The sequence below is a fragment of the Callithrix jacchus genome, chromosome X (assembly GCF_049354715.1).
Source record: "Callithrix jacchus isolate 240 chromosome X, calJac240_pri, whole genome shotgun sequence".
Taxonomy (NCBI): Eukaryota; Metazoa; Chordata; class Mammalia; order Primates; family Cebidae; genus Callithrix; species Callithrix jacchus.
In genome coordinates, this window is record NC_133524.1 from 55,023,336 (window position 1) to 55,167,514 (window position 144,179).

Sequence of the window (144,179 nt, forward strand, 5' to 3'; positions counted from 1 at the left end):
AAACTCTCTGTAAGTTATACCAGAATTTGTGTTCTCACATCTGGTTGGTGTGAGCACGATAAAAAAAAAAAAGCCTGTATATCAAACTAATTTAAAAAGTATGTAATATTGTTCTTCAGGTTTAACTGGGTTCAACTTCATCTGCTAGGAGCTCCTCACGGAGTACTCTTGCTATGCGAGTGTTACTTATTGTGCAAGCAACTGTCTGAGGAATAGTGTGTGAAGAGTCCTGAGCATGTGATGCATGTGGGTGTTTTGTTTAAAAAAGAGTTTGGACATATCATCGATATTTGTGATGAACGGGAATAACTTTGTTGGTTATATTGAGACATATTCCCGGTAAACAACTTTATGGTATCTAGGGTAGATTTAATTTCTTAAGTTAGCCTATTTGGCTCTTTCCTCTAATTTCCACTGGAAATTGGATACATTCAGCATTTTATCCAGTGAGCAGATGGTAGAATTTCAGGCTTGATCCAACAACCCTAGAAGATCCTCCCTCGGTTATCTCTGTGGATGGTGATTATATTGAAAAGGAGTTTCTGTACTGGATTTATCAATCGGCCTGACTAAGAAAAGAACATAGGTATGGGAACTAACTGTCACAAATGGGGAACATTTGTACAAATTCAAGATGAAGAGTCAATTTTAGTGCAGACTAAAGTCCGGACGATGAAGATTTCTTAGAGCTAACACTGTTCAAACTTGTCCTTGATTGGATGGACACACTCTGCTCTGCCAAGAACACAATTCATATATTATAGTTATTTCCAAAAGCATAGATCTTAGCAGGCAATATGAGTTTTACCTTCTGTAATTATATTGATACGTTGTTTGCATTCTGTGAAAAATGATACTTAATGCTAATTAAAAAATGTACGTGTTTCTGTTATCAAGTCAATGTAGTACAGCTTTATGAGCCATGGGGTCAAAATCTGAACCTCTCAAATGAAAATAAAGACATTGGGTGAAAATTGCACTGGTTCTGCTATTCTAAATATATTAGATACCAATAAGTTGACTAAAATAGAGAAGTTAATTTCAGGAGCGGTGATACTGTAGATGCATTGGCTCAAGAATGTATCAACAACTTTAAGCATTTGATACCAGGAAATTTGTAGTTTGTGGAATAATATTAGCCAGATAATATTAACTAGGATCATTGGAACATTAACTAGGATCACTGGAAGCAAGTGACCATAAGTTGGCATTTAAATGGAAATGTTTCTCAAGCTTCAGGTTGTGCTACGTAATCCATGAGCCTATATTGATAACATAGGCTGACATTAGCATTAGAGCTAAGATTTTCAGAACTCGGATGAACAAAATTGGAAAATGGGAAACGCCGTAACACACTAGTCTCTCTTAGCTTTGCACTGAGGTCTCCTTCTCTCGTCTCAACCACATAATAGGGAATAATGTAAGACCATTGTGGCACAAATCAGTCTGGATAATAGCACTACATGATGTAAGTCTGACCTCATTAGTGGACTTAGAATGAGAGGGTAGAGGAATGCAGGATGACTACAGCATGGCCTCCAAGGAACCAACCCGGAGACCCATCCTCCACCTCTGAGGAATATTTAGAGATTTATAACTGTACAAAGAGAAATGCATCCCAGTATAAAATGAGCTTGTTTGTATTAACAACTTTTTTTAATTTTTAAATTTTTTAATGTTTTATTTTGTATTAACAACTTTTAAGGACAAGTGTGAGATACTTGTTCACTGAAAAGTGTATATTGAAAATTGGGATAAAGCTGTTGGGCTTGCAGCATATGAGATGCCACCAAGGAAGGAGCATAACATTTCTAATATGCAGCTTTGTAATAGCTGAAAGGCAGTTAGCAAAAAGGAGTCACATCAAATAGGCTCCGACTAAGAGAAATGTAAAATAAAGAAGAGTTCGATAAAAACTTACGTGCATTGCTTTGTACATAAGTATGTGAAACCTGAATGTGAGTATGAATTATTAGTCATGAAATAGTGATCTGGAAACCAGCATATTCTGAGATCTGTTTTATTTAGTAATTACGTGACAGTGTCCTGGCTGATGCTAGCCTATCAGGGGTCAATAGGAAACAGAAGGGTTTACCACTACCCCCACCAAGGATTAAACTCAAAGCCAGATGGGTCAAGTATCTGTGGGAGTCTGTGCTGACCTGTAAATGAAGAAAGACTTACCATGGAACTAGCTTGAGAAAATGAAAATTTCCTTGTAAACATGGAGGAGAGCCGGGTGCAGTGGCTGACGCCTGTAATCCCAGCACTTTAGGAGGCCCAGGCGGGTGGATCACGAGGTCAAGAGATCCAGACCATCCTGGTCAACATGGTGAAACCCCGTCTCTACTAAACACACAAAAAAATTAGCTGGGCATGGTGGCGTGTGCCTGTAATCCCAGCTACTCAGGAGGCTGAGGCAGGAGATTCTTCTTTCATCTCCTTGTTCGTGTTTTTCCTTTGTTCGATAAAATATTTCAAGCATCCAAAAAAGCACAGGGAATAATACTACACTCCCCATTCAGATTTGTCAAATCTTGGAATTTTGCCTACTTTGATTCAGATATCTTTCTTTTTAGGAAATAAAATATTACAGATACAGTTAAAATCTCTGTGTACCCCTCCCAGTCCTTTTCATCTCCTCTCTTTCTCTCTGTCCTGTGGTCACCACTATTCTGAATTTGTTGTTTGTTATTTCCTTGCGAGTTCTTATACATTCACTGCACATTAACCTATTCATTGACAACATAGAGTGTTGTTTTATAGGTTTTATAATTATGTATAAATAGTATCATAGCAAATACATCACTCTGTAACTTGCTTTTTCACTCAAGATGATAGTTTTGAGGGTTTTTGTATACATTTAGGGAGTACCAGTGCAGTTTTGTTACATGAATATATTGTGTTGTGGTGAAGTCTGGGCTTTTAGTGTACCTATCAGCCAAATAACGTACATTGTACCCATTAAGTAATTTCTCATCATCCACTCCCTTCTACCTCCCACCCTTCTGACTCTCCAGTGTCTGTTATTCCACTCTATGTCCATAAGTACACATTATAGAGAAAATGCATTTAATTTTCTGTTTCTGTGTTATTTTACCTATGATAGTGGCCTCCAGTTCTATCCAAGTTGTTGCAAAAGATATGATTTCATTCTTTTTATGGCTCAGTAGTATTCCATGGTGTGTATATATATATATATAAAACATTTTCTTTATCCCTTTATGCAACTTTGTATAATGTGATAAAGAAATGTGATATAATGTGATAATATACACAGATGTATACATTATATATACATTTATGCATATGCATATATACATCTATATATATACATAGATGTATATATGTATCACATTTTTTTATCCAATCATCTATTGATGGACATTTAGGTTGATTCCATATTTTTGCTATTGTGAATAGTGCTGCTATGAACATATATAAGTGCAGGTATGTTTTTGATATAATGATTTGTTTTCCTTTGGGTAGATAACCAGTAGTAGAATTACTGGATCAAATGGTAGCTCTATTTTTAGTTGCTTGAGAAATCTCTATACGGTTTCCCACAGAGGTTGAACTAATTTACATTTCTAACAAAAGTGTATGAGCATTCCCTTTTCTTCACATCCTCACCAACGTCTGTTATTTTGTGTCTTAAATAATAGCCATTCTGACTTGTGTGAGATGATATCCCACTGTGGCTTTAATTTGCATTTCCCTGATGATTAGTGATACTGAGCATTTTTTCATATGTTTTTTGGCCATTTGTATGTCTTCTTTTGGAAAATGTCTGTTCCTATCATTTACCCATTTTTAATAGGGTCTTTCAGTGTTTTTGTTGTTATTGAGTTGTTTGAGTTCTGTGTAGATTCTGGGTATGAGTCCCTTGTCAGATACATAGGTTGCAAATATTTTCTCTCATTCTGCAGGTTGTCTGTTCACTCTGTTGATTATTTCTTATGCTGTGCAGAGGCCTTTTAATTTAATTAAGTCCTATTTACCTCCTTTTTGTTTTATTGCATTTGCTTTTGAGTTCTTAGTTGCGAATTCTTTGCTTAGACCAACATACAGAAGAGTTTTTCCTAGGTTTTCTTCTAGTATTTTTACAGTTGTAGGTCTTACATCTATGTCTTTAATCCATCTTGAGTTAATTTTTCCATATGGTAAGAGATAGGGGTCCAATTTTATTCTTCTGCATATGACAATCCGATTTTCCAAGGACCATTTATTGAATAGGATGTCCTTTCCCCAGCATATGTTTTTGTCAAATTTGTAAAAGACCAGTTGGCCGTACGTATGTAGCTTCATTTCTGGGTTTGACATTCTGTTCCACTGATCAGTGTGCCTATTTTTATACCAATACCATGCTGTTTTAGTTACTATAGTTTTGTGGTATAATTTGAAGTCAGGTAATGTGATGCCTCCAGCTTTGTTGTTTTTGCTTAGAATTGTTATGGCTATTCAGGCCTTTTGGTTCCATATGAATTTTAGGATGTTCTTTCTAATTATGTAAAAAATGACAATAGTATTTTGATAGGGAAAATCATTAAAATGTATTAGTATTTTGATAGGGAAAATGGAATCCTCAATTCCTTGCATTGAATCTATAGATTGCTTTGGCAATATGGTCATTTTAATGATTTTCTTTCTTCCAATCCTTGAGCATGGGATGTTTTTCCATTTGTTTGTGTCATCTCTAGTTTTGAGTTTTATCTATAACAATGCCTGTAGCCTTCATTTATTACTTTTCACTTCTGTTTAGTATTTCACTGAGTCCATGGATCACATTCTATTTATTAATGCCCTGGTTTATTTAGGTTATTTCAATTTTCCCCATATCAACTATTGCTGTACTGAGCATTCCTTTACTTTTCCCCCTGTAAGTATCAGCAAGGGTTTCTTTAGAAAATGTACTTCAGAGTGGAATTGCATAAAGAAACATTTTGATGAGCATGAAAGATGTCAGAATGTGTCACTAATTTATTTAAAAACCATTTATTGAGCACCTAATATGCCCAGCTGCTGGCTAGGCACTGGGAATATGATGGTTAATGAGATTCGGTCCTGATGTCAGTGCTCTCAATGTACATATGAATCACCTAGGCATTTTATTAAAATGCAGACTTTTAATTCATCAGGCCTGGGTGGGATCTGAGATTCTGCATTTCTTACAAGTTCCCAGGTATGCCAATGTTGCTGGTCTAGGAACCTCACTTTGAATAGCAAGGGATTGGAGGATGCCTGGATGAGTGTTTAAGATACATGATGAAGAACAGGTAGCATCTGCCTGTGACACCATCTGTGTAATTGTGTGGCATCTGCCAAGGTCTGTATATGTGACATTTAAGTGATCATTTGTGACAACCAGAAAAGGGAGAAATGACATTTGATTAAGCATGACTAAGTCTGAATGAATGTGTGTGACATCTGAATGTGAATAATATGTAAGAATGTGTGTGTGTGTGTGACATCTGAAGGAGTGTATATAAGATCAGCGTGTATGAAATCTGAGTGAATGGATGATGCTTGAGTAAGTGTATACCCTGTGAATAAATGCAAGTAGTTTATTGGCATCAATAGCACTTTAGGCTGATCCAGTGCACTATTTATAATTTAAATTAACTCTCCCTTTTATAGCTGAGAATAATTTTCCAAGTTTTTGCATCCAGAGGCATCATCTACAACTTCCTTTACTTTTCTCTTGGTCTTGGATTATAGCCTATCATTTCTTTCCTGGTTATTTCGTTTCTGGAGTGGGGATATGAGAATATTCAGTTACTTACTGAGGTCCCTTCTAACTTAGGTACCAGGGAAAGCAAGCTCCAAATATATGAATACTCCATTCCTTGAGCTGCCCCTCCCCATCGTCCGTGTCAGAGTCATGCATCATAGAGTATCTTCTCCGTATTCAGCAGTCATGCAGTTGCATTTCCCTCTCTTGCTCCAGGTGCTCCTCAAAGAAGTTGAGTGGCATTAGAGGTTAGAAGGGTAGCAGATGGTGTAGTAAGATGAGCCAGGTCTCAGGTAGGGTATAGCCTAGTGGGAGTAACAACTCAAAACCTCTGCCAGCTCCTGTAAGTTAACAGATCCCATCAAGACCAATAATAGAATTTCCAATCTTTTTTTTAGAGGCAGAAAGGAGGAAAGATCAATTGATAACATCATTAGCCAAGTATCTCAAGACTGGAAAAGACCTTGGAATTTATGTGAAACCTGCTGCCTACCCAAAGGAGGACTGCCTTCCAGTCCTCCCCCAGGGTACTGGTCAAGGAATGATCCACACTTCTATATAGCTCCATGGATGGAAACCATCATTTCATGGGTCAGGGCCCTAGGCTGACATGGAATTGGCTTCCAGATTTGTGTTTGGTTAGATCCAGTAATACAGAATGCCAGTTAAGAACTCCCTCCCATGGTTTTTCCTGGTTGATCTGTCTTCTTTGAGCTTTAAACTCCTTATCCTGTCATCCACAATACCACCTGATTCCCTTGAAAACTATTATCTGCCATCATAGTCTGCCCCTGTTTAGAAACATTTAGTGGTGACTCATTGCTGACAGAGTAAGATCCACATCCCTCAGCCCGGCATTCATGCAAGGGCATAGCAAAGGGAGGACATAGGTCCATGGATGCAAGTTTATGGAAGTGCCACAAAGATGCTAGCCAATAATTTATTTAATCATTGCATTGAGTAACTATCTATAGATTTGCTGAACATCAGGTGTATGAATACACTCTTTTTTTTGCTATGCATTTATACAATTCTGAGCTATTCTAGCACCAGTGTAAGGAGAGAGGGCACAAACACATTACGTTGAGCGTAGGCACCATTTGTGCTCCCCAGTCTTTCCAGACTCACTCCTTCCAGTTTCCTTCCCTTTTAGCTGGGTTGTATGTAGGTAGAAGTGCTGTGAGGGAAAGCTACCTCCTCATCCTGCTGCAGTGGAAGAGGGAAAGAGTGTGAGGTGGAGTGGGGCTGTTCCTTTTATCTGAGCCACTTTTTTTCTCAGATGATTGAACAGTTCCCCTCCTTAGCTGCTTTCATTCCTCGAGTGAGTGACTGCCCTGGTTTGCCTAGAATCAAAAGTTTTCCCAGGGCTCAGACTTTCAGTGCCAAAACCAAGACAGTGCTGGGAAAACCAGATGGTTGATTACTCTAGTTGCTCAATTGTCTATTTAATGGAGGCTTCCCCTGACGAGTCAGTCTGTCTAAAATAATGCACACTCCCTTCCCTACAATCTCTGTTGTTTTCCTTACTTTATTTTTCCATGTCGACTCTGTTTATTTGCTTATTTTAGGTCTCCCTGGCAGCAATGTAAGCTCTATGAACGTGGAATATTTTTCTGTCTTGTCACTGATATATCCCTAACACACAGAACAGTATGTGATATATAACAAGTAATTGATACCTATTGTTGCCTGACATTCATCCAGTTTACTTCTAGAAAGCTTGAGATATTTTTGCTTTTAAAAAAATTGCTGAACTCCAAGGCTAGGAGGTCTTATTACCTGTCATGGCTACTGGCGATCACTTACTCTGCCAGGTGTCCTACTGACAGGGTTTGGCTTGTCATTTAAATGTAAATGTGGCTTAGGTTCCATTCTGTAATTTTAAGCTGTTTATCCTGGCAATGTGACCTCCTTAATACCTCTTGTATTCCTCTCTTCTTTAAACCCCGTTGTCCTTGCTCTACATTAGGCCTTAATACCTCGAAAGCACTGACTCTTAAAACAGATCGAACTCATCATGATCCAATTTGGTTCTAGCTTCAGGATTTTCGCTTTAGTTAGTTTCTCTTGCTTGGAACATTCTGTCCCCAGATTTAGTTGTGGGTGGGCCCAGGGTTTCAGTCGGGTCTCAACTGAAATGCCACCTCCTCAGGGAGGCTTTCCCTGACTTACCTGTCCAAAGAAGCCCCACCAGTCACTCTTCCTTTACCTTATTTCATTTTCTCCACAACATCTATTACCTTCTGAAAGGAGTTATCTTTATTTTTCTTTTGTGGTTATTGACTGTTCTCCCTTCTACTAGCTTCATGAGAATAGGACTTTTTTTCTTTTCTTTTCTTTTTTTTGAGACGGAGTTTTGCTCTTGTTACCCATGCTGGAGTGCAATGGCGCAATCTCAGCTCACCGCAACCTCTGCCTCCTGGGTTCAAGCAATTCTCCTGCCTCAGTCTCCCGAGTAGCTGGGACTACAGGTGCCCGCCACCATGCCCAGGTAATTTTTGTATTTTTAGTAGAGACGGGATTTCACCATGTTGACCAGGATGGTCTCGATCTCTTGACCTCGTGATCCACCCGCCTCGGCCTCCCAAAGTGCTGGGATTATAGGCGTGAGCCACTGCCCCCGGCCGAGAATAGGACTTTTTTCTGTCTAGTTCACTATTGTAACCCCAGGGGCTAACATAATGCATAGAATATAATAGGAGCTTCCAGGCTAGTCCCCTCCAATCCACCTTCTACAGCAACCTCTAAAGGGTTGTTCCTAATTGGCAAATCCGACCTCAATCTTCTGTCTAAAATCTTTACAGGCTCCCTTACTGTCCCTGGGATAAAGTCAAAGCTCCTCAGTTCAGTGTTCAAGGCTGTCCAGGAACTGTGGGTATGGACAGTCCATAGCTTATTTTTGATTTCACTTCCCCTCCCCCTAACGTATACCCTCTAATTCAGACATACTAAACTGCATACAGTTCTTGAATCCTCCAGGCTTTTTAAAGCCCATATACTTTCATTCATGTTGTTTCCACTGCCTGTGATACCATTGTTTTGCTTGGCACTGAGAGAACCCCTACGCCTTCCTGACTGAAGAGAACCGTGTGGTTTATCAACAGCAATCTAGTTGGAAGGAGGAGTGTGTTAGGACTTTCTTACAGCTGTATATGTACACCAAAGCTACTGGATTTACTCATCTGGGATATTACTGATTTGAAAATTCAGCCAAGTCTTCTTAGGATGACTTTTCAGAAGTAGCTATATTGAGGTATAATTTACATGACATAAAATTCACATTATAAGGGTACAATGCAAAGGTTTTAATAAATTTATAGCGTTGTATAATTATTACTGAAATTCAGTTTTAGAACATTTCCATCACCTCCAAAAATTCTCTCCTGTCTGTTTACATTCAATCTGAACTCCCACCTCCAGCCCAAGGCAACGATTGATCTGATTTTCATCTCTATAAATTTGCCCTTTCTCTGAACTTTGTATAAATCATATAATATGTCATCTTTTGTGTGTACCAGTACTTTATTTCTTTTACTGATGAATAGTATTTCTTTTTTTATAATTTCGACTTTTATTTTAGATTCAGTGGGTACATGTGTAGGTTTGTCACATGAGTATAATGTATGATCCTGAGGTTTGGGATGTGAATGATCCCATCACTCAGGTAATGAGTATAGTACCCAATAGTCAGTTTTCCAGACTTTGCCCCTTTCCCTCCCTCCCTGCTCCAGTAGTCCCCAGTGTCTATTGTTGCCATCTTTATGTCCATGGATATGGACTACTAATGTTTACCTCTCATGATTACATGTGGTATTCGGTTTCCTGTTCCTCTTTTAATTCACTTAGGATGATGGCCTCCAGCTTCATCCATGTTGCTGCAAAAGACATGATTTTATTCCTTTTTATGGCTGCATAGTATTCCATGGTATATATGTACCGTGTTTTCTTTTTCCAATCCATGATTGATGGACACCTAGGTTGATTCCATGTTTTTGCTATTGTGAATAGAGCTGTGATGAACATGTGAGTGCATATGTCTGTTTCGTAGGATGATTTATATTCTTTTGTATATATACCCAGTAATAGAATTGCTAGGTTAAAAGGTAGCTCTGTTTTAAGTTCTCTCAGAAACCTCCAAACTGCTTTCCACATAGGCTGAACTAATTTACATTCCCACCAACAATGTTCCTTTTTTGCCACAGCTTCAGCAGCATCTGTTACTTTTTGACTTTTTCACAATTGCCATTCTGACTGCTGTGAGATGGTATCTCATTGTGTTTTCATTTGCATTTCACTGATTATTAGTGACGATGAGTATTTTTTCATGTTTGTTGGCCACTTGTATGCCTTCTTTTGAGAAGTGTTCATGTCCTTTGCCCTTTTTTAAATGGGGTTATTTGTTTATTTGCTTGGTGATTTGTTTACCTTCCCTATAGATTCTGGTTACTAGACCTTTGCTGGATGCATAGTTTGTCAATATTTCCCCCCATTCTGTAGGTTGTCTGTTTCCTCTGTTGCTGTGCAGAAGCTCTTCAATTTAATTAGGTCCCACTTGTCAATTTTTTGTTTTGTTGCAGTTGCTTTTGGTAACTTAGCCAAAAATTCCGTGCCAAGACTGAGATCAAGACGGGTATTTCCTAGGTTTTCTTCTGGATTTTCATAGTTTGAGGCCTTACATTTCAGTCTTTAATCCATGTTAGTTAATCTTTGTATATGGTGAAAAGTCGGAGTCCAGTTTCATTCTCCTGCATATGACTAGCCACTGATTAGCACTTCATTGTACATATATATCACATTTTTCAATCCATTCATTTGTCAGTGAACACTTGGGTTACTTTCATCTTTTGGCTATTGCAAATAACGCTGCTGTGAACATGGCTCTACAAATATCTTTACAAGAGCCTGCTTTAGCTTCTTTTCAGTATATCAAGCAGTGGAATTGCTGTACTGTGCAAGGATTTTTTGAATAAGATCTCAAAAGCACAGGCAACCAAAGCACAAAAATAGACAAATGGACAAATGTGATTACATCAAGCTGAAAAGCTTCTGCACAGCTAAGGTAAATGAAGAGACAACCTACGGAATGAGAGAAGGTATTTGCAAACTATGCCTCTGACAAGGAGTTAATATCCAGAATATATAAGAAACTCATTTCAATAGCAAACAACAAACAACAACAACAACAACAACAAATAATCCAATTTGAAGTGGTCAAACATAGACCAATGGAACAGAATAGAGAACACAGAAATAAGACCTCATACCTCACATCTCCAACTATCTGATCTTCGACAAACCTGACAAAAGCAAGCAATGGGAAAGGATTCCCTATTTAATAAATGGTGTTGGGATAACTGGCTAGCCATATGCAGAAAAGAATGCTAGCCATAGCCTTCTTTATACCATATACAAATTTAACCCAAGATGAATTAAAGACTTAAATGTAAAACCCAAAACTATAAAAACCTTAGAAGAAGACCTAGGCAGTACCATTCAGGACATAGGCACAGGCAAAGACTTTGTGATGAACATGCCAAAAGCAATCCCAACAAAAGCAAAAATTGACAAGTGGGATAGAATTAAACTAAAGAGCTTCTGCACAGCAAAAGAAACTATCAGCAGAGTGAACAGACAATCTACAGAATGGGAGTAAATTTTTGCAATCTACGCATTTGACAAATGTCTAATATCCAGAATTTACAAGGAACTTAAACAGATTTAAAAGAAAAAACAAACAACTCCTTTAAATAGTGAGCAAAGGATATGAACAAACACTTTTCAAAAGAAGACATGCACGTGGCCAACAATTATATGGAGAAAAAGCTCAACATTGGCCGGGTGTGGTGGCACACACCTGTAATTCCAGCACTTTGGGAGGCTGAGGTGGGTGGATAACGAGCTCAAGAGATCGAGACCATCCTGGCCAAGATGGTGAAACCCCGTCTCTACTAAAAATATAAAAATTAGCTGGGCATGGTGGCCAGCGCCTGTAATCCCAGCTACTCCGGAGGCTGAGGCAGGAGAATTGCTTAAACCCACGAGGTGGAGGTTGTAGTGAACCAAGATCATGCCACTATACTCCAGAGTGAAACCCTGTCTCAAGAAAACAAAACAAACAAACAAACAAACAAAAAACCTCAATATCACTGATCATTAGAGAAACACAAATCAAAACCACAATGAGCCATCTCATACTAGCCAGAATGGCTACTATTAAAAAGTCCAAAACAACAGATACTTGCAAGTTTGCAGAGAAATGGCAATGCTTATACACTGTTGGTGAGAGTGTAAGTTAGTTCAACCACTACGGAAGAGAGTGTGGCCATTCCTCAAAGACCTAAAAGCAGAAACACCATTTGACCCAGCAATTCCATTACTGGGTATATTCCCAAAGGAATAGAAATTTTTCTATTATGAAGACATATGCATACGTATGTCCATTGCAGCACTTTTTATAATAGCAAAGACATGGAATCAACATAAATGCCCATCAGTGATAGACTGGATAAAGAAAATGTGGTACATATACACCATGGAATACAATGCAGCCATAAAAAGAATGAGATTATGTTATTTGTAGGGACATGGATAAAGCTGGAGGTCATTATCTTTAGCAAACTAATGCAGGAACAGAAAACCAAATATGCCACATTCTCACTTATAAATGGGAGCTAAATGATGAGAACTCCTGAACACAAAGAAGGTAAAAACAGACACTGGGGTCTACTTGAGGGTGGGAGGAGATAGAGGAGCAGAAAATAACTATTAGGTACTAGGCTTAGTACCTGGGTGATGACAAAATAATCTGTACAACACACCCCTGAGACACACGTGGCACACATTTACCTATGTAACAAACCTGCACGTGTACTCCTCAACTTAAAAATTAAATAAAAAATAGTCAAAAGACCTGTATATACATTTCTCTAAAGAAAACATACAAATGACCAAGAGATATATGAAAAATGTTCAACATCACTAATCATCAGGGAAATGCAAATCAAAACCACAATGAGGTATCACCTTACCCTTCTTAGAATGGTTCTTATCAAAAAGAGAAAAAATAAATGCTGGTGAGGATGCAGAGAAAAGGGTAGGAATGTAAATTTGTACAACCATTATGGAAAACAGTACGTAGGTTTCTCAAAAAATTAGAAATAGAACCACTATTTGACCTAGCAGTCCCATTACTGGGTATATATCCAAAAGAAATGAAATCAGTATATTAAAGCAAGGTCTGTACTCCCATATTTATAGCAGCACTATTTGCAATAGCCAAGATATGAAATCAGCCTAAATCGCCATCTAGAGATGAATGGATAAAGAAAATGAAAAACACACACACTCTCACACACACAACAGAATGCTATTAAGCCATAAAGCAGAATGAAATCCTGGCATGTGCAGCAACATGGATGAGCTTGGAGGACACTATGTTAATTGAAATAAGCCAGGCACAGGAATACAAACACTGCATGATTTCACTCACATGTGGAACCCAAAACAGTTGATTTCATAGAAGTAGAGAGTAGACTAGTGATTACCAAAGGCTGGGAAGTGTAGAGACGGACTGGGAGAGGTTGGTCAATGGGTACAAATTTATAGTTAGACAGGAAGAATAAGTTCTCGTGTTCTATAACACAGTAGGGTTACTTTAGGAAATAACAATGTAGTATGTATTTCAAGATAGCTGGAAGAGATTTTTGAATGTTGTCACCACAAAGAAATGATACACGTTCAAAGTCAGAGACATAGTAATTACCCCAATAATTACTCCCATTTGATCGTTATACAATGTATACATGCATTGAAACGTCACACTGTACCCCAGAAATATGTACAATTATGTGTCAATTATACATTTCAAAACTAATTAATTAAATAAAACAAAGTTCAGACTGTTTCCAAAGCTGCTCCAGGTTTTAGTTTTTCTTTCCAGTCACCTAGATGCTTGCATACAGCCTCAGGACTGGGCAGGAGGCTTGTGATCTCTCAGGCTCCACCCAGGAATATGCTTGTGACCACAATCTCAGGATAGTAGAGGCTGAACTATTAGGTTCTCACCCACTTGCCCACTGTCAGGCAGCCACTTCCACTTACAATAATGCTGGTCATGGGCATTGTCTACTGCTCCAAGTCAAGTGAGCTCCCGTTGACAGTGGTAGGGAAACTGCAGGTGCTCATTGCCTGCACCACCCTGGCAGAACTTATTCACTTGTCTAGCTGAGGGATGGGGATGGGAGAAACCCAAGGCCGGAATGCCATAGATTCCCACTGTTTTTGCTCCAAGTTCAGCAGTTTAAAAAATATAAACACTTCTTAGATTGTCGAATGTTTTTGGGCTCTGAAAGAGTTGTGTTTTGTCAATTTTGTCTAGCTTTATAGTTCCTTTTTTTTGGTAGCAGGATTTGCTGATCTCCTTATTTAGCCATAGCAGGAAATCTCTCAGCATTATTTTAGTCATACTACATAAAATAGAGAAACTGAGGTTATCTATATTGAAGAGCTTCATTAATTATAATTTGATTTATGTGGGATGGATGAGCAGTTGATGGAGCTTATCCAGGGAAAGGTTAATATTCCACAAAGCCACCTCTAAGCCCGTTATTACCTGGTGTACACACAAATCTCTCTTTTTTGTTTGCTCTTGTCTGTTTATATCTATCTCCTCTCAGGTTTCAGAATGTCTCAGGGCTAGGGATGAGGTCTGAGTGCTCTCTGGTTCCCAAACTTCTCCAGCAATAACCTAGCACAGAGAAGTTTTCTGTAAATGTTAAGATGAATGAATCCACCAACTAGGGAAGAGACCTATCGGAGGTGTGACCCACTGACTTTATCCCCATAGTGTGGATTATCCCCAACATGACTCAGCTAGACAGCATGAAAAACAGCCTTGGAGAAGGTCTTGGCAAGTTTCTCTGCCACTAACTTACTGTGAGATCCCAGGCAAAGTCTTTTCCCTCTCTAAGCCTCAGCTACTGCATCTAAGAAAGGAGAGTGTTGTAGGGGAGAGTCTTTAAGGTTCCTCCTACTTCCGCTTTTCTGTAAGGAATAATAATAACATTAAATACCATTTGTGTGTCAGAACTTGAATTGGGTACTATGAATACTTACATGTGTATATAAATACATATATTTAATCCTTAAAACCCTGAAAAATAGGACTGATTCTCTCCATTTTACAAAGCAGAGACACACTTAGTGGGGAGAACTGGCTGACCTGAAGTCGCATAGCAGGGGAGAAGGAAATGATGTGTGCCCACACCTACTCGAGTGGCTGACAGCAGAGGAGACTACGGCTGGACACTCTGTTCTGTATCATTCAGCCTTTTGTACCATCTGTCTGTTTGCTCTTAGCCCTAGAGGTCCTTGAGCTCTAGCCCTGGAACCCTGGAGGGACGGGTTTAACCATCCCCTATGTGAATTTTCTAATGTAAACAGCCAGTTAGTGACCAGGTAGGGACCAGATAAGAAAAAAGAGGATTAAGAGTAGAGACAGAATGCAATGCTCTCTTCTTCTTCTCTTGCTTTTTGAGAAGTCTGTCCATCTCTGAAGGTCCAGAAGCTTCACTTCCTCTGGAAGCCCTCCCAGTCTTAAATCTTGTTCCAGAGGATTCGGGGCTATTTTCCTAAGAGTTCCCATGTAGGAGAAGCACTCACGCCAATCAGCCTCAAAGGAAGACAGGGAGGACATCTATCTCATAATCTCCACATTTTTCTCCTAGTGTTGCTAGTTTACCATACTTGGGAAATGCTTATTGAGCAACTGGTCGCAGAGCATGTGGTTCCACTGTAGAAGCCCTGGGTAGAATGACAGTAAGCCAGATATAGTGGGTATTTTACTTCTATTTTGGTCACCAATTCTTTTCCTGTGCTTGGTAATACACTATCTCATGAGGCAGAGCCTACCCGCCACCAGAGAAGCTGAAAAAGCCACTTACTCACTACCCAAACTTCTTTGAAACTAGGACTTTGGGCACATAACCAGACTCCACCAGTTACATTAATATATCCCTTGGAATCAGGAGTTAATGCTTAAGGAAGCTGGGAATGCATGGAACCTATTCTGGTGATGGGTGAATGCAGCTGCAGATGGGACAATCTGGTTTCCAGAGGCAATGGAAGTGTCCAGTCTACCACTACAAATGGTGGCATCCAGTTTCCAGTGGTGTTGTGAACAGTGTTTCCTGTTGGAAACTTCTGAGGTGAGATATTGGAGCGTCATCTCTGGCTATGTTGCTTCTGTACCTGGTTCTCCAGCTCTTTCAGACTCTGTGAACTATGTGATGCCTGTTGAGCAAATTCCTTTCTACTTAAATCAGCCAGAACTTATTTCTATCGCTTTATAACCAAGAACTGACACGTTGGGGATTCTACTCCTGGTTCTGCCATTGACTTGTTTTGTCCTCTAAAGTAAATTGTGCACACTTGCTTGGCCTCATTTTTATCCTCTGTTCACAATGGCATTGCCAAATTGCAGATTCCACTTGTCTTACATAAAGGAGAAGGGGATGTCATTGTTTTGACATCTATCATTGGTTGCTGTGAAGAAACAGCTACATGAGGATCTGTCAGAGCTCATCGACATGTTCTCATTTTGTGCCATGGCTTCTAGGAAGGTCAAGATTTTTGGTTACATTGCAATAGCTTTATCTTGACTTGATCTGATACAAGTGCTATTCCATTATTACTGAATACTTTTTCCTTTGAACTGGTTCACAGTGTTTACTGTAGCTAAACCATTTATTTTAATGTAGTGCCATGCTTGGTGGTCTATCTAGCATCAATTTTACCCTTCATCCAATATACAGCAGCTATTCAATTAGGTGGGGTTGACATAATCTTACATTCAAGAATGGGCCCATATTTGGCCCAAGCCGGTTAGCACAGATCCATATCCTAGGACACAGTGATTGGTTCTGAAATGGACATGCACCCAAATTAGATCAACTTTTGTTCAGTGGTTGTTGCCAAAGGTAGTCACCCTGTGATCAGTAGCGTCAAGCTTAATATAGAGTGGCTTTGTGGAAGGCAGAATGGAGAGATGGAAAGAAGCTGGACCCTTGGTGACATCATTACGCAGCTGGACTTGTTTACATTCATCTGCACCCCGCTGTACTGGATTCCTTTTCAGTTACGCAAGCCGATCAATTCTTGTTACTAAAGCGATTTGAGTTGGATTTTCTGTTACTTGCAATCAAAAGCATCCTAACAAAAAAATCTATGAAATCTCAAGATGTTCGGAGAAAGAAGTGAAAGTAATTAATGAATAAATGTTTTGGGAGGCCCACAGATACCTTAAACTAATACATGCTCCTTACCAAAGCTTGCTTCTTCTCCTGTGTTCCTCCATCTCAGGAAATGGCTCCAACATTCACTCAGTTGCCCGAGCCAGAAATAAACATGGAAGTCATGCTAGACTCCTTTCTCTCCCTTACCGCTAATCAAATCAGTTATCATAGCATCTGCTTTTTACCTCGTTATTATCTCTGTAATCTGCCCTCATCTCTCCAGCTCATTGCCACTGCTCTAGTCCTAATACCAGAGTCCACAAGAACCTCCATGATTTGGCTCCCGTTCCCCTCACATCTCATCCTCCTCTCCTGCCCCTGAATTCTCTGTTCTCACTATGCTGAACTGTTCCCTGCACAAAATTTGGCAACTTCATTTTTTCCCTTGTAGAAGGTCAGCTCTATGAGTGAAGGGACCGTGTCCAGTTGTTCACTTCTGAATTCCCAGCATGCAACAACGTATTTAGTACATCCTAGGAGCTTAATAATGTTAGTGGAATTAATGAATGAATAAAAGAATGAACTATTCAGCCCTGCTCAAGATAACAACTATGTCTGAGACACTCTTTTCTGATGCTGTCTCCTCTTTGACCAGTTCCTTGTCCTTCTAGACTAAGCTGGGTTATTACCCTGTCTGGAAAGCCTGCCGTGACCCCCAGGCTGGATTCCTTGAACATCTGGGGCTCCTACAGATTCCTGTGCTTGCTTTTGTTCTAGAATTGGTTACCTGTATTGTCATTACTTCAACATCTGTATCACCAAGTAGTGTGATTTTGGTGTTCCTGGTAGTCAGAAGCTAGGTCACATTATCTGTCTTATTCATAAGGAGTAGCATAGGGTCAAGTACAGAGAGCCTGTGATGAAAGTTTGTTGAATGAATGAATGAAAGGTGTGCATGTGAGCCAAGAATGGAGCAATTGTGTTCATTCATTCCTACCCACTAACATATCAGCGAGGCCCAACCTTTTCCCTTCTCTTCTCTTCTTCTTCAAGTCTGGCTCCAAACACCTCTACTCTTTGCCCCAGGCTGTACCCGTTCTACTTGACCTGAAAGAAAGCTCACATTTCTCATGGACACTCCCTCCTTCCATTTCACTTGTTTCTCCCTGTCATCCATCTTCCTCTTCAGCCAGAACTGTCCTCACACGGAGCACTCTCATGTCCTCCTGTTTCAGGTCTCAGGATGAGACCGTTTTCTTCCCAATTCTCTCCTTTTCTCCTCTTTGATAATGGTAGAGCAGTCTGGTTCTGCAAGACCTGGCATCAAAAGTATTTCAGACTCTTGTGTTCCACTGTCTGTGCATCCTTCTGTCTGTATGTCCCATTGTTTGTGTATCCCAGTGTCTTTGTGCTCCAGTGTCTGAGTTTCACAGTGTTTGAGTATATCCCAGTGACTGTGTCCAACTGTCAGTATGTTTTTGCTTCTGTGCATCCTAGTGTCTTTGTGTTCTAGTGTCTCAGTGACTGTATGAGCTAGCTTTGCTCTATGCCAAAGTGTCTATGTGTCTTTGGGTCAGGTCAGTGTCTGTATATTTACCTCTATGTTTAGGTGGCAATGTCTCTGTGCCCCAGTGTCTGTGATGTCCCAGTGACTGTACTGGACAGTGTTCGAGTGTCTCCATGTCTGTGTATATATTTCGGTGTCTTTGTTTTTCCAGTTCCAATATGTCCCAGTGGCTGTGCATCTCAATGTCTATGTTTCCTAGTGTTTGTGTGTTGTAGGGTCTGGGGTAGTTCCAATGACTGTGTGTCCCAGTCTGTGTGTTCCAGTGTTTATATATCTCAGTGTCTGTGTGTCCCAGTGTTTGTGTGTGCTACAGTGTCTGTGTGTGTCTGTTAACCATGTGTGGTTGGGTTTGTATGTTCCAGTCAATATGTTCTATTGTCTGTATCTCCTAATGCTTGTTTCTCAGTGTCTGTGCTTCCTATTTTCTGTATATGATAGTGTTGTTTATTTCCCAGTGACTGTATGTCCACGTGTCTGAGTGTTTTGGTGTCTGTGCAAGTCCAAGTGTGTGTGTGTGTGTGTGTGTGAGTGAGTTTCTGTGTCCCAGAGCCTGTGTATCTTAGTGTCCGTATGCCCCATTATTTGTGCATTGCAGCACCCATGTTTCCTAGTGTTTGTGTGTCACGGAATCTGTAAACATTTCTATGTTGGTGTGTCCCAATGTCTGTGTACCCTGTGTGTGTAAGTGTGTGTGGATCATTATCTGTGTGTCCCAGTGCCTGTGTATCTCACTGCCCATGTCCTAGTGTATGAATGTCTCAATGACTGTAGATCCCCATGTCTCTGTATATTCCAGTGCCTATATGTCTTAAGGGCTATGCATGTGTCTCAGTGTCTGTATATGCCAATTTCTTTTTATGTAGATGAGTGCAGTAGAGTTTGTGTGCCCCCAGCATCTGTGTGGCTGCACGTGGGCTGTGTATCTGAGCTTCAGTGTTTCTGTATACCTCAGTGTCTGTATCTTAGTCTGTGTGTCCTAGTGTCTGCATGTCTCAATGTCTGTGTATTCCCATGTTTGTAACTTCCAGTGTCTACATGCCCTGGAGTTTGTGAATGTCCCAATGACTGTTCCAGTTAGTGTCTGTGTTGATATCTGTATGTCCCAGTGTTTGTGTGTCCTATAGAGACCGAGTCTCGCTCTATGTATACCAGATGTATATCTACCAATGTTGATTTAACTCCATGTCTTTAAGTGGCAGTGTCTCTGCGTCCCAGTGTCTGTGTGTGTCTCAGTGTCAATGTTGCTAAGTGTCGGTGTTCCGGTGTCTCTTTGTCCCCATGCCTCTATATATCAGTGTTGGTGCACCCCAGTGTCTGTGTTTTAGGTGTGTCTCTCATGTCCCTCTGTGTGTCTCAGGGTCTTTGTATCTCAGTATCTGTGTGTTCTAGCATCTTTGTGCTCAAGAGTCTGTATATCTCTTTTTTTGAGACATTTTAACAATTTTGAGCCTTCCAATCCATTAATATGGAATATATTTCCAGTTTTAAATAACTTCTTCGATATCTTACATCAATGTTTTATAGTTTTTGTCACAGAGATCTTTCTCTTCTTTAGTTAACTTAATTCCTAGGTATTTTATTTGTAGCTACTGTAAATAGGATTACTATCCTAATTTCTTTTTAAGACTGTCTGCAATTGCCATATAAAAATGCTACTGATTTTTGTACGTTGGTTTTGTATTCCGAAAATTTACTGAATTTCATTTCCAATACTTTGCTTGTGGAGTCTTTAGGTTTCTCCAAATATAAAATCCTATTATCTGCAAACAAGGTTAATTTGACTTCTTCCTTTCCCATTTGGATACTTTTTATTTCTTTCTCTTGTCTAATTGCGCTAGCTGGGACTTCCAGTACTATGTTGTATAACAGTGGTGAAAGTGGGCATGCTTGTTGTGTTCCAGAATTTAGAGGAAAGGCTTTCAGTTTTTCCCCATTTAGAATGATACTAGCTGTGGGTCTGTCATATATGGCTTTTATTATGTTGAGGTATGTTCCTTCTATAACCAGTTTTTGGGGGGTTTTTATCACGAAGGAATGTTGAATTTCATCAATGCTTTTTCAACATCAATTGAAATGATTATATGGTTTTATCCTTCATTTGGTTGATAGTAATGTATCACATAGATTGATTTGCATACACTGACCCATACTTGCATCCCTGGGATAAATCCTACTTGGTGATGATCAATGATCTTTTCCATGTATTGTTGAATTCAGTTTACTAGTGTTTTGTTGAGGATTTGCATCCGTACTCATCAGAGTTGTTGGCCTACGGTTTCTCTCTCTCTCTCTCTCTTTTGATGTGTCTTTGGTTTTGATGTCAGGGCAATACTGGCTTCATAGAATGAGTTTGAAAGTATTCCCTCCTCCTCTATTTTTTGGAATAATTTGAATAGGATTGATATTAGTTCTTTAAATGTTTGGTAGAATTCACCAGTGAATGGAGATTCCTGAACCCCACACTAGACTTACCAAATCAGAATGTCTGGGTGAGAGCCCTGGGCTTTTCTTTACTGGGAGACTTTTTATCCAATCCTGTTAACAGTCATTGGTTTACTCACATTTTGGATTTCTTCATGGTTCAATCTTGGTAGGTTGTATGTGTCTAGGAATTTGTCCATTTCTTCTAGATTTTTCAATTTATTGTCATACAGCTGCTCATAATGGCCACTAAAGATCCTTTGAATTTCTGCAGTATCATTTTGTAATGTCTCTTTTTTATCCTATTTTATTTATTTGGATAATTTCTCTTTTTTCTTAGTCTGGCTAAAGGTTTGTCAATTTTGTTGAACTTTTCAAAAAAACAACTTTTTCTTTTATTGATCTTTTGTATTGTTTTCTTCATTTTAATTTCCCTTATTTCTACTCTGATCTTTATCATTTCCTTTCTTTTACTAATTTTGGGTTCAGTTTGCTCTTGCTTTTCTAGTTCCTTCAGATGCATCATTAGGTTAAGTTTTTCTTCTTCTTTAGTGTACGCATTTATAGGTATAAATTTCCCTCTGAGTACTGCTTTTGCTGTATCCCATAGGTTTTGTGATGTTGTGTTCCCATTATCTTTTCTTTCAAGAAAAGTTTTAATTTCCTTCTTAATTTCTTCTTTGATCCATTGGTCATTCAGGAGCATATTGTTTAATTTCCATAGTTGCCAAAATTTCTCTTGTTATTGATTTAGAAATCAATAGTTTTACTTCACTGTAGTCAAAGAAGATCCTTGATGTTTTTTCAGTTTTTTGAATGTTTTAAGACTTGTTTTGTGACCTAACATATGGTCTTTCCTTGAAAATGATCCAGGTGCTATGAAAAATAATGTATATTCTGCAGCCATTGGATGAAACATATATTTCTGTAAATATATATCAGGTCCATTTACTCTATAGTGCAGCTTAAGTCTGAGTTTGTTAATTTTCTGTCTGGATGATTTGTCCAATACTAAAAGTGGGATGTTGCAGTCTCCACCTCTTATTCTATTGGGATCTATCTCTGTCTTTGGTTGTAATAATATTTACTTTATATATCTGGGTATTCCAGTGTTGGGTGTATATATATTTAAAATCATCATAGATCTTCTTGCTGAACTGATCCCTTTATCGTTATATACGGAAACTCTGTCTCTTCTTAAAGTTTTTGCCTTGAAATCTATTTTTTTCTTATACAAGTACAGCTACTCCTACTCTTTTTGGGTTTCCATTGTCATCAAATATCTTTTTCCATCCCTTTATTTGCAGTCTATGTGTGTCTTGATAGGTGAAGCCTGCATCTTGTAGGCACCAGATCAATGGATCTTGTTTTTTTATTTTTTGAAAATCTATTCAGCCACTCTGTCTTTTGATTGGAGTGTTTAGCCCATTTGCATTCAATGTTATTATTGATAAGGACTTACTGCTGGCATTTTGTTTCTGGTTTTCCTATTTTTTGTTGTCTACTCTTCCTTCTTTTTTTCCTTTCTGTCTTCTTTTTAGCAAAGATGATTTTCCTTGGTGATATGGTTTAGTTTCTTGCTTTTTTGTTTTCTGTGTATACGTTGTGTATGTTTTGCTTTGGAGTTACCATGAGGCTTGTAAATACTATCTTATAACCCTGAGGATTTTTTTTTTTTGGTGTGGTCTTCTCTTCTTTCTCCTCACTGTCTTCCTTTTAGTGAAGATGATTTTCTATAATGATATGATTTAGTTTCTTGCTTTTTATTTTTTGTGTGTTTGTTGCATGTTTTTCGCTTTGACGTTACCATGAGGCTTTCAAATACAATCTTATAACCCATTATTTTGAGCTGATAACAACACCATTTGCACAAACAAACAAGCATAAAGAAAATTATTAAAGACTTTTCACCTTAACTTCATCTCTTCATTTTCTTTCTTTTTTTTTTTTTGAGACGGAGTTTCGCTCTTGTCACCCAGGCTGGAGTGCAATGGTGCGATCTCGGCTCACCGCAACCTCCGCCTCCTGGGTTCAGGCAATTCTCCCGCCTCAGCCTCCCGAGTTGCTGGGATTACAGGCACGCGCCACCATGCCCAGCTAATTTTTTGTATTTTTAGTAGAGGTGGGGTTTCACCATGTTGACCAGGATGGTCTCGATCTCGACCTCGTGATCCACCTGCCTCGGCCTCCCAAAGTGCTGGGATTACAGGCTTGAGCCACCACGCCCGGCTTCATCTATTCATTTTCTAACTTTTTGTTGTTACTAGTTAGGTCTTATTGTACTATGTCTTGAAAAGTTGTTGTAGTTAGTATTTTTGATTGGTCCATCATTTAGTCTTTCTCCTTTAGGATAAGAGTAGTTTACACACCACAGTTACAGTGTTATATTCTGTGTTTTTTTGTGTACCTTCAGGTGATTATTTATTGCTCAGTAATATCCTTTTCTTTCTGATTGAAGTACTCCCTTTAACACTTCTTGTAGGATGAGTCTGCTATGAAATCCCTCAGCTTTTGTTTGCCTGGGAAAGTCTTTATTTCTCCATGTTTGAAGGATATTTTCGTGTGATTGACTTTTCTAGGGTAAAAGTATCTTTCCTTTTGCATTTTAAATATGCCATGCCACTCTCTCTTGGCCTTTACGGTTGGTTTCCACTGAAAAGTCTGCTTTCAGACACGTTGCAGATTCATGGTCTGTTATTTGTTTCACTGTTTTTAGGATGCTTTCTTTAACCTTGACTTTTGGGAGTTCGATGATTAAATACCTTGGGGTAGTCTTCTTTGGGTTAAATCTGCTTGGCGTTCTATAACCTTTTTGTACTTGAATGTTGATATCTTTCTCTGAGTTTGGCAAGTTCTCTGTTATTATTCCTTTGAATAAATTTTCTACCCCTGTCTCTTTCTCTACCAACTCTTTAAGGCTAATACTCTTAGATTTGCCCTATTGAATCTATTTTTTAGATCCTGCAGGCAGGCTTCATTGTTTTTTATTCCTTTTTCTTTTGTCTCTGACTGTGAATTTTCAAATAGCTTGTCTTGAAGCTCACCAATTCTGTCCTCTGCTTGACCATTTCTGCTATTCAAAGACTTTGAGGCATTCTTCAATATATCAATTGCATTTTTCAACCCCAGAATTTCTGTTTCATTCTTTTAAGTTATTTCAATCTCTTAGAATTCTGAATTCCTTCTCTGTGTTAGCTTGAATTTGAGTTTTCTTAACACAGCTATTTTGAATTCTCTTTGATATCACATTTCTTTAATATTTGAAAGGTCACATACCTCTATTTCTCCAGGATTGGTCCTTGGTGCCTTATTTAGTTCATTTGGTGAGGTCATGCTCTTCTCGATGGTCTTGAGACTTGTGGATGTTTGCCTGTGTTTGGGCATTGAAGAGGTAGGTATTTAGTCTAGTCTTCACAATCTGGGCCTGTTTGTACCCATCCTTCTTGGGAAGACTTTCCAGCTATTAGAAAAGACTTGGGTGCTGTGATCTAAGTTGTATGTGCATTATGGGCACCCAAAGCCCAGTAATCTTGTGGTTCTTGCAGACTTTTAGAGGTATTGCCTTGATGGTCTTGGACAAGATCTGGAAGAATCCTTCGGATTTCCAGGCAGAGACTCTTTTTTCTCTTCTTTCTCTTTCTCCCAAACAAATGTCTTTCTGTTATGAGCCACCTGGAGCTCTGGGTGGAGTGAAACAAGCACCCCTGTGGCCAGCACTATTAAAACGGCACTGTGTCAGACTTGAAGCCAGCATAGCACTGGGCCTCACCCAAGTCTTGGCATAACCACTCTCTGGCTACCACCTATGTTTGCTCAAGACCCTGGAGCTCTATAATCAGCAGGTGGCAAAGTCAGTCAGGCTTATGTCCTTCCCTTCAGGGCAGTGAGCTCCTTCAGGCCTCAAGCAGATCCAGAGATGTCATCCGGGTACCAGATACTGGAGTCAAAAACCTTAGAAATCTACCTGGTACTCTGTTTTACTATGGCTAAGCTGAAACTCAATCCACAAGACACAGTCCTTCCACTCTTCCCTCACTTTTCTAAAGGCAGAGGAGCCTCCACCCTATGGCCACTGCCATCACAGGCTCGCAGAGAGTACTGCCAGGCTACCACTGAGGTTCCCTTAAGAATTCAGGGCTCTTCAGTCAGCTTGTGTTGGATGTTGCCTGGCCTGGGACTCACCATTTGGAGCAGTGGGCTCCCCTCTGCCCTAGGGCAGGTAGAGAAATGTAATCCAAGATTCAATACCTGGAATTGGTGACCATAAGAGTCCTCTTCATGCTCTACCCTGCAAGGTTGAGCTGGTACCTAAGGTGCAAGACCAAGTTCCCTTTACTTTTCCTTCCACTAAAGTAGAAGGAGTCTTGCCCCATAGCCATCACAGCTGGGAATGTGTTGAGTCTTTTCTGAAGCCAGCAAGTCTCAGAGTCCTAAGGCTTTTGACATAGTATCTGGGTATCACTGCTAGTAATTCAGGGACCAAGGGCCCTTCAGTTAGCAGGTAAGGAATCTTGCCACAGCTGGGTCCTTCCCTTCAATGCAGCAGGTTTCCTTCTTGCCCAGGGTGTGTCTAGAAATGTTGTCTGGGAACCGGGGCCTAGAAAGGGGGCCTCACAACTCTGACCAGTGCCCTGTCCCATTATAGCTTAGGTGGTTTCCAAGATGCAAGACGAAGTCCTCCCCACTCTTCCCTCTTCTCTCCTCAAGTGGAAGGAAGACGTCCCTTTTGGAGCTGCCAGCTGTGAAGCCTGAGGTTAGGGGAGGTGTTGCGCCAGGACTCCCTTTGCCACCCTGGTTACTGTCTGTCAGTTGAGTGCCCTCCCCTCCCCAGTCCACTGTCTCAGAGCCCAGTTCAGCACTAGAACTTGCTTAGGAGTTGCAGTCCTTGTGTCCTAGCCTGCCTTTCTTGTTTATTTGCGGCCCCAGAGCACTTTGGCCCAAGGTGGTGTGGCTTGTGGGAACTCAAATTTCAATGCTGGGATGAGCAATTCCCCTCTGGCTAGGGCTAGTTTAAATGCTCCCTCTGTATGTAGGCATCAGCGGAGTTCCTAATTTTGCTTTCTGCTATGACAGGACAGCACTGAGCTCAATGCCTCACTTCAATTGCTGTGCTTTCCCTCTCCCAAGTAGTCAGATTCTCTCTGCCCACCCCTCAGCCTCTGCTAGGGGATGGGGAGGTGGTGTTGGTGATTCCAGACTGTTTTTCTTACCCCTTCAGTGCCTCTTTCAGTGATACGAAGTTAAAACCAGGTACTGTGAGTGCTCATCTGACTTTCTGTTCTTATGAAGCTGCTTTTTTTTTGTGTAGATAGTTGTTTAATTTGTGTCCTTGTGAGGAAGGCAGGGGATGATAGGTGGAGTCTTCTATTATGCCAGCTTACATTGCCTCCCTCTGCATTCTTCTGTCTGGGTGTCTCTGAGGCTCTGTGTTCCAGGGTCTGTGTGTTCACAAATCTGCAAAGGCCTCTTTCCATATGCCCTGTGTTAGTGAGTCCCTGAGTCTGTGCATTTCTGGAAGTTTGCTTTCCATGTCTGTGTCTCTGTCTGTGTTTCTGTATTTATCCTCTTCTCCATCTATCTTCCCCAGCTCTTGTCAATATCTCTGTATTATTGTTTCTTTATGTAACTGTGGCCGTGTCTTAAGTTGTTCTGTGATTCAGTCCCTCTCATTTTCAGTTTCGTGTTTTTTTCTCTGGGTTCTCATGACTGCTGACATTTCGATGAATCTGTTTGTCAGGCTGTCTTTCTGCATCTGTTTCTCTTTCTGTGTCACTCTGCCCTGGTTTTGTTTTGGTCTGGCTCACCTCCTCTGTGTCCCTGCCTCTCTGTTTGTGTCTGGTGTCTGGTTCCATATCTTTTTATCTTTAAGCCACTATCTCTGTGTACTTGGGTCTGATTCCCAGTTCCCATGCCTTCTGTTGTGGCTTTGGTTGTCTATTTGTGTGTGACTTTTTCTGGTGTTGCCGGGTGCATTTTGGTTCTGTGTCTTTGCATCCTTCCTTGCTTCTCTAGATATACTTCTTTGTCACATGTTTCTGCCCATTTGCTAGTATTCTGTCTGTTTCTATGTGTTTAGGTTTCCTTGTCCCTGTTTCTATCTTACCAGACATGTCCCTGTGTTTCCATCTCTGCATCTAGCCTGTGTCTGTATGACGGGATTTCTGGGTTCACATCCCTATGTCTACTTGTTCTGGGTTCTCTGTCTCTGAATTCCCAATGTTCCTGTCACAATGTCCCCATTTCACCTGGGTCTGCACCTTGCCTCTCCTTATGTCTCTGGCCTGAACCTTATTTCTTTTCTTGTAACTGTGCAAAGTGTCTGAGTCTCCATGTCTTTATCTGTGGATCTGTGAACCTATGAGGCTGTGCTCCTGTCTCACTCTTAGTGTATTCCTCTGCCTATGTCCCTATCTTTGTCACCAAGCCTAGGTCTATGCAACGTCTCTGTTTCTATATCTTTATATGTCTCTGGCCCTGTGTTTCTGTGTTCTCTTCCTATTCCCTGCCTCATGTTTGCATATTAGCATGCCAGTGTATCTCTGAGTTTCTACCCTTCTAACCTTGGACTGTGGTCCTGGTCAGTGTCTCCCTGGTTACCTATGTCCCCATGTCTCTGTGTGTTTTGATACCTCTGCTCCTGTGTCTGGATCTCTGTGTTTATCTATCTCTTAGTTTGTATATAGTTATATAGCAGTGTCTTTACATTACTCATTGTGTGTTTGTACCTAAGTGACCTTGATTTTTACTCCTCACCTTTGTGGCAGGGACAGTAACTGAAAACCACAAAGACACAGAGGCCCAGCAAGAGAGCATCTCTTCATTTTTCTCTGAGTTTATGTCCCTGACGCTGCCATTCTGGCTCCCTGCCCCCATCTTTTGATGTCTCTATACTCCTATGTCCATGTTTGTTTTGTGATTCCTGTGTTTCCATAAGTCTGTCCCTCTATTCTCCAACCATATCTCTGTCCTTGCCACTGTTTTTCTGGGTGTGATCCTGTCTTTGGTTGTGAGTGTGTATATATGTGTGTCTACTGCTATGTTATGGGATCCTTTTTTGTTAATTAATTAATTCATTCTTTTAACAAATATTTACTAAGCACCTATTATGTGAGAGGCACTGGGCTACATAGATGATTCAGAAAAGGTCCTTGCCCTCAAAGAGCTCACAGTCTAAGTCAGGTATCGAAGACAAGTAAACAGATGATTACTACACAGTATAAGTGCTGTGAGCTTAGAGGGCGGGGGGCTATAGGAACCCAGAAGACAGGACCAAACTCAATCTAGGGCAGGCATCAGAAAAGGCCTCCTAGAGGAGGTAATAACTAGGACTTGAGGGATGAATTACATTCACCTGCAGGAACAAAGGAAGCATGTCTCATGCGGAAGGAAAAGCACATGCAATGGTGGTCCAGTGGTAGGAGTGAGCGTGGTTTGTTAGGGAAACTCTAAGAGCCTTAAATACATAGGAGTTAGGGAAAGTTGTGAGCAGAACTACTGACTGTTTTTTGTTTTACAAAAGTGACTTGTAAAGCTGATGTGGATCTTGGATTCGGAGGGAGTGAGACTGGACACATGACGGACCATGAAGATGCAGGGGTTTCTGACTCTAGGCCTCTGCATGTCTGTGTGTTTGTATACCCTTATATATGTGTTCCTTAGAACATGCGGGAGTCTGTGTATCCCTGTATGTGCTTCCATATCCTTGGGTCTCTGTGTCTGGCTCACCCCATGCCCTGGTTTCTGGATCTCCCAAATTCAGGTCTCCCGGCTCTGCCATTACAGGACATAGGAGAGGTAGGGGTGACCCAGAAGCTGCTCTACATGAGAGCGCTTCACCAGCCAGCAGGAAGCCCAGCGGGGCAGCAGCCTTGGTGAGTCCTTCAGCAGCCTCTTGCCTAGAATCACAGGCACATCAGGGCCCTGGTGCCTTCGTAAGTGTGGCCCCATAGGTCCTGTCACCAGTCGGATGTCTGCGTGCTGGAACTGCCCTGAGGGAGAGAGATGCAATGCTAGTCAGGTCAGTGGCCTGAGTCCCTGCTCAGAGATCTGTAAGGAACTTAGAGCAGGAAATCCAGAGGGATTTAAAGGAGGAGGAAGGAGGTGCAGCAAAGGACCAGAGGAGGAAGAGGTTGGGCATTGTGGGAACTGTGCAGGAGCCAGATGGGACTGGAGGGTAATATGGAAGTAGGGAGCCAAAGTGGATGGATGAAATGGCAGAGAAAGGGGGATAGCCAGGCTTGGAGGAGAAGACAGGGAAGATTAGGAAGAAGGAGACAAAAGGACGTAAAAATATCTGTTCAACCCACCATCAGTGCTCAAACTCTTTGGCGTGAGCCTCTGCCTCAGGTTCTGCCAGTGTCTCCTGACCTACAGCCTGGCTTCCTGCAACCTACCTTCATAGCAGTCTCCAGAGGGATCTTTGTAACACCCAGATATGACTGTGTCTCTCCTTTGCTTATAACCCTTCATGACTTCTCATTGCTTTCAGGATAAAGCCAAATTCTTCATCCTGGCATTCAACTCTGACCATTCAGCTCTGTTTCCTCCAACTTCTTCTGTTCCTTTTCTCCATACCCTTGTTTAGCCTTTTAGACTCAGCATGGGTGTGTCTACCTCCTCCAGGAGGTCTTTCTCAAGCTCTGAGACTGGGCAAGTTCCCCCACTCTGGTTTTCTGTAGCTCCCTGGGCAGCTTTCTGTCTAGCAATGGTCCCTTCTTGTGTTCACTATCCCTATCTGGGTCCGTCCTCTCCCAAGATGAAGGGCTCCTTAAGGGAAGAGCCTGTATCTCATTCCTTTTCCTGGTTGGGGGCATGGGTGCCTTTCACCCTGGCAGGGTCTTTTTGGGGGCTGGTGCCCCCTGGCCCCTCTCAGCCTCAGCTGGACTTACCCATCAGGCCACGGGCTGAGGGGCTGAGGCCCAAGCCATTGGCCACGTAGAACCCCAGATGGGGTAGTTGCAGGGTACTCGGATGTCTGTAGCGGTGCCGGAGGACCAGGAACTCAAGGTAGGGCCCAAGGCGGATGGTAAGGCGGGCTGCAGCAGCCACATAGAGCTCCAGCTGGGGCCTCTTCAGCATGGCAGGTCGGTCCCAGGACAGGCGCAAGGTACTCTCGCCTCGCAAAGATATAGAACTGCGGCTGATGGTGATAGTGGAGGCCCTGGGTGTGTCTGTAGTGACTGTGATGATCTGGAAGTAGGTGCGAGTCTGGTCCTCGTGGCCCGGCCTTGGTGGTGCACCAAGCAGCTTCCCACTCACATGCAGCCCTGGAGGGAGGGGAGTGTGGGCCTGGAGCAGTGGCTTTTGCGTGGTCATTTACATGGTCACCCACAGCATGGGCAGATGAAGTAGTACAGATTTGTGGCTAGAAAAGCCCGCTCTGGAGAGAACTACTTCCACCACGATCCACCTGGCTGCCTCTTCCTGAACAGTGTGTGGGGTAGGGGCACGTAGTGTGTGTGCACATGCTTACCCCAGTGTGTTTGCTTGCATAGATCCATGTGCTTGCCTCTGCATGTGTGAATGTGTGTGTTTGGTTATGCTCCTATGAGTAACTCTGGGTATATCAGTACATCTGCATGTTGGAGAGGGTGGTATGTTAGAATGCATCGTTTTGGTTGTATGTTTATGTGTGTGCCCCTGGATATGTTGGTGTTATATGTCTTGATGCAATAGTGTATGTTGTGTGCACCTAGTTAAGTGTTAGTCTGTACCGATGTGTATCTGGAGTGTCAGTGTGTGTGCATTTGAATTTGTATCATTGTTTGGCTTGGTGGATATTTCCATGCATCAGTATGTTTCATATAACTAGAGTAGCAGAGTATGTTTGCCGCCTGTATGTGCTGAATTCCTGGAAATTGGGATCAAGCTGGAGGTATTCAGTGCTTGTATGCCCGAGGGTGTTGCTGTGCATGCCATTGTATATATTTGGGCAGGTATTGTGTTTTACCATGTGTCTAGGTGCATATTATGAGAATGTTTAGAGAAAGTTAGCCAAAGCTTTAGTAGAAAAATGCCTGGGAAAGCTTCACCAGAGAATTCCTCTACACCATGACAATGCTTCTACTCATTTCTCTCATCAAACAAGGGCAATTTTTCCAGAGTTTTGATTGAAAATCATTAGGCATTTACCTTAGAGTCCTGATTTGGCTCCTGATTTATTTTTGCTTCCTAATATTAAAAAATCTTTAAAGGACACCAATTTTTCTTCCTTTTTTAAATAATGCATAAAAGACTTTCATTAACGTGGTTAAATTCCCAGGACGCTCAGTTCTTTATGGATGGACTAACTGGCTGCTATTGTTGCTTACAAAAGTGTCTTGTACTTGATGGAGCTCATGTTGAGAAATAAAGTTTATGTTTTTAGTTTTTTATCTTTTAATTCCATTTTACCACAAACTTTTTGAAGTCCCATCATATTTGTGTGAGTTTACTCCATGCTTTTTTGTGTATCTGTGAGCATCTTGGTGTTTGAGTGTATTCATGTGTGTTCCTTTGTGTCTTGGTGTGTTCCTGTGTGCATGTTAGCGAGGTACATTGCTCTGTGTCTGGGGTATTAGTCCACAAATGTCTAGGGGTATTGACATGGATCTATCCAGCTGTGGTGTATGGGGCTGGAGTCCTTGGGGCTCTTACCTGCCTTTGGGTCCTCTATGAGCTGTAGCAAGTCCCCAGGGTGCCCATTCAGTGTGAAGCAGATCTTCTCTTCTGAGTGTGGGATTTGGATCACAAAGTGGGGGTCCCCGTCCACTGCAAGGCAGAAGATACACCTCTAAAGTTAAAGGAATAAATGGAAAAGAGAGGGAAGAGACAGGAGGGGAAGGGAAGAGGTCATGTCTGTTTCCCCAGCCCCAGTCCCAGTGCACAAGCTACCCTGTACTCAAACAGGGGAGCCATGGGGTGACTGGCTTACCTGAGGAGGAGAAGGTGAAGACAGTAGGCAATGCGCCTGCAAAGGAGAGAGAGAGACTGTGTTAGGAAGGGAGTAATTTATCATATTCCTAGGAATTCTGGGACCTTCTCCCAGATAAGGGCCATACTTCTGTCAGCATTTAAGGCTTCTCTGAAATCCAGTCCCTGCCTAGCTCTCCAATCTTTACGCTCTAGCTCAATCAAACTGTAATTATGAGTGTCCTGCCTTCTCTTCCTAGTGACCCTTTACTCCTGGTTTTCCTGCCACCTGGAATGTTTTCCTTTCCCTTAACTATGAAGGATGAATTTCTAAATTATCCTTCAAGGCCAACCCAAATGCTATTTTCTCTTGCTCTCTGCCAGTGGTAGGTAGAATTCCAAGATGGCCCCAGGATCCTTTTGTGTACACACTCTATAAAATTCCCCAGAGTTGTGAATATGATGAAATATCCTCCCAGAAACAGTTTGTTTCATGTAACCCTACTGATCTTATGAAGGGGATATTATCCAGGTGGGCCTGACCTAATCATGTAAGCCCTTAAAATTTGCATCTAGAGGTCAGAGACAGAGGAGTCAGAGAAATTTAAAGTGTGAGAAGGGTTTAGTGTTAGGGGAATGCTCCATGGCTGCTTTTGAAGATGGAGAGGGACCACGTGACAAGGAATGCAGGAGACTTCTAAGTACTGAGAGTGGCCCCAGGTAACCTCTAGCAGCTGAGAGTGATCCCCCAGCCAACAGCCAGCAAGAAAACAGGGACTTCAGTTCCAGCAACACGAAGAACTAAATTCTGTCAACAACGTGAATGAGCATGGAAGAGGATGAGAGTTCAGTGTGACAGACACCTTCATTTCAGTCTTCTGAGACCCTGAGCAGAGAATTTAACTGACCTATTTCTAGACTACTGAGTTACAGAACTGTGAGATTATTAATTGGTGTTGTTTTAAGCTACTAAATTTGTGGTAAATGTTACACAACCTTAGAAAACGAATACATTACCTCCTTCTGGGCTCCCACAATGTCAATATGAGTCCTAACAGAATGGAAATGAAGACCTAGGGGATCTTTGTCAGGGGATTTCTTTGCTCACCTTTTGCTAACCCCACAGAATGTCCTTGAGATTCCATGCTGCCTCCAGCTGCTCCCAGGATCTCCTCAGAATCATCATCCCAGTTTGGACTTCCTGCCAAGCACAAAAGAAATAAGAAAATCCTTCAAATTCCCAGGGAAAAGGCTCATAATCCTTCTGACAAGGAGAGCCCTCACTGGCTTTGCAGGCTAACCTGTCCATCTCCAAGACTGGGACCTTATGCTCTCCACAGCCTTAGTCTTTCAAGCTCAGATATGTTCAAAGTTCTTCCATATACCGTTTATACATTCATTTGTACAGTCATTCATTCATTCATTCAGGCATTGCTTAGGTATCAGGTATAAGGTGGTGAAAAAGAGAGACATATTTTCTGACCTGGTGAAGCTCATAGGGGGTGACAGACATGAATAAAATAATTTGTCACAAATGGTGATAAATGCTATTAGAAAAAATTAACGGGGTGACAGGGAGTTAAACAGAGACCTGAAGTAGCCTGCTTGGGGGAGGATGGGTAAGGAAATCTGAGCTGAGATCTAAGGCATGAGCTGGAGTTTGAAGGATGATGGAAGGGATGAGGGCAGCAGGAAGGGATAGGACAAAGCCAGTCAGGTGATTATCAAGCAGAGAGAGAGAGTAGCTTGAAAAAAGTCCCTGAGTGGAGACAGGGTAGGGCATTCATTGGAGGAGCAAAGTAGAGACCAGAGGGGCTGGAGTTAAGAGAACCGGTGGGAGAAGGTGAGGTCATAGAGGAATGAGGGTAGGGAGCAGATCACACAGAGCCTGTTGGCCATGAAGAGGACTTTTAACTTCATTTTAAGTGTGATGGGAAACTACTGAGGGATTTTAAATAGGGAAGGGTCATGAAGGGATTTGTGTCTTTAAAGGATCCCTTTGGCTGCTGGGAAAGACTGGCATGTAGCAGGACAGGAGAGGACACAGGGAAACCAGTGTGGAGGCTTGAGCAGTTTTCTAGGTGAGACACAATGGTGGTCTGCTGTCGCATAGTGACAGTGGAGGTGGTGGGAAGTGGATGGATTTGGTAAATATATTAGAGGTAACATTGCCAATAATTTAGGATGGATGGGACGTTGGTGGGGTGTCTGAGGAAAGATGCACGTAGAGGATGTCATACCCAAATTTGCATCCCTGTGACTTAGGCACCCTCAACTGGTTCTAATCCTGCCCTATAAGGTCACGTAGGAAATGTCTCTACTTCTCTCAGGAAGGCAGGATACTGGAGTGCTGAATCACATTCATTCTGTGACCAGATTGTATGAGTTCAACTCTCTGACTAGCTGTGTGACATTCAGAAAGTTATTTTACCTCTCTGGGCTTCATTCTCCTCATGTGGAAAATGAAGATGTCAACAGTTTCTTGTGAGGTTTAATTGAGACAGGGGTACAATATGTAGAGCAGTACTGTGCATAAGAAGAGCTTACAAATGTTAACTTATTATTTTATAGTTTTTTTGAAATTAAAGATAATTTTAATGATCTTCCCCAATCCTTCTACCCCTGCCATTAAGCAGGACTATTCACAGAGCTCAGAAAAACCTGTAAGACCTGACTTGCCATTGATACATCCCTCCCCTGCTTGGGAAACATCAGCAGTTCTCTAGTCCAACGTAACAAATGTCAAAGCTAACCCCGGCTAATTTGTTTGTGTTGAGCCTTCCCAGTCTCAACATCCCTCTTCTCCCAAGGCCTCGAATTCCGTGTATGTATGCTGAAGCCCGGAGAAGTTAAGTAACTGGTCCAAAGTCCCAAAGCAAGCAAGCAAGGAAGCAGCGACTCCAGCACTGGAGTCTGCATAAGCCTTGTAGATTCCCAGCTCCTGGTACTGTCCATTCATACCTCATCCTCATGGCTCGACCTCTTACCCGTGGCACTCACCGTTTGCATCAGGAGTGAGGAAGGTATAGAATGCTGGTGGGTTCAAGGACTCCACAAACTTGGATTCCACTGTTGACTCAGACAGCAGCACTAGCTCCTCAGGGAGAAGGAGCAGACTGATGGCCTCAGGGAGGTTGCTGGAAGGCAGCAAGATTGGCAGGTTTGGAGGGCTGCCTTCTGTTGCAGGCCTGGAGCTGTTGAGTAGGCTCATTGTTGGAACTCCTGGCATAGATGGTCCCAGAATTTGCCTGGTCTTCTGGAGACCCAGCAGCAGGTCATGCTGATGCCAGAACCTTCCAGGGGGCTGAGTGGGGGCAAAGGGCATGGGGAGGGGTTCACCAAGGACAGAGGTGATTGTGGCACTGCTGGGACCTGTGGAACTTAAGATTGTATTTGGGAATGTGCTTAGGCTCTCAGGAGGTGGGGGTCTCGGTCTGTCAGGTCTAGGAGGTAGTGGAGTTTGGGGAATGTGGGGGCTTGGGGTCTTAGGCTTGGAAAGTGGTATGCTTGTGGAAATTTGGTGTGGTGGGGCACTCAGTTTAAGAGATAATGAGATTTTAGGGGTCTTGGATAAGAGGAACCCAGGTCTGGGGTGTGGCATGTTGTTTTGGGTCTTGGGAGCAGGAGGAACCCTAGGCCTGGTGTTTGGTGGGTACTTGGGAACCTGAAGTGTAGAGATGCCAGGTCTTGACAGTGGCAGGCCTTTAGGTGACTGTGATGTGAGTGCCCCAAGTTGGGGGTGTGATGGAGCACCAGGTTTGGAATGCAGTGGAGTAACATGTTTCACAGTGCTAGCTTTGGGAGAGGCCGGGATGCCAGGTTTCAGAGTTGGGACTTGTGTCCTGGAGTTCACGGGTAATATATCAGGATTCTGGTGTGATGGAGTGCTGGGCTTCGGAGGCAACAGAGCACCAGAATTTGAGGGTACAGGAACAGTAGGTTTTGTCCTGAAAGTTGGCTGGGCCAAAGTGCCAGAATCCTGTTGTGCTGGAGTTTTGGCCTTTGGGTATGTGGGTGTCAGTAGGGTACGAGGGCTCTCTCCCAATGGCTCCAATTCTTTGGAACTGAGCATCTTCTTGGTAGAGGCTGTAGTAGTTGAGGATAAGTAGAACTTTGGTTTTACAGGCCTTGATTTGGGGGAGATAACCTTGGGCACCAAGGCTGGCTGAGCTGTGCTTACCCCTAGGCCATGCTTGCTGCTGGATGAGGGCATTATGGTGTTTGGCCCAGCTGTGGTGGAGATCTGTCTCCTGGTTTCCTCACTGGCCTCTTTGGGTTGCACCATTATCAGTGAAGTCAGAGGTGTGACAAAGCTGTATTCAAGGGACAGGTTGAGGACTTTGGCAGACAGCAGGTGGCGAGTGGTGGCATCACGAGCTTGGAAGCGTGCGTCCAGCAGCTCTCCAATGGTGACATAGGCCCAGAGGCGGCGGATGAAGTGGGCCACATTTGGGGCTGGCTCCCCTGGGCAACCGAATGCCTTCTGGCTATTGTTGGTGGCCCCTTCACTGTGACGGGCCACAAGAAGCTGATCCTTGGGGCCACGGGCTGCCAGGTGGATGCCCAGCTCCTGTTTGCCTGGCTGCACCTGGCCTGCCACCACCAGCTCTGAGCCACCAAAGTAGTTGGGGAAAACAGCCCAAGGGGAGGCCCCAACCAAGCCGCCCAGGTAGTCCAGACGCACATCTGCCAGCAGAGGCATGGAGATCTCCTCATAGAGGCCCTTCAGCTGTAGGGCCGCATCAGTGCCCTCGTATATGCGCCGGGCTATTCCCCGGTTTTCCAGGGAAAGGCGGCGCAGCAGTGTAAAGTCAGCATCATCCCCAAAGGCCAAGCTGAAAAGGGATACCCTGTGGCCTAGCGCCTGACGGACATTGGAGAGGATCATACTGGGGGTCGTCACGCCGGTTGTGGGCTCCCCATCTGTGAGGAAGATGATAAGAGGGATCCTTCCCACATTGGGGACCCTCCCAGGCTCCTGGTTGCTATGGTTCAGCACTGAAGCAGCTGCCAGCAGAGCTGAGTTGATGTCGGTCCCTAATTGGGGAATAGATTGTGAGACCATCTTCTCCGGTCACTTTTACCCCCATTGCAGACACACTGGGCACCTCACCAACCTCCCAGGCTCACAGCTCCTTATCTTTGCTCAGGCTGTATTCACTGTTTCTCCTTCCCAACTTCTTCACTCCCACCCAGACTTGCTGATATCTGACACTGGGGCCCACATGTCCTTGGTTTTTATCACTCTCTGTCTCATATTGTTCTTTGTTTCCTTGGTGGTGCAGGGTCGGGAGGGGAGATGTCTCATTCCCAAGTCAGGCTGGCAGGTTCCCAAGGGTAGCACCCCCCCACACACACCTTCTTGCTACAGGGGAAGAAAGGACAGAGTTGACAGGAGGCAGTGGGAGACTTCAGTAATTGTCAGAGATGATTGCTCAAAAGCCAGAATCAGGGCAGCAGCTTGCTCAAATGCTTGGAAATAAATATCTAGATTATTGATTTAAAGAAAGTTTAGCAAATTCTTTCAAGGGTTTGCTTTAAAGAGGAGGAAACTGAGACCAAAAAGAAATGTGCCCTAAGATACATGGAGAATCAGCTGCGCTCTTTCTTCAAGGACAGGGTGATGGGAGAACACAGAGGACAAAGGACCATATTTGTGTGAAATCTAGTCTTGATATTTCAGGCACTGTCAGAACTGAGGAGGATGGGGGAATGAAGAGAGGGTTTCAGGAATTCCCCATATTACCACAGCCTGTCCCTTTGGGTGGGTAGATCTAATACTTACAACCATCAGCTTCCATGCGATGCAGGTAGTCCTTGGCACTGTGGACATTCTGGGTGGTGGCCTGGATTGAGCCTCCAGCTTTCCAGACACTAACTGTGTCAGAAAAGGAGATGATGTTGAAGTAGTCATTGGCTCGAAGGTCACTGAGAATCACATTCATGGCCTTTTTAGTCTGTGGGATATGGATGAAATGAAGGGAATTGGACAAGAGTTAAGGTCTATGAGATTGAAAGGTTCTTTCTACACAAGGCACGAAAATCTAAACATTATATGGTTTTAAGACCCTCTGACTGCAGGACTCTGTGAATCTAGGATTCTCAGGTGAAAGTACTCTATGGGTTCCAAGGCAGAACTACACTGTTTAATATGGTAGCTAATAGGCACATGTAGCTACCTACATTTGAATATAAATTAGCTAAAATTAAAGAAAAATTTAAACATTCAATTCTTTACTTGCAGTAGCTAAATTTAAGTGTTCAATAGCCATATGCGGTCAGTGGCTACTATATTAGGTAGCACAGAATTTTAGGTCATTTCCATCATCAAGAGCTTCATATTGGGCACTAGTGCTCTAAAAGATTCAAGCTCCATGTTTTTCTTGTTTTTTTTTTTTTTTTTAAGATGGGGTTTCACCATGATGGCCAGGCTGGTCTTGAACTCCTGACGTCAGGTGATCCACCCACCTCAGCCTCCCAAAGTGCTAGGATTACAGGTGTGAACCACCGCGCCCGGCCAAAGCTCCACGTTTTTAGAGCTCGAAAATTCATTTGCTATATGATCTCTGGACTCCATGACCCAGGATTCAATGATTCCAGGACTCTAAAGTTTAGGCCCTTTATGATCCTCGGTCTCTATAGCTGCTTTTCAATGACTTTGCCTGCTTTGGTTCTGCTCTAATCCGCTTTTCTGCCTCACCCTCCATTTCTTCCAGGCTAGTCACACCAGCCCCTAGAAAACTCAGATTCTAGTTCGACTCCATAAACCTTGCTCTTGTTGTGCTCTTTAGATAGCATACTCTCCCATTTCCCCTTTATTTATTCACAACTTCACTATTCTTTCAGTTGCTCCTTCTCTGGACAGCTCTTCTTTAAGTTGCCAACCCTGACTCATGCCCTTCTCACTTAGATATTCCCTGTCCCAGTCCGTTCACTGTTTTCCATGAAATATTTTTACTTTTCATCAAAATGTTGAATCCTTATAATGCTTCTTGTTCTTGTCTCCATGGCAATACTAGCATAGGGCTAGGCCCATAGGACTTCAGGGAGTAGAGTATATAGGGTCTACTATTCGGTATCATTTACAGGACACTTGCTATGTTCCAGGCACTGTGCTAAATACTTTAGATGCATCAGCTTATTTAATTATCACATCAAGACAATGAAGAAGGTACTAATATCCTCATTTTACAGGTGATGACACTGAGGTACAGAGAGATGATGACTTGCTTAAGGTCACACAGCTAGTCATTGATGGATGAGGGATTCAAATACACATGTGAGAGGTTTTAAATCAGTGATCCTAAGCACAGCATTATGCTTTCAATCCTTTATATAGGTATGGATTTCAGAGACCACGGGAAGGACACTTGAGACCCATTTTTCTCTACACCTCAAACTGATAGGAAACGTCTTGAATGCTTCTAAGTGGATTAGAGTCTTTCCTGCCATAGGGAGAACTACGCAGCTAAGTTGTACATTCTGGGACAGGGAGCTAAGCACTATACTCTTGTTTCCATTGAGAGGGAAGAGACTTAAGAGGATGACCTTTCCTGAGACAGCAGAAGAAAAGTGAGAGCCTACGAGGGCCTAGAAGTCAGAACCTCTTGTTGATCAGGAATAGATTGTTTGGAGAAGTGTGCTGTTTAATCTCCAGTTACTTTGAGATTTCGCAGCTATCTTTCTGTAAGTGACTTCTAGTTTAATTCTATTTGGTTTGAGAGCACACTTGGTATAATTTAAATTATTTTAAATTTGTTAAGGTATGTTTTAAGGCCAAGGATATGGTCTATCTTGGTAAATGTTCCATGTGAACTTGAGAAGAATGTGTAATCTGCTATTGTTGAATAAAGTATTCTAGAAATGTCAATTCGATTCAGTTGATTCATGGTGCTGTTCAGTTCAGCTATGTCCTTTACTGATTTTCTGCCTGCTGGATCTGACAATCATTGATAAAGGGATGGTGAAATATTTAATTACAATAGTGTTTTCATGTATTTTTACCTTCCAGTTTCATGAGTTTTTACTTCATATATTTTGGTATGTTGTTGGTTGTCACATGCACATTAAGGATTATTTGTCTTCTTGGAGAATTTCCCCTTTATCATTATATTGGTTTTATTGTTATATCATATAATGCAACTGTTTATTGCTGAGAATTTCCTTGCTTTGAAGTCTATTTTGTCTAAAATGAATACAGCTATCCCAGCTTTCTTTAATTTGTATTAGCATGGTATATCTTTCTCTATCCCTTTGCTTTTGATTAATCTGCATCTTTATATTTAAAGTGGGTTTCTTATAAACAACCTACAGTTGGGTCTTATTTTATTATCCACACTGAGAGTCTTTGTCTTTTAATTGGTGTATTTAAACCATTTATGATTACAGTCATTACTGACATAGTTGGATTAATATTTGCCATAGTTGTAAATGTTTTCTATTCTTTTTAAGTTCTTTATTCTTATGTCTTCTACTTAATTTCTGGCTTCTCCAGTTTTAATTGGGCATTTTACATGGTGCCATTTTATCTTATCTTTAGCATACATATTAAACTTAAAAAAATTTAGCAGTTCCCCTAGATTTGCAGTATACATTTACAACCAATCCCAATCCACTTTCAGATAATGCTATACAGCTTTATGCATAGTGCAAGTACCTTGTAACAGAGTATTCCAAACTATTCCATCTCATCCTGTACAATATTACTCTCATTAATTTCATTATTCATAAGCTACATTCACTAAATACATTATTATTACTTTGAAAAAAATATTGTCTGTTAGGTCAGTTAATAAGAAAACTAAAGTATTTTACTTTACCTTCATTTATTCCTTCTCTAACACTTTTCCTATCTTTATGTAGATCCAAGTATCTGAGTTATATCATTTTCTTTATGTAGAACTTTTAACATTTCTTGCAAAGCAACTTTATTGGTGACAATTCCCCCAATTTTTGCTTTTTTTTTTTTTGAGCAAGTCTTTATTTTTCTTTCACTTTGGAAGAATAATTTGATGTATACAGAATTCTAGGCTGGTGGGGTTTTTTCTTTCAACACTTGTAATATTTCACTCCACTTTCTTCTTGCTCCCATGGTTTCTGAAGAAAACGCTGATATAGTTCATATCCTCACTCCTCTTAGGTAAGGTACTTCTTCCTCTGGCTTTTAAAAAACTTTTTCTGCTGTCTGAATATGATATGCCTAGGCATAGATTGTTTAGTATTTATCCTGCTTTGTGTTCTCCCAAGCTTCTTGGACCTGAGGTTTGGTGTGCATAATTTATTTTGGAAAATTTGTATCTATTATTACTTAAAATATTTCTTCTGTTCATTTCTCTCTTCTCCTTCTGTTATTTCCATGATGTATATATAACACTTTTAAAATTGTTCCACAGTTCTTGGATATTCTAAGATGTAGCTTAAAATTCTTTTGTATTTTTATTTTTTAGCTTTAGGAATTTCTATGAACGTATTTTCAAGTTCATCGAATCTTTACTCAACCATGTCCAGTCTACTGATGAGTGAATCAAAGACGTTCTTCATTCCTGTTACAGTATTTCTGATAGCCAGCATTTCCCTTTTATTTTCCTAGGATTTTCATGTTTCTGCTTACATTACCATGTGTTACCCTTATGTGTGGTACACTTTACCCACTAGTGCCCATGGCATATTAATCATGGGTTTTAAAATTCTTGGTTTGACCCATTAAAAATTGGCAAAGGATATGAATAGATACTTCTGAAAAGAAGACATAAATGTAGACAACAAGCATGTGAAAAAAATGCTTAACATCACTGATCATTAGAAAAATGGAAATCAAAACCACAATGAGATATCACACCAGTCAGAATGGCTGTTACTAAAAACTAAAAAACAAACAAACAAACAAAACAAAACAGATGCTGGCAAGGTGTGGAGAAAAGAGAATGGTTATATACTGTTGGTGAGAGTGTACATTAGTTCAGCGACTACAGAAGACAGTGTGGCCATTTGCCAAATATCTAAAAACAGAAATACCATTTGACCCAGCAATCCCATTACTGGGTATATACCCAAAGGAATATACATCATTCTACCATAAAGAGACATGCACATGTATGTTCACTGCAGCACTATTCACAATAGCAAACACATGGAATCAACCTAACTGCCCATCAGTGATGGACTGGATAAAGAAAATGCAGTACATACATATCACGGAATACTATGCAGCCTTAAAAAAGAATGAAATCCTGTCCTTTGCAGCAACAGGGGTGGGAGTTGGAGGCAATCATCCTAAGTGAGTTAATACAGGAACAGAAAACCAATGCTGCATGTTCTCACTTATCAGTGGGAGCTAAACATTGAATACACATGCACACAAAGAAGTGAACAACAGACACTGGGGCCTACTTGAGGGTGGAGGGTTGGAGAAGGGTGAAGATTGAAAAATGACCTATTATGTCCTGTGCTCATTACCTGGGTGACAAAATAATCTGTACACCAAACATCTGCAACACTCAACTTACCCATGTAACAAACCTTCACAGCTATCCACTGAACCGAAAAGAAAAGTTGGAAAAAAATCTTTCAGTCAAAAATAAAATTGTTTGATAATTTCAACATCTCTGACACATTGAAGTCTGGCTGTGATGTTTGTTTTCTCTCTTCAGACAGTGTTTTTCTCTTTTTACCATGCCTTCTCATTTTAGGTTGAAAGCCAATCATGATGTATCAGGTAAAAGGAACTGAACTAAATGGCATTTAGTGTGAGGTTTTAAGTTTATCTGGCTACAAGTTAGGTAATGTTTCCTGTTTGGAGCAGTTTCAGGTGTCAGAGGCTAAAATTACTACTTTTTTTTTTTACAGGGTCTTGCTCTGTTGCTCTCTAGGAGTAGTGGTGCGATCTTGGCTCATTGCAAGCTCCACCTGCTGGGCTCAAGCCATCCTCCAAATGCAGCCTCCTGAGTAGCTGGGACTACAGGTACACACCATCACGCCTAGCTAATTTTTGTATTTTTCATAGAGACAGCCTGCCATGTTGCCCAGGCTGGCCTCAAATTCCTGTTCCGCCTACCTCAGCCTCCCAAAGTGCTAGGATTACAAGTGTGAGCCACCGTGTCTGGCCAAAATTACTTCTAATGTCGTATTTTTGTTGTTTCGGTTGTCTTTGGTTTTCCATAAGAACATTTTCTTAAATAGGGTTTGAGCTTGTAGTTCAATCAGCTGTAACTTTCCGTTATTGTAGAGAAGCATGGTTGATATGGCGATAATGTGTGGAGTGAGAGGAAGCATTCTATATTCTTATGAGCAGGTTTCAGTCTTTCAGTGAATTGGTGTCCCTGGGATACAAACTTACAAGGGTTTCTGAGATTTTACCCCTCTTGAGAGAAACAAGAAGGCTAGAAAAGGCTGGATTTGGGGAGACCCATCCCTCTACACTGGGGCTTGGGAGCTGGCTTGGGGTACTACCCATTTTTCCTGAGGTTGCTTGACTCTGGTAAAACAAACTCAGCCTTCGGTCCCAAGGGCTCTGTGACTGAAAGATTAAGGAACAAAAGCTATACATTTGCAAGACACCAGAACAAAGAGCTCCAGAGTATTACGGTATGAAATGCTGCTTGCAGAACTTTATGGATTCAGGGGATAAAGTCAAAGCCTCCTTGGTCTATGGCCTCTGATCCATGGGCGCAGTGGTAGAACTGCAACAAGATTAAAACCTATATGGCTCCCAGCTCTATGGTTTCTAATTCCATAATGTCAGTACTCTATACTATTAGACCTTTAAAGTAAAATAAAAACAATTAACAAAGACTCAAACCTTGTGGTCTGAAGAAGAATGAGAGTCTCTGTGACCTAAGGTTTTCTTGCTTCTGAATTCTAGGATCCCAGGGTGCTCTAGCTTGAGGGTCCTCTATGACCCTGGGCTTTTGTGGTTGAGGGTCTCAATGGTTTCAATCTTCATAAACCAATGTGTCAATGTTCTTAAGACTCTATGGCTCCAGGTCCACAGGCTTCCGTTAGGTAAGATACCGGGGCCCTAGGGTAGGTTCAAGCCTGTAAGACTCAATGGTCACGGAATGGTGGGACCTCTGTACCCAGGGTCCCATTGTTATCATGCTCTCTGCTTTCTGGTTCTTCTGATACTAAGACTAAGAAAGGTTTCCAGGATCCTTCTTACCTGCTTCATCTTGGTACCAAACATGGAGCCGCTTACATCAATAACAAAAACCACATTCTTCTCCATAGGTGGAAGGCCTCTAGGGGCAAAGTAGTGAACGAAATAGCCATCGTAAATCTGAACAAAAGAATTAAAACCAAGAAGGACCGTGAAAGCCAATCTAAATCAGGTCCCCTCTTCTTCTCCTGCATAATACTCTGAGGTTTGCTTCCCAGGACTTCTCACTTTTTAAACAGGCATGGGGGTGACTGCTCACTGTCCATCTCCTTCACTAGAACTGTTCAGACCTTCATCCCGGGGCCTGCCCCACAGCTATGGAGGGAATGAGACTGGCATGTAGCCCAGGACTCCAAGGATTAGGATCTCTGTAATATATGAGTTCCTGTCTGTGAGAGAGTTGGGCTTGCACAGCCTTGAGAGCCCCTAGGGATATTTTGCCTGAGCTGCAGAAACTCCAAGTATTGTTTTAACCTCCCCATATAGAGTGAGCCTGGGGCCCAGCTCTTTGCTGCCAGGGGCTGGGAGTTGCAAGGCCTCCCTCTCCTCCTAAAACCTACTTTCTGCTGTTGCTGGGCAGAACAGGGAGAGGAGGAGGAAGCCTAAGCAGAGTGTGCTGTTTATTCTGAGGGGATTGGTTACTCCAGGTACAGATGCCTTGGGCTGTCCTGGATGTGATTGGCTGCTGACTCCCCTCCCCCACTCCATTCCTCCCTCTGCAGAGACTGGGGGCTGGGACAGCTGAGGGAAGGGGATGGGGGCTAGGAAGGCCTCTCAGGACTTTTCTCTGTTCAGCTCAGGGATGTCTGTGCTGGCTGAGGGTCTGTGCTCCCTGTGCTCCTGTGAAGCTGAAACCGGCTCTGCGCAGGGTCACAGGCTTGTACTCCTCTCTGCCCTTCAGGCACACTCTGACCACAAGGCTGGACATTGCCTCTTCCCTCTCAGGGGGAAAGAGGAGATGGGAGGACATCCTGCTCTTCCCCCTCCACCCTGGCCTTTGAATTAATTCACATGTGCAATTGCAGCCTCTGTCTCCACTAATCCTGTCACTCTGGTACAGTTCCAAAAGGCCTGCGTCACTCACTCTGCAACTGCCCAAGGGCAGAACACAGTGGCCTCTGCACACTTCCCACACCTGAGCCACTGAGAGCTCCTGGGAAAATCATGCCTACCTTTCCCTGATCCCATGCCCACCGGGGCCCCCACTCCCTATCACATAACTCAGGGGCAGGACCCTGCTCACCAACCTTTCCCAGTCACCTCAGCAGTCATTCTATCCCACCCACCTGACTCAGGAAGAAAATCAAGAGCATGGGACCAGGGACACTTTGACTGCTCACCCCACCCTTGTACAGGGTCCACATTCCCACATACCTCCTCCCTCAGCCTAAGGACAAGGAGGTCCTGCCTTGAACCCCACTCACACCAAGTGCCCAGCCCCACCAGTACTCCTCAGGTTCCCTCTCTCTATCCCCCTTTAACATGTACCCCACTAGGTCTTACCTGGAATGTAGAATATTTTTGTCTTTTCCATTCGCTAAAACTACCTCTTGCCCCCAGTCCACTCCCAAACTTCTCTTTAGCCTCTTTTTTCCCTGAAGCATCACAGGCTGAGAAAGTGGGCACCCTCAGTGGGCTCAAATGCAGATCACTCCTGGGGACCACCACAGACTGGCTACCGTGCCCATCCCACTTAGACACTTCTCTCACTAAAGGCAACTGTGACTAGCTTCCTTCAAACTCAGTGGCTACGAGAGGGGAGAAGCAAGATGGTGGAATAGAAAGTTCCACCGAATGTTCCCCCAGGGAGAACACCAATTTAACAACCATCTACTCACAAAAAAGCACCTTCAAAAGAATCAAAACCTCAGTACCCAGTTTTAATGTGGTATCAGTGAAAGAGGCACTGAGGTGGTAGAAAGAACAGTCTTGAATTGTTGACACCACCCCTACCCCACCCTCCAACTCTGCCCCCAGCGGAGGAGGGCCTGCCCTAGTCCAGAGAAGAGCCTACTGCCCCGAAAGGTGAGGCTAAGGATAGGCAGCATACACCACAAGCTGACTGAAGAGCCTTTGGGCCTTAAGGGAACATTGGTGGTAGTCTGTCAGTACTCCTTGTGAGCCTGTGGTGGAAGTTTCCATGAGGTGAGGCACTTCTGCTTTTGAAAAAGGAAGGGAAGAGTGGGAAAAACTGTATTTTGTGGTTTGACTGCCAGTTTAGCAGCAGGACGATAGAACACTAGGTAGAATTCTAAGGTGTTTGACTCTAGTCTCTGGCTCCTGAATGGCACCTCTGGATCCACCTAGGGCCAGAGGGAACTCACTATCCCAAAGCAAAGGACTCAAACCTGGTTGGTTTTGATACTTTCTGATTGTATAGCCCCAAGGTCTTGATTAAGCAGAGGCAGAATCCAGGAGGTGGTTACAAGAGGCCTTGGGTGAGACCCAGTACTGCGCTAGCTTCAAGTCTGACCCAGCACAGTCATAGTGGTGGTGGCCACATAAATACCTAACTTTTCAATGCCCAGACACAGAAGAACATCTAAAAGTATCAAGATAATCCAGGAAAACATGACATTACCAAATGAACTAAATAAGTCACCAGGGACCAATTCTGAAGAAATAGAGATATGTGACCTTTCAGACAGAGAATTCAAAATAGCTGTGTTGAGGAAACTCAAAGAAATTTGAGATAACACAGAGAAGATATTCAGAATTCCATCAGATTAAAGTAACAAAGAAATTGAAATAATTTAAAGAACCAAGTAGAAATTCTGGAAAATGCAATTGACATGCTGAAGAATACACCCGAATCTTTTTATTTTTTATTTTTTTGAGACAGAGTCTCACTCTGTAGCCAGGCACCAGGCTGGAGTGCAGTGGCACAATCTCAACTCACTGCAACCTCCACCTCCTGGGTTCAAGCAATTCTCCTGCCTCAGCCTCCCGAGTAGCTGGGACTACAGGCGCACGCCACCAGGCCCTAATATTTGTATTTTTAGTAGAGACGGGGTTTCACCATGTTGGCCAGGATGGTCTCTATCTCTTGACCTCGTGATCCGCCCACCTCGGCCTCCCAAAGTGCTGGGATTACAGGCTTGAGCCACCATTCCCGGCCTTTATTTTTTTTTAAAAAACAGAGTCTCCCTCTGTCACCCAGGCTGGAGTGCAGTGGCATGATGTTGGCTCACTGCAACCTCTGCCTTCTGGGTTTAAGTGATTCTCCTGCCTCAGCCTCCCGAGTAGCTGGGATTACAGTCATGCACCACCATGCCTGGCTAACTTTTGCATTTTCAGTAGAGACAGGGTTTCATCATGTTGTTCAGGCTGGTCTCAAAGTTCTGGCCTCAAGTGATCAACCTGTCTCAGCATCCCAAAGTGCTGGGATTACAGGCATGAGCCACTGTGCCTGGCCTGTACCAGTCTTTTAAAAGCAGACTTGTTCAAGCAGATAAAACAATTAGTGAATTACAAGATAGGCTATTTGAAAGTAAACAGTCAGAGGAGACAAAAGAAAAAAGAATAAGAAGCAATGAAGCCTGCCTACAGCATGTAGAAAATAGCCACAGACAGGCAAATCTAAGAGTTAGTGGCCTTAATGAGGAAATAGAGAAAGAGATAGGGGTAGGGTAGAAAGTTTATTCAAAGGGATAATAACAGAGAACTTCCCAAACCCAGAGAAAGACATCAATATCCAGATACAAGAAGGCAATAGAACACCAAGTAGATTTTACCCAAAAAATACAACTTTGAGGCATTTAATAATCAAACTCCCAAAGGTCAAGGATAAAGAAAGAATCCTAAAAGCAGCACGAGATGAGAAACAAATAACAGACAATACATCTCCAATATTTCTGTCAGCAGACTTTTCAGGGGAAACCTTAAAGGCCAATAGAAAGTGTCATGACATTTAAAATGCTGAAAGAAAAACTACTTTTACCCTAGAATACCATATCTGGAGAAAATATCTCTCAAACATGAAGGAGAAATAAAGAGTTTCCCAGACAAAAGAGAGCTGAGGGATTTCATAAAAGCCAGACCTGTCCTACAAGAAACACTAAAGGGAGTAATTGAATCAGAAAGAAAAAAATATTACTGAGCAATAAATAATCACCTGAAGGTATAAAACTTACTGGTAATAGTAAATATGCAGAAAAATACAAAATATTATAACACTGTAACAGTGACATGTAAACCACGCTCATGCTAAGTAGAAAGACTAAATGATGACCTAATCAAAAGTACTAACTAAACAACTTTTCAAGACATAGTCAGCACAAGAAGATATAAATAGAAACAAAGAAATAAAAAGCAGAAGGACGAAGTTAAGGCATAGAGTTTTTATTAGTTTTTTTTTGTTAGTGCAAATATTGTTAAGTTGTTATCAGCTTAAAATAATGGTTTATAAGACAGTATTTACAAGCCTCATGGTAACATCAAAACAAAAAACATACAACGGATACACAGAAAATAAAAACTAAGAAACTGCATCATATCACCAAAGAAAATCACCTCGCTAAAAGGAAGACAGGAAGGAAAAAAAGAAGGATGAACAGATCACAAAAAATAGGAAAACCATTAACAAAATGGCAGGAATAAATCCTTACTTGTCAATAATAACATTGAATGTAAATGGGCTAAACTCTCCGATCAAAAGACATAGAGTTGCTGAATGGATTTAAAAAAATAAGATCCACTGATCTGCTGCCTATAAGAAAAACACTTCATCTATAAAGACACACATAGACTAAATGTAAAGGGATGGAAGATGATATTCCATGCCAATGGAAACAAAAAAGAAAAAGAAAGAGAAGATGAAGAGGAGCTATACAGAGACATTATCTAAGACAAAGAAGGGGTCTGATGATGATAAAGGGGTCTATTTGGCAAGAGGATATAACAATTGTGAAAATATATGTACCCAATACTGGAGGACCAAGATACATAAAGTAAATATTATTAGAGCCAAGGAGAGAGACGGACTCCAACACGATAATTGCTAGAGTCCTCAAGACCCCACATTCAGCACAGGACATCTTCCAGACAGAAATTAACAAGGAAATATCAGACTTAGTCTGCACTATAGATCAGAAACCTAACAGAAATTTACAGAACATTTCATCCAATGGTGGCAGAATATGCATTCTTTTCTTCAGGACATGGTTCATTCTCAAAGATACACCATATATTAGGTCACAAAACAAGTCTGAAAATTCAAAACAATTGAATACCATCAAGCATCTTCTCTGACCACAATGGAATAGCACTAGAAATCAATGACAGGAAGTTTGGAAGCTATAGAAATAAATGCTCCTGAATGAACAGTGGGTCAATGAAGAAATTCAGAAAGAAATTAAAAAATTTCTCAAAACAGATGACAATGGAGAAACAATATATCAAAACCTGTGGGATACAGCAAAAGCAGGACTCAGAGGGAACTTTATAGCTACAAGTGCCTATAACACATAAGAAGAAAAATGTAAACAACATAACGATGCATTTTAAGGACCTAGATAAGCAAGAGCAAACTAAATCCAAAACTACTAGAAGAAAACAAATAATAAGGATTAGAGCACAAATAAAGAAATTGAAATGAAGAAAACAATACAAAAGATTAAGGAAACAAAAAGAGGTTTTTTTTAAAGTTCAACAAAATCAACAAATCTCTACCCAGACTAGCTAAAAAAATAGAAGATCCAAATAAATAAAATCAGAGATGAAAAAGTAGACATTACAAAATGACACTGCAGAAATTCAAAGGATCATTAGTGCCTAGTATGAGCAATTATATGCCAATAAGTTAGAAAATCTAGAATAGAATAGAGAACCCAGAAATAAGGCCACACACCTACAACTATCTGATCTTTGACAAACCTGACAAAAAGAAGCAGTGAGGAAAGGGTTTCCTATTCAGTAAATGGTGCTGGGATAACTGGCAAGCCATTTGTGGAAAAATGAAACTGTACCCCTTCCTCACACCATACACAAAAATGAACTCAAGATGGTTTAAAAACTTAAATGTAAAACCTGAAACTATAAAAACCCTGGAAGACAACCTAGGCAATACCATTCTGGACATAGGAAAGGGTAAAGATTTCATGATGAAGATGCCAAAAGCAGTTGCAACAAAAGCAAAAATGGACAAGTGGGATCCAATTAAACTAAACGGCTTCTAAATAGCAAAGGAAACTATCAATATAGTGAACAGACATAAGAAAATGTTTGCAAACTATGCATCTGACAAAGGTCTAATATGCAGCATCTATAAGGAATTTAAACAAATTTACAAGAAAAAAACAAACAGCCACATTATAAAGTAAGGAAAGTGATGAACAGACACTTCGCAGAAGAAGACATACATGCAGCTAACAATCATATGAAGAAAAAGCTCAACATTGCTGATCATTAGAAAAACACAAATAAAAATCACAATGAGATATCATCTCACAACCAGTCAGAATGGCTACTATTAAAAAGTCCAAAAACAACAGATGTAGGCAAGGTTGCAGAGAAAACAGAATGCTTAAACATTGTTGATAAGAGTGTAAATTAGTTCCACCACTATGGAAGACAATGTGGCAATTCCTCAAAAACCTAAAATCAGAAATAACATTTGACCCAGCAATCCCATTACTGGGTATATAATCAAAGGGGTATATGTTTTTCTATTATGAAGACACATGCATATGTATGTCCATTGCAGCACTATATACAATGGCAAAAACATGGAATCAACCTAAATTTCCATTAATGATAGATGGAATAAGAAAATATGGTATATATACACCATGAAATAGTATGCAACCATTAAAAACAATGAGATTGTTTTTAACAGGAGCAGAGAAGAAGCTGGAGGTCAATATCCTTAGCAAACTAACACAAAAACAGAAAACCAAATACTGCATGTCCTCCATTATGAGTGGGAGCTAAGTGATAAGAACACGTGGACACATAGAGGGGAACAACACCCCCTGGGGCCTGTCAGAGCGTGGAGGGTGGTAGGAGAGTGAGAATCAGGAAAAATAACTAATGGGGCCAGACACGGTGGCTCACACCTGTAATCCCAACACTTTGGGAGGCCGAGGCAGGCGGCTCACCTGAGGTTGGGAGTTTGAGACCAGTGTGACCAACATGGAGAAACCTCATCTCTACAACAAATACAAAATTAGCTGGGCATGCTGGTGTATGCCTGTAATCCCAGCTATTTGGGAGGCTGAGGCAGGAGAATCGCTTGAACCCAGGAGGCCGAGGTTGCTGTGAGCCAAGATTGCACCATTGCACTCCAGCCTGGGCAACAATAGTGAAACTCTGTCTCAAAACAAACAAACAAACAAACAAACAAACAAACAAACAAACAAAAATAACTAATGGACTGGGCACAGTGGCTCATGCCTGTAATCCCAGCACTTTGAGAGGCTGAGGCGGGTGATTGCCTTAGGTCAGGAGTTCAAGACCAGCCTGGCCAACATAGTGAAACCTTGTCTCTACTAAAAATACCAAAAAAAGAGAAAAAAAATTAGCTGGACGTGGTGGCAGGTGCCTGTAATCCCAGCTACTTGGGAGGCTAAGGCAGGAGAATCGCTTGAACCCAAGAAGGGAGGTTGCATTTAGCCAAGATTGCACCATTGCACTCCAGACTGGGCAACAAGAGCGAAACTCTGTCTCAAAATTAAAAAAAAAAAACAAAAAACAACTAATAATAACTAATGGGTACTAGGTTTAATACCAGGGTGATAAAATAATCTGTGCAACAAACCCCCATGACCCACATTTACCTATATAACAAACCTGCATGTGTACCCCTGAACATAAAAGTTAAATTAACAAAAAGAAAATCTAGAACAAATGGACAAATTCTTAGACACATACAACCTACCATGAGTAAAGCATGAAGAAATTCACAGCACAAACAACAATAACACACAACAGGATCAAAGCTATGGTAAAAAGTATCCCAGTAAAGAAAGGCCAGGACCTGATGGCTTCATGGCTGAATTCTGCAACACAGTTATGCTTATTTTTGTTGTTTTGTTTATTTTTGTCTTTTTCCTTTTTGTGGAGAACGGGTCTTGCTATATTGCCCAGGCAGGTCTCGAACTCCTGGGCCCAAGCTATCCTCCTGCCTCTGTCTCCCTAAGAGCTGGGATTACAGGCGCAAGCCACAGCACCCAGCTCTACAAAACAGTTTAAGAAGAACTAATACCAATCCTACTCAAACTATTCCAAAAAATAGGGGAGGATGGAATACCTCCAAACTCGTTCTACATCACCAGTATTGCCCTGATACTGAAACCAGACAAAGACACATCAAAAAATGAAAACTACAGGCCAATGACTCTGATGAATATGGATGCACACATCTGCAACAAAATATTAGCAAATTGAACTCAATAGCACATTCAAAAGATCATCATGACCAAGTGGGATTTATCACTGGGATGTAAGGGTGGGTGAACATATGCAAAGCAATGTGATATATATCAACTGAATGAAGGACAAAAACCATATGACCATTTCAATTAATGCTGGAAAAGCATTTAATAAAACTCAACAGTTCTTCATGACAAAAACCTTCAAAACACTGGGAATGGAAGGAACATACCTCAACATAATAAAAGCCATATATGACAGACCCACAGCTAGTATCATACCGAATGGGGAAAAACAGAAAACCTTTCCTCTAAGGTCTGGAGCATGACACAGATGTCCACTTTCACCACTGTTATTTAACAAAGAACCGGAAGGCCTACCTAGAGCAGACAAAAAAAAAAAGAAGTAAAGGGCGCCTGAATTGGAAAGGAAGAAGTCAAGTTATTCTTGTTTGCAGATGATATGATCTTATACTTAGAAACCCGTAAAGATCCTACAAAAATATTAGAACTGATAAACAAATGCAGTAGAGTTGCAGGGTAAAAAATCAACAAAACAAAATCACTAGCATTTGTATATGCCAACAGTGAACAATCTAAAAAGAAATTTGAAAATAAATCCCATTTATAATATGCACAAATAAAATTAAGTATTAGGAATTAACCAAAGAAGTGAAACATTTCTATCATGGAAAGTATAAAACACTGTTAAAGGAAATTGAAGAGGACACACACAAAAAAACGGAAAGATATTCCATATTCATGGATTGGAAGAATCAACATTGTTAAAATGTCCATACTACCTAAAGCAATCTACAGATTGAAAGCAACCTTTATCAAAATCCCAAAGACATTCTTTACAGACATTGAAAAAACAATTCTAAAATTTAAATGGAACCAGAAAAGACCCAGAATAGCCAAAGCTATCCTAAGCCAAAAAGAACAAAACTGGAGGAATCACATTGCCTAACTTCAAATTATACTGCAGAGCAATAGCAACAAAAACAGATAGGTACTGGGATAGAAACAGACACATAAACCAAGGGAAAACAATAGAGAACCCAGAAATACACTAATCTGTAGTGAAATGATTTTCAACACAGGTTCCAGGAACATACACTGCGAGAAGAACAGTCTCTGCAATAAATGGTGCTGGACAAACTGGCTGTCCATATGTAGAATAGTGAAACTAGACCTCTCTCTCACCATATCCAAAAATCAAATCCAAGTAGATTGAAGACTTGAATCCCAGACCTCAAACTAGGATGCTATTAATACTACAAAAAACCTTGGGTAAATCTCTAGGGCATTGGTCTGGGCAAAAATTTCTTGAATAATGCCCAATAAGCACAGGGAACCATACTAAAAGTGGACAAATGCGATTACATCAAGTTAAAAAGCTTCTGCACAGCAAGGGAAATGATCAACAAAGTGAAGAGGCAACCCACAGAATGGGACAAAATAGTTTCTAACTACCCATCTCACCAGGGATTCTTAACCAGAATATATAAGGAGCTCAAACAACTCCTTAAGAAAAAATTGAAAAATACAATCAAAAAAGGTCAAAAGATGTGAAAAGATATTTCTCAAAAGAAGACATACAAATGGCAAACAGACATATGACAAGGTACTCAACATCACTGATCATCAGAGAAATGAAAATCAAAACTACAATGAGGTATCATCTCACCCCAGCTAACATGGCTTCTACCCAAGAGACAGGTAATAAGAAATGCTGGCGAGGATGTGGAGAAAAGGGAACCCCATACACCATTTACATGGTGGGCATGTAAATTAGTACGACCTTATGGAGAGCAGTGAGGAGGCTCCGATAAACTAAAACTTAGAGCTTCATCATGCAATCCAGCCATTCCACTGCTGGGTATACACCCAAAAGAAAGAAAATCAGTATATCCAAGAGATATCTGCACCCTCCTTTTATTACAGTCTGTTCGCAATAGCCAAGAATTGGAAACAACGTAAGTGTCCATCAATGGATGAATGGATAAAGAAAACGTGGTACTTACACGCAGTGGAGTACTATTCGGCCATAAAAAAGAATGAGATCCTATCATTTGCAACAACATGAATGGAACTGGAGATGATTATGTTACATGAAATAAGCCAGGCACACGAAAGCAAATCTCACATGTTGTCACTCATTGGTGGGATCTAAAAAATGAAAGCAGTTGAACTCATGGAGGTAGAGAGTAGAAGATTGGTTACCAGGGGCTGGGGGCTGTAGGGTAGTGGGGAGATCGGGGGAAGGCAGGGATGGTTAATGGGTACAAAGAAAAGTGAGAAATAACGAATAAGACTTAGTATTTGATAGCATGTCAGGTGACCATAGTCAATAATAATTTAATTGTACACTTAAAAGTAAGTCAAAGAGTGTAACTGGATTGTTTGTAACACAGGGACAAATGCTTGAGGGGATGGGTACCCCATGATGCGCTTACTACGGATCACTTGTCTGTACCAAAACATCTCACTTGCCCCATAAATACACCTACCGTGTACCCACAAAAATGAAAAATAACTCTACTGAAACAAACCCAAAGGCTGTATTGTGAGTCTCTTGGGACTGCCTCCCCCGCCTATGTACGTCACAGTTGAACATGGATAACAAAATGCTGTCTTCCAAAGGTGTTTTTCGCTGCCATCTGCGACAGCGAGCTCTCCTGACTCTCTCCCGCCTCTGTCTGCCCACTCCCTTCGCAGTGCTTGCCGATATTTGTCAGGTCAAAGCATGAAAAGAAAATGATCGTGCTGGTGCAGCTCAACGGAGTGAACTGCTGGGGACTGGGGCTCTGGGTAGGCTGTGTGCAGTCGATGGGGCGGCCCAGGGGATCCATAGCTGCTGGATCGGGCCGTTCCACCTCAGCTGTGCCTTGAGGGATCTTCCCTTCTGGCTCCACACACACTCCCTGGGTGACCTCCCCCTGTCGCTTGGCTTCCACCACAGGACCCCTACCAGTCACTCCGAATCTCTTCCCCCATCTAGAGCTCCCACAATTGCCCCTCACCAGTGGGTGCACACTCACTGCTGGACCTGTGCCCTGCTTTGTCTCAAGAAGCCTCCCATGCATCCTGCCCAAACAGTGAATTTGTTGTCCTGCCCCTACGTGGCCCTTGCATGCCTCCCCAGTCAGGGGCACCATCATCCACATGCTCACTCTGGAGACAAATCTCAGTGTTGCCTTCAATCCTCGGGTGGCCCCCATTCCCTGCAGCCAATCTGCCTCCAATTCCTGTTGCTTTTCTCTGCTGGACACTTCTCCGGGCCACCCTCCTCTTCATCCCTCACTGACCAAGCCCACGCTCAGGTCTCATTTTCCTCAGGTTTCCCTCTTCTACGTGGCCTCTCCCATCCATGCTGCTCAGAGGCAGCGGCTGGGACTCTGTAAACACGAACTCGCCACGCCATTTTCTCTCATGGCTCCCTGGTCACCTACAGGACAAATGCCATGTTCCTTGTGTTGCCCTGCAGGACCCTCCAGCCTTCTATGTGGCTCTTTGGGTTTCTCATCTCACATCTCGGCTCCAGAATGCCAAGCTATTTGTGAGTCTTAGCCTGGTTCTTTTCTCGTGCAGCCACCACTTTGCTGGAATGCCTTTCCCTCCCACAGGCCGCCTTCCATGGCCCACTTTTACTCATTCCTTAGCACACAGGTCAGCCTTGGTCTCCTCCGGGGAACCATCTCGGACTGCCTTTCCTCTTCATTATGGCTTCCATCCTACCTTGTGTGTCATGGAAGGGACACTCCTACCCTGGTGCCCGTACTGGGTTCCTGTGTCTTACCCAGAGACGGTAAGTAGGCTGTATGTGTGATACCCTTCGGAGCTCCCAACGTTGGCCAACACGATAAGGTGTATGACACGGATTAGGTGCCCAGTGATCCCCAGCGGGGTGGATGTGCTGAGCTTTGAATGAGGGGCATACTCAAGTAGGAAGTGGGAGCTGAACCGAGTGCTCCTGGCGGGGTATCAGTGGGGTTCAGGGCTCACGGTGCATGGGAGTTCCTGGTTGTACTAGTCAATGCCTAATCCCATGCCTTCCATCTGTATTTCGACTGCAGGCAGCTGTGGTAATGGTAAGGAATGAACCAGCAGAGGAATGCCTCCGTGAACTAAACACACCCACACGACAGAACACCAGGTGAAAGCCCCTGCTGCCACCTGCTGGCAAGGTACCCTCAGCTCCTGTCCTGACAAGAGAGTAACTTCTACACCCCTACACAACAGACTGAGCCACACCTCTGTGCCTCTGCACGTTCTTTTCCTTCTCTCTGCATGCTTTTCCCTTCACCTTATTGACCGACTTGCAGATACATCTGATTCATTTTTCCCATGCTAACTTTAATTCCACCTCCTTTAGGGTGATGGTCCTGAAACCCTCCTCCACTGGCACCCCCGCAGAACCCATGACAGACTTATACATAGCACCTAGAACATTGATGGCTGTCAAGGCTCTGTGTATCTGGCTGCTTCTGGATGGGGAGATGGCAGAGGGAGATGAGTGGCTGTGTCTGACTCACTTCTGAGTTGTCAGAGTCAATGAGTACAGGACTGGCCTAGTCCACATATTCATTCAACAAATGAATGAATGAATGATGCATGATAAGAGGTTTAACCACAGGACACTTTTAGTCCAGGGCAGACACAGGAATTGTTGATGGACTGCAGTCATCAAGGAGGAGGTGTTTTGGCAGGGTTTCAGGGACACGAGGATGCTGAGTAGTGGAGCAAGGAGGAGGAAGTCGTTCTCAGAGCAGCAGCCAACATGAGCAAATGCTCACACAGACGAGAGGCAGGCTCGGGTGCTTCGGAGAAAGGTGTGTTGTGGTGTGGTGTGGTGCGGTGTGGTGTGTTGTGGTGTGGTGTGGTGTGTTGTGGTGTGGTGTGGTGTGTTGTGGTGCGGTGCGGTGCGGTGCGGTGTGTTGTGTTGTGGTGTGGTGTGTTGCGGTGTGGTGTGGTGTGTTGTGTTGTGGTGTGGTGTGGTGTGGTGTGGTGTGTTGTGGTGTGGTGTGGTGTGGTGTGGTGTGGTGTGGTGTGTTGTGGTGTGGTGTGTTGTGTTGCGGTGCGGTGCGGTGCGGTGTGTTGTGGTGTGGTGTGGTGTGGTGTGGTGTGGTGTGGTGTGGTGTGTTGTGGTGTGGTGTGGTGTGGTGTGGTGTGGTGTGGTGTGTTGTGGTGTGGTGTGTTGCGGTGCGGTGCGGTGCGGTGCGGTGTGTTGTGTTGTGGTGTGGTGTGGTGTGGTGTGGTGTGGGGCAGCTGGAGGGTGGTTTGTCTGCTGGGGTTGAGAGTCCTGTGGTGGGAGATGCAGGGTGGGACCAGATGTCTCAGGCTGCCCCAGGATCCTCATGCTCACGCCAGACCCCTGGGATCAGTGGTCTGTGCATTCATGTCTGAGAGAGCTTGGGACCTCTGCTGTTTTTCATGAGTGTGGAAGCTCAGAATTGAAGGGCTCCCTGTTTAGGCAGATGACTCCACTGAAGCAAAAAGTGTTAAAAGCCGAGAAAGAGCAAGGAAGTCCCAGAGAACACAGGAGAGCATAGGAGCTGCAGAACAAGTGAGAGCCCATGAGCATGGGTGCCCAGTTGTGGTCAAGGGTTCACTTTGCAGAATGACTGTCTTGGTGTGGGCTATGACTTGCTTCAGTTAAGGATGGGTCCTTCGAGCACTTGATTCAGTGAAGACAGTTCCAGGTCTCCAACCCTTTGGGGGATTCAATGTGCCTCCCAAGGTTGAAGCCACGTGTCTTTTCACGTCAGCGTGTTCTTGTTCTCTAGGACTCGCTTATCCCTAGGGAAACTAGAGTGAACAACCTGGAGAGGACTGATCATTGCTCAGGCCTGTCTGACCCGAGAGCCAACCTTTTCACCCCTTCCCCAGGCCCCCTCACCTGCACATCTCCAATAATGTCCTCCATGACCACATCGTACTGCACCAGGAAGTCGGCCATGATGCCTGAGCCAGAGAAGGCCAACTGGTCTTGCAATGTCGGGCAGTAGGTGATTCGAACACAGGTCTCTCCCCTCTCGATCTTGGTGGATGGGGGTAAATCCACCTCACCTGTATGGGTGGGGAGGATTGCGGCAGGGCTGTACAGAGGGCTCGTCAGACAGAAGAGCCAGGGAAAGGGCAGCACAAGGGGTAAGGGGTGCTATCTGGGGAGGGTGAGACGTGTAACCCCTGGCCAACCTCTGGTGCCTCCTGCCTACAACACCCTTCCACCTGCCCCGTGCTCCTCTCCCAGTCCCACAGTCAGCTCCTGTCTGCCTCCTCCATCAGGCCCAGCTGGACAGACTCAGCCTGGCCCTCAGCTCCCAGGCCCTGGCAGTGTGATCCTCACTGGTAACCTCACCCTGCCTCACTGCCCATGCAACCTGGGGCCCAGTCTTTGGAGACGTGGCATGTCCTGAGGTAGACCAGCAGCCAGCGTCTCTTCCCAGAGAAGCAGCGCAGTTAGTGTGTGTCCAGGAGACAGACAGACACACAGACAAGGTCTGGGTCTCCTCCGTTCCCCCCACTGCTGTGGGAGACAGCAGCCTAGCAAGGTTGTCTTCTGGATCAGATTTGCTATTTCTTCTTTTCTTTCTGCCTTCTGACTCTGGGCATCACGTGTGAGAACAAGCCTTTTAGAGTCTCATGAAATCACAGAGGAATCTCTGGTCCCGGATGTTTGCTGAGCTGGCCACAAGATCATCTCCTCTGGAATCCAAGACAAATGTCCATTTAGAAATGTCTCTGTGCCTCCCTTTTTACGAGAAAATGGAACCTTGGGAATTCTGCTCCCCCTCCTTCCTGCTACAGCTGTCAGGAAGCTCAGGGGCACACGGAGCCCCACACTCTCTGAGGCGCCTGCTCACATACATTCCCTTGGCTTCCTTCCTCTCAGAGCTCTTTGTTCTGCTTTCTCCCCCACAGGATTGTTTCGACCCTCTGTTTTAACCTTTAAGGAGAATGGGGGAGGGACCTGCCATTTATAGCTTAGGGCTGAAGAGTTCAGGCTGCAGGGACTCAGATGGCCTGTGGGCCCAGGTCCCCGCTGCTGCTGTGTGTCCCTGTAAGCCTCTGGATCCTCATCTACAGCACAGGCATGACCACAGCTCCTACTTCATAGGCAGGGCTTGTGGGAAATAAACGAGGCCATTCATGTAAAGCGTTTGGAGCCATAGCTGCATCTCAGTGAATGCCACCTAATGCTAACGAGTACCATAATCATGCCATCTTCTCTGTACCGCATAATCGGGAGGGAGGAATTCTCTCAAAGTCTCACAACGGTCCTGGGCTGTAGATGCCATCTCGTCTATTTTACAGATGGGAAAAGTGAAGTCGAGCAATGGAGTGATCGGCTTTGACGGTCCCACATTAGGGGAGTGTCAGCGCTGGGATTTGGTTCCAGTGTGTGTCTGTCTGTGTGTGCTACATCTGCTGTCCACCACAATGCCTCTCTGGGTCAACAGGGTGGAATCAGGTGGGACCGCCAATGCTAAACAGCTTTATATGGGCGGACACATGCACTGGGGATTTCTCTGCGCCTGTCCTCCCATCTCTCAGATGAGGTGAGCAGGCCGGCTCCGTGGCTCTCCAGCCTGGCTGGAGGTCAAGGCCACTGAAACTGGTTAAAGACACAGCTTTCTGGGCCCCACCCCCTTGGTACTGAACCAGACCCTGAAGGCTGGGCTCCAGGAACCTGCGTTTCTAGGAGCCCATGTTGTGATTCTGATGTAGCCAGTCTGGTCTTCCAAAACCTCTGGGTGAAATGTGAAGCAAGCCTGTTCAGGCAGGATACCTCTTCCCTCCAGGACATGAGACGGTGTCCTCCAGGGAGCCTGCACTTACTGTGCGCTCACTGTCCTGCCATTCTCAGTGGGGATCCAGGGAAAAGCACGTTTTGGCCAGTGTGACTTCTACAACCTTCAGCATGGTTAACCCATGATTTAACTTCATTAGCCTACCCTACAAACCCTCCCTTATCACTGATGTTTTTTCTAGGGAAATCAAGAGTCTGGGAAGTTTGTAATGTGCCGGGTCATACAGCCTGTCAGGACCAGGCCGAAGTTAAAATCCAAATATTTTCAACTTCAAACATGCCCTCTTCTCACTGAATCAGTAAGGAACTTGGCAGCGAGTACAGAGCAGAAGTGACACTAGAGGGAAATCCAATGGAATCGGGAAGGTTCTCAATCAGGGAAGGCCAAGTCTGATGGGTGACCCATAGTGCTGCCCACATACTTGCATGGGTGTTGGTGCGCAGGCGGCTGGTCCTCAGGGGTGGTATGTGCACATAGGAGATGCCTGTCCTTTCTGACACTGTAACCTCTATGCTCAGCCTCTTCACCAATTGGCCAGGCCTCAGGCTCATCACCAGCTGGTACTGGCCCTGGTGCCGCTGAAGCAGTTCCTCATAGGCCAGGGAAAAAGTCACCTCTGTGCCTGCTGCCAGGCTGGTGGAGATGCGGAACTTCTCTGATTCCCGGTCCCTGGGCAGGAAAGGGAGGAGGGTGGGAAGAGAAAGGAATCTTCTGAGGAGTACAGGGACTGTTGGATGGCCTAGTTTTGCTCCACCTAACCCTGGTCCCAGCAGACCTGACTAGGCTTCTTGTTCAACTGAGTCACTGGCCCATGGTCTGTCATCCATGCACACACTCATCAGTCTCTCTCTCCCTCCTTCCCTCATTCAACCTCCTAAATAATCTGCTTGAGAAATTATCTCACAGGTGGCCCAGTCTTAAGGAACTTAGTCCATGAAAATCTGAATCTAGAACAGACCAACTAGAGTCTAATGATTCATCTTACAAAAGAGTAGTTCAATTTACATACAATGCCTCATCCCCTTCTAATAGCCCCTCCCCCTATCCCCTCCCCTGTGATTTTGAAGGAGCTTGTGTATATGGCAGTAACTCAGTTTGCTGGAGGCAAAGCTAAAGTTTTTCACTCCATGAAACTCTCTTGGAAGCTGGGAGGAAACACTGAAGGAAGACAATACATTTCTGTCGGCTGAATGGAACTCAGGAAACAAAATTCAATTTAGAAAAATCTCACTTGAATGTAACCTTCCCGGAAGGTGCCAGTTCTTAAATAAGCCACAATCTGCTGACAGTAGAAAAGTGGAAATGGGGAAGTAAATTTCCATTTATTGAACACCCACTCTGTTACAGGCTTTGATATTCATTAATTCACATCATCTTCACATGATCCTATGAAGTAGACGTCATGTCCCCACTTTACAGAGATGGAGACTGAGGACCAGAGGGAACGTGCATCTCCCCTGGTCACACAGCTGAGATGATTAAGTCATGTTAACTGGATGGGGCCTTACCTGATGCCTACGTGAGCAGCTGTTTTTCCCCGCTGATGGGCTTCTTCATAGATTTTCTTTGCCTGGTGTTTCTCTTTGACTTCTGCAATGTAGACTTCACTGTTGATGGTCCTAAGGGGGCAAGAAAGAGGAGGGACAGCAGAGACAGAAAATAAAGAGTTGGTCAGAGACAGAGCAAGAGACACATGAGGTAGAGAGAGGAGAAGGGTAGAGATCGGGAAAGAGAAAGAACAGCACGGTGCCAGAAAGCCCCAGTGTGAATGGCAAGAAAAGGAGAGAAAAGGAAAGAGACAAACAGTGCAGTAGTTATCATTATCTCCATTTGTCAGATGGGGAAATAGAGGCCACGCAGCATATGGCGGACCTGGTGTTAGAGTTTCGTGTTTCCCAAAGTGCTGAATGAATTCTACCTTTGGCACACAACATAATGTCAGGTATGATATAACTGAATGTTTTAATTATAATTGTTATGTATTTACAGTAATGTTTACCAAAAATACGCCTAGCACATTAAACCCATGATCTCATAGATATTGTTGCTCAGAATAAGACTAACTCAGAAGACGTATCTATTGAAAAAAAATTCAGTAATACAGCCATACTAATATAAAATATATTAAGTAAATAATATGAGTGGTATGAAAAATTGTGAAAGAAGTGTGCAAAGGCTTCTGGGCCTGACTAAGGAGGAGGCCTCGTCTGCAGGGAGCTCAGACTTGCTTACCCCTGTTTTCCCTGTTTTTCTAAGGAAGCTAATAAAGTAAAAGGAAGCTCAAAGAAGGGAGAGAACACTTTTGCCCAAGTCTTCAGGAAAGGGTCCTAGAGAAGGTAGCCTTGAAGCTAGGCCTGAAAGACAGGGAGAATGTGGATAGGTAATCCTCACTGGCCATGCCTTCTCAGTTTCCTCTGTTGGCTCTTTCTCTTCCTGACCTCTAAATCTTTGGAACACTCCAAGGCTCTGTTGTCAACCTTTTGTCCTCTCGTCTCCCTCCCTCTCCCCTTCCGTCCTATGTTCTTTCTACATTGACTCTCTAGGTGATGTCATTTAGTACCATGGCCTTAAATACCCTTTATACACAGATGACTCCCAAATCTCTATCTCCAGTGTGGACTTGTGCCCTGAACTCCAGACCCATACATCCAGTTGCTTAGTTGACATCTCCACTAGAATGTTCCACAGACACCTCAAGCTGAACATATCCAAAACTGCGCTCCTGATAACTCTCCCCTCCCAAATCTGCTCCTCCTCTGGTATCCTTGTGTCAGGATATAGTTGCTCAGCTAAAAATCTTAGAGTCGTGTTGGATACTCCTCTTTGTTTCACAGTCCACATTCGATCCATCAGGGATTTTCAGCTCCATCTTTAGAAGACATCCACAATCTGATTGACGCTTACCACTTTATTTGCTGCTGTATCTGTGGTGCCTGGAATATGGCTTGGCATGGAGGAGGTACTCAACAATTATCTGTGGAGTGGACATCCTGGACAGACAGCAGGAAAACACAGAGTGTGTTTCAGGGGACAGCAAGTACTCAAATCTGGCTGGAGTGGAGGGTCAGAGAAGGGAGGTGTGGAGAGAAAGTTGGAGTGGAAGAGTGGGCCTACAGAATAGGGGGCTTTGAACACAAGACTCAATGAGCTCATACAGCCGCAAAGACTTTTTGCCATGGTGAATGGAGCATCTTGGACAAATCTTGCAAAGAGGAGGGATGGGTCAGAGCTGACCTTTGAGGAGTGATAGTTAGGTGTCCTAGAGGAAGTTAGTGCAAGTCTGTAGGAGGCAAGTACAACAGTTTTTATTTTACAAATGGAGTAACTGAGGCACAGGTATCAGAAAAGTTGCTTGACTAAGGCAGGAGCTTCCAGGAACACTGAGGGAGGATAGGCAGGCGGCAGAAGAGACCACTCAGGCAAGAAGTGTTTCTAGGCAGCTGAAACAGAGTATTGCTGTGGCTGGGCTGGTGTGGGGGTGGGCCGAGCTGGCACCTCCTCAAGGTCTCCTGGAGGGTGAGGGGGGTAGGGTGGAGCTGGTCTGGCAGCAGGACACTGGGGCCTCTGTGTGTGTGCTGCCTCCAGCCAGCATACTTTCCACAGAGTCTGCCCAAGAACATTTCCTCCAGCCTGCTTTGCTTAATTTTTTTCGAAAATTCTTTTGGTGTTTTTTTTTTTTCTATTGAAGCAAAAATCCAAATTCTGCTTGACTACTTGGCCCTTACATCATTTGACTGCTAGCCTCTCTGGTTAGCCCCCATACTCCAGACCCATGCCTGCTCTTTTTGATCCTTGATTCCTCTGGGTCCCAACACGCAATGATCTTTTTCCCTTCAAATCTTACCCATATGGAAATCCTGCTTCCAGGAAGCCCTCCTTGACTGCCTCAGCACTTCTCCCCTAAACTCCCTGGCTCTGACTCCATACCGGTCCCCTCCTCTAACGCAATCCTTTTCCAGGAGAAGTGCCAGGAGGTTCTTGACGGCACAGCCTAGACCCAACCCAGGGCTGCTGTTTCAGGTTGTACAGATTATTGATGGCACAAGAACCTTCTCCCAACTAACAGGGACAAGTGGGGCTGAGCAAGGGCAGATACTCTGTTTGTGCTTGGCTCAGTAATCTAGTAAATCTGACAGTCCCTCTTCCTTAAGGCAGGGGCCTTTTTGTAATTCACACTAAGGTGTGATACTGGCTAATCAGGCCTCACTAAGCTTTCTCTTTATCTGCTCTGGCTTCCTTGTTTATCACCTCAACAGGGCACTGTTGTCTACCAGGTCTAACAAGCAGCAAAAAGGTAAACACCATCGATATTGACTTACTCCCCATTACAGTCACAGTCAGGTTGTTTCTCCCTGGATGGTCTCTCAGATCCACCACCGTCGTTCTGCTCCCACCTTCCGCATCCCCAACGTGGGTTCTGCCCCATTTGCCTACTCAGCTCCTGGCCACCTAGCTGGCCCCTCCAGCCCACTACCACTTCACAATCATCTCTCCTTGCTTAAAACCTTGCCAGGTCTCCTCATTATGGCCCACACTTATTTCTAAAGAGGGGTACACATGCCCCAGGGGATGCTGGAGACAAATCGAGAGGGAGTGGGAAAATAATATTCCCACTCTATTCATAGGGCTTTTTCCTCATCCTTTAGTGATTAATATTTATATGCTTCATAATGTACCTAATATATTTGCTCAGTAGTATATTTATATAACACATAAATTAGTAAGTACATATGTTTTGGGAGTATATGATCAAGTTTTTCCTATAGGTGTGCAAACACATGAGATGGTTTAGAGACCATTAAGTGAGACCCAGGTAGGTGTTCTAACATTGGAAGCCCTCCACAGCCTCGTCTTTCTCTGTGCCTCACGTCTCATTTTTTTTTACCACTCTTCTACCTCTTGTCTGTCCCTGACAGTACGGCGACATGGAATTACTTGCAGTTCCTCTAATTGAGGGAACATTTGTGCCTTTATTCCTTTTTCCTGGATTCCTCCAGTCCTGCCCTCACCCTGGTTGCCTGGTGAAGATGTCCTATTTCAAGCCTCAGTTTAGGTGTCATCTTTCTGAAGTTTTCTCCACCAGCCTGGGAATAGGAAACTCACCATTGTCTTCTGGTCCACCTCACCATTTCAACCATTTCACATTGAGACTTCCCTTTTTCCCTAGCATACTTTACTAAAGTAATCTGCTAGCTGCCCCTCAACCCAACGCTCTTCTTTAGAGACAGTCTCACTGTGTCATCCAGGCTAGAGTGCAGATCATAGTGCACTGCAGCCTCAACCTCGCATGCTCAAGCGATCCTCCTGCCTCAGCCTTCCGAGTAGATGAGATTATAGGCATGTGCCTCCACGCCCTGCTAATTTTTAATGTTTTTCTAGAGATGGGTTTTTCCTATATTGCCCAAGCTAGTCTTGAACTCCTGGCCTCAAGCAATCCTCCCCCAGGGATTACAGGTGTGAGTCACAGTGCTGGGCCAGTTTCTTTTTTTATATCCCGCTGTTAAGCTGTGAACTCTTTGAGATTAGGGACTATATGCAGTTCACCTCCCTCTTTCTGTTGGACTCAGCACAGTGTAAGTCACACTGTCAGCATCAGGAGACATTTGTTTAAAAAGTAATAAAGCTAATATTATCAACTACTTAAAATATGCCTGGCGCTAATTCTAGCATATGTTTCCACATATATTAATTCATTTAATTATTGAAAGTGGGTTCTAATTTTATCCCCACTTTGTAGATGTATAAAATGAGACTCCCAGAAATGAAGTAACTTGCCCTGGATCCCAAACTGGCAGAGCCAGGATTCAGACTTAAGAAGTCTGATCTCAGTATACGTTCTCTTAATCACTATGCTCTGCTGCCAGAAAAAATGCAAGAATGAACAAATATATGCACAAATGGATGAAGTGGTGACTTTGGAAACAGACTCACATAGTGAAATTGGAGATAAAGGCAAGATGAGGCAGATCCAGGTCAAAGATGGCTTCATGGACTTCAGCATGTGGATTGAACAGGACAGAGGTGACCAAGGTGTGGGCATAGCGAGACACCACCGTGGAGCGCACAGAATAGCTTGTCATTAACAGCTGAGAGAGAAGACAGGAAGAGGTGTTTTAGGTAGACTATGTCCTCAGCCTAGATGGACTACTACTTGGGAACCCAAGATTCCTGCACAGGCCTCAAAGTATACAGGTGGAAAAACTGAGGCCCAGAGAGGGAAAACAGCTTCTGCCGTCCATTTTGTTTACCTGCCTGATTACTTCAGCAAGCTTGATCAAGTCTCAGAACACAAGACTCACAGAAGATTAGAGATCAAGGGACCTCTCTGGACAAACACTTCTCTAACTTTAATGTGCACATGACTCTCCTAGAGATCTTGTTAAAATGAAGATTCTGATCCAGCAAGACTGGAGTGAGGGCTGAGATTTTATCTTTCTAACAAGCTCCCATGGGATGCTGCTGCTGCTAGTCCACAGATTTCACTTTGAGTAGCAAGGCTTTAGAATATAACAGAGCAGCCGCCATTCATTGAATCCTACTCTGTACAAGGCACTGTGATAAATACTGATTTTTTTCTTCTTTAGGATTTCAGGTGTAAAGAATTGTACTTGTAAGCACAATCATGCACTGCAAGCATTATAAGTATCTGGCGTCCATTTTGAGGTCACACAGCAGGTACAAGATCTATCTTCTGCCTCTCCTTTTTTTGAGGTAATGGTCCCTCTCTTCCCAAATATGATGCACAGCCAGTTCCTTCCCAGTGTGGGCCAGTGGGAAATGAGGACAATTTGAGATCAGATGGACCTAGGTTCAAATTCTGGTTCTGCCACTTCCTGTGTCTTAACCTTGGAACCTCTGTTTTCTCTTCCCTATAAAGGGGATAATAATATAGCCCAGCTCACAGAGATACTGTGAGGACTAAATAATAATTCTGGGACCCCTGGTGTAGCACTTGACATGTGTTCAGCAAATAGCACCTCTTTCCTCTGGCTCTAGCTTCTCAGTCATGAAACAGACTGAACAACCTTCCCAAATTCCCCCCAAGAAGCTCATTTTATCACAAATCCCCAAGCTTTGTTCCCTCATCCCAGAACTGACCTTTGTGCTTGATGAAGGGGGGACAGGAGGTCCCTGGTATGTCAGTTCAAGAAGAATGGTCAGCAAAAAGCTGACACAGATGAGATCCCTCCACCCAGACATGATACCACCTCTGGCCTGGATCTGCTGTTCATGTACAGAAGATCTGAGCCCGATTTCCAAACCCTTGCTCTTTTAAACCTCCAGGTATCCCTTCTCTTGAGAGGGAGGGACCATCCTGAAGGGTGGTGAAGGCTCTGAATGTGGTATTGAGGCTCACACAAGCCAGGATTGTCCAAAAGCTGGGACTGGCATCTTGCCTGGAGAAGGGCCAGTTCCATGCTTCCTTTTTTCCCCTCATCCAGCTGTAAGATGAATGGAAACTAAACATACCAGAGTGCTGGGTCTGTCTGTTTGGTGTGTTGGTTCAGGGTGGGGTTTTTCTTTCCTATAAACATCCACAGGAGCCCAGTAACTGGGGCCAGAGAAAGGTCACTTAGCATTGATCATCTTAAAAAGGTAGCAGAGATGAGAGAGGGATTGGCAAGGCAAGCCCCCAATGCTGGTCTTTCCTGGTATTTAGCCTAGTGCTGAGAGGGACTTACTCAGGATACCATAATAATTTAGGGGTCCCACAGACATAATAAGGTTACAACCTCCAGAATAACCAGAGGCCAAGACAGGCTGGAGCAGGACTGAGAAGGAATATAGCACAGTGGTTTCAAAATACAGGCTCTGGACTCAGATCACCTGGGTTTGAATCTCAGTTCTGCCACTTACTGACTGTATAATATTGAGCGAGTTAACTAACCTCTTTGTAGCCTCAGTTTCTTCATCTATAAAATAAGAATAGTAATAGCACCTACTTCATAAAGTTCTTTTGAAGATTAAGTGAGTTTGTATTTTTAGAATGTTTGGCATATGGTAAGTGATTAGTAAATAGCTGCTAGAAGGAGGGCAGGATGAGGCATGACAGAGGTCAGAAGAGTGGAAAGCTCCCTGTCCTAGGGAGACCTGAGTTGAGGGAGAAGGGAGGAGCTGAGGTGCTCTGGACTCTGGACTCAGGTCCTGTGGAGGGTGGGGATGAGAGTGGGGCTGAGAAAAAGGAAAATACTTGAAGGTCTGCACAAGGACTATCAGCTTCAGTTAGAACCCTGCCACCCCCGCCCCTCCCGCCTCCATCTACCCACACAGGGAGCACTGACAGCTTCAGTACTTGCACTCAGGGGCAAAATCTCTGACATTTTACAAACTGCCCCAGGAACACTCATATTTGTCCTAGGGCATTTGGCATCACAACAAAGTCTTCTCATTCTGGCATCTGTGGGTCCCAAAACCTGTCAGTTGCCACCTCCCGCAAGTCCACAGCAAGTTTCGTCTCAGGATTTTCTCATGAGAGAGAACCCTAGCTAGAGAACAGCTCTGCTTATACAGTAAAAGAGAAAACTCCCATCAGCTACCCAGTCCTTTCCTCTTAAATATGAATGGGTAGCCAAGGAACCTCAAGCAAATTAAGGAAGCCTGTAGCATGAAAGCAAAATACTAAAAGAAATCATTGGAACTGACCCTAGAGCAATTTGGGGATCTGGGATACAAAAGAGAACTTCAGGGGCAAAAAATGATACTATTCTCAATAAGATTCAAGAAGATATAACATGCATAAAACAAGAACTAGATGCCATAAAACAGGAACGATCAGAGAAAACAGAGATTCCTTAGAAATTAAAAATAAGTTACTGAAATAATAAATTTTTCAGGACTGGGAAATGACATTGAGGAAATCTTCCAGAATACAGGGCAAAAAACTCAAGGCAACAGAAAATATGAGAGAAAATTTAAGAGAGCTCTAGCCCTCTTAAAGATTAATTTAGATTAATTTAAGATTAATTTAAGATTAATCTAGCAAGTTAAACGTTTGAATAATAGGGATTCTAGATAGAGAAAACAAAACAATGAAAGAAACTTTATCGAACACATATTAGGCCAGATGTGATGGCTCACATCTGTAATCCCAGCACTTTGGGAGGTTGAGGTATCCACCTGAGTAGTTCTCTTACCTTATGCAAGTCTTTGCCCACATGCACCTTTTCAGTGAGTCCTTCCCTGACCAGCCTATTTACTTACTTTAAAATTTTTTGTTATTGATACATAACATTTGTACAAATTTATGGGATACATCGATATTTTGTTACATGCACAGAATGTGTGATAATCAAGTCAGGGTATTTATGGTATTCATTGCCTTGAGCATTTATCATTTCTATGTGTTGGGAAGGTTTCAAGTCATCTTTTCTAGCTATTTTGAAATATACAACACATTGTTGTGACCAACCTATTTAAAACTGAAATTTTCTCCATAGTACTTATCACACATTTTAATTTGGATACGTGTTACTGATTTATCTAATTTTTTTTCTCTCTCCCTTACTAGAATCAGCTCCATGGGGCCAAGGATTGCTACCTGTCTTCTTCACTGCCCTAGCCTAATCTCCTAGAACGGTACCCGGCACGTAGTAGACACTCAAAAAATATTTGTTGAATGAGTGAATACAATAAAAGCATATAATTCAAGGAAAAAAGAAAGGCTTTTGGAAACTCTCTCTCTCTCTCTCTCTCTCTCTCTCTGTGTGTGTGTGTGTGTGTGTGTGTGTGTGTGTAATTATTCAAGAAAGTCTTGGCCAAATACAAGGCAAAATAAAATGTAATGATTATGAACAGCTAATAGAGTATAAGAAAAACTCAATTTGACCTTGATGCTAGACACATTCTCCTCCGAGAGGCTCAAAGATTGTGACATTGAACTTGAAGAGAAGGAAGTATATTCCAGGCTCACTACTTGGCAGATTTTGAAAAATATTTACATAGCCATGATAATGTGAATGCTGGTATCCACCTGACTAGTTCTCTTACCTTACTTACTTTTAAATTTTTTGTTATTGATACATAACATTTGTACAAATTTATTGGTTTTCAGATCATAGAGTCAACTTGGGGAGACAAAGCAGGGAAGATCTGATTGTGGCTGCAGAACAGAATGTAAATGTTAACAACGAGGGCAATGTAAAAGGAAAGATAAAACTAACAATATGGGACATTGAATGGGCAGGGGGAGGGTTGTGGCCATAATATCTTTGTCTTAAAAAGTGGGGAGTCAGACCGGGGGCGGTGGCTCACGCCTGTAATCCCAGCACTTTGGGAGGTCAAGGTGGGCAGATCACAAAGTCAGGAGTTCGAGACCAGCCTGACCAACATGGAGAAACCCTGTCATGCCCTGTAGCTGGGCGTGGTGGGGCATGCCTGTAATCCCAGCTACTCGGGAGGCTGAGTCAGGGAATTGCTTGAATCCGGAAAGCGGAGGTTATGGTGAGCCGAGATCATGCCACTGCACTCCAGCCTGGCAACAAGAGTGAAACTCCGTCTCAAAAAAAAAAAAAAAAATGTGGGGAGTCAAAATTACCTGTCAAAAATGGATGGAATATGAAATAGAGGTCTGAGTAGATTTTTTTCAAGTTACAAAATTAACCAAAACCAAAAATCAATGGTAACCATTGCAGGGGAGTAGAGGGAAAAGTGAGGGAGTGTACATAAACAAGATCTTTATTGCCATCTCTGGGAGTCGGTGAAGAGGGAGACCCAGGCTTCTCAGATCAACTTCCCCTTTGGCTATCATGCTGCATTTCAATAGAAGAAAAGGTTGACCAACTGGTGCCTCCGGTTTTACCTTCCTATAGGTGACAGGCTAGGCCTTGGGGAAACTCTCCAGAAGGCACTATTTTTACTTAAAACAAGATAAAACCAGAAACCTTTTCACATGTGAGTCCTAAAACTGTCAACGGAACCCTTTCATATGTGATTCCTGAAACTGTAATCCAAAACCTTTTCACATGTGAATCCTAAAACTGTGAACCTAAGATTCTTCCACGTGTAACATCTAAAGTACAAGCCTATATAAAGGCAGAACCTTCCTTTGTTAGATGAGCTGGGTTTTCGACAAATTACTGCTTGGTCTCCCAGCTGAATAAACTCCTGCCTCCTTTATTCGGTGTTTGAGAGATTCGTTTGGCCGCTCCTGCTACATCAGTAGGATATTGTCTATTTGTTTTTAAAAGAAACATAACATACATATTATTTAGAGTTGTAAAGGGAACCAACAGTAGCACTAAAACTAAAAACTGTTAAAAGTTGGCTTTGAGGGGGTGGGATGGAGATGGGGAAGGTTGAGGCAGGGGACTATTAGTTTTTATATGATCTTCTGTACCATTTCATTTGTTGTCATGTACAAGCAGGAAATTCATAAAAATCAAATGTTAAAAACTGAATGTTAATCTCATAACAATGACGTAATTATATTTCCTATGACACTTTATGACAATATCTAAATGGGCATGTGGATATCCGGTTAGACTTGCCTCCATAGATGAAAAACATACTGTAATGTGCCTAGCTTATGTCTGTGAAGAGTGTTGGAAAGGATATTCTGGGACTTAAAAAACTGGACAAAGTACAGTGTAGTGGTTAAGGCTTTGGTATTTGATATTCCACTGACCTCGGTTCAAGTCCTCTCTGTGCCACCTATTGGTCACCTTGCCTTGGGCAAGTTACCTTTCTCACTCTTAATATTGCCATGTGTGAAATGAGACTAGTGTTCACCCAATATAAAAATAAGCCCCTTAAGAGCAAGGGCCATCTCTGTAGAGGTGTCTAATACATTGTTGGTGCTCATTTTCTGTTGAATGGCCTAATCATGACTCATAGCTTGTGCTGAGGAGGGACTCGATATACAGAGAACAGGGGAGAATCAGAGTTAGTCCAAAAATAGGTAGCAGGTTTCCTCATCCATGGAAAATTTGTCTTTGGTTTAACAAAATGCCATTTTTGCTGTGGAAAGATAGCCCTTAGGGCTTAGAATGAAACAAAGTAAATTAAACTACCCTACAGATAAAAGGGGAAAAATGAGATTTTACCAGCAGCTCAAGAAAGAGGACAAAGGCCAGTTGTGGTGGCTCATGCCTATAATCCCAACAATTTGGGAGGCCGAGGCAGGCAGATGGCTTGAGTCCAAGAATTTGGGACCAGCCTGGGCAACATGGTGAAACCCTGTCTTTACCAAAAATACAAAAAAAAAATTAGTTGGGTGTGGTGGCATGTGCCTGTAGTCCTAGCTACTTCTGGAGGCTGGGGTGGGAGGAACACTTGAACCCAGGAGGTGGAGGTTGCAGTGAGCCGGGATCACACCACTGCACTTCAACCAGGGTGACAGAGTGAGATCCTAGGGGTGGGGTGGGGAAGAAAGAGAGAGAGAGAGAGAAAACACAGGAGCCTGGAAATGGAAAGGAGAGAAGTTGCCAGCATGTTGGGGGACAGAAAGGGTCCAACAGGGATGTGGAATGGGGCCTGGGAGAAGGAACAATTATCAGGCCTTTCCAAATGGTGGGAATGGCTATGGAAATCTGAAGAACAAGAATGTCTGATGTCCAATTTAAAATTGATTTCTATGCTAGGCTGCATGGTTTAAATGACTAAAGAAGTGATGGGCAGCCTTAAAAGGAAACCTTTGCCATCCACTCCCAGCATCACCTCTGAATTTTCCAAAATTCAGAGATATGGATTCTGTATATTTTGGGAGAAGGGAAATGTGCCAGGATAGGATTGGTGGTGGGGATATTCTGGGCTTTCCATTTGAACTTCAGGGATCTGGAGTCTTGGATGCCTGTGGTACTAGACAGTGGTGTCCCAGCATTCTGAACGAAGCAATGCTTAGCTTGCCTTTTCTAATCTTCAGAACAGAGCTGCCTGATGATAACAGCCTTTCATCTTTCATCTTGATACGTAGGATCTATATGGTCTCAGATATGTGTCTACTGATCTATGGGTGCTAGAAATGGGTCTGAGACCCAGTGACCTAGGTTCTTCAGAGGTTATAGGTGGATGCTGAAGATCAAGATTCCAAGAGTTCACAAGGAGAAGGTGGGAGGAAATATCTCTGGTCAAAGGGTAAAGATTATGAAATAATTTGTCTTTTCTCTCCTGATAAGGTTGCCTCCTGCCCTCTGATCCCCAGGTTATAAGATAAGGGTGTTTATGGTATTATATTATGAAGGTGGCAGAATTGGAAGGGGTCTGAGGAAGTTTGGGTTTGACAATCTTTGGGAATGCCTCTGATGGATTTGGACTGAGATTTTTCCTGACTTCCTCGAATCCAACAATATCTCCTAAGGTTCTGACTCTGTATTCCTTTAAGTTACCCCAGGATCTCAACGACCCAACTGGGACCTAAAACATTGTGAAACTTAAAATGTTGGAGGTTATAACAGAGTGTAGATACACCAGAAGGGTAGTTGTAACAGAGGGTGTTTCCCATGGGGACAAAATTGCATGAGCAAAGGCTCCTAGGCAAGAGAAGGCAGGGCATATCTGGTTAGAATGAAGCGTTCTGTTTAGGTGGAATATAGGCAACTGTATTTAGTACACTCAGAAAAACAGAAGGAAAGGGCTATAAAAGCAGTGGCGGCTGGATTTTGGGAGAGCCTTGAAATCAATAAGCTCAGGTGTTTCTTGGGAAAGCATTCCATACCCATTGTCATGAATACCTGCTATTCATATCTCAGCTTACTACAATCAGGAAACTGCTGCATGGAATAGACTCTGAAATAACAATGGCTTAAATAAGACATACATTTATTTGCCTCACCTAAAAGAAATCCAGCGGTAGGCAGTTCACGTTGGCTTCATGAAATTGTTACGGATCCAGGTTCTTTTTAGTTTACTAATCCTGTATCCTTAGAGTGTGACCCTAGTCCTCTTGGCCTTTATTCGGGGATGCTAAGTATTTAGCTAAAGATCAGATGGTTAATTACTAAGGAAGAAGAGGAGAATGGATATCAGGGTAAACAATGAGCAATCTATGTCACAAACATGTGCACTGAAACTGTTCCTTCCAAGGTCACCAGAGACCACCACTTGATCATCAAAATCCCCAGACATTTTTTCAGGTCTTACGTTTCTTAATTCTTGGCAGCCTTCATCACTATTGACCTCGACACTCCTCCCTCCTTTTGAAACAATCTCTTCCCTTGGTTTTGTGACATTCCTTTCTCCTGGGTTTTTATTTTATTTTTTTGAGATGGTGTCTCAGTCTGTTACACAGTGCAGTGGCATGATCTCGGCTCGCTGCAACCTCTACCTCCCGGGTTCAAGTAATTGTCCTGCCTCAGCCACCTGAGTAGCTGGGATTACAGGTGTGCTCCACCACACCCAGCTAATTTTTTGTATTTTAAGTAGAGATGGGGTTTCACCAAGGCTGGTCTTGAACTCCTGACCTCAGGTGATCTGCCAGCCTCGGCCTCCCAAAATGCTGGGATTACATGCCTGAGCCACTGCGCCTCGCCTGTTTTTCTCTCTACCTCTTTGGTCACTCCTTATCAGACTCTTTCATGAGCTCATTTTCCTCCACCTATACCAAAGATGCTGTTGGGCTGCAGGGCTCTTCTGTGGGCCTATGTCACTTCTAGCACTGTGCATTCATTGGGGTGCTGTTGTCTTTTCTAATGAATTAAAGAACCAACTACGTACTGATGACTCCCAGATCTATAACCTCAGCCCAGAGCATTTCTCTGAGCTTCAGACATGTATATTCAATTGCCTGTGGTACATTTCCACTGGGACATGCCACAGGTGCCTCAAAATCAATATTCTGTTCTCCTCTAAACTGCTCCTCAAATCCACTCTTCCTTCATTATTCCTGATCGAAGTGAAAGGGGTTACCATTCATATAATCTCTCAAATCAGATCCCCCAGAGTTCCCTTTGACACTCCCCTCTTCCTTGCCCTTCTCTTCACAATCCATTTACTCAAGTTCAATTGCTTTTTACTTCTTTATTATCTCCTGAATTCAATCGCTTCTCACTACCTGCCACCACTCTAGGCCAAAGCACAATCATTGCTTACCTAGATGACTACAAAAGTCATAAGAACTCTCCCTGTTTCCAAGATAATACCTAATCCATACTCCATATAGCAGCTAGGTGTTCTTTCTAAAACAGAAACCTATGCTGTATCCTTGCCTAGAATCCTTTAATAACTCCTGGGTCTTCTCAGGATCAAGACCAAAGTCCTTATCTTGGCATTTAAAACGTGCCAACTTGCCATGATTTGGAAGAAATGGAGAATTGGAGACCCCAGAAGTAGAAAAAAAGGAGGGGCTATGTCTAGTGTGGATAAGGGAGAAAATCTAGGAAGCAAGAACATGGTAAACTGATATCACATACTCGGAGAAAGCAATAATTCAGAGAAAGGAAGAGACAGGAAAACAGAAGCCTGCTTTAAATATGCAAGAAATCTTTGTGTGTGTGTGTGTGTGTGTGTGTATCTTGAATTATCCATGGAACATAGGGATTCATGATATGTTATTTGCAGGTAACCACATAAAGCAGAAGACTCATGACCATTTGAATTACATTTGGATGTGGAAAGGTATTGAATATTATTTCTGCAACTAACCATTGTGCTGAATTTTACAATGGTTTCTAATAACTTTTTAGTTGATGCTCTTGGGTTTTCCAGGTCTGCAGTTATATAGTCAGTAATTAAGGATGATTTGTCTACTTCCTATTATTTCACATCTTATTTTGTTCTCTTGAATAGATCCAATTGCTTATGTAAATTTATTATGTGGATCGGTAAGATCAGGTCCTTATGGCAGGTTTTCTCCAGATCCCAGAGGATGGGGCCTACCCCTAGTGGGGCTCTCATGGATAGAGAGCCATTTCAAAGGCTCTCCCAATGGGTAGAGGTGCCATCTCAAAGCAGAGAGGGAAAAGATGGATTAGTTTGCACATGATGTAGGGGTAAGAGACTATGATTTTGGGGAGTAATCAAGCTGCATCCGTATAGAAAATAAATTTTGAAATGATCAAACATCTAAACGTAAATAATAAAGCTGTAAAAGTGTTTGAAAAAAAATGGGGATTGTTATAGGAGTGTGAAAAGCATCTTTAAGCAAGCAGCAGAAGCCAGTTGTGATAAAGGAAAAACAGATATATTTGACTACATAATAATTAAACATTTTTGTTTGGCAAAAGTTATCATAAAATGACATGAAAAATATTTCTAATATGTAACACGTACACAAGAGACATTGTTGGTGGGAATGTTATTCCATGTACTTTTTAGGAATAAATTGAGACATTTTGTGTCAAAATGGAAGACTTTTTTGTAGCATTTGAGCTAGCAAAAAAATACCATAAATAACAACAAAAAAAGTGCCCCAAATGTATATGTGTATTGGACTGGTTCAATAAATTATGGGACATCTATACAAGAAAAGATCATGCAGCTGTTTAGAAAAATGTGCACTAATGGAAAGATCTATAACTGGAAAAAATATGTACAGTGGACCGTCTGTTGGAGAGAGAACCTGAATAATAAGTATATGAACAGAAAAAGTCTGCATAGCAAAATGTTAATAGTGGTTATTTCTGGGAGATAAGAGTGGCCTTTCATAGGTATGTTACACATTTCTGCACTGTTTGAATTTTTACAACAACAACAACAAAACAACAACATATTACCTTTGTAATACGAAAATATGAAGATATAAAAATAAATACATTCAATGAATGACTTGCTTTCAGGGGGCGGTTTGGGTTGGAAGAGCTTCAGACTGAGCCTGGTACAGTGGCATAAACATGGGCTTTGGCGTCAGACAGCCCTGAGCGGGGCCTCACTGCCCCACCCCCGAGGAAGGCGAGGGGGGGTGGCAGGGGGCTGCGGAAAGGGGCTGGGCTGGGTTGGGCTGTCTGCAGCTCTAGTCCAGGAGGCTGAGACTTCGAGAGGGACTGAGAGAAGGCAGACGCATCCCGAACTCGCTGGAGGACAAGGTGAGGGGCGTTGAGATCGGGGTTTTACGGCGGTCAGTTAATGGTTCCAGACCTCTCGAACCCATAGCCGGGCAGATGAGCAATTCTTACTGCACCACTGCAGCTGAAGCAGAGGTGACCTGGAGTGGGGTGTAGGCAATGAGGACGACTGAGAAAGTAGTAGGCTGCACAGACTGGGAGCAGAGACTAGCGGAGGAGGAGGGGAGAAAAACGGGGAACCGGGAATGTTGGGAGGGGGATGAGGAATGCAAACGGGGAGGAGAACACTGAGCGGGAGTGAAGATCCTGAGAAGAGTTAATCAGGGATGCAGAGAGGGGTTAAGGAATACTGAGGGGCAGGATGTGCAAACGTCACACGGAGGAGGATGTAAGGAATGGGAAGAGGGAATTCTGTGGAGTAAATAGGAAATGTTAAGTGGGAGTAGGGAGTAGGGAGCGAGGCTAAGGGAATACGGAGGGGGGCAAAAGGAATGAGGAGCAGGGAGCGGGGGAGGGGCAGACAGCCTGGGACGGAGGCCCCCTAGGGAGGCGGAAAGGGGCGGGACCACTTCCGGCCTAGAGCGGGGAGGGCAGTCTCCGAGTTTCGGAGGGGCTTGGAGTGAGTGGACGCACTCGGGAATCGTAGGAGGACGAGGTGAGCAGCCGGGTCGTCTTTTGGATGAGAGCCCCGCTAGGGGTCGGCCCCACCCTCTGGGATTTGGAGAAAACCTGCCATAAGGACCGGATCGTACCGGATCCATCCGGCTGAGAAGGGAGGGGACTGGACCCGGCTTGGCCGGGCCCAAGATGGAATCGCTAGCTCAATATTTATTTGAGGAAGGGGTGTAATAGGGAAGGAGCGGAACCAAGATGCGCCTGTTTGGAGGGGGGCGTGTTAGGAAGAAGGGCGGGGCCAAGAGACACGACTTGGTAGAGCGTGAGTAGGGGAGGGGCCGGGACCACCAAACACTGCGACAATTTTGGAGGAAGGCTTGTTGGGGAGGGGGCGGGACCGATTGGTACTGCGGACCCGGAGAGGGGCGTGTGTTGGGGTAGAGTGCCAGGCTGAGACCACGACCATCGCGCATGCGCAGTATGTATCGCTAGAAAGGGGCGTGTTGAGTAGGGCCAGCCCTGAGACGAGCCAGCTGCTGAATGCGCATGTGCACGGTGGACATCAAAGAAAGGGCTCGTGCGAAAGCGGGCGGGGCTGAGATCGGCCCCGCAGCCGACGCGCATGCGCTCTATCGACCTGCAGCTGGGTGGGGGGTGCACTGGGAAAAGGGGCGGGGTCCTCAGAGCTGCCGCGCTGGCACATCTTCCTGGAGAAAGGGGAGGGTGCGGCTGCAGAGAATTGAGACTTAGACGCTTTGGATTCCTGTATCTGACTGAGAACAGAGTCATTGGGGGTGGTGGAGGGGGTTGGAATTGGGGACCTACGGAGGGTGAGGATCAGCCTCCAGGCACAACAGGGGAGAGGACGTTCAGTGGGCTTCAATTTGACCCAGGCCTTCTCCCCTTCAGGCTCAGCTCTTTCTTGCCAGGCCAAATTGAGACATGTCTGACACAAGCGAGAGTGGTGCGGGTGTAACTCGCTTCCAGGTAAGGCCTCTTTCTGTCCTTTTCCCAACTGTTTTCCTCTCCAGCCCTTGTTGCCACCCTCCCATCCTTGTCTTTCTCCACCTACTTTACTGCCTGGGTGTCCCCCTGCCCAGTGGAGGGAGGGTGAGAAGGTGGGCGGGCCCCTTTTCTGCCATCAGTTTTTGCTCAGAGGAAAGGGAGGCCTTGTTGGGTTGAGGTGGTCAGAGCACACCGGTAGGAGTCAGTACAGGTCAGAGAAGTGTGGCCTTAGAATTTTGGGCCATTTGCTTAGTTGGGGGTGGGAAGAAGATCCGTGAACTTCCCTGCTTCCTCTTGCAGGCTGAAGCTTCAGAAAAGGACAGTAGCTTGACGATGCAGACTCAATTGACAGTGACCCAGAATGTGGAGGCCCCAGAGACACCGAAGGCCTCAAAGGCACCAGAGGTCTCAGAGGATGTGAAGGTCTCAAAAGCCTCTGGGGTCACAAAGGCCACAGAGGTCTCAAAGACCCCAGAGGCTCAGGAGGCACCTGCCACCCAGGCCTCATCTACTACTCAGCTGACTGATACCCCGGTTCTGGCAGCTGAAAACAAGAGTCCAGCAGCTGACACCAAGAAGCAGAATGCTGACCCACAGGCTGTGACAATGCCTGCCACTGACACCAAAAAGGCCAGCTGTGTGGCTGATACGAAGGTCAATGCAAAGGCCCAGGAGACTGAGGCTGCTGCCTCTCAGGCCCCAGCAGATGAACCTGAGCCTGAGAGTACAGCTGCCCAGGCTCAGGAAAATCAGGATACTCGGCCCAAGGTCAAAGCCAAGAAAGCCCGAAAAGTAAGACCTCTGCAGTCACCACCCTTGGGTTTCTGCTCCTCTCCTCTTAGTTGGTTCATTTGTTCTACAAGCATTTAGAGAGATCCTTGTGCTTATCAGGGCTGTGGGGGTTACTGAGAGGAATGTGATATAATTCTTGTCTTCAGAGAGCTTGAAGACTGATGGGGAGATGAGACAGGAATACACTTAGCTGCAATCTGAATATAATGCAATTGATATTTACATAGTAGCTGCCCTGTGTTAGGCCTTGAGCTAAATACATTTATGCAGATTATCTCATGAAATCTTGAAAGTAATTCTCACAGCCCCAATTTTATAGAGAGGAAGCTGAGTCCCAGAGAGGCTTGTCTAGGATGGTTCAAGCAGAGCCAGTAGTGGGCACAGAAAGAGAAGACTCAGGCCCCACCCACCCTTGGTTTGCTCCTAGCCTGTTGGGCAGATGAAACTCCTGCCTGGAAGTCAGTGAGAAATGAACCCAGGATTCAGCATGGCCAACATCTAGTGAGTCAGGCTGTTACTACAGGAGTGGGATTAGCGGGTGCTTCCTGGAAGATATAGGGAAAGGAAAAGGACTACCTGCTTCATCTGGTGATGTCGAGCTTCCTCTCTGTTGATGCAGGTGAAGCATCTGGATGGGGAAGAGGATGGCAGCAGTGATCAGAGTCAGGCTTCTGGAACCACAGGTGGCCGAAGGGTCTCAAAGGCTCTAATGGCCTCAATGGCCCGCAGGGCTTCAAGAGGTCCCATAGCCTTTTGGGCCCGCAGGGCATCAAGGACTCGGTTGGCTGCTTGGGCCCGGAGAGCCTTGCTCTCCCTGAGATCACCTAAAGCCCGGAGGGGCAAGGCTCGCCGCAGAGCTGCCAAGCTCCAGTCATCCCAAGAGCCTGAAGCACCACCACCTCGGGATGTGGCCCTTTTGCAAGGGAGGGTAAGAATGCTGTCCTTTTTGCTCTGCCTTTTCTACTGCCTTGGCTGCCCTTTTCTTTGCCATCGTCTCAAGTTTTCTGCAAACTTGTTTTGGTCTTTCCATCTTTTTCTGCTCTGCCAGGCAAACGATTTGGTGAAGTACCTGTTGGCTAAAGACCAGACGAAGATTCCCATCAAACGCTCAGGTAAAGTCCTACCAATTCTCCTTCTGCCCCGAAATCTGCCCTCCATTGCCCTCGCACCATTGTGCTAGGGGTATCCCTTGCTCTTATGCTTATATCTCTGTCCTCCCAAAGTTCTAATTTGGCAGTGCTAGCAGCTCTGTTGATAAGCTCAGAACCTGGTTATGCCACCCATGGTGTGGTTGGCAAAGAGTCCATAGCTTGGGCATGGGGGCCACCTGGCATCTCTTCAGTCCAGGTGCTCGTAACACTCTCCCATTGCAGACATGCTGAAGGACATCATCAAAGAATACACTGATGTGTACCCAGAAATCATTGAACGAGCAGGCTATTCCTTGGAGAAGGTGAAGGGGCAGCCGTGGGGGATGGGTACAGTGGGGAAGCCTTGAATTGAACAGAGATGTACAAGTCCCTTCTCAGGGAAATCAAAGAGGCCTCCTAATCCATCCCCATCACTATGCTGTTGGGCAGACAATGGCCTAGGGAGGGGTGTAGACTAGCAATGGATCACATAGCAAGTCACTGGTGAAAGCACAGCTAGGACCCAAGCCACCCAACTTAGTCCTAGCTTCTGTCTGCAGCTCCTGCCATGCATTTCAGATCTCACTTCTCCCTTTCATTCCCCATTCTCTGTCTCCCTAGATTCCCACTCATCACAAAGATGCCGATGACAATAGTACATTTGCTGCGTGGTTACTGGATGCCAGGCACTTAGCTGTGTCTTTTATGTGCGTCAGCTCACTGATTTCTCACACATACACAACTCCTAGGTACATAGGGAGTTGCAGCATGCCCCGGAAGCTGAATTTGTCATCTCACAAGCTGTTCTCCCCATCCACAGGTATTTGGGATTCAATTGAAGGAAATTGATAAGAATGACCACTTGTACATTCTTCTCAGCACCTTAGAGCCCACTGATGCAGGCATACTGGGAACGTAAGCTGGGAAAGGGCTGAGGCATGGGGGGCTTCTGCTTTTGGCTGTGTGCTGCTACTCCTTCTTTGTCCTGCTTCCTCCATCCTCTTGGAAAGTCAGGAAAAACAGGGTCTCAAAAGCCCTGTCCCAGCTCCCATGCATAGTTGGAGCCTTGCTCACAGTAGTGATACCTGATTTATGATTGACTGAAGGGTTTAGGAGCCTGGGGTGGGACATTCTTGCTGTCAGGTTTGCTGTCTCTGTAGAAGCTTCCCCGGAAGGCAGGCCTGTCATTCATTGTTTGCCTCTTCTGACTGAGTGCCTGGCCTGGCCTTGGCAGAGTGGTTCTCAAGGAGGGCTTCCTGTTGTGGGTGGATCAGGATGCATGAAGCGCAGGAGTGTCAGTGGGGCTGAAGGTTCGGGAAGAGAAAGAAGGGACTCACGTTGACTGAGTGCTTGTGTTGTACCAGGTTGACTGCAATTCTTTTGTCTTCTTGGAAACCCAGGAAAGGGAGAATATGATTTTCCCATTTTACTGAATAATAGACCAAGGCTTGCAAGTCTAAGTGCCTTTCCCAGGATGGCCTAGAGCTGGAAGCAGAGACTGCGCAGAATTCTCTATCTGAGGAATCTGGGAGAGGCTAGCCTAGTGAGCTGGCCGGTGTGTCTATTGCAGATGGTTACTGGACATAAACCTTTCTGTCCTGTTATTACTCTAGGACTAAGGACTCACCCAAGCTGGGTCTGCTCATGGTGCTTCTTAGCATCATCTTCATGAATGGAAATCGGTCCAGTGAGGGTGAGTGGCTGGGCATGCAACTGAATGGGAGGCCATGGTCTGGATTCCATGTGTTCAATTTCTGTCCCTGTCTCCTCTTGCCTCCCCTCGCAGCTGTCATCTGGGAGGTGCTGCGCAAGTTGGGGCTGCGCCCTGGGTATGATTGGGCTCTCTCAGCGCTTGCTGTTCGTGTTGTCCTTTGGCAAGAGAGGATGATCCCAGGATTACATCAGCCTAGTGGTCTGGTGGAGCGGGTGGGGGTGCAGGACTGGGTAGAGGGCCCAAGGTTCTGACCTGGGTGGATGGGGAAATGGTCCTGAACTCTCTGCTCCCTCTCTTAGTGTCTCTTGGGCTTCTCTGGATCTTCCCTCTTGTGCTGGAAACCTCTTTTCCATCTTGGAAATGTCTCTGCCCACATCTGGGAAGTGCCACAGCCTTGAGTGAATTTATTTATTTTTCTTTTTATTCTTTCAGGATACATCATTCACTCTTTGGGGATGTGAAGAAACTCATCACTGACGAGTTTGTGAAGCAGAAGTAAGTAACTTTGTCTGGTGTTCATGTGTCCCATGCAGTTGGCCTATTTCAGAACTGAATGATAAAGCCATGGTGCATGCATGGATGTGTCTGTGTATAGGTATGTGCATATTTGCGTGCAGGTAGGTGTAGGTTATTCTTTGGGTGGTGATGGGAAACAGGAGCAGCACATGTTTTCTGATCTGTTGCATGTACCTTAACATTTGTCTTGAGAACAATTCTACAAGGGAGGGATTGTCATTACCATCATTGCACATATGCAGAAATTGAGGCTTAGAGAGGGGAAGTCATTTGCTCAGTGTGACACAGTGAAAAAGTTGTGTTTAGAACTTCGCTCCAAAGCCTTAGTTCTTTCTACTCTGCTAACTAGGGCTCCATATGAGTTAATTTCCATGAAAAAATGACATAGAATGGTAGCTTAAGGCAACCAGGTACCATGCTGGGGACTTGACTTGTACATCTCATTTCATTTTCGTAACTACCCTGCAGAATAGGTGCTGTCATCCCATCCCCGTTTTACAGTTGACGGACCTGGGGCTCTGAGAGGGGAGATCTCAGTATGGCCCACAGCTGCTAAGGGGCCCATTTGGGCCTGGAGCCCAGTCCTCTTGACTTTCTGGCCAAGGCTCACCCTATCCTTGGTCCTTGGAGGACATGTGGGTACTCACACGGCCACACACATATACACACAGAAACTTACACACACGAAGGGTCAGGAATTCAGCATGTGTGAAACATTTCTTCCTCTGTAGTCTTTCTGGTCATTTTCTGTTGCGGACCTTTCTGGGCTTGGCCAGGCTGAGGCCGAGAGACTTGCAGTGGGGTGTGCTCAGAGCAGGGGGCCCAAAGAATGGCTCCTCTGTTTATAACACACCCAACAGGAATCTGGGGTCATTGTGATAAGGGCCTCAAACTTATGGCCTCCCTATGAACAAATGTCCCCTAACACCTCTATGTGGCTTCCGGGCAGGGCCAGTGGGACAGGGCTCAATACTAGAAGAAAGACTGCAGTGTTAGTGGGGAAATTGCCATCTAGAGCCTGTCCACTCTATGCATGGGTAGGCCATGAGTGATCTTAGAAATAAAGGCCTCGAACTTCTCTTTCCAAGGTACCTGGACTATGCCAGAGTCCCCAATAGTAATCCCCCTGAATATGAGTTCTACTGGGGCCTGCGCTCTTACTATGAGACCAGCAAGATGAAAGTCCTCAAGTTTGCCTGCAAGGTAATTGGAGAGCTGCCTGAGCTTGGCAAATCAAGAGCATGGGGTCCCCCTGGCTGGGGCAGGCTGTGTGCAGAGTAGCCTGCAGTTCAAATCGGAATGTTTTGGTGCTTCTATTAATTGTCAAAACACTGTGACAGGCACTTTACCTGAATCATTTAAGCCTTACAACCTGATATGCCATTGCCCTGTTACAGATGAGAAAACTGAGGCCCAGAGAGGGCGGTAGGTGACATATCCAAAGTCATGTAGCTAGTAAGGGTCAAAACAGGGATGGAATAGTAGGTGCATAATTACTGGTAATGCTATATTACTATTGTCTTCTTCCACTAAGCATATAGCGTAGTGCCTAGCATAAACAGTAGATGCTTAATCCTCTGATGATGCTCCTTCTGATGGTTATTTTTGTTTCAGGTACAAAAGAAGGATCCCAAGGAATGGGCAGCTCAGTACCGAGAGGCTATGGAAGCGGATTTGAAGGCTGCAGCTGAGGCTGCAGCTGAAGCCAAGGCGAGAGCCGAGATTAGAGCTCGAATGGGCATTGGGCTTGGCGCGGAGAACGCTGCTGGGCCCTGCAACTGGGATGATGCTGATATTGGACCCTGGGCCAAAGCCCGGATCCAGGCGGGAGCGGAAGCTAAAGCCAAAGGCCAAGAGAGTGGCAGTGCCAGCACCGGTACCAGTACCAGTACCAATAACAGTGCCAGTGCCAGCACCAGTGGTGGCTTCAGTACTGGTACCAGCCTGACCGCCACTCTCACATTTGGGCTCTTCGCTGGCCTTGGTGGAGCTGGTGCCAGCACCAGTGGCAGCTCTGGTGCCTGTGGTTTCTCCTACAAGTGAGATTTCAGGTATCTGCCTTGGTTTCAGTGGGGACATCTGGGGCCCATGGGTCTGGGATGAGGAGCTGGATGATTGTAGGAAAGCCCAAGTTGGAGAGTGATGTGGAGAGTGTGCCAAGACACTGCTTTTGGCATTTTATTCCTTCCTGTTCGCTGGATGTCAATTGACTCTTTCATTTCTCTTACTTGTGTTTTCAGATATTGTTAATCCTGCCAGTCTTTCTCTTCAAGCCAGGGTGCACCCTCAGAATCCTACTCAACACAGCACTCTAGGCAGCCACTATCATTCAACTGAAGTTGACAGTCTGCATTAAATCTATTTGCCATTTCTGAGTTTATTGCTTTTTTTGGTGGGCTGTCACATTTTGGTATCACATCTAAAAATGAATGAATTGGGAGTTTCCACCTCAGTCTGTGTTTAGTTGAAGGTGACGTTGTTGGATTCCCAGGAGTGAGATTAACATGCCTTTCTGGGATAGCTTGGGCCTCATGTCTAGCCTTCAGGGTGGTGGGATTTTAGTGGGGTGGAGTTACAAAGACTGTAGGCACAGAAGACACACTTCGAAGGAGAGGCTTGAGGTCGGCAAGTCTGGAGCACAAAGCATAAGTAGAAGAGACTGGACGTCAAATATAGAATCGCTTTTTGAGAAATTTGAACGAGGAAAGAGAGGTAGAGAGCTAAATGGAGATACAAGAACAAGGGAGCATTTTCTTGGGGAAGGAGAGAGAGACTTGAGTAGGGCAGGAGCCAATGGAGCGTGAGAAGTTGAACGTTGAGCCCAGTCCTGGAGGTGATGAGGATATGGGTTGTGGGAAGGCCTGGGAGAAGGGACTACTTGGATAGGACTCAGAGAGGCGGGCTATGAGGATGTTGAGCAGTAGGGAGGCCCCAATAGAGGATAGAGCCCATGATTTTGGTGGGAACATAGCAAGGCACTCAGTAATCTTGGTATGGGAACCATGAAGACGAGTGTTGGCTTTTTCCAAGGATTGGGTTCTGCCGTTTGGATCTAGAAATAGGAACACAGGACTAGGGCAGTGACTGGATGAGTCTGCACCTTCACTGCTGTGTCCTTGGTACCTGACATGTAGTAGTTGTACACGGTGGAAGAAATGGACTATGGGACCCAGGCAGGCTTGGGGAGGAGGGATGAGGAGAGTGTGTGAGAGATTGAGGGACAGTGCAGGAGTCTGTGGGTATCTCTATGAGTGATAAGCATCTGACAGTACAGGAGTCTCAGTGAAGTCCTCATTAGGAGTGCCTGCTATATGTCTGGCAGCATTCTAGGTATCTGGAAAGGGCGTATTGAGAGAACCAGAAGTGTGATCTGGGGGACTAGTCAGACAGTGGCATGATTGCATTTAAGAAGTCAGAGCAGACAGAGCTCTGGGTGATGGTGGGATTCAAGGAATGGGTAGCTCAAGGGGAGAGATGCTTCCTGCAGATGTGGAATCAGTGGTCTTGGAGGCCAGGATATCGGTTGGGTTATCCATGTGGACAGTGAAATCACCCAGATGGTGGCAAGAGGTGGGAGAGAGGGCAGCATTATGAGCCAGGTGCCAACGTGTCCACATGTTGAAGGTGGTGTCATCTTAGCTACACTGCTCACTAAAGGACAAGGCCCTCAAGCTATCACAGTTCCATCTCCCTGTTTTTAGGGGATACTGCCCCAGACCACCTTTCTACCCACAAAGCTCTTACCATCTCCAGTCCCCACATGACCGGGCTCCTAATCACTGGGGCAATCTTGTGGACAATGAGGCCCCTGGAAGGGCCACCTCTCCCCTCCTGTAGAATCTATAGGCAGTAAAGGAAGGGTGTTTATTGCTTAGGGAACAGAATTTTAAAAAGAGAAACACAGCTCCATCTGCAGCAAGACAGTTCCTTACCTGTGGCTGTGAATTGAGACATGCTGAAGTGATCTTCACTAGAAGCAGAGGCTCTTCCATTGAAGACTAGGATATGGTCTCCTCAGGGCCTGGGTAGTACCCAGGACAGGTAGACAAAGTTACAGGCAGCCTCAGCCTCCTAGGAAGGACTCTCAGTGGGTACTGTGTCTGGGGCCCCCTCAGATTCTCAGGTGATGTCCATCTGAAAATGGAGGGGATGGGGGATGATGGGGTGGTGAGGAACTCGGGGACTGTGATGCTAATAAAAGTGAGTTCCAACTGTTGGATAAAGTGTGAATCATACTCATGAAGAACTCTGTTCTTTCTGCTTGCCTTCCCTCCGCAGGCCACCGGGCTTGCAGGGCACCTACCTCTTCTTCCCTTCCCACAAAGCCTGGAATTTGACAGGAGAAGGGGTTGGCTCTTCCTCACTCCTCACTCCCCAATAAAGCGACAGGACTGAAGGCAGGTGGGACAGGGAAGGAGAGAGCAGGTCTCTCTGCACTAGGGGAGCAGGGAGAGGGAGTGGCAGGGGAAATGAGGACAGATCCTTGTTTATGTTTTTGTCATCTTTATCAGCCTGAAGGCCGTTACTGTGACGAATGAACTGCCACAATTTTCAGTTTTCAGTATATTTTTAATTAAAGTCCAAATAATTCTAGATTGTATCATGTATCTTCCTCTTGGGTAGTGGTGGGCAGATCCCCTTCAGCAGCTTCTCCACCTATTTTTTTATTATCACCCTCTAGGAAGACTTTTTAGACATTTTTATCTGAATTGTCCTTCCCCACGTAGTTTTATTTACACAGATGTACTGTAGATATCTATTTAATAACTATATTTGTGCTTTATACATAAAAATAAACCTTATTCTTTTTATTCAATACAGGGTTAGTAATGAATAAAATATTTAAGTTAAAAGTTAAATGTGAAGGTAAATCAGTGTCTGGAGAAGAGGTTGACAGATTTCCACAGGCTGGGTAATCATGCTCCTTTTGATGAGCACTCACATGGGACACAAATATTCCCACACAACCCATCCTGAGAGATCTGTCCACGTGCTCCTCATATATATGCAGGCAGAGCAATTAGAACTGTGCCCTGCACGTAGTGAGTACTCTAAGGATTTTATTACACTGTCATTATTGCTATCAGTTATCTAATCTTGTTCCTTCGCAGTCTCTGACTATCTGACAGACGCAATCTGTATTGATCAGTGCCCCTGGCTGGGTCGCTTTCTGGACAGAGATCAATCACATGCAGGCTGCTGAGTTTTGACTACAGGAGCATTTCCCTTCCTTTCTTCCCATCAGGGTCACACCTGAGTGGGGCTGTTGCACCACAGTTCGGTCTCCAGCTACTTCCTGCTTATCGTGTGGGTCATCTGCAAGCCGCGCTCCCGGGCTTTTTTCCTTATTTGGGAGCTGGTGGTTGGGAAGACTGTGCAAGGCCCTCAGTGTGACTTGAGGGAGAGCAAGCAATGAGGCAGGAGAAGGTGTTATGGGGACGTGAGCCTCCCGTGACTCACTTGTGCCTGCGGGACCCACTCCGGTCTGATCTCCTGTGGCCACTGCCCTTTGGAGATGAAGCATTGTCATTGCCTGCCTGACTTTATGGTTTGATGGATCAGATGGCACAGGCTAGGGTGGGCAGCTCAGGTTGCATGGTCACTTGGGGTCCCACAGTTAGAGTCCATAGTTTAACTTTGCTGAATTAATCGTCAGGTGCCAGGTGCCGCCTCTCAAAAGGTGAGCGGTTATTTGAAGAGAGCATGGCTTTTGCTCCAAAGTGCTAGAAGCTCGTGGTTTGATTCACAGATGGGGCTTGTCGCAGGCTCCACACAGCATCCCAGTCTGTCAGATACTCGCCTCACTCAGACATTTATTTGTTCATTCGACCGCCATGTGTAGGGACTACCGGGTTAATGTAGTGTGCACCCTGTGCTGGGTGCTGGGGCATTCTGTTCTCAAGACACAGCCAGTCCAGTGAGGAAACACTGGCAGCACTGAGGGGAACCATGAAGGGAGCTAGCGATTCGCTCCTCTGTGTAAAGGTGTGTTGTTAACCCCACTGATGGCATGTGTTAGGAACACGTGCACAGGTGCATAGGTCCAGGCACACATTTAGATATGTGGAAATGGGCATTTCATACATACATTTCATTATGGACATGAGTCAGCAGTCAGCATGCTCTGGTGGAAGGAGCCCTTGACTGGGAGGTAGGAGCTGTAGGTTAAACCTCTCCAGCTCCCTTACATGGTCCCTTGTGCCCTCAGACACGTCCCTGTCCATCACTTGCCTCATATCCAAAGAGCACTGGCTCACCCAGCCTGCCCTCTGGGGGCCACACTTTAGAAAGTGGCTGGGGAGTGCCCAGACCGAGGCCTGGTGTGCAGTGGGTGCTGTGCAAGTGAGAGCTACCTCGATGGGGACATGCTTTGTAAACTGGGCCTGGTGCTCCGTGATGAGCATGAAGGTGGTGCCAGCTGTGTTCGTGGATACACACACAGGTTTGTGTCCCGGGAGGCATGCCCTGTGGAGGTGGCCACGTGTCCATCTGGGCTTCGAGCTGGTGGGTAAGGCCGGACTGGCTCCAACTGAGACACTCCTGGCTGCGGGAGCTGCCATGGGCCGGGGTCACGCCTCCAGCAGCCTCTGACTCTGCTCTGAGGAGCGGGACATGGGGGAGTTACAAGTCAGAGTCTACCTCCAGGGGAGGCTGCCAGTCTGGAGGTAACAGAAAAGGAGCCACCAGGACATGGCCATCTGGGTAGCGCCTTGCCTTGGGACCCCCACCTCTCCAGTGGGGGAGCTGAGGACAGGCAGCTAGACCCGGCTTTCAGTTCTGGCTCTGTCTCATCCTGGCCACCTGCCCCAGAGCTGCTCTCTGCTTGCTCATCCATAAACCGGTGGCAGGAATGCCCACCCCAAGGAGCTGTGGTGATGAAGTGAGCCACACATGGGAAGCAGATGGTACCGTGACTGTGCATAAGTGTCTGACAATCGACAATAAATGACAACCATGACAACAACTGTCCTCCTTGCACTTCATTTCCCACCTGTCCCACCCCCAGCAGTCCTGCCAGCAGGAACAATACCTGTGCTAACAAGCCCAGGCATGGGCCAGATGCTGTGGAAGTGGATCCCTTTATTCCAGCCAGCATCCAGAACGTGCAGCTCACTGTCCTGGGCTGGGGAGGAGAGACTCGGGCCAAGAGAGCCACACATGGGCCAGGACTGGGAGAGCTGGAGCCCAGGGCATGGCAACCTGCCTGGGGGGGAGGAGAGGATGGGGAGGGCTTCCTGGACCACACCATGGAGCCGGTGCTGGGCCTTGGGAGTGGGGAGGGCAGGAGGGAGACAGTTGTGGGTGGAGACAGGGGCTGCCAGTGTGACACCTGTGTTGTGATGAGGAGGGGAGAAGAATGATTTAAGGGTGGGTCTCTCAGGGCAGCTGTCTGTGTGACCAGTGATGGTCACGTGCTGACAGAGGGGACAGAGGAGGGCAGTCTAGGTGGGGTAGCTGCACCAGCAAAGGCACAGAGTCATGAGAAAGATGAGGGGACCAGTTGGACAGGGGGTCACTGTCATGGAGCAGCTGGCTTGGGAAGGCCTTGGGTGCCAGGGCCAAGCTCTTAGACCTGCAGAACAGGTGGCACTGGGAGCCATTTGGCGGCTGGGTCAAGACTGAGTGGCTGACAGGTGGGAGAGCAGGATTGATGGAATCTGCTTCTACCTCCCCCAGGTCTCCCCCACCTCAGGGCCCAGACAGTGGCCACCACTACACCCCCACCCCACCTGGGACAGCTCAGCCAATCCATCTGGGTGTTTGTGGCCCTCCCTACCTGCTGGCTGTGAGCTGAGAGGTGAGAGCTGCCTTCACTGCAGCCTCTGAGGTTGTTTGCTCTCACCATGCTGGCAGAGGTGGATGGAGGGGGGCGTGGCGGGGTACTCACGAGGTAGTAGACTGTGTGGCTCTGGATAGGGACTGTGTGCTTACCACGTAGCGTGTGCCCACATTGAAGATATTGATGGAGGACAGGTGGCTGGGCCAGATGCAAGCAGAAGCAAGGGCAGCTCTGGGGCTAATGGTGGGGCCTCTCTTCGTTACTCCCCACCTGCCCCTCTAAATCCACTCCCCATCCATGCCTGTCCCGCTCTGTGCTTCAGGAGACTGACCCTTGCTGATTGCATCATCTGGACTCCTTGTCCTGCAAGTGAGAGACACTGGCACCCGACCGGCGGAGGTCAGAGCGAGAGCTTTCGGGTATTTATTCCTCTGCCTCCCTGCCTGCTGGGTTGTGCTTTAGGTGTCTCGAGGCTCCCCTAACTCGGGCCATCAGCTCCCATGGGCAGATCCTCTTCCATGGCTGTGACTCTTGCCACTTTCTTTTAACTGCCATTGTGCCTTGGCCCATCAGGTCTCGGGGTGGTAATGACTTCTGGAGGATACAGTTCCTCCATCTCTGCCATCCCTTCAGGCCTCTAATGCCAACCACCTCTGTAAATTAGGTCCTCATGAGTTTACCATCAGTTTCCCATGGAGTTTGCCATGAGTTTTGGGACAGCATTCTGCCTGACACAAAAGAGAGTGACTGTGAGTGTAAAAAGGAATGAATAAATGCGAGTGAGGGAAGGAGTGGGTGAAAGTAATGCCAGGAAATGCATGAATGAATGAGAAAATCAGTGTAAATGAGGAATTTATGTGTGAAACTTTCCCTGTTTATTCTGCTGAGTTTCTAGAAGCCACGCTGGCCAAATCGTACTTTTCCCTGGATCCCCACTGAGAATGGCAGGTCAGTGAGCGCACAGTAAGTGCAGGCTCCCTGGAGGACACCGTCTCATGTCCTGGAGGGAAGAGGTATCCTGCCTGAACAGGCTTGCTTCACATTTCACCCAGAGGTTTTGGAAGACCAGACTGGCTACATCAGAATCACAACATGGGCTCCTAGAAACGCAGATTCCTGGAGCCCAGCCTTCAGGGTCTGGTTCAGTACCAGGGGGGTGGGGCCCAGGAAGCTGTGTCTTTAACCAGTTTCAGCGGCCTTGACCTCCAGCCAGGCTGGAGAGCCACGGAGCCGGCCTGCTCACCTCATCTGAGAGATGGGAGGACAGGCGCAGAGAAATCCCCAGTGCATGTGTCCGCCCATATAAAGCTGTTTAGCATTGGCGGTCCCACCTGATTCCACCCTGTTGACCCAGAGAGGCATTGTGGTGGACAGCAGATGTAGCACACACAGACAGACACACACTGGAACCAAATCCCAGCGCTGACACTCCCCTAATGTGGGACCGTCAAAGCCGGTCACTCCATTGCTCGACTTCACTTTTCCCATCTGTAAAATAGACCAGATGGCATCTACAGCCCAGGACCGTTGTGAGACTTTGAGAGAATTCCTCCCTCCCGATTATGCGGTACAGAGAAGATGGCATGATTATGGTACTCGTTAGCATTAGGTGGCATTCACTGAGATGCAGCTATGGCTCCAAACGCTTTACATGAATGGCCTCGTTTATTTCCCACAAGCCCTGCCTATGAAGTAGGAGCTGTGGTCATGCCTGTGCTGTAGATGAGGATCCAGAGGCTTACAGGGACACACAGCAGCAGCGGGGACCTGGGCCCACAGGCCATCTGAGTCCCTGCAGCCTGAACTCTTCAGCCCTAAGCTATAAATGGCAGGTCCCTCCCCCATTCTCCTTAAAGGTTAAAACAGAGGGTCGAAACAATCCTGTGGGGGAGAAAGCAGAACAAAGAGCTCTGAGAGGAAGGAAGCCAAGGGAATGTATGTGAGCAGGCGCCTCAGAGAGTGTGGGGCTCCGTGTGCCCCTGAGCTTCCTGACAGCTGTAGCAGGAAGGAGGGGGAGCAGAATTCCCAAGGTTCCATTTTCTCGTAAAAAGGGAGGCACAGAGACATTTCTAAATGGACATTTGTCTTGGATTCCAGAGGAGATGATCTTGTGGCCAGCTCAGCAAACATCCGGGACCAGAGATTCCTCTGTGATTTCATGAGACTCTAAAAGGCTTGTTCTCACACGTGATGCCCAGAGTCAGAAGGCAGAAAGAAAAGAAGAAATAGCAAATATGATCCAGAAGACAACCTTGCTAGGCTGCTGTCTCCCACAGCAGTGGGGGGAACGGAGGAGACCCAGACCTTGTCTGTGTGTCTGTCTGTCTCCTGGACACACACTAACTGCGCTGCTTCTCTGGGAAGAGACGCTGGCTGCTGGTCTACCTCAGGACATGCCACGTCTCCAAAGACTGGGCCCCAGGTTGCATGGGCAGTGAGGCAGGGTGAGGTTACCAGTGAGGATCACACTGCCAGGGCCTGGGAGCTGAGGGCCAGGCTGAGTCTGTCCAGCTGGGCCTGATGGAGGAGGCAGACAGGAGCTGACTGTGGGACTGGGAGAGGAGCACGGGGCAGGTGGAAGGGTGTTGTAGGCAGGAGGCACCAGAGGTTGGCCAGGGGTTACACGTCTCACCCTCCCCAGATAGCACCCCTTACCCCTTGTGCTGCCCTTTCCCTGGCTCTTCTGTCTGACGAGCCCTCTGTACAGCCCTGCCGCAATCCTCCCCACCCATACAGGTGAGGTGGATTTACCCCCATCCACCAAGATCGAGAGGGGAGAGACCTGTGTTCGAATCACCTACTGCCCGACATTGCAAGACCAGTTGGCCTTCTCTGGCTCAGGCATCATGGCCGACTTCCTGGTGCAGTACGATGTGGTCATGGAGGACATTATTGGAGATGTGCAGGTGAGGGGGCCTGGGGAAGGGGTGAAAAGGTTGGCTCTCGGGTCAGACAGGCCTGAGCAATGATCAGTCCTCTCCAGGTTGTTCACTCTAGTTTCCCTAGGGATAAGCGAGTCCTAGAGAACAAGAACACGCTGACGTGAAAAGACACGTGGCTTCAACCTTGGGAGGCACATTGAATCCCCCAAAGGGTTGGAGACCTGGAACTGTCTTCACTGAATCAAGTGCTCGAAGGACCCATCCTTAACTGAAGCAAGTCATAGCCCACACCAAGACAGTCATTCTGCAAAGTGAACCCTTGACCACAACTGGGCACCCATGCTCATGGGCTCTCACTTGTTCTGCAGCTCCTATGCTCTCCTGTGTTCTCTGGGACTTCCTTGCTCTTTCTCGGCTTTTAACACTTTTTGCTTCAGTGGAGTCATCTGCCTAAACAGGGAGCCCTTCAATTCTGAGCTTCCACACTCATGAAAAACAGCAGAGGTCCCAAGCTCTCTCAGACATGAATGCACAGACCACTGATCCCAGGGGTCTGGCGTGAGCATGAGGATCCTGGGGCAGCCTGAGACATCTGGTCCCACCCTGCATCTCCCACCACAGGACTCTCAACCCCAGCAGACAAACCACCCTCCAGCTGCCCCACACCACACCACACCACACCACACCACAACACAACACACCGCACCGCACCGCACCGCAACACAACACACCACACCACAACACACCACACCACACCACACCACACCACACCACACCACACCACACCACACCACAACACACCACACCACACCACACCACACCACACCACACCACAACACACCACACCACACCACACCACACCACACCACAACACAACACACCACACCACACCACAACACACCACACCACAACACAACGCACCGCACCGCACCGCACCGCACCACAACACACCACACCACACCACAACACACCACACCACACCACAACACACCACACCGCACCACACCACACCACAACACACCTTTCTCCGAAGCACCCGAGCCTGCCTCTCGTCTGTGTGAGCATTTGCTCATGTTGGCTGCTGCTCTGAGAACGACTTCCTCCTCCTTGCTCCACTACTCAGCATCCTCGTGTCCCTGAAACCCTGCCAAAACACCTCCTCCTTGATGACTGCAGTCCATCAACAATTCCTGTGTCTGCCCTGGACTAAAAGTGTCCTGTGGTTAAACCTCTTATCATGCATCATTCATTCATTCATTTGTTGAATGAATATGTGGACTAGGCCAGTCCTGTACTCATTGACTCTGACAACTCAGAAGTGAGTCAGACACAGCCACTCATCTCCCTCTGCCATCTCCCCATCCAGAAGCAGCCAGATACACAGAGCCTTGACAGCCATCAATGTTCTAGGTGCTATGTATAAGTCTGTCATGGGTTCTGCGGGGGTGCCAGTGGAGGAGGGTTTCAGGACCATCACCCTAAAGGAGGTGGAATTAAAGTTAGCATGGGAAAAATGAATCAGATGTATCTGCAAGTCGGTCAATAAGGTGAAGGGAAAAGCATGCAGAGAGAAGGAAAAGAACGTGCAGAGGCACAGAGGTGTGGCTCAGTCTGTTGTGTAGGGGTGTAGAAGTTACTCTCTTGTCAGGACAGGAGCTGAGGGTACCTTGCCAGCAGGTGGCAGCAGGGGCTTTCACCTGGTGTTCTGTCGTGTGGGTGTGTTTAGTTCACGGAGGCATTCCTCTGCTGGTTCATTCCTTACCATTACCACAGCTGCCTGCAGTCGAAATACAGATGGAAGGCATGGGATTAGGCATTGACTAGTACAACCAGGAACTCCCATGCACCGTGAGCCCTGAACCCCACTGATACCCCGCCAGGAGCACTCGGTTCAGCTCCCACTTCCTACTTGAGTATGCCCCTCATTCAAAGCTCAGCACATCCACCCCGCTGGGGATCACTGGGCACCTAATCCGTGTCATACACCTTATCGTGTTGGCCAACGTTGGGAGCTCCGAAGGGTATCACACATACAGCCTACTTACCGTCTCTGGGTAAGACACAGGAACCCAGTACGGGCACCAGGGTAGGAGTGTCCCTTCCATGACACACAAGGTAGGATGGAAGCCATAATGAAGAGGAAAGGCAGTCCGAGATGGTTCCCCGGAGGAGACCAAGGCTGACCTGTGTGCTAAGGAATGAGTAAAAGTGGGCCATGGAAGGCGGCCTGTGGGAGGGAAAGGCATTCCAGCAAAGTGGTGGCTGCACGAGAAAAGAACCAGGCTAAGACTCACAAATAGCTTGGCATTCTGGAGCCGAGATGTGAGATGAGAAACCCAAAGAGCCACATAGAAGGCTGGAGGGTCCTGCAGGGCAACACAAGGAACATGGCATTTGTCCTGTAGGTGACCAGGGAGCCATGAGAGAAAATGGCGTGGCGAGTTCGTGTTTACAGAGTCCCAGCCGCTGCCTCTGAGCAGCATGGATGGGAGAGGCCACGTAGAAGAGGGAAACCTGAGGAAAATGAGACCTGAGCGTGGGCTTGGTCAGTGAGGGATGAAGAGGAGGGTGGCCCGGAGAAGTGTCCAGCAGAGAAAAGCAACAGGAATTGGAGGCAGATTGGCTGCAGGGAATGGGGGCCACCCGAGGATTGAAGGCAACACTGAGATTTGTCTCCAGAGTGAGCATGTGGATGATGGTGCCCCTGACTGGGGAGGCATGCAAGGGCCACGTAGGGGCAGGACAACAAATTCACTGTTTGGGCAGGATGCATGGGAGGCTTCTTGAGACAAAGCAGGGCACAGGTCCAGCAGTGAGTGTGCACCCACTGGTGAGGGGCAATTGTGGGAGCTCTAGATGGGGGAAGAGATTCGGAGTGACTGGTAGGGGTCCTGTGGTGGAAGCCAAGCGACAGGGGGAGGTCACCCAGGGAGTGTGTGTGGAGCCAGAAGGGAAGATCCCTCAAGGCACAGCTGAGGTGGAACGGCCCGATCCAGCAGCTATGGATCCCCTGGGCCGCCCCATCGACTGCACACAGCCTACCCAGAGCCCCAGTCCCCAGCAGTTCACTCCGTTGAGCTGCACCAGCACGATCATTTTCTTTTCATGCTTTGACCTGACAAATATCGGCAAGCACTGCGAAGGGAGTGGGCAGACAGAGGCGGGAGAGAGTCAGGAGAGCTCGCTGTCGCAGATGGCAGCGAAAAACACCTTTGGAAGACAGCATTTTGTTATCCATGTTCAACTGTGACGTACATAGGCGGGGGAGGCAGTCCCAAGAGACTCACAATACAGCCTTTGGGTTTGTTTCAGTAGAGTTATTTTTCATTTTTGTGGGTACACGGTAGGTGTATTTATGGGGCAAGTGAGATGTTTTGGTACAGACAAGTGATCCGTAGTAAGCGCATCATGGGGTACCCATCCCCTCAAGCATTTGTCCCTGTGTTACAAACAATCCAGTTACACTCTTTGACTTACTTTTAAGTGTACAATTAAATTATTATTGACTATGGTCACCTGACATGCTATCAAATACTAAGTCTTATTCGTTATTTCTCACTTTTCTTTGTACCCATTAACCATCCCTGCCTTCCCCCGATCTCCCCACTACCCTACAGCCCCCAGCCCCTGGTAACCAATCTTCTACTCTCTACCTCCATGAGTTCAACTGCTTTCATTTTTTAGATCCCACCAATGAGTGACAACATGTGAGATTTGCTTTCGTGTGCCTGGCTTATTTCATGTAACATAATCATCTCCAGTTCCATTCATGTTGTTGCAAATGATAGGATCTCATTCTTTTTTATGGCCGAATAGTACTCCACTGCGTGTAAGTACCACGTTTTCTTTATCCATTCATCCATTGATGGACACTTACGTTGTTTCCAATTCTTGGCTATTGCGAACAGACTGTAATAAAAGGAGGGTGCAGATATCTCTTGGATATACTGATTTTCTTTCTTTTGGGTGTATACCCAGCAGTGGAATGGCTGGATTGCATGATGAAGCTCTAAGTTTTAGTTTATCGGAGCCTCCTCACTGCTCTCCATAAGGTCGTACTAATTTACATGCCCACCATGTAAATGGTGTATGGGGTTCCCTTTTCTCCACATCCTCGCCAGCATTTCTTATTACCTGTCTCTTGGGTAGAAGCCATGTTAGCTGGGGTGAGATGATACCTCATTGTAGTTTTGATTTTCATTTCTCTGATGATCAGTGATGTTGAGTACCTTGTCATATGTCTGTTTGCCATTTGTATGTCTTCTTTTGAGAAATATCTTTTCACATCTTTTGACCTTTTTTGATTGTATTTTTCAATTTTTTCTTAAGGAGTTGTTTGAGCTCCTTATATATTCTGGTTAAGAATCCCTGGTGAGATGGGTAGTTAGAAACTATTTTGTCCCATTCTGTGGGTTGCCTCTTCACTTTGTTGATCATTTCCCTTGCTGTGCAGAAGCTTTTTAACTTGATGTAATCGCATTTGTCCACTTTTAGTATGGTTCCCTGTGCTTATTGGGCATTATTCAAGAAATTTTTGCCCAGACCAATGCCCTAGAGATTTACCCAAGGTTTTTTGTAGTATTAATAGCATCCTAGTTTGAGGTCTGGGATTCAAGTCTTCAATCTACTTGGATTTGATTTTTGGATATGGTGAGAGAGAGGTCTAGTTTCACTATTCTACATATGGACAGCCAGTTTGTCCAGCACCATTTATTGCAGAGACTGTTCTTCTCGCAGTGTATGTTCCTGGAACCTGTGTTGAAAATCATTTCACTACAGATTAGTGTATTTCTGGGTTCTCTATTATTTTCCCTTGGTTTATGTGTCTGTTTCTATCCCAGTACCGATCTGTTTTTGTTGCTATTGCTCTGCAGTACAATTTGAAGTCAGGCAATGTGAATCCTTTAGTTTTATTCTTTTGCCTTAGGATAACTTTGGCTATTCTGGGTCTTTTTTGGTTCCATTTAAGTTTTAGAATTGTTTTTCAATGTTTGTGAATAATGTCATTGTGATTTTGATAGGGATTGCGTTGAATCTATAGATTGCTTTGGGTAGTATGGATTTTTAATGATATTGATTCTTCTAATCCATGAACATGGAATATCTTTTCAATTATTTGTGTCCTCTTCAACTTCCTTTAACAGTGTTTTACACTTTTCATTATAGATGTTTCACTTTGGTTAATTCCCAGTGTTTAATTTTATTCATGGCTGCTGTAAATGTAATTTCTTTGTAAATTTCTTTTTCAGATTGCTCACTGTTGACATATACAAATGCTACTTATTTTGTTTTGTTGATTTTGTATCCTGCAACTTTACTGCATTTATCAGTTCTAATATTTTTAATATGTATTTTATTGCATTTTAGGTTTGGGGGTACATGTGAAGAACATATAAGATTGTTGCACAGGTACACACATGGCAGTGTGGTTTTCTGCCTCCATCCCCATCACTTATATCTGGCATTTCTCCCCATGTTATCCATCCCCAACTCCCCACCCCCGCTGTCCCTCCCCTAGTTCCCCCTGACAGACTCCAGTGTGTGATGCTCACCTCCCTGTGTCCATGTGTTCTCATTGTTCAACACCCACCTATGAGTGAGAACATGCGGTGTTTGATTTTCTGTTCTTGTGTCAGTTTGCTGAGAATGATGGTTTCCAGGTTCATCCATGTCCCCACAAAGGACACGAACTCATCATTTTTTATGGCTGCATAGTATTCCATGGTGTATATGTTCCAAATTTTCCCTGTCCAGTCTATCATCGATGGGCATTTGGTTTGGTTCCAAGTTTTTGCTATTGTAAACAGTGCTGGAGTACAGTGACATGATCTCAGCTCCCTGGAACCTCTGCCTCCTGGGCTCAAGGAATTCTCCTGTGTCAACCTGCCATGTAGCTGAAATTACAGGTGTCCGCCACCATGCCTGGAGAATGGAAGGACTTACTCCTGCCATTTTGTTTTTGGTTTTCCTATTTGTTGTGATCTGCTCTTCCTTCTTTTTTCTTCCTGTCTTCCTTTTAGCAAAGGTTTTCTTTGGTGATATGATTTAGCTTCTTACTTTTTAATTTTCTGTTTATCCATTGGGTGCTTTTTGTTTTGAGGTTACCATGAGGCTTGTAAATGCTATCTTATAAACCATTATTTTAAGCTGACAACTGAACACTATTTGCACTAACAAACAATCAAAAAGAAAATTAATAAAAACTCTATGCGTTAACTTCGTCCTCCTGCTTTGTATTTCTTTGATGTTTCTATGTATATCTTATTGTACTATGTCCTGAAAAGTTGTTGTAGTTAGTATTTTTGATTGGGTCATCATTTAGTCTGTCTACTTAGTGTAAGAGTGGTTTACACCCCACTGTTACGGTGTTATAATATTTCGTGTTTTTCTGTATACTTAATATTACCAGTAAGTTTTGTACCTTTAGATGATTATTTATTGCTCAGTAATGTTTTCTTCTTTCTGATTCAAGTACTCCCTTTAGCATTTCTTGTAGGACATATCTGGCATTGATGAAATTCCTCCGCTCTTGTTTGTCTGGGTAACTATTTCTCCTTCATGTTTGAAAGATATTTTCTCTGCATATACTATTCTAGGATAAAAGTAATTTTTTCCTTTGGCATTTTAAATATGTCATGCTACTCTCTCTTGGCCTTTAAGGTTTCCACTGAAACGTCTGCTGACAGAAGTATTGGAGATGTATTGTCTGTTATTTGTTTCTCTTCTCTTGCTGCTTTAAGGATTTTCTTTTAAATCCTTGACCTTTGGGAGTTTGATTATTAAATGGCTCAAGGTCATCTTTTTTAGGTAAAATCTTCTTGGTATCCTGTCACCTTTTTGTATCTGGGTACTGATGTCTTTCTCTAGGTTTGGGAAGTTCTCTGTTATTATCCCTTTGAATAAACTTTCTACCCCTATCTCTTTCTCTGTCTCCTCAGTAGGGCCACTAACTCTTAGATTTGCCTGTCTGTGGCTATTTTCTAGATCCTGTAGGCATGCTTCATTGCTTCATATTCTTTTTTTTTTTGTCTCTTCTGACCATGTATTTTCAAATAGTCTCTCTTGATACTAATTCTTTCTTCTGCTTGATGAGTTTTACTCTTAAAAGACTGGTGGTCTATTCTTCAGTATGTCATTGTATTTTTCACCTCCACAATTTCCTCTTAATTCTTTTAAATTATTTCACTCTCTTCATTACTTTCATCTGATACAATTCTGAATTCCTTTTCTGTGTTTTCTTGAATTTCTTTAAGCTTCCTCAACACAGCTAGTTTGAATTCTCTGTCTGAAAGGTTACATATCTCTACTTCTCCAGAATTGGTCCCTTGTGCCTTATTCAGTTCATTTGGTGACATAATGTTTTCCTGCATTTTCTTGATACTTTTAGATGTTCTGTGTGTGGGCATTGAAGAGTTAGGTATTTATTTATTATTGCAGTTTGGGCTTGCTTATACCCATCCTTCTTGGGAAGACTTTCCAGATATTCAAATGTATGTACATGTTGTGATCTAAACTGTATCTGCTTTAGGGGGCACCCAAGCCTGGTAATGCTGTGATCCTTGCAGACTCATAGAAGTATTATCTTGATGGTCTTGAACAATATCTGAGAGAATTCTCTGAGAGACTCTTGTTCTCTTCCCTTACTTTCTCCCAAACAGTCTCTCTCTCTCTGTTGGGAGCCACCTGAAACTGGGGGTGGATTGACACAAGCACCCCTGTGGCCACCACCACTATGATTGCACTGGGTCAGACTTGAAACCAGTGCAGTACTGGTTCTGGCCCAAGGCCTATAGTAATCACGTTCTGGCTTTCACCTATGTTTTCTCAAGATCCTGGGGCTGTGCAATCACAAAGTGTCAAAACCAGCCAGACCTGTGTCCTTTGCTTTGGGGTAGTGAGTTCTCCCAGGCCCTAGGTGGGTCCAGTGGTGGTGTCCAGGAGCCAGAGACTAGAGTCAAACACCTTAGAATTCTATCTGCTGTCCTATTGTCCTGAGGCTAAGCTGGCAGTCAAACCACAAGATAAAGTCCTTCCCACTCTTCACTTCCCTTTTCAAAGGCAGAAGTGCCTCGCCTCATGGCCACTGCCACCACAGGCTCACAGAGAGTACTGACAGACTACGACTGATGTTCTTTTAAGGCCCAAAGGCTCTTCAGTCACCTTGTGGTGAATGCAGCCTATCCTGGGCCTCACCTTTCAGGGCAGTAGCCTTCTCTTTAGCCTAGGGCAGGCCCAGATATTGGATTGTAGGCCATCCAAAAACCAATGCCCAGAATCTAGGTCCTCAAGACACTGCTTGGTGCTCTACACCCTTGCGGCCAAGCTGGTAGCTAAAGTACAAGTCAATATCTCATTTACTTTTCCCTCTGGTTTTGTAAAGCCTAAAGACTCTCGCAGTAGCCACCACAGCTTGGAATGTGCATCACCCGAAGCTAGCATGTCTCAGAATCTCAACCAAGGCCCTCAGTGTAGTACCTGGATATCATTGCTGGTTATTCAGTGCCCAAGGGCTCTTCATTTAGCAGGTGAAGAACGCTGCCAGGAATAGGTTCTTCCCTTCAAGGCAGTAGGTTTCCTTCTGGCTCAACGTGTGTCTAGAAATGTGGTTTGGGTGTCAGGCCCTGGAAAGGGGATCTCATGATCCTGATTGGTGCCCTATCCTGCTGTGGCTGAGCTGGTATACAAGATGCAAGACAAAGTCCTTTCCACTCTCATCTCCTCAGGCAGAATGAAAGGGTCTATTCTGGAACCACAAACTATGAATCCTGGGGTTAGAGAAGTGGTAATGCCAGGACTCCTTTAGTCACACTATCTGGTGTCTCAGGTTGTGTGTCCCTCAGTCCACTCTTTCTGGGCCCAGTTCAGCACTAAGACTCTCCTAGGAGTTGCAGTCCTTGTGGCCTAGACTGTCTTTCAAGTTTATTTACAGCCCTGGAGTACTTTAGCCCATGGTAGCCAGGCTTGTGGGAACTCACGTTTCAACTGCTGACATGGGTAATTCATCTGTAGCTAGGGCTGTTCTAAATGATCCCTCCATGTGCAGGCATCAGCTGAGTTTGGTTTAGTTTTGTTTTACTGCTCTGAGAGGACAGCACTGAGGTCAATGCCTCACAATTGCTGCACGCTCCCTCCCACAACACACAGAAATGCTCTTCCACACCATGCCACTGCTGCTGGGGGCAGAGGTGGAGGGTGGGGTAGGGATAGTGTCAGCAGTTTAAGACTGTTCTTTTTACCGCTTCAGTGCCTCTTTCATCAATCTGAAGTTAAAATCAGGTACTGAATGCTCACCTGATTTTTGGTTCTTTTGAAGGTACTTTTAAAAAAAAATATGGAGGTGGCGGTTAAATTGGTGTCCTTCCTTGGGCGGTGAGTGATCAGTGAGGCATTTTATTCTACTATTTTGCTTCACCTCTCTCCCAGCCATTGAGTTTGGAGGCAGCTAGTCACAGTTGCCTTTAGTGAGGGAAGTGTTCATGCGGGATGGGCACAGGAGCCAGCCTGTGGTGGTCCCCAGGAGTGATCTGCACTTGAGCCCATTGAGGGTGCTCACTTTCTCAGTCTGTGATGCTTCAGGGAAAAAGAGGCTAGAGAGAAGTTTGGGAGTGGATTGGGAATGAGAGCTAGTCTTATTGGATGGAAAAGACAATAAAATTCTATATTCCAAGGAAGACCCAGTAGGGTACATGTTGAAGAAGGTTGGAGAGAGGGGACCTGAGGATTAGAGGTGGGGTTGGGTACTTGGAGTGTGTGGGGTCCAAGGCAGCACCTCCTTGTCCTTAGGCTAAGGGAGGAGGTATGTGGGAATGAGGACCCTGTACAAGGGTGGAGTGAGCAATCAAAGTGTCCCTGGTCCCATGCTCTTAATTTTCTTCTTGAGTCAGGTGGGTGGGATAGAATGACTGCTGAGGTGACTGGGAGAGGTTGGTGAACAGGGTCCTGTCCCTAAGTTATGTGATAGGGAGTGGGGGCCCCGGTGGGCATGGGATCAGGGAAAGGTAGGCATGGTTTTCCCAGGAGCTCTCAGTGGCTCAGGTGTGGGAAGTGTGCAGAGGCCACTGGGTTCTGCTCTTAGCGTGGGCAGTTGTAATGTGGGTGATGCAGGCCTTTTGGAACTGTACCAGAGTGACAGGATTAGTGGAGACAGAGGCTGCAATTGCACATGTGAATTAATTCAAAGGCCAGGGTGGAGGGGGAAGAGCAGGATGTCCTCCCATCTTCTCTTTCCCCCTGAGAGGGAAGAGGCAATGTCCAGCCTTGTGGTCAGAGTGTGCCTGAAGGGTAGAGAGGAGTACAAGCCTGTGACCCTGCGCAGAGCCGGTTTCAGCTTCACAGGAGCACAGGGAGCACAGACCCTCAACCAGCACAGACATCCCTGAGCTGAACAGAGACAGGTCTCCTGAGAGTCCTTCCCAGCCCCCATCCCCTTCCCTCAGCTGTCCCAGCCCCCAGTCTCTGCAGAGGGAGGAATGGAGTGGGGGAGGAGAGTCAGCAGCCAATCACATCCAGGACAGCCCAAGGCATCTGTACCTGGAGTAACCAATCCCCTCTGAATAAACAGCGCACTCTGCTTAGGCTTCCTCCTCCTCTCCCTGTTCTGCCCAGCTACAGAGAAAGGAGGTTTTAGGAGGAGAGGGAAGCCTTGCAACTCCCAGCCCCTGGCAGCAAAGAGCTGGGCCCCAGGCTCACTCTATATGGGGAGGTTAAAACAATACTTGGAGTTTCTGCAGCTCAGGCAAAATATCCCTAGGGGCTCTCAAGGCTGTGCAAGCCCAACTCTCTCACAGACAGGAACTCATATATTACAGAGATCCTAATCCTTGGAGTCCTGGGCTACATGCCAGTCTCATTCCCTCCATAGCTGTGGGGCAGGCCCCGGGATGAAGGTCTGAACAGTTCTAGTGAAGGAGATGGACAGTGAGCAAACAGTCACCCCCATGCCTGTTTAGAAAGTGAGAAGTCCTGGGAAGCAAACCTCAGAGTATTATGCAGGAGAAGAAGAGGGGACCTGATTTAGATTGGCTTTCACGGTCCTTCTTGGTTTTAATTCTTTTGCTCAGATTTACGATGGCTATTTCGTTCACTACTTTGCCCCTAGAGGCCTTCCACCTATGGAGAAGAATGTGGTTTTTGTTATTGATGTAAGCGGCTCCATGTCTGGTACCAAGATGAAGCAGGTAAGAAGGAAACTGGAAACCTTTCTTAGTCCTAGTATCAGAAGAACCCAGAAAGCAGAGAGCATGGTAACAATGGGACCCTGGGTACAGAGGTCCCACCATCCCGTGACCATTGAGTCTTACAGGCTTGAACCTGTTCTAGGGCCCCGGTATCTTACCTAACAGGAGCCTGTGCACCTGGAGCCATAGAGTCCTAAGAACATTGACACATTGGTTTATGAAGACTGAAACCATTGAGACCCTCAACCACAAAAGCCCAGGGTCATAGAGGACCCTCAAGTGAGAGCACCCTGGGATCCTAGAATCCAGAAGCAAGAAAACCTTAGGTCACAGAGACTCTCATTCTTCCTGAGGTCACAGGGTTTGGGGTTTGATAATTTTTAAATTTTACTTTAAAGGCCTAAAGGTATAAAGTACTGGCATTATAGAATTAGCAACCATAGAGTCAGGAGCCATGACGATTTTAATCTTGTTGCATTTCTACTACTGCGCCCATGGATCAGAGTTTTGAGGCCATAGACCAAGGAGGCTTTGACTTTATCCCCTGAATCCATAAAGTTCTGCAAGCAGCATTTCATACCGTAATGCTCTGGAGTTTTTGGTTCAGGTGTCCTGTGATTTTATAGCTTTTGTTCCTTTATCTTCCAACCACAGAGGCCTTGGGGCTTAAGTCCGAGTTCGTTTTACCAGAATGGAGCAACCTGAGGAAAAAAGGGCAGTTAGTTCTTCAAGCCAGCTCCCAAGACCCAGTGTAGGGGGAGGGATTGCCCCAACTCCAGCCCTTTCTAGCCTCCTTGCCTCACTCAAGAGGGGTAAAATCTCAGAAGCCCTTGTGAAGTTTCTACACCGGGGCACCAAAAGACTGAGACCTCCTTGTAAGAGTACAGAATGTTTCCTCTCACTCCACACATTATCATCACATCCACTGGGCTCCTCTACAATAACAGAACGTTACAGCTGATAGAAATACAAGTCCTACACCGTGTTTAAGAAAACGTTCCAAGGGAAAACCAAAGATAACAGAAATCATGGTAGCAAGAAGAGAGTAGAATGAAATATTACAAGTGTTGTAGGGCTAAAAGTAGAAAGATAGCTGGTGTGCTTGTATTAATGCTAGAACAAATATACTTTGAATCAAGGAATATTACCTTATATAAATAAGAATATTTTTAGTGATAAAGGGATCAATTCAGTCGTAAGACATGTTTCTAAATTTGTATTCACCCCATCAATAGTTGAAATATGTGAAACAAAAATGGACAGAAATAAAAGGATAAATGAGCAAAATTGCAGTCATAAGTAATTATTTTAACATGATTCAGTAACTGAGAAAGCAGTTTAGTTAACAAACTTTTAAGGATATAAGTAATTTGAACAATAATATTTAACAGTTTGACATAAATGATACTCATGGGCCACTGCATAGTATGACAACAGAATTGACCTTCTTTTCTTTTTTCATTCTTGACAAATAAAATTGTACATATTTAAGGGATACAACAGGGTGTTCTCAAATATGTATATGTGTGAAATGGCTAAATCAAGCTGTTTAACATATGCATTACGTCACATCATTTCTTTGTGGTGAGAACACTGAAAATGTACTCTTAGCAATTTTCACATATTCAGTACATTGTCACTCAGTATATATCATTGTATTGTACAATAGATCTTTTGAACTCATCCTTCCTGTCTAACCGAAATTTTGTATACTTTGAACAACATCTTCTAATCCCCCACCTCTCCAGACCTTGGTAACCACCATTTTACTCTCTACTTCTATGAGTTTCTCTGTTTTTTTTTTTTTAAGTGAAAGAAAGTTTATTAAGAAGGTAGAAGAATACAAGATGGCTACTCCATAAACAGAGCAGTCCCTAGGGCTTGCTGGTTGCCCATTTTTATGGTCATTTCTTGATAATGTGCTAAAAAAAAGGGGTGGATTATTAGTGCCTCGCCTTTTTAGACCATATAGAGTAACTTCCTGACATTGCCATGGTGTTTGTCAACTGTCATGGCTCTGGTGAGAGTGTAGCAGAGAGGACGACCAGAGGTTACCCTTGTGGCCATCTTGGTTTTGGTGGATTTTGGTCACCTTCTTTACTGCATGCTATTTTATCAGCAGGTCTTTATGACCTGTATCTTGGGCCAACCATCCTGTGACTTAGAATGCCTTAACCATCTGGGAATGCAGCCTACTGGTTCTCAGCCTCATTTTATCCAGCTCCTAGTCAAGATGGGGTTGCTCTGGTTCACATGCCTCTGTTTTATAAAAGAACCCTTAATCCTAAGGGTTGCAGAGGGACAAAGATCCATCCTCTGTAACTTCTTCAGGGTGAATAGGGTCAATGACACTTCTGCCTAACTATTAGGGTCTCTTGTGTTCAGAGTAGAGAGGAGCTCAGCCAGAAAGCATCAGTCATGGTGAGGACCATTCATGACTCTTGGTGATATCTGGAAGATTAATAAGTGTTCAGTTTAAGAAAACATTCAGTAAGCTTACTCTGCATTCCTATCTGAAGAGTATAACAGCAATATATTCCACAAGAGTAAAGCAAAATAAGTACAATTATCCCAAGTAAAGTAAATTAGAAGGCTTTTCATGAACTGGGCAACTGTTGGAACCAAGTTGATATGGGGTTGCTAGGTGATTCTGTTATGTGCCCAGGCTTAGAATATTGATCCAGATTTTTACACTACCTATCCCTCTTGTTTCTTCTGAGCAGCAGTCAGAGCTCACTGGTTTGTTCACAGGAATAAGCAGGGTTAGCCTAAATTCCAGAAACAAACACAAAAAACTGATGAGACTAGAATTTAATAACAAGTGTACCACAGTCCTTGAAACCATATTTATCTCTCTAGTTTCCCATTTTTACTAGAGACAAATTAAGATAAGACCAATTCGCTTTATTATACTAAGTCTGATTATTTGTATAAAGTGCAGCAAGAAAAATTATTTTTCATATAAGCTTTTTGTATGGCCTTGATGGAACTTTGTTCCATAGATGGAATCTTAGATAAGACTTTTAAAAAGCCAAGCCCAGCCATGGATTTGCACCCTCAAATACATATGAGTTGAATAAGTTCCTCTCCTCTTGTGGTTCCAAAATAACCTGGGGCTCCTGTACCTGTTAGAAAATGGCATTCTTTACTTACCACAGGTCAGACACCCTGTACAGGGACTGTGTAGGCAAGGTATGCGGCAACCACTGACCCCAAAAGGCTTTTATTGGCTTTACAAGTCAAGTTTGATTTCTTAAAAGAAAGCATCCTATTCCAATCAAAGCCCTGGTAAAATAAACAATTTCTCCTATTGTGTCCTGTTGGAAAAGAAAACAAATTCTTACTGCACTTATACAAATAACTGTACTGCCGTAAATTAAGAATATTCACAACTAGTTTTCAAATTCTGGAGAAATCAGATAGAAACAAATATACTCCAAATTTTGTTCACAGAAGTATACTTTACTGAATTGCTAAAAGCTGTAAATCGCTCACAATAAAAGTTTCCTTGACTCTGAAAAACAAAACAAAGGATTAGCAATGTTTTGAGCAAAGTTAAAAATATTACTTCAGACTCTTTTAGTTTAGTTGACGCAGTTAACCCCTGTTCTGCTTGGTATTTGTGAACACTTCAGCTCTCCATGGGAGTTCTGAAAGTTGTTTCCTCTATTCTAATGTCACAATTTTCAAAGTTATCAGAAATCTGCAGGTAAGAAACCTGTTAGGGTCCTATAGCTGCTTATAAATCACCCTTTGAAGAAGATTAAAACAAGTCAATAATTGTCTGTGGATGATAAAAAGTCTTAGGACAGCCACAGTCAAAAATATGATTGACAGAGAAGTTTGGTTACCTCCGTAGGATACAATGATTTTATGTAACGATTATTAATAACACACACTATACAAGTACAGCCTAAAGAAAACTAAGCACCATTTCATGTTTGGCAATGCTTCCTGTATGATTTTTATACCAAATAAACCAAATGCCACTCCTGCATTAGTGCATTATTGATGTCAGACCCGATTCTTAATAAAACCTTATAGATAAATATGTTTAATCTTAATCAGTTTGACCATAAAGTAAGATTTTCATAAACTTTTTATAATCATTTACAAATTGTTGTCAAAGAGCAAATTATAAACAGGTTTTTGCTTTGAGAAAAACCTGTTGTGCTTTTATTCCAATGTCTGATTTATGAAACAACTGAATAATACTTCTTTAACTTTAGCCAATATGTTTATACACGTAATTTCTTTTATAATTAATTTTTTACAAGCCTTCCACAACTTGCTTAAACCTCCAGCTTTATTCTATCTAATTTAAAGCAATCCTTTAATTCTTTAGGCAAGAAAAATCCACATACTCATGCCTTCTTATAATATTTTACCAAAAACTCATTTCACTTTCCTTACACACTTTGCATGTAAAACTGTTTCTTCAGTAGTCTCAATTACATGATACAATGTTAACTCTTAGTAACTTTTACTTTTGGTGAAAACCCTGTAAGTAGCAACTTTAATTGTACCAGGTGTGTAGCCTATCCTAGGACACACCACACAGAAGTGCAGATAAGGGCTGACTTTTTCCAGCATAGATAGGGGGCATGGCTAACTCCACATGTACCAGGCCTTACCTATCTGTAAAACAGGCAAGCTGTACAGTTAGAGCCACAGTGGCATTTTATGATGCATTTAGGAGGCCTAATCACCTGTAAATAGTACAAAGTTTTTTTTGCATAAATTCCCTTTCACAAATTTTTTCAGGATTTACACAGACATGCTTAGACTTTCTGACTCGCCTTAAACATCCCTGTTTTTAGAACATATGGGTACAGGGAGGGGAACATCACACACTGGGGCCTGTTGAGGGGTGGGAGGCAAGGGGAGGGATATCATTAGTGGAAATACCTAATGTTGATGATGAGTTGATGGGTGCAGCAAACTGCCATGGCACATGTATACTTTTGTAACAAACCTGTACGTTCTGCACAAGTATCCCACAACTTAAGTATAATTAAAAAAAAAAATCCCTGTTTTTAAACAACCAGTCATTTTACTTTAGGACAAGAATTTACTATACAACATCTTTTCTTATATAAAATAACTTTTCTTTATAACCTTTGCATAGCTGGGGGCATGGTTAATTCCACATGTCCTCAGGCCTTATCTAGAATATAATATATCCATGATAGGTAAATTGAACAATTTTCAAAAGTCAAAGAAGCAGTTTAGGCAACACCTGCATAATTTAGAACAAATGCTTACATTTTTGAAGATAGTTTTATTTTACCAATAATTTTTAAAACTGTCTTTATTTCCCTAAGATTACTTAGGTCACATGAACTAAAAGGCATTGGACTTTTTACTTTTCTAACAAAATATTTTATTTAAGCTCTTATTATTTTTAAACAAATTAGTTAAAGCTCTTTTATGTTAGACACACATGATATATATAAATAGGTAGACAGACAGAAAATAAAGGATCATCCCCTAAGCTGGGAACTGAACCCTGAACCCAGGCCGCTACTGCAATGATGGAGACCAAGAGAAAGTTCTGCCATGTGGTTACAAGATCAAGCTCCCAAGGAGATGATTGACCAAAGGGAAAGCTCATTCAGTTTATGCGTGCGTGCACGTGTGTGTGTGTGTGTGTGCACACACATACACACAGAAAGAGAGAGAGGCTGGAAGTCTAACTGGTAATAAATTCTTACCCTTTTGCCAGCATGCCAGGCTTCTGGACTTTCTTTCCTAGTAACCCCGATGTCTGCACCACAGCCCTAGGGGCCAAGCTGCAACGCAAAGGAAAATTACATCTTTCCATTCTGGCTACAGTAAAATACGTGTGACAAAACATAGACATTAGCCACTCTGCTTAGCAACCAATATCAAACTGGTAAGGCTCAAACTTACCCCCATAATTATTAATCCACCCTCTGATCAGGAGTTTCAACATGTGGTCTCTGGGCAAGATGGTCACCCTGAGTAATAGAAAAGATATAAAAGGGAAAGGAGAGACAGAAAAGCATTGCCTGTGGCAGGGTGGGGACGGCAACATGCTCAGGGAGGCCAGAGAAAGACCCATCCATTGTAGCAACACTGAAAACATCAGGTGGCTGCTAGTGTGAAGGCATTTTTTTTTTCCAGCAGTCCTATCAGCTCTAAAGTTTCCCCTTTTAGGGAGGAAAAAGATTCTCATGTCCCACAAACCTGTACATGCCTAACCCTGTCACCCACAGCCATCAGCAAACATTACAAGGCAGATAAATCCAAAGAGAATAGCAGTTAACATCCCATACTGCCAAATACATTCTTAGCCAAAAGGGACTTTATCGACAGGGATTTTACTGACAGGGACTTCTAACCCCCAAAATCTTAAAAGGGACTCTAACCTTCCTAAGTGGGGCCTCTAACTCAAGGTTGGTCAAGCGTCATTGCCTTTTATTGAGAGGAGCCTTTAACCCTCTCTATTTTAGGAGAGATTCTAATTCCCCTAAGTTGGGCCTCTAACCGAATCCTTCTTTACCCTGGTATATGCACTCCACTTTCCCAAAGTTAGCCAATCGGTGCAAGCAGATGATTTTCCTTTGAGTCAGGGGACTCTTCAGTATCATCCCTTCAGGATTTGCCAGAAAGATGTTACTGGTCCCCACCACGTATCCAAAGTTAGCCTTTGGGTCAAGGGTTTCCACACTATAGTTCATTCCGTGCTTGCCAGAAAGATATTATAGGAAAGGGGTCCCGATCTAGACCCCAAGAGAGGGTCTTGGATCTCACAAAAGAAAGAATTCAGGGTGAGTCCACAGAGTAAAGTGAAAAGAAGTTTATTAAGAAAGTAGAGGAATAAAAGAATGGCCACTCCATAGACAGAGCAGCAGAGTTCCACTATTTTTTTTATTCCAAATATAATTAAGATTATGTGGTATTTGTCTTTCTGTGCCTGCCAATTTCACTTAACATAATGTCCTCTAGGTTTATCCATGTTAATGCAAATAGAAGACTTTTCTTTTAAAAGTCTGAATAGTATTTCATTGTATATATATGCTCTATTTTCTTTATTCACTCATCTGTTGAAGGACAATTTGATTGATTCACATGTTGACTATTATATTTAATACCCTGTGAACGTGGGAATACAGATATTTCTTCGATATAGCAATTTCATTTCCTTTGGCTATATACCCAGTAGCAAGATTGCTGGATTATATGATACTTCTATTTTTAATTTTTGAGGATCCTCTCTCTTTGGTAAAAGTCATTCTAACAGGTGTGAGATAATAGCTCATTGTACTTTTAACTCGCATTTCCATTATGATTAGTGATGCTGAGCATTTTGTCATATACTCACTGGATGTTTGTAGCCTTCTTTTGAGGAATATCTATTCAAGTATATTGACTTTTTTTTTTTTTTTAAGATGGAGTCTTGCTCTGTTGCTCAGGCTGGAATGCAGTGGTGTAATCTCGGCTCACTGCAATCTCCTCTTCCTGGGTTCAAGCAATTCTCCTGCCTCAGTCTCCTGAGTAACAGGGATTACAGGCACGCACCACCACGCCTAATTTTTGTATTTTTAGAAGAGACGGGGTTTCACCATGTTGGTCAGGCTGGAATGCAGTGGTGTAATCTCGGCTCACTGCAATCTCCTCTTCCTGGGTTCAAGCAATTCTCCTGCCTCAGTCTCCTGAGTAACAGGGATTACAGGCACGCACCACCACGCCTAATTTTTGTATTTTTAGAAGAGACGGGGTTTCACCATGTTGGTCAGGCTGGTCTCAAACTCCTGACCTTGTGATTCATCTGCCTCTGCCTCCCAAAGTGCTGGGCTTACAGGCACAAGCCACCACACTTGGCCCTATTGACCTTTTTTTTTTTTTTTTTTTTTTTTTTTAAATCAGGACACTTGTTTGCTTTCTATTGAGTTTGAGTTTCTTATGCATTTCAGATATTATCAGATGCATTGTTTTCAAATGTTTTCTCCCATTCTGTAGATGGTCTCTTCATCTTTTGATTGTTTCCCTGGTTGTGCAGAAGCTTTCTAGTTTGACATAATCCCATTTATTTATTTTCACTTTTGTTGTCTGTGCTTTGTGGTAATATCTAAAACATCATTACCCAGATCAATGTCATGAAGCTTTTTCTTTATATTTTGTAGTAGTTTTATAGTTTCAGGTCTAGCATTTAAGTCATTCATCTATTTTGAATTGATTTTGGATATAGTAGGAGACAAGGGTCTAATTTTATTCGCCTGCATGCGGTTATCCAGTTTTTTCAATACTATTTATTGAAGAGACTGTTCTTTACTCATTGTGTGTTCTCAGCATCTCTGTTGAAAATCAGTCTTTATCCACTTAGTGTTGCGATAGCAGAAAGCCTGAGGCTGGGTAATTTAAAAGAAAAGAGGTTTTATTTCACTCACAATTCTGGTTGTTAAAAAGTCCAAGAGCATGGTCCTGGCATCTGCTCAGCTTCTTGTGAGGGTCCTATACTGCATCACAACATGGCGGAGTAGCAGAAAAGTGGGCATGTGGAAAAAAGACCAAATATGAGAGGCAACCTTATTTTATAACAATCTTCTCTCATGGTAAGCAATCTAGTCCCTCAAGTGTGAAAACTCACTCAATCCCTAGAGACTGTATTAATACATACATGTTGGCAGATCCCTTACAACTCAAATGCCTCTTAAAGGTTCCACTTTCTCTCAACACCATTACATTTGGGACCTAGCCTTTACACGAATTTTGGTGGGTACACACCACAATCAAACCATAGCATCATAAAAACATGGCTTATTTTTGGGCTATCTATTCTGTTCTCTTGGTCTATGTTTCTGTTTCTATGCCAGTGCCATGTTGTTTTATTACTATATCTTTTTAGTAGATTTTGAGATCAGGTAGTATGATGCCTCTAACTTCGTTCATTTTGCTCAATAATTCTTTGGATATTTTAGGTCTTTTGTGGTTCCATATGAATTTTAGTGTTGCTTTTGCTATTTCTATTGGAACTTTGATAGGGATTGCATTGAATCTGTAGGTCAGTTTGGATAATATAGACATTTTTATAATTAATATAAACAATATTAATTCTCACAATCCATGAACACAGGCTACTGTTTATTTGTTTTTCTTCATTTTTTAATCAATGTTTTAAAGTTTCCAAGTGTACAGATATTTCACTTTCATATATGTATGTATTTTATTGCACTTTAGGTTCTGCGGTACATGTGCTTCTGAACATGCAGGATTGTTGCATAGGTACATACATGGCAATGTGGTATGCTGCCTCCATCCCCCTGTCACCTATATCTGGCATTTCTCCCCATATTATCCCTCCCCTATTCCCCCCCAACAGACCCCAGTGTGTGATGCTCCCCTCCCTGTGTCCATGTGTTCTCATTGTTCAACACCTGCCTATGAGTGAGAACATGTGGTGTTTGATTTTCTGTTCTTGTGTCAGTTTGCTGAGAATTATGGTTTTCAGGTTCATCCATGTCCCTACAAAGTACACAAACTCATCATTTTTAATGGCTGCACAGTATTCCATGGTGTATATGTGCCACATTTTCCTTGTCCAGTCTATCATCAATGTGCATTTGGGTTGGTTCCAAGTCTTTGCTATTGTAAACAGTGCTGCAATGAACAAACGTGTGCATGTGTCTTTATAATAGAATGATTTATAATCCTTTGGGTATATACCCTGTAATGGGATTGCTATATCTAATGAAATTTCTATTTCTAGGTCCTTGAGGAATCGCCACGCTGTCTTCCACAATGGTTGAACTAATTTACACTCCCACCAACAGTATAAAAGTGTTCCTATTTCTCCACATCCTCTCCAGCCTCTGTTGTCTCTAGATTTTTTTCATGATTGCCATTCTAACTGGTGTGAGATGGTATCTCAATGTGGTTTTGATGGGCATTTCTCTAATGATCAGTGATGATGAGCATTTTTTCATATGTTTGTTGGCCTCATAAATGTCTTCTTTTGAGAAGTGTCTATTCATATCCTTTGCCCACGTTTGAATGGGTTTGTTCATTTTATTCTTGTAAATCTGTTTTAGTTCTTTGCAGATTCTGGATATTAGCCCTTTGTCCGATGGGTAGATTGCAAAAAGTTTTACCCATTCTGTTGGTTGCCGATTCACTCTCATGATTGTTTCTTTTGCTGTACAGAAGCTCTGGAGTTTAATTAGATCCCATTTGTGTATTTTGGATTTTGTTGCCAATGCTTTTGGTGTTTTAGTCATGAAGTCTTTGCCTATGCCTATGTCCTGAATGGTTTTACCTAGGCTTTCTTCTAGGGTTTTTATGGTGTTAGGTCTGATGTTTAAGTCTTTAATCCATCTGGAATCAACTTTAGTGTAAGGTGTCAGGAAGGGGTCCAATTTCTGCTTTTTGCACAAGCCACCAGTTTGTGCAAAAATGGCTAGCCAGTTTTGCCAACACCATTTATTAAAAAAAGAATCCTTTTCCCATTGCTTGTTTTTGTCAGGTTTGTCAAAGATCAGATGGTTGTAGATGTGTGGCATGGCCTCTGAGGCCTCTGTTCTGTTCCATTGGTGTATATCTCTGTTTTGGTACCAGTACCATGCTGTTTTGATTACATGGTATTGGTACCAAATAGCCTTGTAGTATAGTTTGAAGTCAGGTATCGTGATGCCTCCACCTTTGTTCTTTATGCTTAGAACTGTCTTGGCTATGCAGGCTCTCTTTTGGTCCCATATGAAGTTTAAGGTGGTTTTTGTCTAGTTCTGTGAAGAGGGTCATAGGTAGCTTGATGGGGATAGTGTTGAATCTATAAATTACTTTGGGCAGTATGGCCATTTTCACAATATTCATTCTTCCTGGCCATGAGTGTGGAATGTTTTTCCATCTGTTTGTGTCCTCTCTTATTTCATTGAGCAGTGGTTTGTAGTTCTCCTTGGAGAGGTCCTTTTACATCCTTTGTCAGTTGTATTCCCAGGTATTTTATTCTCTTTGCAGCAATTGTGAATGGCAGTTCATTCTTGATTTGGCTCTCTGTTTGTCTGTTATTGGTGTATAGGAATGCTTGTGAGTTCTGCACATTGATTTTTGTATCCTGAGACCTTGCTGAAGTTGCTTATCAGTTTCAGGAGATTTTTGGGCTGAGATGATGGAGTATTTTAAATATACAATAATGTCATCTGCAAATAGAGACAATTTGGCTTCCTCCTTTCCTAAGTGAATACCCTTTATTTCTTTTTCTTGCCTGATTACTCTGGCTAGAACTTCCAATACTATATTGAATAGGAGTGGTGAGAGAGGGCATCCTTGTCTAGTGCCAGATTTCAAAGGGAATGTTTCCATTTTTTCCCATTCAGTATGATATTGGCTGTGGGTTTGTCGTAAATAGCTTTTATTTTTTTGAGATACGTTTCATTGGTACCTAGTTTCTTGAGAGTTTTTAGCATAAAGGGCTGTTGCATTTTGTTAAATACCTTCTCTGTATCTATTGAGATAATCATGTGGTTTTTGTCTTTGGTTCTGTTTATGTGGTGAATTACATTTATAGACTTGCATATGTTGAACCATCCTTGCATCCCCAGGATGAAGCCAACTTGATCGTGATGAATAAGCTTTTTGATGTGCTGTTGCAATTAGTTTGCCAGTGGTTTATTGAAGACTTTTGCATCTCTGTTCATCATGGCCTGAAGTTTTCTTTTCTTGTTGAGTCTCTGCAAGGTTTCTGTATCAGGATGACGTTAGTCTCATAAAATGATTTGGGAAGGATTCTTTCTCTTTGGATTGTTTAGAATAGATTCAGAAGGTTCCAGCTTCTTTTTGTATGTCGGGTAGAATTAGGCTGTGAACCCATCTGGACCTGGGCTTTTTGTGGTTGGTAGGCCTATTAATTGCTGCCTCAACTTCAGCCCTTGTTATTTAGGCTTGGAAGGGTGCAACTGTCCAGGAATTTATCCATTGCTTCCTGGTTTACTGGTTCATGTGCATAAAGTTTTTTTGTAGTAATCTCTGATGGTAGTTTGTATTTCTGTGGAATTGGTGGTGATATCCCTTTATTGTTTTTTATTGCATCTATTTGATTCTTCTCTCTTTTCTTTTTTATTGGTCTGTGTATTTTGTTGATATTTTCAAAAAAACAGCTCCTGGATTTAATTTTTTGAAGGGTTGTTTTGTGTCTCTATCTCCTTCAGTTCTTCTCTGATCTTAGTTATTTCTTGTCTTCCACTAGCTTTTGAGTTTTTTTGATCTTGCTCCTCTAGCTCTTTCAATTTTGATGTTAGGGTGTCGATTTTAGATCTTTCCTTGCTTCTCACGTGAACATTTATTGCTTTAATTTTTCCTCTAGACACTGCTTTAAATGTGTCCCATAGATTCTGGTATGTTATGTCTTCGTTCTTGTTGGCTTCGAAGAACATCTTTATTTCTGCCTTCATTTCATTGTTTATCCAGTCAACATTCAAGAGCCAGTTGTTCAGTTTCCATGAAGTTGTGCAGTTCTGAGTTAGTTTCTTAATCCTGAGTTCTAATTTGATTACACTGTGGTCTGAGAGACTGTTTGTTATGATTTCTGTTTTTTTGCATTTGCTGAGGAGTGATTTACTTCCAATTATGTGGTCAATTTTAGAGTAGGTGTGATGTGGTGCTGAGAAGAATGTATTTTCTGTGAATTTTGGGTGGAGGGTTCTGTAGATATCTATTAGGTTTGCTTGGTCCAGATCTGAGTTCAAGTCCTGGATATCCTTGTTAATTTTCTGTCTCATTGATCTATCTAATATTGACAGTGGAGTGTTAAACTCTCCCACTATTATCGTGTGATAGTCTAAGTCTTTTTGTAGGTTCATTAAGACCTTGCTTCATTTATCTGGGTGCCCCTGTATTGGGTGCATATATATTTAGGATTGTTAGCTCTTCTTGTTGCATCAACCTTTTTACCATTATGTAATGCCCTTCTTTGTCTCTTTTGATCTTTGTTGGTTTAACATCTATTTTATCAGAAACTAGGATTGCAACTCCTGCTTTTTTTCCTCCCCATTTGCTTGGTAGATCTTCCTCCATCCCTTTAGTTTGAGCCTATATGTATCCTTGCATGTGAGATGGGTTTCCTGGATACAGCACACTGATGGGTTTTGACTTTTTATCCAATTTGCCAGTCTGTGTCTTTTGATTGGGGTATTTAGCCCATTTACATTTAAGGTTAAATTTTTTTTTTTTTGAGACGGAGTTTCGCTCTTGTTACCCAGGCTGGAGTGCAATGGCACGATCTCGGCTCACCGCAACCTCTGCCTCCTGGGTTCAGGCAATTCTCCTGCCTCAGCCTCCTGAGTAGCTGGGATTACAGGCATGCGCCACCATGCCCAGCTAATTTTTGTATGTTTTAGTAGAGACGGGGTTTCATCATGTTGACCAGGATGGTCTTGATCTCTTGACCTGGTGATCCACATGCCTCGGCCTCCCAAAGTGCTGGGATTACAGGCATGAGCCACCACACCCGGCCAAGGTTAATATTGTTATGTGTGAATTTGATCCTGCCATTTTGATGCTAGCTGATTGTTTTGCCCATTAGTTGATGCAGTTTCTTCATCATGTTGATGCTCTTTACCATTTGGTATGTTTTTGGAGTGGCTGGTAGTGGTTGTTCCTTTCTATGTTTAGTTCTTCTTTCAGTAGCTCTTGTAAGGCAGGCCTGGTGGTGATGAAATCTTTCAGCAAGTGCTTGTCTGTAAAGGATTTTATTTCTCCTTTGCTTATGAAGCTTAGTTTGCCTGGATATGAAATTCTAAGTTGAAAGTTCTTTTCTTTAAAGATGCTGAATATTGGTCCCCACTCTCTTATGACTTGTAGGGTTTCTGCTGAGAGATCTGCTGTGAATCTGATGGGCTTCCCTTTGTGGGTAACCCGACCTTTTTTTCTGGCTACCCTTAGCATTTTCTCCTTCATTTCAACCTGGTGAATCTGATGATTATGTGCCTTGGGGTTGCTCTTCTTGAGGAATATCTTTGTGGTGTTCTCTGTATTTCCTGGACTTGAATATTGGCCTGCCCCTTGCTAGGTTGGGGAAGTTCTCCTGGATAATATCCTGAAGGGTGTTTTCCAGCTTGGATTCATTCTCTCTGTAACATTCAGGTACACCTATCAAACGTAGATTAGGTCTTTTCACATAATCCCACATTTCTTGGAGGCTTTGTTCATTTCTTTTCACTCTTTTTTCTCTAATCTTGTCTTCTCATTTTATTTCATTGAGTTGATCTTCGATCTCTGATATCCTTTCTTCTGCTCTGTCAGTTTGGCTATTGAAACTTGTGTATGCTTCCCTAAGTTCTTGTGTTGTGTTTTTCAGCTCCATCAAATCATTTATATTCTTCTCTAAGCTGTTTATTCTCGTTAGCATTTCGTCAAACCTTTTTTCAAAGTTCTTAGTTTCTTTACACTGGGTTAGAACATGTTCTCTTAGCTCAGGGAAGTTTGTTATTACCCACCTTCTGAAGCCTGTTTCTGTCAATTTGTAAGACTCATTCTCCATCCAGCTTTGTTTCCTTGCTGGTGAGTAGTTGTGATCCCTTGGAGGAGGAGAGGGATTCTGGTTTTGGGTGTTTTCATCCTTTTTGTGCTGGTTGCTTCCCATCTTTGTGGATTTATCTACCTGTGATCTTCGTAGTTTGTGACTTTCAGATGGGGTCTCTGAGTGGATGTCCTGTTTGTTGATGATGAAATTATTTCTTTCTGTTTTTTATTTTTCTTCTAACAGTCAGGCCCCTCTTCTGTAGGACTGCTGGAGGTCCACTCCAGACCCTGCTCACCTGGGGATCACCTCTGGTGGCTGCAGAATGGTCAGGGTTTCTGCCAGTTTCTTCTTCTGTTATTTTCATCCCAGAAGGATACACAACTAATGTTAGCCTGAGCTCTCCTTTATGAGGTGTCTCTTTGAATATACGGGGGTCAGGGAGCTGCTTGATGAGACAATCTGTCCCTTATAGGAGCTCAAGTGCTGAGCTGTGAGCTCTGTTGTTCCCTTCATGGCTGCAGGGCCAGTACATTTAAGTCTGCTGCAGCAGAACTCTTAACCACCTTTTTCCCCACGTGCTCTGTCCTGGGAAGGTGGGGTTTTATTTATACGTTCCTGACCTGCTGTTGCCTTTTTTCAGAGATGCCCTGCCCAGCAAGGAGGTTGCCTAGTCACAGTCTGCCAGCAGAGGCATTGCTGAGCTGCTGTGGGCTATGCCCAGCTGCTATGTGAACTTCCTTGCAGTTTTGTTTATAGAGGTATAGTTAGAACTGCCTTGGTACTGGCGGTCTGCCTCAGTAATGGTGGACTGCCTCTGCAATGGCAGACTGCCTCAGTAATGGCAGATTGCCTCAGTAATGGCGGACTGCCTCAGTAGTGGTGGACTGCCTTGGTAATGGCGGACCCCCTTACCCCAGCAGGGCTGGACCATCCCAGTTCCAGCTGTGCTTGTTGTGAAACAGCAATTTAGAGTGTTTCAGATTGCTGGTCTTTGTGGGGATGAGACCTACTGAGCCAGATCACCTGGCTCCCTGTTGAAAGGGCAGGCAGCTCTGTCTCCCGCGTGTTCCAGGTACCAGTTGAAACAGCTGCCCAGATATATGCGAGTTTTTGTGTGGAGACCCACTGCACTAGCTGAAAGACCCATGCTGGAAATTTGTGGCACTTTTCAGCCCAGGAATCTCCTGGTCTGTAGGCTGTAATAACTCATTTGGAAATGTGGTGATCACTTACCCTCTGTGTTGTTCTCACTGGGAACTCCACTCGAGAGCTGTTCCTATTTGGCCATCTTGGATCTGCCCTCTCACTTTCTTGATTAAGTTTATATCTAAGTGTTTTAGGTATAAATTATTTTTTGATGCTATCATACATGGGATTTTTACAAATTTGTTTTTCAGACTTTGTTGTTAGTATGTAGAAGTGCTATTGATTTTGTATGGTGACTTTGTATCCTCCAACTTTACTGAACTTATTTATTAGTTCTAAGATATTTTTGTGAATACTTTATTTATTATATATATAGAATACTTTATTCTATATATAAGATCATGTTGTCTGCCACCAGGGACAACTTAACTTCTTCCTTTCCAATTTTGATACCTTTTATTTCTTACTGTCATCTAATTGCTCTGACTTGGACTTCTGGTACTATGTCGAATAGAAGTGGTGAGAGTGGGCATCCTTATTTTGTTCCTGATTTTAGAGGCAGAGCTCTCTACTTTTCACTATTGAGTATGATCTTAGCTGTGGGCTTGTCATATGTGACCTTTACTGTGTTGAGGTGCATTCTTTCCATATCTAATTTGTTGAGAGTTTTAATCATGAAAGGATGTTGAATTTTGTCAGATGCTTTTTCTGCATCCATTGTGATGATCATATGGTTTTCATCTTTCATTCTGTTAATGTGGTATATCACATTTAGTGATTTGCATATGCTGAACCATCTTTGCATTCTTAGGATAAATCCCCCTTGATCATAGTGAATGATCTTGTTAATGTGCTGTTGAATTTGGTTTCTAGTATTTTGTTGAAGATTTTTCCATCTATGTTCATCAGATGTATTAGCCTGTAATTTCTTTGTGATGTCCTTGCCTGGTTTTGGTATCAGAATAGTACTGACCTTGCAAAATGATTTTGAAAGTATGCCCTCCTCTTCAATTTTTTGGAAGTGGGAAGAGTTATTCTTTACATATTTGTTAGAATTCAGCTATGAAGCCATCAGGTCCTGGGCTCTTCTTTGATTGGAAACTTTTATTACTGATTGAATCTCCTTATTATTGGTGTATTCAGATATTTGATTTCTTCTTGATTCTGTCTTGATAGATTTTGTTTAGAAATTTATCAATTTCTTTTAGGTTATCCAGTGTACTGTCATATAATTATTTATAGTAGTCTCTTATAATCTTTCTCATTTCTGTGGTTTCAGTTGTAATATGGTCTCTTTCATTTCTGATTTTATTTATTTAACTTTTCTTTCTATTTTCTTAGTCTCACTAAAGGTTTGTCGATTTTGTTTATCTTTTTCAAAAAACCAACTTTTAGTTTTGTTAATCTTTTCTATTGTTTTTTTAGCCTCTACCTTATTTATTTTTGCCTCGATCTTTATTATTTTCTTCCTTCTACTAGTTTTGGCATAGTTTGTTCCTCTTTTTCTAGTTCCTTGAGATGAAATTTTAGGTTGTTTATTTGGGATCTTTTTTATGTAGACATTTATTTCTATAAACTTCCTTCTTAGAATTACTTTTGCTGCATTCCATTTGTTTTGGTATGTTGTGTATACATTTTCACTTGTCTCAAGGTATTTTAAATTTTTACTTTAATTTCTTCTTTGACATATTGGTTGTTCTAGAGTATGTTTTTAAATTTCCATGTATCTGTGAGTTTTCTACACTTATTATCATTATTGATTTCTAGTTTCTAGTTTCATATTGATTTTAAATTTGTTCAGACTTTCTTTGGCTTAACTTATGATTTATCCTGGGAGTGTTCTGTGTGTCCTTGGGAGGAATGTGTCTCTATTATTGTTGGATGGAATGTTCTGTATTTGTCTATTAGGTCCTTTTTGTCTAATGTTTAGGTCAAGTCTAATGCTTCCTTATTGATTTTCTGTCTTGATAATATGTCCATTGTTTAAAGTGAGGAATTGAATTCCCCTAGTATTTTTTTTTCTCATCTTCTTTGTGATACTACCCTACTATTAGGGTGCTGCAGTCTATCTTTCCCTTTAGATCTGTTAATATTTCTTTACATGTTTATGTGTTCTGATGTTGAGTGTATATATATATATATATATATATATATATATATATATTTAAAATTGTTATATCCCCTCAATGAATTGACCCCTCCTTTATCATTATATAATGACCTTATTTGTCTTTTTTTTACTTACAGTTTATTTTATCTGATGTAAGTATGGCTACCCCATGTTGTCTTTTGGTTTCCATTTGCACAGAATAACGTTTTCCATCCCTTCACTTTCAGTTTTGTCTGTTTTTGAAGCTGAAGTGAGTTTCTTGCAGGCAACATTTAGTGGGATGTTGTATTTCTGAACAATTTTCAGCCTCTGTATATCTTTTGATTGGAGCATTTAACCCACTTATACATGATAATAATTCATAGGTAAGGACTTACCACTACCATTTTGTTGTTTTCTCATTGTTTTGTATATCCTTTGTTCCTTTCATTCTCCCTTGCTTTCTTCTTTTGTGATTAGTTGATTTTCTCTTCTAGTTTGCTTTGATTCTTTACTTTTATCTTTTGTATATCTACTATAGGTTTCTGCTTTGTGTTTACCATGAGGTTTGCATAAAACATAATTATAACAGGCTATTTTAAACTGATAAAAACTTTCGCTCAATTGCATGTAAAAGTACTACACTTTTACTCCATACCCTCACAACTTATATTTTTGATGTCATGATTTACATACTCTTACAATGTGTGTTCCTTAACATATTATTGTGCTATTATTATTTTTAACACTTTTGTCTTTTAAACTTTATGCTAGAGTTATAAGTGGTTTACTCACTACCATTATAGTATTAGAGTGGTTTAAATTTTACTGTATTACTTTTACTAGTTTCATATTTTCATGTTACCAATTGACATCTATTCTTTTTAGCTTGAAGAACTCCCTTTAGCATTTCTAGTAAAACATGTTTGGTGGTGATGAACTCCTTCAGATTTTGTTTGTCTGGGAAAGTCTTTATACCTCATTTTTTGAAGAACAACTTTGCTGAGTACAGTATTTATTATTATTATTATTATTATTATTTTGAGATAGTCTTACTCTGTTGCCCAGGCTGGAATGCAGTGGTGCTATCTTGGCTCACCACAACCTCCACTTCACAGGTTCAAGTGATTCTCCTGTTTCAGCCTCCCAAGTAGCTGGGACTACAGGTGTGCACCACCATTCCCAGCTAATTTTTGTATTTTTAGTAGAATTGTGGTTTCACCATGTTGGCCAGGCTGGTGTCGAACTCCTGACCTCAAGTGATCTGTCCTTCTCAGCTTCCCAAAGTGCTGGGATTACAGTCATGAGCCACCACATCTAGCCCGAGTACAGTATTTTTTATTGGCACTTTTTTTTTGCTTTTGCTTTTTTTTTTAAAAAATAATTTTTTTGTAAAGATGGGGTCTCCCTATGTTGACTAGGCTGGTGTCAGACTTCTGGCCTTAAGTGATCCTCCCTCCTTGGCCTCCCAAAGCGCTGGCACTACAGGCATGAACCACTGTGCCTGGCCAATTGGCAGGGTTGTTTTTCTTACTTCAGCACTTTGAATATATAATTCCATGCTCTCGTGGCCCACCAGCTTTCTTCAGCGAAATATACTGATATTGTAATTAAAATTCTCTTATATGTGATATCCTTCTTTTCTTTAGCTGATTTCAGGATGCTCTGTTTTTGATTTTTGACTGTTAAGTATATGTCTTTGTGCAGTCTTATTTGGATTGAATCTGATTGCAGACTTTGAGATTTCTGTACCTGAGCATTTACATCTTCCCCCATTGGGATTTTTTCCGCTATTATTTCTTAAAATAAGCTTTCTATCCCTTCCTCTTTCTCTTCTCCTTTGTTAATGTCCATAATTTAAAAATTAGTTCTATTGATGCTGCCCCATAAGTCCCATATGCTTTCTTTATTTGTTTTCATTTTTCTGTATGACTGGGTAATTGTAAATAACCTGTCTTTGAGTTCACAGTTTCATTTTTCTGTTTGATCAGTTTTGCTGTTGACATTCTCTATTGTAGTTTTTATTTTATCATTGTATTCTTCAACTGTAGAATTTCTGTGTTTTTTTAAAAATCTGAGATGATTAAATGATTTACTCTTTCCTTTAAATTTCTAGCTTTTGTTATTTATTGTTTTCCTGATTTCATTGCATTTTTCCCTTTATATTTTCCTTAAGTTGCTAAGTTTCAATTTATTTCAGGCAGCATATAGATTTCCATTTCTTTATGGGCAGCCACTGGGAGTTATTGTGTTCTTTTCGTGGTGATGTCTCCTTGTTTTTTAATGTTTCTTGTCTTTGTGCAGTCTTATTTGGATTGAATCTGATTGCAGACTTTTTCTTGTCATCTTACATTAATTTTTATGCATTTGGTGATGCAGTCACCTCTTCTGGACATTATCGGCTAGTTTCATTGTAGAAAGACCTTCTCCTATGGTGGGGTGTGTGAAGCCACTTGTTGGGTGGGGTGCAGTAGTTCTGGTATCAGTGAGGATGTACCCATGCAGTCTTTGTGCAGCTCTGTAAGCTGAGGTTAGTGTTGACAAAGCTCTTATGCCAAGGGCTCCAGTGTCTGAGGCATGGCAGGTATGGTGCAGGGTCTTCATTGAACAACCTCTGGATGTGTAGAGTGGCAGTGAAGACTGTTGAGAATGTCAGTGACAATAGGTTCTAGGGTCCTCTTGATTTCTTGCTCCAACTGTGAGGTTGTGGCTGAGTGGGTTACTCTTGACACTGGATCTGGCTTGTGGGCCTACTCCCAGTAATGGAAGCCCTGGTATCTGATGAGTAGTGCTTGTAGAGTGGCCATGGAGCATAGACCTGAAGCACAGGCACACATGGAGAGACTATGGCTCTGGGGTCATGGTGGTAATGTCACTGGTGCCTAGGGTGCAGATACCCTTGAGTTGGTAATGTTAAGCAATATGTAGGTGCTTATACAGCAGTCAGGGAGCTGGGAACTAGAGCATAAAGCTACAGTGGCTTCAGGGTCAGGGTGAGGTCTTGCACTCTATGGTGGCTGAGGTGGCACCTGGAGTGAGACATAGGGAGATCTTAGCTCTAGGACCTAGGGTGTGAGCTAGTTTGCTATACTCGTGACTCTGGTCTGTGACTTGGGGTTGCATGCAGCATAGTCTTGGAGCCTGAGTCCAATGTGCAGGCTCTTAATAGCAACTGAATTGGTATCTATAGTGCAGTCACATGCAGAGAAACTTTAGATCTGGGGCCTGAGGTGTGAACTAGCTTTTTATGGCAGTGGCTCAAATGACCACTGTGCAGGTACAGTGCAGTCACAGAGCTGGAGTCTGGAGTGTGGGTACTTGTGGACTGGCTATGGCTCAGGGGTTAGGGTCCTGTGTGGAGTTGGGAGAGGTGGCAGCTCCATCCCTCGCATGGCACACTGGCAATTGCTTCTTGAGGAGCAGGAGTGTGCAGCTATTTCTCCCTTTCTGGGTTTCCAAATGGAATGGCTATTGATTACCTAATTGATTCCCTAAATGTTAGTGTTCTCTGTGGAGCAGGCTGCTAGGGAACCATAATGGTTCTGCTGTGTGGCTGATCCCAATAGCCTCCATCTTTTATCTTTGTTCCTAGCCAACTCCTTTTATTTCAGGTATGCTGATCTCATGAGCTATCCTTTGTGTGTGTGTGTGTGTGTGTGTGTGTGTGTGTGTGTGTGTGTGTGTGTATTCTCTTTTATTTTGCTCCGCTGTGTTCCCAAAGATACTTAAATGGGCCCTTGAATCCTCTCAGGCCTATTTCAGTTTATAGGTAGCTGTGTATATTTAACTTTTCTGTGTATGGGAGAATAAAAGCTGGTATCTCTTACTTCACCTTCTTGGTGACATCATCTGACAAAGGGCTAATATCCAGAATCTACAAAGAACTTAAACAAATTTACAGGAGAAAAACAAACAACCCCATCAAAAAGTGGGTGAAAGATACAAACAGATACTTTTCAAAAGAAGACATTTATGCAGCTGACAAACATATGAAAAAATGCTCATCATACTGGTCATTAGAGAAATGCAAATCAAAAGCACATTGAGATACCATCTCACACCAGTTAGAATGATGATCATGAAAAAATCTGGAGATGGCCGGGCGCAGTGGCTCATGCCTATAATCCCAGCACTTTGGGAGGCCAAGGCAGGTGGATCACGAGGTCAAGAGATCGAGACCATCCTGGTCAACAAGGTGAAACCCCATCTCTACTAAAAATACAAAAATTAGCTGGGCATGGTGGCACACGCCTGTAATCCCAGCTACTTGGGAGGCTGAGGTAGAATTGCTTGAACTCAGGAGGCGGAGGTTGCAGTGAGCCGAGATCACGCCATTGCACTCCAGCCTGGGTAACAAGAGTGAAACTCCATCTCAAAAAAAAAATCTGGAGACAGATGCTGGAGAGGGTGTGGAGAAATAGAAATGCTTTTACACTGTTAGTGAGAGTGTAAATTAGTTCAACCACTGTGGAAGACAGTGTGGCAATTCCTCAAGGATCTAGAAGTAGAAATACCATTTGACCCAGTAATCCCATTACTGGGTATATACCCAAAGGATTATAAATTGTTCTATTATAAAGACACATACACATGTATGTTCATTACAGCATTGTTTACCATAGCAAAGACTTGGAACCAACCCAAATGCCCATCAATGGTAGACTGGATAAAGAAAATGTGGCACATATACACCATGGAATACTAGGCAGTCATAAAAAAGGATAAGTTCATGTACTTTGCAGGGACATGGATGAATCTGGAAACCATCATTCTCAGCAAACTGACACAAGAACAGAAAACCAAACACTGCATGTTCCCACTCATAAGTGCATGTTGAACAATGAGAACACATGGACACAAGGAGGGGAACATCACACACTGTTGGGGGGTGGGGGAGCTAGGGGAGAAATAGCAGGGGATGGGGGGAATGGGGAGGGAGAACATTAGGAGAAATACCTATTGCAGATGACCGGGGGATGGATGCAGCAAACCACCATGGCATTTGTATACCTATGTAACAAACCTGCACAATCTGCACATGTACCCCAGAACTTAAACTATAATAAAAATAAATAAAAGAAAAATTTGTTGTAGATAAAAAAAATTATTTATTTGTTTATTTTACACTATCATTCTGCATTACTCTTTTTTCTTTTTTTTCCACACCAGACACCATAAATGGTAATTTTTAAAGACTTCAATTTTTTGTATTTTCATTTTTCCTTGTTAGCAAATCAAAAGACAAATAATTTTTGTAGATTGACTTAGTATCTAGTGACTATGCTAAACTCATTTATTCTAAAAGTTTTAGTGGTTTTCCTTTTGTAGTGTCTTTTGGATTTTATATGTAGACAATTACATCATTTGCAAATAGTGGCAGTTTTATCTTTCCTTTTCATCTCTATGCTCTATGCTTTTTATTTCTTTTTCTTTCCTTGTTTCACTAGCAAGTACAGTGTTAAATAGGAGTGATGAGAATGGGCATCCTTGCTTTGTTATTTCCTTAAAATATATTTTTGGAATTGATTTTTTGAGTTAGGGATTTGTCCAAATCTATGGAAGAAGTATTCTTTCACCATAAAGTATGATGTTAGCTCTAGTGGGATTTTTTGTGGTAGATGATTTTCATCAAATTGAGATAGTTTTCCTCTATTCCTATTTGCTGAAGGGTTTAAAAAATCATGACTGGTCAAATTTTGAAGAAGAATATTTCTATATTTTATTAGTTTTTGATCACTGCATAATAAATTACCACACTCTTAGCAGCTTAAGAAAATACTTATTTATTAGTTCACCATTCTGTAGGTCAAAAGTCTGCCACATCGCAGCTGGGTTCTCTGCTCAGAATCTTAAAAGACTGAAATCAAATTGTTAGCCAGCTCACTTTTATCTGAAAGTTCTTAGGGAAAGTTTATTTCCAAGCTCTTTCTTGTTGCTGGCAGATTTCAGTTCCTTATGGTGGTAGGACTGAGATCCCTATTTTCTTGCTGTCTGGTGGCTAGGGGTTGCTCTCAGCTCCTAGAGACCACTCTCACATCCTTTCCATGTGCCCTTGTCTGTCTTCAAGCCAGCAATGAAGTGTCAAATCCTCTTATGCTTTGAATCTCTGATTTCTTTGCCCAGCTAGAGAAAATGCTCTGCTTTTAAAGGACTCTTGTGATTAGATCAGGCCCATTTGAATAATCTTTTATTAGTCAACTGTGCCATATAATAACCTAAGCATGGGAGTAAAAGCCATCAAATTCACTATTTGGGGGAATTTACCAATTCGTACATTTGTGGTGGTGGTACCAGAAATCTTTGGAGCCATCCTCTGCCTACCACATACATCTACTGAGATGAATATATATATATATGCATCTCTTTATTTTTATATAAAATATAAAAAATATATATTTTATCATTAATCTGCTGATATGTGAATAACATTGATTGATTTTCAAATGACGAATGACTGTCATTCTCAGGATAAACCCCAACTGGTCATGATGCAGTATCCATTTTTATTTTGTTAAATTTTATTTGCTCATATTTTGTTGAGAATTTGAGTCTTTATGAAGAATATTGGCTTATTTTACTATGCTTTTGTAATTCTTGTCTAGTTTTAGTATCAGGGTAGTTCTGGCCGTATAAATTGAAGGTGTAGTTTCCATCTTACTAAGCTAGAAAAACGGGGAGGGAGCAGTCTTGGTTCAAATTCCACAGACTTGACTTTTTTACCCAATTAAAAAAAACGTTTCTTGAAGTTTGTCCTTCATTTACTGTATTCTTTTATAACCATTTTCAGAGACTTTAAATGGTAGTTTTTAATTTTTTTCACCAGTTTCACTCATATGTCTCATGGAGCTCTTCACACTGAAGTTGATCCCCTGTCCATTTCCCGCCCCCCCCACCCTTTTTGAAAGATCTATTTTGCTGAATATGGAATTTTAGGTAGTTTTTTTCTTCCAGCACATTAAAAATATCCCTCAATTGTCCTCTGACTTACAGAGTTTCTAATGAGAAACCTGATATGATTCTTTGTTTTCCTCTGTATGTAAAAGGTACATATTTTCTGGCTGCTTTGAAGATTGTTCTCTTCAGTTTTTAGCAGCTTGATATGTATAGGTGATTTTTGTTTGTTTTATTTTGTTTTGGTATTTACTGTTCTTTGTGTTCTCTGACATTATTCGATCTGTGGTTTGGTATCTTTGTGTTCTCTGACATTATTCAATCTGTGGTTTGGAAAATTTTCACCAACTGCTTTTCAAAGATTTTTTTTATGCCTTATTCTCTCTCTTTTGGAATTCTAATACACACGCACACATCATTGATATTTTTTGATTCTTGGATGTTCTTTCCCCCCACTCCATTCTTTGTGTTTAAGTTGGTTAATTTCTATTAATTTATCTTCAAGTTCACTGATTCTTTCCCTGGCTATATTGTATTTTCAGGTGAGCTTGTCAAAAGCAATATTCATCTCTGTTAGCATGTTTTCATTTCCACTTGGTTCTTTCTAGTAGCTTTATTTTTTCTACAGAAATCACCTGTGGAATCCTGCATATTGTTCACATTTACCAACGAAGCCTTTAATATATTTATCATAATTACCCATATTTCCTATTTGATAGTTCCAACATTTGTGTCACATCTGAGCCTGTTACTGATTCTTGCTTTATCTCTTGCCAGTATTTTTTTTCTTGTTTCTTTGTATGACTTCTTTGTATGACATTTCTGTTGAAAGCTAGACATCATGTATAAGACAGTAGAGGTTGATGTAAACATTTCTTATGCTTGGAAATAAGCATACCTACTTTTCCTCTAGGCATTTAATCACTCTAGTCAGGATTTAAACTGAGTTTGGGCTTTGCTGTTGTTCTAGTTACCCTCAGAGCACCATAGGATTCTATTTCCTCTAGCTTTACCTTGTGTTTAATATTGGGCTGATTTGCTAGAGGGGTTTCTTAATGTCTGCTCCACTCTCAGATTTATGTTTCAGAAAGAAAGAAAAGGGCAGTTTCTGACATTTGGAAACTGGCCTGACACTCACAGGTAGACCATATGATTCTTCTATTAGATATAAACAATATCACAGAATGCCACCTTGGATAAGTTTATTCTGAGACCAAGATAAAATGAGACAAAGAAAGGTCACGTCATAATTTTTAAAGACGTTCCTTGTGCCACCTGCAAAGTACTGAACATCTTCGTCCCTTGGCCAAAATAAGCGGCTGCTACTTCTTTATTAATTAAAACTTTATTTCCATTCTAGTCTGTAGATAAGATTTGTTGAGATAAGAAATAATAGAATTGCTCCTACTTTATGACAACATCCAACCTAGAATGAACCTACCCCTCCTTGGACTCTTTCCCGAAATCACCTAACCAAAGTCCAAATCCTATAATTCTAACACCCACTTATTGAGACATCCTATGATTCCCTGTGATGTGTGTTCTCCTTCCTTGCAATGAATAATAAACCAAACTTTTTCAACCACCAGTGTGTAATTGGCTGGGGAGCATTGACAGAATTAGAGATTCACAAAGATTCAGCTAAGACCCTCACTGCATTGGACCAGAATGCTTAATTCCACAGTATTTAAGACCTCTTCTTTCTTTATGTGCTCAATATGCCACATACTTTTGATTAGAAGATACGTTTATACTAAATTGAGCTCTGATTAGCCCACTGCACTCCAGCCTGGGTGACAGAACAAGACTCCATCTGAAAAATAAATAAATAAATAGAGCTCTGGTATTTTGTTGGAGGTCTTCAATGTTGTGTTTATTTTGCTTTCTTAAAAATAGGCCCCTCTTTGCAATTTTGGTTTTCTGATTAGATTTGTGTTGTTTTTTGATGAAATTGTTTTCTAGCTTCTAAAGCTTGCTTGCCAAATGACTTTTCTTGTCTGCTTGTCTATTGTCTTGAATGTTGTTTTTCTACAAGAAGAACGATTTTTGGGGAGTTAATGGGAAAAGACCAGATAAGTTTATCCTCAAACCAGTCTTGGGGGATAAGAAGTTCAGATTTCTTTTTAGACTGGTATTTTTTTGGACAAACTTTGCTATAATCAACACTTCAAAATGTCTAAGGACTTTTCCCTCATTCTTGTTTTTGTCTTTGTGAACTGCTTTTGTGTGAGTTTCATCTGCCTGGAATCAGAAGGTTTGTCTTATCCCTGATGAGTAATGGTCTTTGACCAAGATCTAGTTATACAAGGACACACGACCACCATTCTTACAGGCATGTTGAAGTTCTCATAGGATCTTTTCAATCTAAAACTGTATCTCCCCCAGAACGAACAGTTTCCTTTATTTTTTCTTGCTACAACACAAACTCCTGTGTATACTTTTCTAACTGGCACAATTTCAGTTTGAAATTACAGCGGAACTACTTGGGAATCTTTTGATGTAGACAAACTTGTTCATTTGAGAGGAGGCTTTGAACAAAAGAGAATTGAAATGCTGACTGTCCAGTGGTTTGCTTTCTTTCATTGGTATGAAGAGGCATTTAAATGAAATTCGCACTAAAAATTGCCTTTATAAAAGATCATCTAGCTAAAACTAATGCAAAATATAAGCAACCTAAGCCCATTTCCCTTGTGGATCAACTAAAATCCCATTCCAGTTCTTCCCGTCTGTGTCCCTATCTCCCGCTACCTCCTTTGCCTTCACCATCAGAACCCTGCTTGACTTTCATGGAGTACTTCCTTTTACCTCCTTCTCCTTCTAAATAAGTTGTACTACCTCTTCCTCAATGTCCCTTAATATTGTGTCCTCAACAGAAGAAAGACCCTGGCAGTGAGTGGGATGCAGGTTTTAAGCCTTGGTCACATTCAGTACTCACTGCAGTTGTTACATATCTCTCTAATTCCTAAGGGGAAATTCAATAAAGAATTCAAACTTATTGTGGGCACACAACACAGGACTTGTTGACCTGTACCAACAAATTCACCTTTTCGTGGGGCCAGGAAATACAAAACCTTAGAAAAGGCCAATGGGAAAGACCCAGAAAGTGACTTCCAAAACAGGGAGATGCATTTTACTCAATCAGGACACCTTAAACACAGCAAATAGGCCATAACCTTTTGGGAACTATACCATAACTCTTTCCCGCTAAAATAAACTAGACCTTGACAAAACAGATCCATAAGATACACAAAAACAGACTAATAAGCATTCTTTAAAAATTTTTCAGGGTTTACCCCCAATGTTGACATTTCTAATGCCCTTTCCACTTTTTGTTGATAGATTAAAGCTGGAAATTGCAGATATGGTATGTAAAAAAAATTGCCTGGGAAACCATATGTCACTACATGAAATTCAGCATTTGGTTAAACATTTTAAAGTGGCTCTAGATATCAAAAGAGAAAATAAAACCCAAAACTAACCTTATATATTTATAGGTAAAGCATTTAAATAGATGTTTCTCTTCCACAAAAGGCAATAAACATTTTCCCTTTAACAGAGACACTTGCTGATACTATAAATAAATGGGACACTGGAAAAGTAATGGTCTCATCTGAACTAAAAAGAAAAATGAACTACCAACCCTTTTTTTTTCTAAAGAATTATTATATGAAGCTGCTCTGAGGGGGATTCCCTTAAATCATCAGGAGAACTATCTTTAATAATAGAAAAACAAAAACAAACTTTTCTGATAGATATGGGCTCTACTCTGTTGATTATAAATCCCACTACGGGCCAGGCGCGGTGGCTCACGCCTGTATTCCCAGCACTCTGGGAGGCCGAGGCGGGCGGATCATGAGGTCAAGAGAGTGAGACCATCCTGGGCAACATGGTGAAACTTTGTCTCTACTAAACTTGTCTCTACTAAAAATACAAACATTAGCTGGGCATGGTGGTGTGTACCTGTAGTCCCAGCTACTTGGGAGGCTGAGGCAGGAGAATTGCTTGAACCAGGAAGGCGGAGGTTGCATTGAGCCGAGATCACATCACTGCACTCCAGCCTGGAGCCTGGCGATGGAGCGAGACTCTGTCTCAAAAAAAAAAAAAAAATCCCACCACAATTACTACTCATTTCCCTTGGAGTCATAAAACTATTCTGGTGATAGGAATTTGAAACAATCTTCAAACTATTCCCAATACCCCAACCTGTGACTGTAACTCTCAGCCTCCTCACTGGTGAACATGTATTTCTTCTCCTTGACACCAATCAGTAAATTTATTGAAAGAGATCTTTTATGTAAATGTATTGCCAAATCACATGCTCCTCAGGTGAACTATTTCTCAAAATACCTGAGTACTCTTCCATGCGTGATTCTTTAATGGTGTATTTAGATATCAAGTTGACTATCCTTATAAGTTTGACTGTATCCAGATTTGAGGATTTATATGAGGTTCCTTAATTCTCTTTGGGCCCGCAGTTCTATGGATGTGGGAAGAATTCTAGGGATTAAACCACTAATGTAGAAAAAGACTTCTTGAAATTCTTACCTAAAGTTGTTTGATACCTTCTAAATCTAAAACTAAAGAAGGATTGAGGCCCATTGTGGAAGATTTTATGAAATGATGACTTGTTATTTCTCACACTAGCCCAGGTAATATTCCAATGTTGCCTGTTAAAAAGACTCATGGGAGTAGATATTGATTTGTGTAAGGCCTTAAGTCTAAAAACAAGATTGTGTAATTTTTTTGTTTCCCAGTGGTCAGTCCCAAATCTAAATATTGTTTTGTCCTAAATACTACCTGAAGCCACCTACTTCATTGTAGCAAACTTGTGTTCCTCCTTTTTAGTATCCTGGAGTCAGATAGTCTATATTTATTTGACTTCTTATGAGAAAACCAATGATATAACTGGATTGTTATGCTCCAGGGATGTACTGACACCTTCTCTTATTTATCTGAAATTCCTGATTAGGACCTTAAGAATTTCAGATTTACTTATGATTCTCTCCTTATACAATGATATTTTACTGTATTGAAATGATGATATTTTACTAAGCTCGAAAATGAAAAAGCTTTAAGATTGATTCTGTGTGTTTATTAAATCTCTACAATACCTCCCAATGCTGGGATTGCCTAGCTAGTATAAACCTTTTTTTCTTTTTCTTCATGTATGGTCTGGACAAATATTAGAGTATTGATTATATGGAAATCATGTACAAAAACATATTTCAATGATGGTATGCTTTTCAGGTTAAAAGAAGAATGTACAAGTTTATGTGCAAAGATTGGCAGAATGTTAAAGATTGCTTTTTAAGATTCTAGTTTCAGAAATCCTTTTCCCATTTTGCTCATAGAAAGTCTAAAAAAAGCACTAAAGGCACTGATTCAGCTACATAAGAATCATAAAAGGCCTATTGTTTATTTCAGTCTTTCATTAGATCTGATAGCCAAGGTTATTCAGCAGAATCCTCAATTCAGTAACAGGGTATACATCTGAGACCTCTTATGTAAGAGCAATAGCAACAGCAGGAAAGCTTATGGAAGCCTCAGCTGTCTTAATTCAAAGTCTCTACTAAATTTAATGGCTCTCTATACTGTAACGCTCCTTTATTAATGGAAAATATGTGACAATTCTTATCTAGTTGCCTGATATTCTATGAAATGATTGCTTTCCTTACAAAAATCACTATTTACTACTGCAATATGCAAAATCTAGTTATGTGCTTTCCTTTATCTGAAGAAGTAAAACCTCATGCTTATTTAATCTCTGTTAGAGTTATCTGTGCGTTGTATAGATTTGTTAGAGAGTCTAGTGATTAACCCTGATCTAATGTTATTTCTGAATGCTTCCTATTTAATAATGGAAACTGGAAATTATCAAGCAGATTATGCTGTCACAAACCTGAATTAACCTTTTGAATATATGCCACTCCCAGAAATCAAATCAACTCAGGTGGCTGAATGAACTGCCCTTAACAAAGCCTGTGAACTGGCAAAGAATAAAATAGACAACTATTTATATTGATAGTAGATATGTATTTGTGGTAGTATACAACTTTGGAATGCTTTGGGAACAAAGAGTCTTTCTTACTTCAACAATAACGTCCTGTACAGATGGACGACATTTAGTTGCTTTTAGAACTTTTCAATGCTTTGGAGTTACCTAAGAAAATAGCTATAATAAAAGCGGAAGGTCACTCAAAGCACAAAGACCCAGAATTTCAAGGCAGTGCTTTATCTGGCCACTATGGTAAGAAAGGCAGAATTAACCAAGATAATTTCTCCTAAAACAATTTTTAATTAGAGGAATTAAAAAGGCTGTCATTAACTATGAAAGGCAAGCCCCTAATTTGAAAAAAGGAAATGAGAAAAATTATGCTCCGCATTGCATAAAGACAATACTTGGTGCTCTCAACATAGCTGACTGTTAATGCTCAAAATTTAGAAATAGAGTTTAGCGTGTTTTATTATATTAGCTATAACAGGAAAGATAAATTAAACCAACACAGGTGAAGTAATTTTACAGATATTGTCTAGGATGTTTCTAAAATAAATCCTACCCACCAACGACACAATTCTGGCAAAACTCTGATGATGAGACATGGACAGGAATCAAAGCCTTGGGGGCCCTTTGAACACTTCCAAATGGACTTTATACAAATACCTATGAGTGGGTCATGAATATGTTCCAGTTATTGTCTGTTTATTCTTAAGATGGGTGGAAACTTGCCCTTATCTGAGAATTATGGCCCTAAAATGGGACAAAAACATTGCTTGATTTTGTTTTTCCAGTTTGGGAAATTCCCAAGTATTCCCCAAGTATTTCTCTTTACTGTTATTAAGTAACTATAAAGTTATTAAGTAACTCAAAAGTTATTAAATAATTTTGTCAATTTTGCCTTTTATTCAGAAACTTCAATGCACTTATCACCCACAATCTTCAGGAAGAGTGGAGAACTAACAGAATTCTAAAACTACCCAGCACTTTGGGAGGCCGAGGTGGGTGGATCACGAACGAGGTCAAGAGATCGAGACCATCCTGGTCAACATGGTGAAACCCTGTCTCTACTAAAAATACAAAAAATTAGCCGGGCATGGTGGCGCGTGCCTGTAATCCCAGCTACTCAGGAGGCTGAGGCACGAGAATTGCCTGAACCCAGGAGGCGGAGGTTGCGGTGAGCCAAGATCCCGCCATTGCACTCCATCCTGGGTAACAAGAGCGAAACTCCGTCTCAAAAAAAAAAAAAAAAAAGAATTCTAAAACTAAAATTAGCAAAGCTGTCAAAACTTTTAAACAACCATGGCCTAAATCATTACCAGTTAGCTTAGCTTTAATCTCTATAAGATTGCCACCTCTAGAGCCCAGATATTATTTCCTATGAGTAAATAACAGTCTGCCCTTATGCATTTGGTAATTTCCTCATCCAAGCTTAAGATTTTATTCTTACAAGCAGATATAATTAATTACTGCAAAGATTTATACAATACATCCAGCTTTATCATCAACAGGTACAAATTGCATTTTCAAAATATCTACCAAAATGGGATCTGCATGATCTGAAACCTGAAAAGTTTTCTGGAGAAGAACCAGAGAAAAACTGTCCTTAAGCTTCGATGTAAAGAATCTTATTAGGTACTGTTAACAACTGACTTAGCAGTAAAGCTCCAAGGTATTGATCCTTGGATTCATACTAGACATCCACTCCATCTGGAGACATTAAATTCAGGATTCTTAGAAATCCTCCAGAAGCTGCTGACTTCTGAAGTAGACAGCTTCTGCCCAACGTGATGGAACAAGTAGTGATCTGGGAAGCTTTAGCCCAAGATCATGGGCAAAACTAATTTTCTAATTCTTTAACAATCTTTCTGTCCCTTTGCTCTACCACTGATCTTACCTATTATTGCACATTAATACCCTTAATCTGTGAAAATGCAAATTAATTTCCTTTATCTCCATTCATTAATTTGTGGTCATCTATGGTCTCCTACCACTTAACAAAAAACAAAATTTTGTATACATTATTTCCCAGACCAGAGCTACTGATTTGGAATCTAATGGATTGCTGGGTCTATCACTCCTTACCTGGCCCTGCCAACAAAAATTTAATTGCTGTTCCTAGAAATATTTCAGATGGCAAATGTTTTAATAGGTCCCTTCTGACAATTGAGTTTTCTTTACATAATTAATCCCAACCTTCAGTTTTGCAAAAATTAGACCTCGGCTTCATGTCAACAAAATGCTTATGCTTAGATCATTACAATGTTATCAGCAAGGCCAAGTCAATCAGGAATAGGTACTGACATGGGGGATATCTTGCTGCGATAGTCAGCATTCTTTTCAGAGACACTTCAGCCTTACTTGTAGGAAATATTTAATTTTGCTCAAGGAATTTGTATCTCTAGATGGCTCGCTCCTACTGTAATAAATGATACTTATGCTCTCTATGCAGTCTGTGCCACAGTAGAGCTATTTTTCATGTGGACATTAGACATATACTTGTCTATGAACACTAACTTACCCTGTGTATTCAGAGTAGTTATTAGAGGTGTCCAAATATCTAAAACTACCATTTCTTCTGTGGATCACATTTCCTTCAGAAGCATACACAAAAACATCCAGTGTGAGGAAAGTACATGTTATTTGGGAGAACTTCCAGGAAGTGTAAGTGATTCCCTTTTCCTGTGTATTCTACAAACTGCAATTCCTATGGTAGGAATAACACAACTAGAAGAGGTGGGTCAATTTTTATCTCTGATGTTAGTAGAAGTCACAAATGCCACTACTTATGCTCTACAAGTCTAAAAAGCTAATCTAAATACATTATCTATTGTTTTCAAATACAATCATATAGCCCTTGGTTTCATCTTATTCAGCCAAGGAGGAATTTGGACTATGGAAAACACTTCTTATTGTACCTGTATACATACTACAGGGAAGTTAGAACAGTCTGTAACTAGGCTAAAGGAAAAGCCACTTGACTCTCTAAAGTAGTCCGAGATGGATATCATGACACTCTTTATTGCCTATGTTTTATAATTTAGGCCCTTGGTTTAGAGAACTATTAAAATGATGAATAATTCTGTTTCTGATAGTTGTCAGTGCTACATATGTCTGACGTATACTGTCCTGAAACTTTTTTTTTTTTTGAGACGGAGTTTCGCTCTTGTTACCCAGGCTGGAGTGCAATGGTGCAATCTCGGCTCACGGCAACCTCTGCCTCCTGGGTTCAAGCAATTCTCCTGTCTCAGCCTCCTGAGTAGCTGGGATTACAGGCACGCGCCACCATGCCCGGCTAATTTTTTGTATTTTTAGTAGAGATGGAGTTTCACAGAAACTTAAATACTACTCTATATCTATTGTCATGTCAGATGATTCAACAAATTGTCCAACTTTAGAAGGAGAAGGAGAGGTTAACCCTGGATCAACTACAGACTGTATTCAGTGGACAACTTTGTGATCTTAACCAGCTAAAGCTTGGCAATGGTAAAAAGTCTGGATACCATGTGTTAATGTCCTGTGACCTGACTTCATCTGCCCTTGGCCAAAGGGACTGAGAAAGAAAGAAAAGAGCAACTTCTGGTATTCAGAAACTGTCCTGGCACTAACAGTTAGACCATAATATTTTCTTGTTAGACATAAACAATTTCACAGAATACCAAAGTTACTTTAAGGTCATGATAAAATAGGACAAAGCCTTATAAACAACAGAAGTTTATTTCTCACAGTTCCAGAGGCTAGGAAGTCCAAGATCAAAGCACTGGCAGATTTGGTGTCTGGTGAGAGCTTACTTTTTGGTTCATGGATGGCCATCTTCTCATTGTGTCTTCATATGGTGGAAAGAGTGAGGGATCTCTCTGGTGTCTCTTTTTTAAAGGTACTAATTCTATTCATGAGGGTTCTGCACTCGTGACTTAATTACCTCTCAAAAGTCCCACTTCCTAATATCATCACATTGAGGGTTAGGATTTCAACATACACATTTTGGGAGGGCGGACACAAACATTGAGGTCATAACAGAAATACCGTTATAAATACATGGTTTTCCAGATAGAGAGAGAGATAGATGGACACATCAATATGCAAACATATATACATACATACATATGAAGGGGTACGAGGTGAGAGAGGGAGGAGGGGGTTATGTGGGTGTGAGTATGTATTTCCTAGCTTGATATGTTGTAATGGCCTAGGAGCATTTACACTCCCAATGTCAATGAACACACCTAATGGTCATTTCTAAGTATTAATCTTTTCTAAAAGGAACCATGACTGACTGCTTGAAGAAATGGCTGATTCCACGGCTGGGAGTAGGAAACACAAAATGAATGTAGACTGCCTTCCCATGTGAGAAAAGGAGATGCTTAAATAATGATGGGAACATGACAGAAGGACCCAGATGCCAGTCAAGAAATCTCCCAAAGACCAAAAATCTGGAGTAATTTGAGCATAAAAATAATAATCATCATGGCTTATAACATATTGAATACCGTAGTTTCCTCTTATCAGTAGGGATATGTTCTAAGACCCCCAATGAGTAGTAGCAAACCCCATATTTTTTTTAATCTCATGACCTAGATAGCTACTAAGTGACTAACGGGCAGGTAATGTGTAGGGCATGGATACTCTAGACAAAGGGATAATTCATGCCTCAGGGCGGATGGAGTGGGAAAATGTGAGATTTTATCATGCTATTCAGAACAGCACACAGTTTAAAACTTAGGAATTGTTTATTGTTTATTTGTGGAATTTTCTTTCCTTTTTTTTTCTTTTCTTCGAGACGGAGTCTCACACTGTCACTCGGGCTGGAGTGAAGATTTTGGCTCACTGCAACCTCTGCCTCTTGGGGTCAAGTGATTCTCCTGCCTCAGCCTCTTGAGTAGCTGGGATTACAGGCGCCCACAACCATGCCTGGCTAACTTTTTGTATTTTTAGTAGAAAGGAGGTTTCACTGTGTTGGCCAGGCTGATCTGGAACTCCCGACGTCGTGATCTGCCCACCTGGGCCTCCCAAAGTGCTGGGATTACAGGCGTGAGCCACTGCTCCTGGCCTATTTGTGGAATTTTCTATTTAATATTTTTGGACCATGATTGACTTTGGGTAGTTGAAACCATGGAAAGCAAAATGAAGATAATGGGAGACTATTAGAAAATAAATATTCATGAACCCATACTGATAAAATGAATGAATAAAAAATAAGTAAATATGGGATAAGGGAAAGTTCTTTTTACATTAACATGTGGAGTACTAAACTTAGAAATAATTAGAGAATCACTGTTTGACAACCACCATAGTAATATAGTTATGCACTGCATCATAATGTTTCAGTCAGTGACAGGCCGGATATGTGACAGTGGTCCCATAAGATTACAATGGAGCTGAAAATTTTCCATCATCTATTGACATCATTCCCATTGTTATATCACAGCACACTGCATTACCTTTTGTGTTTAGTTACAGAAATACTCACCATTGTGTTATAATTGCCCACAGTATTCAATACAGTAACATGCTGTGCAGGTGTGTAGCCTAGAGGAACTAAGCTATGCCATACAGCTTAGGCGTGTAGTAGGTTGTACCATTTAGGTTTGTGTAAGTATACTTTATGATGTTTGCATAAGGACAAAATAGCCTAATGACACATTCCTCAGAAAATATCTCTGTTTTTAAGTGACACATGACTGGAATCGTATCAGGTATGGATCATCAATGGATGCTAAAATCTGTGGGTGAAAATTGAATGAGAAACAATATTTATATTATCTCAAAATAACTCTATTATATAGATACTTATTAACTACAAAGGTAAGAACTGTACCTTTAGAGTGGAAAAACCTGGCAGACCCCACCTTAACAAAGTAGAAATTTAGTATTGGATAAAGACAAAATCATACATCACTGAGGCAAAATGGCTTTTTTTCTAAATGATGCTCAGACTGAACAGTCATTTGGAAAAAAAAAAAGAAAATTAGATTCATACCTCATACCACAGAGAAGAAGAATAAACTCCAAATGAATCAGGGATCTAAATGTAAAAATTGAAACCATATGTCCTAGTCGGCTAGGGCTGCCATAACAAAATACCACAGACTAGGTGGGGAGAGACAGAGAGACAGAGAGAGCTCTTGTATCTCTTCTTATAAGGACAGTAATCCTATTGACTCAGGGACTCATCCTTACGACCTCAATTAATCTTAATTACTTCCTTAGAGACCCCATCTCCAAATACAACCACACAGGAGGTGAGGGCTTCAGCATATGAATTTGGGAAGACAAACAATTTGCATTTGACTTAAGTTTCCGTGCAATTAGATTCAGGTTATACATTTCAGTCAGGAATACCACAAAATAATTCTTGCCTCCTTCTCATTGCTTCATATCAGGAGATACATGATGTCTATTTGTCCCATTATTGGTGATGAACAAGAAATGCAGGTTTTTGGATTCTATCTTGGGAAGCCAAGATTCGTAATTAATGTGAGCAAGGCATTAAAAACGTTTAGACTGCTGCAGTTAATATAGGTATACTGCATTTGGAAATTTTTGTTTTTAAGGAAGTCCACAAGTAAAATTTATGCCAGCCCAATTTTAGAACAGCTGAGCTAGCTTATCTAACTCTTTAAAAGATAACATGAGAGTCTCATAGAAGTTATGTTGCCGGAATTAGAAAGCTGTTTGGCGTTCAAGGCCATCTACACATTGGCCCTAGAAAGACAGTGTGGTGTAGTGGAAAGAGATCATACTGAGTTGGGTTCGAATCACAGCTTTGTTATTCATTTTGTGGCTTTCAGAAAGTCACAACAACTATTTTGAATTGTTTTTTTGTCTACAAAGTGGGAGAGATGCCAAAAGGTTATTGTGAGAATTAGCAACAATATGTGCAAAGCATTTTTCTACAACAAAATAAAGCATCAGTAAATGATTATAATAGCATATATTTATTGGACACTTGCTATTAACCAAGTGCTGCACGAAGTGCTTTATACAATAATCTAATGTAATCTCCACAATCACCTTCTTTAAGAAGAAAGATGTTATCCTCACCATATTATATTTGAGGAGACTGAGCCTCAGAAAGTGGGAAAAATTTGTCCAAAGTCACACATAGCTTCAGGTGCCTGACTCCCCCTGCCCCAGGCCATATGAATCAAAATTGCCTGAACTCTTTATTTGTAACAGCTTCATAGAGACGGAATTGACATACAATAAAGTTTACATATTTAACATGTACAATTTGTTATGTTTAGCCCCATTAAACCATCTTCATAATCGATATCATGAACATCGTCCACAGTTCCAGAACTTTCCTCTATTCCTTTTGTAATTCTTTTTTTCAGCCCTTCCCTGATACACCCCCTTTCTGTCCCAGGCTGCCAGTGCTATGCTCTTTGTCTTATAGCTTTATTTTCATTTTCTAGAACTTTATATAAATGGAATATACTATTTCAATGCAGTGCATCCTCTTGATTTGTCTAGCTTTAAAAATTCAGCATAATTACTTCGAGAGTCTTCTGTGTTGTTGCAAGTATCAATAATTCATTCTTTAATATTTCTGGGTAGTGTTTCATTTTTTGGATATACAGATTATTCAGGTATGTCTTGACCAACATTTGGGTTAGGTTTAGTTTTTTTTTAATTTTTATTTTTGTGGGTACATAGTTGGTGTATATATTTATGGGATACATGAGATATTTGATACAGGCAAGCAATATATAATAATCACATCACAGTAAATGGAGTATTCATCACCTCAAGCATTTATCCTTTCTGTTATAAACAATTCAATTATAATCGTTTAAGTATTTGAAAATATACAATTAAATTGTTTTGGTCTATAGTCACCCTGTTGTGCTGTCAAACACTAGGTCTTGTTTATTCTTTATTTTTGTTTTTTAACTTATTTTTACTATTTTTTGTACCCATAAACCATCCCCATTTCCCCATCACCCCACAACTACCCTTCCTGGCATCAGATAATCATCGTTCTGATCTCTATCTCCTTGAGTTCAATTGTTTTGACTTTTAGCTCCCACAAATAAGTGAGAACATGCAAAGATTGTCTTTTTCTGCCTGGCTTATTTCACTTAACATAATGACCTCCAGTTCCATCCGTGTTGTTGCAAATGATAGGATCTTATTTTTATGGCTGAAAAGTACTCCATTGCGTACATGTATCATATTTTCTTTATCCATTCATCTGTTGATGGACACTTAGGTTGTTTCCAAATCTTGGCTATTGTGAGTAGTGCTGCAATAAACATGGGAGTTCAGATGTCTTTTTGATATACTGATTTAATTTCTTTTAAAGTTTGCCTGTCTTTTAGATATAAGTCATTTTAACTGGGGCAAGATGATATCTCATTGTAGTTTTAACTTGCATTTCTCTGATGATCAGTGATGTTGAGCACCTTGTCATATATCTGTTTGTCATTTGTATGTCTCCTTTTGAGAAATATCTATTCAGACTTTTGCCAATTTTCAATCGAATTATTAGATTTTTTTCCTATTGAGTTGAGATCCTTATATACCATGGTTATTAATCACTTGTCAGATGGGTAGTTTGCAAATATTTTCTCACATTCTGTGGGTTGTTTCTTCAAGTTTTTTAATTGTGTCCTTTGCTGTGAAGTGCTTTTTTAACTTGATATGATCCCATTTGTCAAGTTTTTCTTTGGTTGCCTGTGCTTGTGGGGTATTACTCAAAACACCTTTGCTGCATTCAATGTTCTGGAAAGTTACCCAGTGTTTTCTTGTAGTAGTTTCACAATTTGAGGTCTTAGATTTAAGGCTTTAATCCACTTTGAATTGATTTTTTTATATGGCAAGAGATAAGGGTCTGGTTTCATTCTTCTGC

General features: G+C 42.7%; 2 protein-coding genes, 2 long non-coding RNA genes and 1 other non-coding gene across 10 annotated transcripts; 4 read left to right on the top strand and 1 right to left on the bottom strand.

Annotated features, from left to right (window-relative positions):
• Positions 1-25,988: 25,988 nt before the first annotated feature.
• LOC128930598 (uncharacterized) lies at positions 25,989-52,866 on the top strand. The gene is made up of 2 exons (XR_008478843.2): positions 25,989-26,200; positions 42,686-52,866. It is a non-coding gene; the product is annotated as an uncharacterized LOC128930598 (long non-coding RNA).
• Positions 28,024-67,425, bottom strand: ITIH6 (inter-alpha-trypsin inhibitor heavy chain family member 6). Its single transcript, XM_035288627.3, has 13 exons — positions 67,279-67,425; positions 66,112-66,266; positions 61,689-61,799; positions 60,602-60,849; positions 58,266-58,435; positions 43,998-44,114; positions 37,626-37,797; positions 34,841-36,877; positions 32,949-33,041; positions 31,863-31,898; positions 31,586-31,699; positions 29,839-30,216; positions 28,024-28,938 (listed from the first exon to the last, which is right to left on the bottom strand). The coding sequence occupies exons 1-13, from the start codon at positions 67,378-67,380 to the stop codon at positions 28,727-28,729; spliced, it is 3,945 nt and encodes a 1,314-aa protein (XP_035144518.1). The 5' UTR covers positions 67,381-67,425; the 3' UTR covers positions 28,024-28,726.
• LOC118150524 (uncharacterized) lies at positions 57,126-69,899 on the top strand. Its single transcript, XR_004738629.3, has 3 exons — positions 57,126-57,198; positions 66,765-66,891; positions 69,689-69,899. It is a non-coding gene; the product is annotated as an uncharacterized LOC118150524 (long non-coding RNA).
• A 7,178-nt stretch (positions 69,900-77,077) lies between these two features.
• Positions 77,078-85,259, top strand: MAGED2 (MAGE family member D2). Of its 6 annotated transcripts, none has more exons than XM_002762912.4 (13): positions 77,078-77,135; positions 78,639-78,716; positions 79,035-79,526; positions 80,146-80,454; positions 80,575-80,638; positions 80,900-80,979; positions 81,477-81,571; positions 82,270-82,349; positions 82,443-82,485; positions 82,803-82,865; positions 83,975-84,089; positions 84,501-84,937; positions 85,127-85,259. In XM_002762912.4, the coding sequence occupies exons 2-12, from the start codon at positions 78,672-78,674 to the stop codon at positions 84,927-84,929; spliced, it is 1,815 nt and encodes a 604-aa protein (XP_002762958.1). In that variant the 5' UTR covers positions 77,078-77,135; positions 78,639-78,671; the 3' UTR covers positions 84,930-84,937; positions 85,127-85,259. The 6 variants fall into 6 exon arrangements, with proteins under 6 accessions (XP_002762958.1, XP_035145304.1, XP_035145303.1 ...); XM_035289412.3 differs by lacking the exon at positions 77,078-77,135 and adding an exon at positions 77,267-77,502; XM_003735738.4 differs by lacking the exon at positions 77,078-77,135 and adding an exon at positions 77,714-77,769.
• Positions 83,686-83,813, top strand: LOC118150835 (small nucleolar RNA SNORA11). Its single transcript, XR_004738966.1, has one exon. It is a non-coding gene; the product is annotated as a small nucleolar RNA SNORA11 (small nucleolar RNA).
• Positions 85,260-144,179: the final 58,920 nt, after the last annotated feature.

Bases quoted from the DNA above. Each gene is read 5' to 3' on its own strand.
- ITIH6 (XM_035288627.3), bottom strand. From the start codon at position 67,380: ATGTCTGGGTGGAGGGATCTCATCTGTGTCAGCTTTTTGCTGACCATT. The intron at 58,436-60,601 runs GTATGTGGGCAG...CCACCCATACAG, and splicing joins GCGCACCAACACCCATGCAA to GTGAGGTGGATTTACCCCCA. The intron at 31,700-31,862 runs GTAAGCCAGTCA...TCTGCCTTGCAG, and splicing joins CTTCACCTTCTCCTCCTCAG to TGGACGGGGACCCCCACTTT.
- MAGED2 (XM_002762912.4), top strand. From the start codon at position 78,672: ATGTCTGACACAAGCGAGAGTGGTGCGGGTGTAACTCGCTTCCAG. The intron at 82,486-82,802 runs GTATGATTGGGC...TTATTCTTTCAG, and splicing joins AAGTTGGGGCTGCGCCCTGG to GATACATCATTCACTCTTTG. The intron at 84,090-84,500 runs GTAATTGGAGAG...TTTTTGTTTCAG, and splicing joins TCCTCAAGTTTGCCTGCAAG to GTACAAAAGAAGGATCCCAA.